Below are 144,179 nucleotides of genomic sequence, written 5' to 3'. Positions count from 1 at the left end.
TAAGCCAGTCCACCTTTTCAGCTGTAGCTGGCTGTTTCCTGCTTTTCTAGGCTTAGCAACTGATCCAGCCCTCTCCACATCGCTTCCCCTTATGGAGAGGTATCTGACACCACTCTAGTGACCCCAGAACTGACTTACGTCAGGCTTCTGATCTATGTGCTGGAAATCCTTTGTCCTGGACAATGCCTTTTTTTTTTTTTTTTGGCTTGGTAGTTATGTGTTCTGTGTGGTTTAAGGTGAGCGCAGTTTGCTAAAGTAAAAAAGAAAAACAAACAGAAGCGTCTCCTCCTTCAAAATAAAAAAACTGTTTTACAGAAGGAGATGGCTCCCTGTCAACTGCCTCTAGGGTGGGAACTGAAAAGAGGATCATTTCCCTTTGCTCTCAGAGATCTCCCCTCAGAGTCAGGGGTGTTCCAAAATCACCCTGTCTATCAGCCCTGGGGCCATTCTGAAATCTTCTCTCTGGCTGTGAAACACTCCGAGAGCCTAACTAGTGAAGCACAGGTAGCTCATTCTCCGATTCGCCAATCAATCAATTATGCGCATTGGTCCTTGCACATCATATTTGAAAGTATAATTTCTACAGCGAGACAAGACAAACCAGAAATATTAGCAGATCCTTTTCCTTCCCCTCTCCCCTCCCCTTTCTAAGTAGAAGTTTGAATCATTTAGAGCAGGTTGACAATTCTCGATTACATTTTTACCCCCTTTTAAAACTGTCTCAATGAAATTCTGAAAAATTAATTTAAGCAGCAAGTTAAAATGACACGTCTTTGTGTTTTGCTTTTGCAAGAGGATGTCCTGGGAAAAACTGTATCTCTGGCATGTTCTAGCAGTCTCAGGTCTGAGCCTGCAACTTTACTCAGTCAGAGCAGCGGAACTATTGGGATTACATCTAGGTAAAAAGAAGACTACTCAAATGAGTCAGGGTTGCAGGATCAAGCCCAAAATCAATACAAATTAAATAAGTCTGAGTGGCAAGTAACAATAAAGAACAATGATAATTTTGATGCATGTCAGTTTGATAGACCATTCAAGATAAGGATCGGATGCAAGAACGGTATGTGGTCTAGTGATGGGTGAATCTCACAGAATTTGGGGGGATCAGTTTGCAGAGGCACCCAAATGTTCTGAGAGTTCTGTTGTGACAATATTTAATTTGGGCTGTAAACTCATTGTCATGGCGGCGTTGTCTCCTTACGTTTCTGTAAGGTACTATGCACGTTAATGGCATTGTGTAATGAAATCAACTAGAATAATTGTTCATAAAAGTGCAGCTCTTTATCCAAACTACCCAGATCACTTGGGAAAACAAAACTTGACCGGAAACCTCATACAATTTCAAAATGCCTAGTCCTTTTGGGCTAGTGATGCAGGGAGAAAGCTTTCCATGTGGCATTTCTGCTTTTAGGATAGATATCACTGCTGAGCAGAAGACCACTGCTTATGTCTCATATAAGTCCAATTTTGAGAGTCTAAGTGAAATATAAGTAGTGCATTGGATTGTGCTGTCTGTCTGCAGAGTTGTGAGCTTTAGCTTCAGGGCTTAATTTTAAGAATAGCTGAACACTGGCAACTTCCAGTAAAGCCAGAGATGCTTGGAAATGCTCAGCCGCTCTAAGGATCATGCCCTTTGTCCTTTCCAGAAGCAAGTAGTTCAGGGGCACACGGTGGAGAATATTGAAGACAAGAGGTCTCTGAACATATCTGAAGCTCCTGAAAAGTTCATTTCAGGTTCATCTTCAAACAGAGGCTCTTACTGATTCTTATTTTATTTTCATCAGGTCGCACATCCATAATACAGTCTCTGGGTTTTGTGAAATGTAAAATTTCCTTCTGCTTAAAAAGAAGATGCACAACGTGATAGAGGAGCTTTACCTGGCTATAAATAGAACCGTCCAAGTATGAATAAATTATTTACAGGTGACATGCAGATAACAATGTGCAAAGTTGGGGGAGGAAGGGAACACACTTCTCCACAAGTTGGAGCAAAAATATACAGATTGAAAGAGAACAAATGAGGTGCCTATTTAAGGGAAGTGAAAAGGAGGCGGAGGAGAAGGCCAAAATCACGTATGACTTCTAAATGAACTTGAGGAATACCTGGGATGTTTTGTCCTTGTTATTACCTATTGATCAGCAATGAGAACATTTTGACTACAGGTTGAAAAAAATATCGCTGTAACATAAATCACATTACATTGCTCCAAAGACTGCAACAAAAAACCCAAGTATGGAATGAAGATCCATGACATTCTCTGGTAATTAAAAGATGACACACCTGTATATACTGAGAATTAACAGTATTGATATGCATAAAATTGGATTGAAAAATAAATGTTAGAGTCTGGATTTAACTAATGAATCACAGTGTAATCTACAAAGAGTGCAACCCTTGAACTGGAACAAAAATCACCAGACTATGTCCGTATTGGGGTCTTGGAGACCCCCATTATGTCAAAATTGAGGGGGGGAACACATAGGATGCATTTAAAACTGACTTGATTGTAACCGGTGAACCATAACACTCTGAACAAGTTAAAATTTTCCTAGATTCAAAAGCACGCTACACAGTACTTGTGTTGGGGTCTAACTGACTCCCGTGATTAAACAGTATACAGGTGATCAAAGTCTAACTGACCCCATGTTTAGACAATGAAAATAGGTAGCACCAGCAATGATATAGAAAGCACAAATACAGCAGAGTGGCAACAAACAGCCTATACTTTGAACAAACAGAGCAAATACAAGACATGTTCTGAGCAAACAAATTTTTTACAATTCCCACATTTTTGATGTGTTTTTCTGTCTTGTTTTATGGGACAAACATAACATCTTCCCCTGTTCTTAGGCTCAGGATCAGTACCCAGCACATTAGACGTTACTTCCCTAGAAGCCTGAGGCATGGCTGCAGTGTTCCTTTCCTGCACCATTTCTGTATCCAGGTCCCTGAGAAAGATTTATTATCCCAAGTGATGGTCAACAAAATCCAAACCATATATGCATTCAGACACGTAATGCGCACGTGAAATGCAACAGCAAGTCTTTGCCCCAACAGCATCATCTGTCAAGCATGGGCAAGCTAGAAAATGTATCTGACAATTGTGGCTTCCCCAGAAACTAGAGTTGCCAATTTTGGTTGGACATATTCCTGGAGATTTCATCACATGACATAATCTTTAATTCCTGGAGACTCCAGGACAATCCTGGGGGACTGGCAACCCTACCAGAAACCATTGCTCGCAAGTGTTGGCTTCCCAGAAAATCAGTTTGACAGAGTTATCTTCAAAGAAACTCAATTTGCTGGACAATTGTGATGATACTTGAGGCAAATGTTATTCAGGGTCTCAGAGACACCTCTTCCCCCCTCCAAGACCCTAGAAGTGCTTTTTAAAACAAAAACAAAAACTGGAACTATGAGGATAAAAACAATGCTAAAAGATTAATCTAATCATATAGCTGCTGACTCAGAATAAAAATAATCCAATGCTGGCATAATTATTTGGGGTCTGACACCCTCTACTTTGATTTTTTTTCGCTTCACTAAAACCACTACAGGTATGCAGACAAAAAGCAATGCTAACAGGTTGTCCTCATCATAGTTTGAGAAAACTTAAAGAAAGAACAGGCAGTGGTTTGCCTAGCGTGTTTTATTTAAATTTTTGTAAAAGGTTGGGGTCCAAGAGACCCCCAGAGACACTAGAAATGCAGTTGTTTCATTTTTCCCATTAGCTAACATTGAGAGGATCCAGCTGATCCCATTACCTTTTTATGTGACGTTATTTGCTACACAGGAACCAAAAGAAGTAGGATGATAAAACCTGTGTGGGAAGATTTACCCCATCTGAGTTTGAGAATCCTTAATGTGCGAAGAGGCACAGGTTTGGCACAAAAATTTTTCTTTGTGATGGTTGGAATCAGATAGACCCCAAAACACTGGGAGAACCAAGGAGCTCAGTTCTAAATTTCTGTGTTTACTGTTCAGCAGACAAGTAGCCTCTCTCATGGTAGATCACCAGCAGTGCTTGGTAGATTAATATTATGTAAAATATGAAGTCCATAAGGTTGTAATTTTCCCTTTAGTTAACACCTTTCACTGGAGGATATCAAAGTCCTTTACTGAACTGGGGAAATATTGTTATTAGAGTTGGTTGAGGGGGAAAAAATTCCCAATTCACAAAATGTACATGAGAACCACTTTTTTGTTGTTTTGTCAACATTTTAATTTGAATTTTGGGGGAGTTTTGTCAAAAAAAACTGCAAAAATTAATTTTAAGAAAACCAGAAAACATTCAAGAAAAAATGATGTTTTTGCTAACATCTTTTTTTTGTAAAGACATTTTCCATATAAAAATAATTTAATGGAAAATTGTCAACCAGTTCTTATTGCCACTTTACCGACAAGTCAAGATGTTAAAAAAGAAACATACCTTTGAACACTAGAAAGCTAATCTAGCTACTACAGCTATCCCATGATGAACAAATGGAAAGCAACATCGAGAAACCCATGAAGAGATGAAACCCCAGAAACAGAAGAATCCTGCTATGAACCCCTTTCAATTCAATATAGCAAACAAAGTGGAGTGATTTAAAAAGAGTGGAAGATGGAGAAAAAGAAGCATTCCTCAAAAATTGACATCACCACTATGCCAATCCTGATTAATCTTTCTAAATTAGGTGCTTGTTCAAGTCAAGCAGAACTGAGTTCTGACAACCATGAATGAAAGTTTCATATGTATGACAGAAATCTAACCAATCTTCCAAAACTTCTTACTTATACAACTTCAAAACAGCACAACACCACACCAATAGATTTTAAGACCAGAAGGGACCATTATGATAATCTAGTCTGAACTCCTACATGACACAGACTAGAGAACCTCATACAAAAATTCCAGCATGAGACCTATAACTTACATTCATCCCATACCAGGATTGGTTATCATGCAGTTCCCAGCTTCACTGTACTACTTATACCATGCTACTCGAAAGCCTACTCATTCCTAACCACCTCTTCCCAGATCCTCATCACATGCAAAGCAGTCATGAACTCTGTACTCCTTGGGCTTTGGAGTCCTTGACTTGAATTCTATTTTCAATAATACCCACTGAATTCTGAAAAGAACACATAGTTCAAGTGTCTCATTCTCCCTGCAAATTCTCCTCACCTTCAATTTCCATGAAGCACACACTTGTTTGCTGCATGATGGGTCTTTCCTTTTAAAATTAGTTCATTGGATTTTATCCGCTTGGCACTTGCACTCCAAGTAAAGCACAAGTGTAGACACACAGGAGAGCAAATGAAGATGAGAGACTGATGTTTGTACCTCAACCTTCAGATGTATAAAATACATAGCTAAAAGCTGTACAGCGAATATGGATACAGACCCCAAAGCAGAATTCATCCAATATGACAGATATTGCTATACGTTCACCTTATTACAGAAACAGTCATTGAAATTGTAAGTCTCTGTTTGCAGCAGTGCCTCGTATGTTTAGCCTTTCACCAGCAGTCCATATTTTCTAGCCGCATGGGAATTAGGAAATTAGACACCCCAGCTATTTTTCAGTGAGTCACTCCCACTAAACAGTAAGCATCATTAAACCGACTTTCAAAGTATTCTCCAACTCCTCAAAAGAATCTGGCATATCAAATAGACTTTCTTCAAAAGAACTCCCTTAGGCAGTACTCAGAATTTTCCCTCATGACAGCTATTGCTGAAAACATCGGCTGTTTTACCTCTCCCACTATTATCTTAGAGCAAGGGAAAGTAAAAGCTGTGAATCAGTCAGCTACCAGGAATCCAGGGATAATGAAACAAGGAATAATTAGGCTACCAGAAGTACTGTTTGGTACATATAAATCACAAGTAATTTTTGAACACTGGTTCCCTTAGCCCCATAAAAACATCATTCTTCCTCAGTGAAATTAGTCCAGCATTGCAGCATGGAGACAATGGAGTAGGTTCTCATAACAATTAAATTCTACCCATGTTTCTGTTTTGACTGGGGAACAGCGAGGTTTCTGATGGAAGAGTGAAGTTGCTAACACAGGTTTTCAGAGTGCTGTCTATTTGAGTGACAGACATATGTGCTAGAGCAACGTTAAGTGCTGCCAGGTTGGATTATGAAGCAGTTGCTTGGGAAAGATTTCGTTTTAATGCTTTATGAATGAGATGAAACTAGAAATGAGCAGGGCAATTAGAAAGCAAACATCATTTTCCTTCCAATTCCAGTCCTGTATTAAACCTCAGCAGGATTGTCATGCAAGTTGAAGTGTAACGAAGATGTTAACGATGAGGCTGGGAAGAAATAGGGCCCGTTTACAGGTTCGTATTTGCTTATCAGAGATGACTATTAAACCCACCAAGCCTACCTCCATATCTTGCCACTTGAAGTGTGACCACCCAACATGGCACATTATTTGACCCAGTGGTGCAAGTCCTACAGGTGATGGAGGTAATACGATCTATGAAATGAGAGCACATCTGGAATTTCAATAAAGATAATATGCTGGAAGATAGATAAATACATTTACATTAACCGGTATTATAGGGGCAGTGTGTTTGTCACCTCTTTGCTAATGGAGAGACTGTTGACAGCTGTCACCAAATCCAGAAAACAGTCTCTGCACATTTTAAAGGTTTCAGAAGGGCTATGCAGGAACAAAACCAATTATGATGCATCACTGCAGGAGCCGCCATTCCTTTCCATAAATGCTCCCAAGGCAGATCAAGTAGAGATCTCTTCAGTTCAAAAGAGATGTTTTGTTAAAAGCCATTAACCTTTGCCCTGGAGCTCTTCCTGTGAAAACCCAGGAGACAAGGTGCCATCAGTCAGAATTCAAGGAATAGTATAAACCACGTCATAACAATAATATCTTACACTGAGGACCTGATCCAAAGCCTAGTGAAGTAAATAGACTCCCATTGCCTTCAGTCAGCTTTGGAGAAGGTCCCTATATACCAGGAATTCCCAAATGATTTATGGGATGTTCACCTAGTACTGTCACAGCTACAGGGCTAGTTGTGTCTTTGGCAAGCGCCCCTCTGCAGAGTCTCCTAGTGCAGCCCTCTGGGTTAGCCTGTCATCATTCCCTGGCAAAGCAATGGAAAAGCGGAAATGGGATCAACTGACAAAAGAATTAAAGGACAGGACTATATCATTAATGCCACTCAACATGGTTTTATCAAAAATAGGTCTTGTCAAGCAAATTTTATTTCATCCTTTGATGAAATTGCAGATCAGGTTGATAAAGGTAACTGCATGGATATATTATACTTAAACTTTTATCAGGGGCCACACAACATTCTGATTAAAATTGAGCACTACAGTATATCAATAAAACACATTTAATGGATTAAGAATTGGCCAACTGATAGATCTTAGAAAGGAGGTGACAATGGGGGATCGTCACTGAATGGGGCAGGGGGAGATTTCTAGAAGGGTTCCGCAGAGATCATTACTAGGCCTGATGCTATTCAAGCTTATCATTGATGACTTGGAAGTAAATATAAAACCGCTGCTGCTAACATTTGCAGATGAAGGCAAGGCAGTAATACAAAATGGCCACATTTAAGAAGGATGTTGAAATATTACTGAGGGTGCAGTAAGGAGCCACAAAGATGATTAAAGGGCTGGAGAAAATGCCGTACAGTGGGAGACTTGGCAAGCTCTCTCCATCCAGCTAATCTAAAAGGTGTTGAGAGATGACTTGACAACAATGTACAAGTACCTTAAGGTGGAGAAAAATACCGTATACTAAAAGGCTGTTTAATCTAGCAGAGATAGGTATAATGAGAACCAATGGCTGCAAACTAAAGGCAGACAAATTCAAAACAGAAATTCTGCACAAATTTTGAGCCATGGCAGTAATTAGCCACTGGAATAACTACCAAGGGAAGAGGTGGATTCTCCATCTCTTATCAACACTGCATACCTTTCTGGTACAATGCTTTAGTTAAACCCAAGTTAGTGAGCTCAATACAGGGAAAACTGGGTGTAATGTTATGTCCCCCATATACAGGAGGTCAGATGATATCTAATGGTCCCTTCTGGCTTTAAACTCTATGAAAATCATTTGAAGAATTTATACAGCCGGTATCTGTTGTCTTTCCCCTTCATGCTGTGTGCTATAACAAGTCCAAGAGAATATCAATCTCCAGATACTTCAAAAGCATTTTTTTTCTGAAATTTCTTCATATGAAAAGGGAGTCCTTAACAAGCACGTTACTTCAGTACTACCATGCCATGCAGCTCCAGGAACAAAGTGTTCAGCCAATTAAAACAGCCATTTCAATATCAAAAAATGTAATTCTTCATCTTTTACTTATCCAGTGTACCCTCTGTACATAGGCTCTTCCGTAACCTCCTCCTCTCGGAGACACTATGTTTTTCAGTTAAAGGTTTCCTCTGTGCTTGGATGCTATAATAAACTTGTTTCTTCTCCTTTTCTGCTGTGGAAAGTTAACTGCTCTCAGATCTTTGTTTTTTGACTGAATGGCAGGGTTAAAGTGAGGGAAGAGAAGAATCCTTCCTCCTTCGTAGGCTATTCCAAACTCGGTGTTGGTCTCCTTTGTGGACTGTAATGGGGGCCTCCGAATTCTTTCTTTTAATTTGCTTCTCTTGAAAGGGAGCCAAGACAGTCACTTTTCTCCACTCACAGCAAATCTGCTTTTCTATTAGTGTTAAGGGACTGGGGAAACAGCTTTTTCCATACAGATCTGGATTGTCTCTACCTTTATCTTTCCAGGACTTTCTTTCACTTTTATTATTAAATCACCAGGCATGCCCTCTATGAAATTTCAAAAAAGGTCTATGAGGTTTTCTTGCTGCATGCTATCCCCTGTCTGCAACCGGCTGTGCTGTGATATGACATTGTGTTGCTGAATTCGCGGCACTGTTTGACCTCAGAATTTTATGGTCCTTATTAAACACGGTTCGTCTTTTAGAGGCATGATCCTTTGAAATACACAGTGTATGTCAAGCCAGCTAGATGGAATAACATCAGGTTGTGCATGAGCTAATTTTGTCTGCTGCTACCAAAAGAGGACATATTTAGCAGTTTCCTTGACTAGAAACCCACAGTGATAGAAGGAGAATCTGCTTCTGTAAAATTGAAATTCTATAGTGCTGCCATCCAAATAACGAGGTCAGGGAAAGAGATGAGTGTGATGACTGTAGGGTATAAATGCCAGTGGGACAAGATATTCTTGGAGAATGTTTTTTTATTGAACAGCATTAGAGGAGAAAAATATATTTCAGAGGTCCGGCATTTCAGCCCATCTTTGAAACGCATTTTTCCTGTTAAGGTATGTGTTGTGCAAGCCCATTCAGAAGATAGGTAATGCGATGTATTAGGATTAGATGCATTGCACTGTACCACAGAGGAGGTGAAGAACAGATGGAAGGTTGTCTGGTTTTTGATTGGGTACTGCCAAGCAGGAATGAAATAATGAGGTTGGGTATAATTCTAGGACTGTTTCAGGAACTTAGGACAATCCATTTGGATGAAAGGGTCCACAGCTAACAACTAACTGACACCAAACCTAAGCCTCAGCTACAGCTGAGGAGCACACAGCCCAGCACGGTAAGGGGGGGCCAATGTGGCTTTAAGTCATCTTTGTCCTTCCTTGAACCTGGCCTGGCTATGTGCCCACACACGTGGCCAGCACCAGTTTTAGTCTCCTTAGAGCTGTTCTAGATTATGCCAGCTTCCCTATGGACTACAGTGGCAGCTGGAGATCACTGGGTTGCAGGGAAGATCTAGCCACACTCCTTTTCCCTCAGCCACATCCTCTGTGTGAGCCATGGATGGGGAGGTGGCATATGTTCTGCTACACAAACCACTTGTGGTGCTTCCCAGGGGTACCAGGGCTGTAAGTCACCCTCCCACCACCTGCCCTTAGCTTGAGAAAGGCTTGTCTGTGACAGCCAGGGATGAGCTCCCACCTAAGGCCCCGATTAAGTAGAATAGTTAAGCATGTGTCTAACTTTACACATGCAATAGAGCGATCAAAGTCAATGGGAGGCCTCATGTGCTTACGTGTAGACTTAAGTTCTTTTCTAAACCAAGGCCTAAGAGGCTCATAATCCTTCTGTAATGGTGGGCACTCACTCCTGGAACACCCCCTGGTGGCCTAATGTCGAACTGTGATTACATCCCTCCCTCGGTTTCCCTTAGTGGGTTTTCAGTAAGCTTAATGACGCTTGTACACAAGTGAACAATGCCCCTTCAGGGCTCTAGTTTATTTAATCAACCGCCAAATGTTTGTGTAAACAAACCTTCTCCTTCTGCTGTTCCATTGCCTGGCAGCACTGCAGTGTCTCCCCTGCTGAATCAGGGGGTCATGCAGGCCTCCCTGCCTGGAGAGCTCTGTAGTCTCTCTCCTCTGCAGTTTCCTGTCTTGATGAGCACTCATAACTCTTTATAAGGCCAGCGGTTCCTTATAAAAATTAATTGCCATCCAGCTACTTATCCAATTAATCATCCCCAGGTGGATGTGGTTGGCTGTTTCCTTTAGCAGAGACTAGCACAGGGAGGCTGGGTGCCTGACCCCTGAGAGAGACCCATGACACCTTCCCTCTGCATAGGAAATCATCATGTTATCTATTCCCGAGATAACAGCTACCAACCAAAACAATCTCAATACAATCACTATCTCCTCTTCCACAAGCTAACACCAACAATAAATCTCTATGGCCATTGATGCAGCAATCAGTGTGCTCTGTTTGATTGCGCCTCCCAACTAGAAAAAAATGTGGAAGTATCTTTTTCAATATTCATCATTATTATTTTTTAATAAAAAGAAATCAGTGATGCAATCAAGCAACTGAAAAGATCCTAAGCAGTAATGCAATTCATTATATAGAGAGATATATGTATATATATGATTGGCATCGAGACATGATGGGCAATAAAGAAAAAAGGGGAATTAAAATAATATGTTTAATGTATTTGTATATAGGTAACATAGGCATAAACTTGCATTATGTTTCATTCCACAGGACTTGTAATGTAAAATCAATACAAGCTATTAAAAAGAGTGTTTTGAGCCAAATTATAGTGAAGGTATTTTATAGACTGTCAGTGGGCTAGAACTAGAATTTAGACTGCTGTAGAGGCTTCTTGCTTGAGTCATTCAGATTATAAAGGGGATATAAGCACCTGCCAGAGTGAAACATGGGACCATGGAGGGGCAGGGCTGCTAACGCTGGTGCTTCACCACTGGTAGCACAGTCTGGGCTTCCACTGGGGGACCCTGTGAAACTAGACACTGCAGGAAGTACCATCCAGTGGGGCCTGAGTGGTGACTCCCCGTAGCCCACTGATTGGCCCCCCTCAGGTATATAAACCATGAAGCCATTACAGGGAGCTGTCTGAACAATGATGAAGATGGTTTGCTTGCTTCTGCAGACCACCTCTTACTTTGATTCCAGCTCCTGACCCAGTTTGTCCCTGACTGCTACTGGCCTCTGGCCTGCAACTCAGTGCCTGACCCTGACTTCCTGGTATCCTGACCTGGCTTGAACCTGATTCCACTACACATTTCCCTGACTGTAGTTTGGTAACTAACCAGTGCATGCTGGCCACCCGCAGCCCTCCTGCAGCTTGTCACTTTTCTGAAAATCAGAATGGAATATTTTTGGATTCTAATATCCTGCTCATCTGAGTCTCACAGCTGAATGTTCTTTAACAAATGAATGAAGCAGCATTAAGAACCATATCAAAGGTAATTTGAGTATTGGCTAAAACTTGGTAATACGTCCTTGTTTTAACTTCGTGGAACCAGACAGTGAACCTACAAAGCATAATTGCCAAATCTGCAGAAACAAACAATTAAAGGGAAGGTGCATTTTCCCCCCACTACAGCTACCATTTACAGATGACCCATTCCAACGCTCATTGAAAATAGAGTTTGGCTTGAGTCCCTAAAGAGTACCAACCACTCTGAGAAGGGGCTAGGATTTTTTAATAGATAAGTTACAGATCAGATTTCATATCTGTTGTGTCTTTTGCTCTCTGCTTAAGAAAAATTATAAGAAACCCAGCAGCCCGGCTGGGTTCCAGACAACCACACTTATTAACCATACACCAACATGTAAGGCCTAGCTACCTACATCCTGCCGCTCTGACTAGTTGCAGAAGGTCCTTGATGCATGAAACATAGTGAGCACCGCTGGAGGATTCACCAATTATTTAACCTGGTAGTATCGTATTCCAGAACATTACAATATTTGTGAGTTAATTCTAAGGTAAAAAGCAGCAAGAAAAGTTGGGGGGGGGGGAAAGGGGAGGATATTTGGACTTTCTTTAAACACCATCAAGAAAGAAAGAGCCCAAACCAATTGTTTTAAACCCCTTGCAGGCACCTTTAAAAGATGTGAAAGTTGTCCTAGAACAAGGAGGAGACATGATTACATAAAGAGGACAGGGATCGAATGTTCTCATTAATCAGTCAGTACCGAACAAGAAATAATGGACTTAAGTGGCAGACTAGAGCATTAGTATATTAGGAAAATCTTTTGATCTAGAAGAACAGCTCAGCAATATTAGAAGTTGAGGAGAGTAGGAGTGGAATTGGCCATCACTGGAGCTACCCCAAGTAATACTTGACAGTGATTTATCAGGAATAATTTGGTCATTCTTGCCATGAATCAAGGGGGTGAGTTGACAGGAACATGGTCTCCTGCAACATACAGTGTTACGAAATGTCCACATGACCTTTTTCAAATTATTTTAACAGCATTTTTACATAAGTGGTGTACATTTCTTTGTTTGTGTGTGGGCCATCTGAGTATGCAAAACCCACATTTGTGCATCAAAACAGGCATGGCAAAGTAGGATGGTTTTATGATGAAAGCAAATGAGGTGGGAAATTGGGAAACCTGGATTGTATTCCTGCTTCAGTTACAGACTTCCTGTGTAGCTTTAAGGGAGTCAGTAGGGACTAGATCCTCAAAGGTAATTATGATTTCAACAGAGCTTAGGTGCCTAAATACCTTTGAGGATCTGTTCTGAGGAACATAATACTCAAAACCCAGCCTTTACTGTGCCTGAACATACACCTGGCATTAGCAGGGAAGTCAAGATATCTTTTCCCAATCTTGGTTCTTCCAGTGACCTGTTGGGCGACCTTGGGCATATCCCTTTGCTGCTCTGTGCCTCAGTTTTCCCACCTGTAAATTGTACTTACTTCCTTTGTAAAGAGTTTTGTGATCTTACAGATGAAGAGTGATATATAAAAGATATTTTATCAACAACAATAATAATGAATACCCATCACCATATCTTCTACAACTGAAAATTCCATCATCCTTGTGTGCAGATGTTAGAAGCTTTCATCGGCACATGCAGGTGAAAGTGTTACAAAAGGATGTGTGTAGGGTCCTTTTTATGACCCTAACTCCAGCCAGGTTGACCCCACTGAAAATCCTTGTGCCTCAATTATCTCATAACTCACGGGGATTTGTGAGGCTAAATGCATTACACTTATTCAAATAGTACGTTGCTTTTATATTACACCTTCTATCACAATACTATTAAATTTGTTAGTCAAAAGTGTACTAATCTAGCTGGCACTTAAATGCCTTTTTGCTTGTTGCAAATAAGGATTCTGCCCAGGGTCACAAGAAATGTTGAGTGCAAAATTAGAAATCTGCTGCCTGGAATTTTGACCCAATGTGTCCATTCTACATTGGAACTTAATTATAAAACCCTCATCTAGAATTCCCCTTTCATGTGGTAAACATTCCTGGATTCCCACATTAGACTGAGAAAATTGAAGTCAAGTTTATTCAGAATATGTAATATTAAAGACAGAGCAGAGGAGAATGCAACATGCTATGTAGGTGGAATGTCAATATTTGCACTGCACAATTCTTTCTTTGCCTATTAGAATCTGTGAACTCGATAGGTAACTTGGGTTGAATCACCACGAGAGCATCTCTCTTTCTGGGAGGAGCTGCAGTATTTTAATTAGCTACCCAATTAGTAGCCAATGTGTGATCTCTGATTACCAATCTAGTATTCAGCAAGTGTATTTCCACTACAAACTTTTAATCAGGGATGAAAGTCTCCAGGAGCTGAAGGTCTCCTGAATCCCTTGAACTAATTATGAGGTCTGAAAACTAGTGGAGTTTCCAAACCATTCCCCCTGACCCCTGAAATTTAGCTTCCTTTCCTCCCCAGAAGACGATTCCATTGTTTCTTCTCTAAAAGCTAGCTAGGTCCACTAAAACTATGCTCTGTATTAAATTTCTCTCTAGCTGGAAAAAATGTTAAGCAACAACAAGTGATACCCCAAATACGCTGCTTGGGGCGGCAAAAAAGCTGGAGCCGGCCCCGGACTGCACTCTATTCCATTTGATGCCAATGGGACTTGCTTAAGCACCAGTTTAAAGGTTTTATTGAGTAAGGGATGCATGTAAGCACCATTGAATTCCAAAGGGACTGGAGCGCATGCTTAAAAGTTAAGCATAGGCTGAAGTGATTTGCTTGATTGGGGGCTAGAGAAATTCAGTGACTTGACCAAGGTGAAAGTCTGCAGCAGTCACTCATTCAAGTCTTTCCCATATCATTCAAGAATGGGAAAGAACCCAAGCCCTCTCTCTCTGATTCATGTTCTGGCTCAGGGACCCTCTAGCCAGCAGTCAAGGTCTGTTCCCTTCTAGCCCTTACTACCTTTCCCTGAGTCCCATCCTAAGCTCCTGGCACCTCCCCTCTCTGAGTTTGCACAGACATACCTCCCTTCTCTCAGGGAGTGACTACAGACTTTCCTAGCAGCCCCTTTCTGCTGCCAATTTCCTGCCTTTATAGTCCCTCCCCAGCTCATTCCTCCTCTGCTAGGCTCCCTCATTCGATCAGGGGATTGCTTAGCCACCTGATTGTCTCCACTGTGAACTGTTGGGTTAACTAGCCCCCTTCTCAGTCTTCCTTAACCCCTTCAGGGCAAGTGTGGGCTAAACACCCCTCACAGTGTCCAACAACGTCGCTCAGAGGTTGTTTTCAGAATTTACTGTAAATCCTGCTTTAGGCTGTATTGTCCACGATCACTTGTATAATCAAGGATCTAATTCCCACTACCATGTGGAATGCTCCATTTCCAGAAGTATTAGGGGATCTGTAGCTCGGCCATAAAACCCAATGTTTAATTATTGTATTTTTTGTGTCTATTTTGTCTGGATACCCAGCAAATTAATTAACTGAACAAATAATAAGAAGTACAGTATGCACACAGGAGGGCATTTGCCATTATTAATACAAACATGCCCAATCTATTGTAGACAGATAAGAGAGCTTCTTAGCAAAATAATTGTCACACCAAGTTCTATTTCTACATTTAATGTATCTCATTAAAATATAATTAGGGATTTTTTAAAAAGCTGTGGCATTCACACAGCAGTGAAAGTGATAGTCTTCAGCAGCTATATAGACACTTAATAAAAATGATATTCACTGTTTATATTGCTCAGCTGGTATGTAAATCAACTCTGTCAACCTTGGACATTTCAAGTGAGCTAAAACTAGATAACCTTAAGAGATCTATTTTGAATTGGAGGTGGAGGGAGGCATTAGAAATATGTTCAGTGACCCTAAGCCATTAAATTAGCCAGATGGTATCAATTCAAGGAAGTTACAGACATTGAACAGTACTCTTATATTTCCCATTAAGTAATTACTGTGTTTTACCTTTCAGAAAGACCCACTGAAACTCAGAGAAGAGCCTTTTTATGACCAAACTGCATCTAAAGTGCTTCGTGTGAATAAGCACAGTAAAAAGCAGCTTCCTTTGGTTTATGCAAATACAAACTGCTGGTTCCCCAACCAGACTCATCTTCTGTAAAATTAGGTCATTCTCTCAATCAGATGAAGAAATCCACAACGACCGTCAGTTTTCTGAACAAATGACATTTCTCTGAAATAGGTTTCATTAGCCCTTCCGTTGCCGTGAGACATTAATTCAATGAAGCTTGATAGGTGGAAGCTACATTCAAGTAAAAGGTGATTTACTTTCTTAAAGGGTCTTCTTTCAGCTGTAAAATTCATAGGATTTTGGTTATAGGACAATATTTTGTTCAGGGTTCTGATTACAGAGTATGAAGTTAATAATCTATAAGCCTACAAACAACCTTTGTATTCACTTTTCAACTAACATGAATGAGAATTTAGCTTTTAGACTCTTTCCATCCATTACTTTAATTGAATTCGTGAGAATTCATTCTTCTGGAATAACTAGTTGCTACAGGAAGTGATGCTGGTGATTCAATAAGTGACACTCTTTCTTCTGAATCAGTACTGAGCCAGTTTTCCAATATGCAGCCGGGAATTTTCCTGCTGCATGTGTCTCTTGTAACCACTGTCTCACAAAGTTAGTGGTATTTACCCCAATGCCTTGGCCACATGCCAAGTTCAGCAATTACATGATGCATATGTAAATTCTCCCTCCATCTTCCAAGCCCAAAAATGTGACTAGATTCAAATCAGTATTACTGTAGTGCAGAATTCAGGCCACCTGTCCACATGGAGATTAGATTCCTGATTATATAAAGTGCTTTAGAATGTTCTGGATTTCAAGGTGCTACATTATATCAATGTAGGGCACAAGTATGAACTACATGAAATATTTGATATATACAATAAAGCCCACAAATTATGTCAATTTAGTAAATCAAACAAATAAACCAAAAAATGCCAATGGAGGCCTTACAATCCTATTTAAAAGGTCCTAATATCTTTGGAATTTTCACCTTTACTTGAACGGAGCAAGGAGTTTCATGGTGATTGGCGGAGTAGGGATGAAAGAGGCTGAGAGAAGTAAGGTGAAGTAAGGGGTTGCTGAGGCAGACAGAGCAAAGAGGAAGATGGAATACGTTGAGGAGGAAAGTCAGGGTGACTGGGGAAGCAGAGAGGGGCAGGAGGAAGAGATTTTAGTTGTGATTTGGAGGGGAGAGGAGGAGTTTTTTGCAAAACTATACTGCTGGGGTCAGATCCTGAGGCTGGTTGAATTCGGCACTGCTACATTATGGAGCAGGGCACAGATACATCAGCTATGGATTGGGCCATGATGTATGAGACTAAAAGGTCATTTGGAAGAGCCCGGGCCCTAGAGTCTGATTCTCAGAGTGATGTGGCAAGAGAGGAATGGTAGCTTCCATGTGGCTGACCCTGAAGTGGACACTAGAGTGGGACTCCACTCCAGGAAGATTGAAGTTTGAGTTTGTTGAGCTTCATGGCCAAAAGTAGAACCTGAACTTCTTCAGATTCACCCATTCCTGCCAAGTATTGGCCTGATCCAACTGGCTTTGAATTTGAAAGACTCCCAGGGGCTTCAAATAAGAGTTTGACCAGGTCCTATTTGAGCAGGATTTCTTGTTGCCAAATACACTGAGACTATGCCATTTGCATGGTTCTCAGTTGTTATATTTTTCATTTCAAGTAAGAAAGACTAGCATGTTTGAAGTAGGATATGTGGGAAAGTTTCTAAATTGATTTATTTGAATGTTTGAATTTTTAACAGGATTATTTCTTACTTTTATTAAAAAACTGTAATGAGATTCTGCTCCTGTTTTTGGAAAGGACATCTTGGTAACTGCAGTGGTGACTGCATTGTACAGAATTCCTGGAGCAATATTACTGCATAGACTCAATGTCATTTTGCATATTAAACCAGCTTCACCATCAGTCAATCATATGTAAGTGTCTACCACACATTCAAGCCTTAGGAAGAATTCATACAAGTGAACTACAATTTTTAGTTCCATGTAAGTGAAGAGCATGTAGAGTTCAGTGAATCCTAAAAGGTTTAAATGAAGAGAAAACATCTTAGAGGGCTTCAAAATGTAATAGGAGTAAAACACACACACAAAATACTCCAAACCTCAAGGTAGTGCCTGGGTTTCAAATGGCAGAATCATGGCCACCATTAGCATAGTTGAACTGTCTCTTGATACTCTTGTGATTATTCCAGGGATACAAATCAAGAATGTATACCCACTAGAAACCTTTGACCTAGTAACACATTTAGGAGTGACAGCAAAATGGGCAATCACAGAGTTATGAGACAGTGAAGAACCCTTCAGCAATACTGGATGGTGGAGAAGAATTTGAGCCCTCCTCTTAATGGGTAAACTGCCTTAACATGAGTGAGGGCGTGAATGCCTTTTATCAAGTGTGATGACTCCATTTTTTAGCATATGAGGGGGAAAGTGTTCTAGTTTAATCAGGAGACTGAAAAAAATACATTTCTTTTTATTACAAACAAATTACAAGTTCTCAGCATTAACTATAAAAATGTGCCTGGTTCCAAATGTTGGATGTGCTGTATTTGTCAGATCCAACTTTCTTTGTGCTCACGCTCTATGTAGTCAAACGGAAAGGGACGATTCTTGGTTATTATAACCGTGATCTAGCAAAGCATCTGTCATAAACAGATAAGTAAGAGTTAATAGTACAGAAGTACTTCATATCTCTTTTGCCTGTAAAGGGTTAACAAGATCAGTGAGCCTTGCTGTCACCTGACCAGAGGACCAATCAGGGCACAGGATACTTTCAAATCTTGAGGAAGGGAAGTTTTTGCGTGTGCTGTTAGTTTGGTTGTTGTTCTCTCTGAGTTCTGAGAGTGACCAGAAGTGCAACCAGGTTTCTCTCCAATCTCCCTGATACAGGTTCTTATAGATTCAAAATAGTAAGTACTAGGTGATAAGGTGAGTTAGGCTTATGTGTGTTTTCTTTATTTGCAAATGTGTATTTGGCTGGAAGGATTTTACTTTGTACTTGTATACTTAGGCTGGGAGGGTATTCCCAGTGTCTATAGCTGAAAGACCCTGTAACATATTCCATCTTTAATTTACAAAGATAGTTTTTACTGTTTTTTTCTTTCTTTAATTAAAAGCTTTTCTTGTTTAAGAACCTGATTGTTTTTTTATTCTGGTGTGAGATCCCAGGGGATGGGGTCTGGATTCACCAGGGAATTGGTGGGGAGAAAGGAGGAAAGGGGGAGAGAGAGGTTAATTTTTCTCTGTGTTAGGATTACTTTCTCTCTCAGGGAGAGTCTGGGAGGGGGAGAGAGAAGGAGGGAGGAAGGTGAATTTTCCTCTCTGTTTTAAGATTCAAGGAGTTTGAATCACAGTGATCTTCCAGGGTAACCCAGGGAGGGGAAGCCTGGAAGAGGCAATGGTGAGGGAAAGGATTTACATTCCTTGTGTTCAGATCCAGAGGGTCTGGGTCTTGGGGGTCCCCGGGCAAGGTTTTGGGGGGACCGGAGTATACCAGGCACTGGAATTCCTGGTTGGTGGCAGCGCTACAAGTACTAAGCTGGTAATTGAGCTTAGAGGAATTCATGCTGGTACCCCATCTTTTGGATGCTAAGGTTCAGAGTGGGGAATTATACCATGACAGCATCTAAACCTGGGCTTAAACTTCCTCCAATGAGGAATCCCATTGAAATAATAGGGAATACTCACCTGCTTACATATACTTATATGCTTTGCTGGATTGGAGCCAGAGCCCTCAACCCTTTGCAAGATTGAGCTCTATGTCTATTTTTGTCTACGTGTCATCTGCATTGTCATCTCCATTTGCCAACAGTTATCATACAGTGGTATCTGAGATAACATAGTTCTCCCTACACTTAGTACAGGAAATAACTACAAGATCTCATCTACCACTGTGGGTGAACTGTTCACCTTAATGATGGATAGTGTGCACTAAGGAAGGCGATCAATAACCCTGCTTAGTTAATTACTTTGTGCCAGCCTAAATTCCTCCTCTGCTTCCTTCTTCCCTTTCAAGCCAGATCCGGAGTCAGAATGAGCACCCACAACTTCCACCAAGCTACAGTCAATAGTAACTTGTGGGTGATCAGTCAGTCTCAGAATCAGGCACCTGCTGTCCTGACCTAATGCATACAACTGCCATGTGCTGTTAAGTACTGCTGCACTTCATCTCAGAAGTGGCTGCATTTCATAGGTGGGTGGCTTGATTCCCATGTATATAATGAGACATTGCAAAGCATAATTATCATTATTTCTGAAGACATCCTGGCTAACTACTCCTCTACCTCACTGCCCTTAGTGGCTGACCCAAGCAGCTTTTGTTCGCAACTTTAAGCCATCATGCCCAGGGTAATTGCAAGGCTTATTTCTGGCAGCCCTAGCAAAGCATTCTTTGTTATTCATCAGAATTTCTAAGTGATTATGGAAATCCACTGCAAGCTACAGTTTGGCAGACATGGAGCTCGGAGTATCTACAGCACTTGCCTCTGAGCACATGGGATGTCAGCAAGCTACCAAACTTCTAAGGATTGGTTTACTGCAGCACTAAAAGTGATGCCCTCTTGTGGGATCAGCAGCAATATTTAGGCACCTAAATGTAGTTACCAAGTCTAACGTTAGGTTCCCTGGCTTGAAAATTTTAGCCCTACTGTCTTTGGGGACTAGGTACTTGTGCACACAAAACCCTTCCTGTGTTGGTTCCTGTGATGTTGCTCTACATAGAAAGCAAACTTTTTGCAGCAGGGAATTTCCATAGGAAGCAAATGACAGATGCTATTGATTTTAAAAGAATATCACTGAGGTGGGATCCCAACTGAGAGAGACCAATGTGTGCAGCGCACAGCAACTCATGTTTTAAGCAACAAGAAGAAAAAGTAATGAGTCCATCAGAAGGTGCTCCAAAGATGCCACTGTACCAGCAATAATTCCTCAAAGTAATTGTCTGGGGCCTTATCTTTAAAGGCGCTTTGTGGAATAAGATAGGACTACGTTAGTGGTCACTTCTCTGTTCATGAGGCACCCCAGTGCTCAACATTATGGATAGTGGAGCCCAGGGCAAAACTCATGCAAGTGAACAAGCCCAAGTCTGAACATTTTCAGAGCACTGCTGGAACTTATAGTTGCCAGAAGTCTTTTCCTATTTATGAGTCATAAAGAAATGGTTGAGAGCAGAGTCCTTTACGGACATACTTAACCCAACTTGTAATTTTGCTAGGGTGATGTAGGTCCTAGAAATGACACTGGTAGATTAGAACTGGTTTTGCTTTATCAATTTGTCTTGGTTTAAAATGAAAATTTAAATCCCCAAATGTAGAGAGACAAAGGCCCAGATCCCCAAAGCTATTTAGATATGTAACTGCCATTGTGACAGTTATGCGGCTAAATAACCTTTGAGGATCCGGGCCAAAAGGCTTGATCCTTCCTGGTCATGTCCATCAGTTGGCTTTGATGGGAACTAAATTAGGTCCATATTGTAGAACACTTCTGGATCCTTTCTGGATAAAGCATGCTGAATAAATATGACCAAATATTATAGTAAGAGTCCTCTGAACAATAGAATACACAATGCAAAAATGAAAGCCAGCAGTCTGCTAATTCTGGGGAGCCAAGAAAGATGTAGTTGAAATAACCAAAGTTTCTCAAAAGAAACCTAGAGCCATGTTAGTTTCTTCAAGACCTGTGAGAAGCAGCCATGCTAGTTCTTTTGCAGACTGATTGGTGCAGTGGTGACATAATTTGGCTGATTCTATAATTAAGAAAATGTTTAGACTTGTCAGCAGCAACGCAGCCCGTTTGTTCTACGTTTAAGCTGCATGACTCTGAAGATGGCAATCTTCAAGCTCCTGAGCATAACACATTAATACCATTGCTAATGCTCTTGTGTTTGTGTGCGTTTGTGCGCGTGTGTGTGGTTTTTTCCCATTAAGACAAAAGTGCAGCAGAAGGGCAGAAATGGGTGTTATTTTAATGGTCTTTAAATTAGGCTGGCATGGTCTTAAATAAAGAGATATTATCTGAGGGGGGAGAAATAAGAAAATAGAGAAACTGTTTGTAAAACATAATTCTTATGCCCAAAGGGACGTATCATTTTCATATTTTAAATCTGAATGCATTTTAGTTATTTTGTGTTTTCTCAGCAATCAGTTCATATTATGAGAATAGGGTAGTATAATTATGGAAATTAAGTACAGATTTCAGTTGAATGAACTCATCAAATGGAATTACAGCCTTTCTAGATTGGTCGTCTGGCTTTATGTCAGATGATTTGCATAAAACATTTAGCTTAATGAGAAGTAAACAACAAGACTGTGGAATGTATTAACCCAAGGGGGGGTCTGAGCTGACATATAAGAAATATAAAGGTTTTTGTGTTTTGTTTTCTTAAGACACAAAGCAAACCTTGAGAGCGGATTAGAAACATAAAGGTAATTCTAGTTTAGGCCATAATTCTTCACGAGTGGTATTTTTCACCACCTACAGTCATATACTGTGAAGTAATCTTTCAGGTTTATTTATGTTCAGTTGCCTGTAAGCAAAATCTGACATAATCTAGTTACCTTGTCAGATGGCGTGCATGGCTGCAAACATGTCTTTGTGTTCAAGAGTTGAATTTTCTTCTGGTCAGTGGTCTGGAACCTGCTCAAATTACAGTCCTGGAGATCTAGCCATTTATCCATACTCTCCGGAAGGCCTGATTTTCACAGAAACCTACTTCTGCATCTTTAATCATTAAACTCAGAAATGCTACCATGCGAAGAGCATCTATTGGTAGTTAGGTATCGCTAAAGGGCTGCCCATAAATTAAGTAACAGATTAGGGGGTGGGTTGGTCCTTAATTTTGCATGTTTGTTTCAATGTTACAAAGTGTTACAAGGGGGTGGATGGGTCTAGAAAATCACCAAAGTTGTGTAATGTAATTTATGGAAAACAGAGAATATTAAGGGCTGTGACAGGGGTTCTCCACTCACTGTTTGTCCAGTGCCTTCTTCTGGTCACTCTGGGGATTGGCTCATGAGGGCGACATCCCTTCCCATGGTTGCATACCCTCCCACCATCTCTCTCTCAGGTCTGCAGTTCCTCTCTCATCTCAGGTACTGCAGAGTCTTCTTCATGACAGCCCTCCAGCTAGGTGACTCAGTATTTCTCCCTTCCTGGGATACTATCCTTCAATTCTCTGTCACTCCCACAGTGACCCAGGCAGTCTTCCCGTTCACTGCCCTGACAGTCTATGCCATGCCCTTGGTGGCTGGTAAGGTAATCTAGGCCCATCTTCTTCCAGTTCTAGTCCAGGGACCCTCAACCCAGCAGTTCTGGGTTTTCCTCTCCCAGTCCTAAATGCTCCTTCTCTGGACTGCTTCCTACAACTCCTAGTTTCCCTCCTTGCCCTGAGGGTACCAGCTCCAAACGCTCCTCCTTCTTACCAGGGACGGACTTCTCTTTCCCAGCAGCAGCCTATGTCTGTTGCCACCTTCCTGGCTTTTCCTCCAGGTGCAGCCTATGGAGTTAATAGGGCTACCCGGCCACCTTAACCCCTTCCAGTCCTGTGTGGGGTGGACATCCCATCACAAGGGCCTTTCTTTCTTTCTCTTCTCCTGACGGCCATCTAGTTATGGGCTGGCATTTTCCAGAAAGCCCCCAGCACAGAAGGTGCAGCTCAGGGAGAGGAGAGTAAATATGCTTTGAACCATCTTTGTGCCCTCAGGATTCTGGGTTGCTCTAATTTGCAGGAATCTCCTGAGATTTTCCTATGGGCTGCTCTGTAGTCCGGTGCTGCCCAGAGTCCCATGCACCATGGATTGTGGACATTCCTCATCCCAGACTGCTCCTAGCATGCTCTCCATGCCAAGGCCTGCATTTTGCCACCTACTACAACCCAGTTGTGCATGAAGAATTCTACCTTGGTTTTTTGTTGGGTGTTTATTGCTCTTCTGTGCTACCACAGTGGAGTAGAAGAATTGTAGTGTGGGGAGGCAGAATTCCTCACACACTATTTAGGGTTTCACTAAATTTCATTCCCCTTTAATCCACCACACACATAATTAAATCCCCCTCCAACCTCGGATCCCTCCGGCCCAAACCACACACTTTATCACTTGAAGGAAATTTCTCCAACTTGCCTCTAATTTCATAACCACCGTTGCCACATAAGGAAAACTACCACCCAGCGCTGCAGTGCAGCTAGGACATGAAAAAAGTCCTTGTGCTCAATCTTTTATTTGACCCATGTATGTGAATGTTTCAGAGAACTGCCTAGATTAGCTACTAAAGGGGCTTTTGTAAGTACCATGACAAGCGGTTTGCATAACACACTTCAGATTTAGAAGAATTGAGTATGCTGCTAAGGATGCCAGAGATGCAAATTTTACTGCTTTTTTGTTTTCCAAAGAAAATCCTCATGGCAAATTGACTGAAAATAAGTAGATGCACAATCCACCCTTTCATCGATAAGGCAAGGCTTCTATTATGCTTGCCAGGCACGTGGCAGTATAAGGAGATATTCACTTTCACCATCCCATGATTGTTGGCGACAACATAGAGAAGTAAATTATTAACTCACGGAGCTGAAAAGCAGCAAGCTGTGCACTGTGCTTAGATTTCAAAATCAAAAATTAGATGGAAGAGGAAAAATCCAGTTTGCTCTTGCTGCCCCCTTTATTCCTCCTGCAGTCCACCATTCCTCAAGGTGTAAAAAATTTGACCCAACCTCTGGTGAGCAAAGTAGAAATGCAGAAAATCATTGCCTCTTGTGACTTGCTGAATGCTGTAGTAGCACACAGGTAAGAGGTTCCTTGTTGGAGTAAACTAGGGTGTATGAATACACAACTGGTTGCATTTAGGGAAATAAAATGGATTAAATGCAATGTGATATGGGAAATGCAGATCCAACATGAAAAGATGAGCTGTGGCAAATTAAAGCTTCTACGGTCAATGCTACGTACCCAGAGGTGGCTCCAGAAGGCAGAAAACTCAGCAAAAGGTGAATACAAACTGAGAACCTTTGGGCCTACTCTGCTACCATTAAAGCCAATGGGAGTTTGGGTTAACCTACAGCAACAATTAATTGTCGTGCTCCTCCTCAGAGTTGGACCCAGAATGACCACTGCATCTCCCCTGTAAAGTCCCTCATCAGTCTGAGCCTGAAACACTCCTGCTGAATGTCACGGTGTAAATCAAAGGTGCCCATCAGTCACTTCCATTGAACAGTGAAGAAATCCCCTTTTCATTGGTGAGTTGTGTTTTAATTTAGGGGGAACTGTGGCATGAGTTATTTCTAGGAGAGCTTGACCTTCCTCCCCTGTAATAATAGCATGTGGTAAATCTACACTGCAATGAAACACCCCCCCGCCCCCGGCTGGCCCATGCCAGCTGACTCTGGTTCACAGGACTCAGATTAAGGTGCTGCTTAACTGCAGGGTAGACATTCAGGATCAGGCTGGAGCCTGAGCTCTCGGAACCTGCGAGGTGGGAGGGTCCCAGAATTCAGGCTGCAGCCCTAGCCCAAACATCTACACCTCAATTACACAGCCCCTTCACCTGAGCCCCCACAAGCCTGAGTCAGCTGGCAAACGCCAGCTGCAGGTGTCTAATTGCAGCGCAAACAGACCCTGAGGTTCAGGGACGCCCTGCCTGGCCCTCCACCAGTCACCCGAGAATGTTGCTGTTCGTGGCAGAGCAGTTGCCTTGTTCCATCCTAGGAGTGGTTCTGTGCTGGGGGATGGTGCCTGTATGTGTGTAGAGACTGTAAAGCGCTTTGGGAGGGCGGGTGATATTCACTGGAAGACAATGAGAACAGAGTTTTTCGGGAGTGATTGACACAGCTGCCCTTCCTCTTTCCATACCCCCCTCACCCCACCCACACCCTTCCTTTATATCGAGGAATAATGAAAAGAATCTGCATTTCACACAGTAACTCATCTGACTAATCATGTTTCTTTGCATTTGGAGTGCAGTTATGCAGTAACAGCAGTTAGCTCTTACACAGCACTTTTCAGCAGTGGATCTCAAAGCGGGTCAGTATCATTATCCCCACTTTACAGCTGGGGAAACTGAGGCACACAGGGGGTGAAACGACTTGTCCAGGGTTGCCCAGCAAGCCAGTGCTCAAGTCCCAGTCTGATGCTCTATCCATTAGACCACATTGCTCTGAAAGTTAGCTTCTTTCTCTTTGCCTTAGTTAACATGTGTGACTCTACTGTAAACTGGCATAACATAGCCGCGAGCCAGGTCAGAGAATACAAATCATAATGCCTGGTGCTTAATAGACACTTTTCATCCATTGATTACACAGTACTCTGCACAGGTAAGTGACCGTGATTTCCAATGGACACATGAAGAAAGTGAGGCACGGGAAGCCAAGGTTTCACAGCAAAGTCAGTTGCAGAACTGGGAATGGACTCCAACTCTCTTGAATTCTGACCTATCTACTGGCCTACACTGCCTGTTTTATTAATTAAAACTTTTGTTCACTATTTAGACAGGGAGGTTGCACAGTGAAGAAAAATATCCTTCTCTTCTTAGGCCACCAGAGGGTCTCAGGTCAACAATTCTGCCATTTCTAGTGCATAGTGCAATCCATTTCTAATTTAAGTGCAGGAAAAGAAACTGCTGCTCACCTGACATGAATACATGTTCGCATTTTATCAAGAGTGATAAATAGAGACTAAAACTGATATCATTGTGAAGGAAAACAGAAGGGAATTTTAGAACTTTGTCTAATGTTTCAAGTACATACAGTCAATTAAGATAATGCATTGGGTTTATTCATTGAAAAAGCAGGTAAATCCACTCAGCATTTGTTATTCACCTCAGAGTCTCCCACCTGCATAGGTTAGGCCACTTGTCTCCTGCGACATAAATTGCTACATCATTCACAAAAAGGCAAAGTCTGTTATAATCACATCAAGCAATTGGTTTCTTTATGTCTGATGCCATTCTCGGGGGCAGAAAGCAAACTGCAGTTGAGGTTGCAAGCACTCTCTGCTTCAGAAGCTGTAAAAATTTACAATATTAATATTGAAGTTTAGGTGGGATTTTTTCCCCCACACCTAGTAAGCAATACTCTTTGAGTAGCACATGACAGCAAAGAGAAGGAAGACGCAAACCAGCACGGTCACATACATACCCTTTATATTTCCTTTCCCAAATGCTTTACATACATAGCTTTCAGGACTGCTCCTGGGTTATCTCCTTCACATCAAGGAATTACCACATCCCAGGCAAGCTGCGATGTTAAGTGTCACACTAGGACATGCCAGATGGCTGAGCACTTGTGAAAATCTGACCCTAGGTGTCTTAAAAGTTGGTACCCACAACTGGTGGGTATGTAGGCAGTGTCTATTGCAGGAAATCCACCCTGCAGGAGAGGAAATCCTTGGAGTTTTACGTCTCTGTTAATGTAACCGAAAACCTTATTTGTGTTCATACAAACATCCAGGCTGGGATCTTCAAAGAACTCTATGGGAACTGGATGCCTGACACCCATAGGCCCTTTGTAAAATATTCTAATTTGCTCTCCATGATTTCTCAGGGCAGCCAACCTCGGGGGTCATTTATAGACAGCATAGCAGATATTTAGCTTTACCCGCTCTAAAGCTGTTGCCTCTCAGGTTCAGCAGAAAGCTAACAGCTCATACCATGAGATAGAGAACGGACTTTTGACTATGCTTTATTTCATAGACCCTGATTCTTCTTTCACTTCTCCTGTCCAGCCTGAGTAATCCGAGGTTTTCAATTCTCTCCTCCTCACATGTAAATCCACCCTGCCCACATGCCTCCACTCACTCTTGTTCCCATCTCTAGGCCTTTTCCAATTCTGTTAGATTTGGCTTTACTTTAAAAAAAGGAAAAGCCAGTACATCTGCATAGTGTGTTTGAGGCGTGGGTGTACCTTTGAATTAACTCTCGTTTGAGGTCTCTCAGCAGTTCACAGAGGTTTAGAAAGATGTTGAAAAGGACCTGTTGATTGCATCTGTTTGTAATTACTAATTGTAGAATGTGACTATACAGCATGTATTTACTGCATTAAGCTCCAAATGTGAATAGTATGCTGCTGGTTGTTAATTGCCTACCCCAAGAGGTGGCTGACAATGGGGCTTTCATCTCAGCCCACCTCTTCAGGGAAAATAAATACATTTTCCTTTTCATTAACCAGTTTGCTGATGTTTTATCAGCCGTGCACACATCGTGCGAGGTACTGTTTCACTGCGGCGTTATTTCATACGCAGTAAAATAATTAATAATAAGGATAAATTTACACAAAGACAGGTGCAATGAGCAATGCTGAGCACTGAATCCAAAGCCCCTGGAGGTCAATGGGAACCTTTCTATGAACTTCAGTGGGCTTTGGATCAGAACCCTTAGTCTTTTGTTCTCATATAGGGCCAAATTCTCTGCTAGTGTAAACTGCTGCAGCTCTGCCTAAGTCAACGGAGGCACATCAATTTACACCAGCAGAGCATTTGGCACATAGTATTTCTAATGCAGAAGATCACACAAAATGTGTTTCCTGATTAACCCTCCTGAAGATTGCTGTTTTACGTTAACATACCATAAGTATAGACTATAACTATCCAGATGTTTTACAGTGGTAGAAGTCCACCTTCGTTTTCTGGCATCTCCATATCACAAGATGAACTTTAAACATATCTAACTGAGGTTTATCATCTCTGCAGCCATTAGTTTAAAGGGAGCCTGAGCAAAGGCATCTTAGAATATGTTACACAATATTGACAACTCTCCTGATTTACTACATTACCATGTCCCATGTGAGAATGTACCTGTTTTACATCTTTGACAATGCTGAGCCTAACTGCATTCTATTTAGCAGGTTGGCAATGCAAGGCTGTCATAAACAGATAGCTAAGGGTTAATGTCTCTTTCACCTGGAAAGGAGTAACCTGAAACACCTGACCAGAGGACCAATCAGGAAACAAGACTTTTTCCAATCTGGGTGGAGGGAAGTTTTGGGTGTGAGTTTTTTGTCCTTTGTCTTGTGTCTGTGCCCTCTCGGCTCTGAGAGTGATTTTACTATCTCCAGCTTTCTAAACTTCTGTTTCCAAGTTGTAAGTACAAAGATAGGAAGACCATAGGTTTATATTGTTTTCTTTTGTATTTACATGTGTGTAGTTGCTGGAAAGTGTTAAATTGTATTATTTTTGGATAAGGCTGTTTATTCATTTTTTTCTTTTAAGCAAAAAGAAAAAAATTGTCACCTTAATACAGAGAGACCATTTTTATGTCCTTTTCTTTCTTTTTTATATAAAGCTTTCTTTTTAAGACCTGTTGGAGTTTTTCTTTAGTGGGGACTCCAGGGAATTGAGTCTGCAGCTCACCAGGGAATTGGTGGGAGGAAGAAGTCAGGGGGGAAAATCTCTTTGTGTTAGATTTACTAACCTGACTTTGCATACCCTCTGGGTGAGGGAGGAAGAGGAGAGATTAGCTCTCTCTCGGTACTTGTGTTTTCCAGGACTGGAAATAGAAAGGGTGGAGTCCCTCTGTTTAGATTCACGGAGCTTGCTTCTGTATATCTCTCCAGGAACCCAAGGAGGGAACACCCGGAGGGGGGAAGGGAAATGGTTTATTCCCCTTTGTTGTGAGACTCAAGGAATCTGAGTCTTGGGGTCCCCCAGGGAAGGTTTTGGGGAGACCACAGTGCGCCAGGCACTGTATAGATTCCTGGCTGGTGGCAGCTTTACCAGGTCCAAGCTGGTAACTAAGCTTGGAGGTTTTCATGCTAACACCCATATTTTGGACGCTAAGGTCCAGATCTGGGAAAAATGTTATGACAAAGGCAGACAGAGAAAAGATTCTGTATTTTGTAATGGTATTGTAGCAATATTTTAGCCAGAGCTAGAAACTCATATTCATTCTTCCATCTTCACAATGGAAATTACAGCCAAGATTCTCAAGTTTAAATTGACTCGGTATTTGGCACTCAGGAGTATTATGGACCATAGTATTACACAACAAGGTTTCTTGTAGGGTCTCAGCTCTTCTGTTTTGTTTGTAGCAGAATGATGCAGTGCAGGAAAACAAGAAAATAACAATAAGCAAAACAAACACTATATAAATGAACCAACTATTTCTTCTATAGGTCGGAGAGGAAGAAAAATAGCAATGGACATCTCTATGTATTTTTAAATGCTGCAGTTACTCTGTATTATGGTGATTGGGACAGCAGAAATAGATGGATAAATTCCTTTACTTTTATGGTCTGAGCTAAAGCTGATTGACATAGATAGAAAGACTTCAATGGGCTTTGGATTAGGCCCTTAAAGAAGAACTTCTAGAGCCGTATTCACCTTGACTATCATGAAGGCCTATCTAGTCTATCAGACTACCTAACACTAGTGTCTCCATCATCTTAGCATCCACACCACCATCCACGCAGCCACAGTAACTAATATAAATCACTGCTACTCATGTCTATGTCAATACAACCATACATTCGTAAGTCACTGGAATTCAGAGCAGGACTCTCAATGGGCCAGAAGTGGAATTTAAATGAAGACATGCATTACAGTCCTTCACTTCTAACAGAGCCTCAACTTTTCTTCTCTACATCTTCAAACTGTAGATCACTGAAATAGCACCAATATCTTTCTTCCCACAGAATCCCTGCAAATAACTAAACACAACAATGTCCAGAAATGAAGCATCCTTTTTTCACTTGCTTATGCTTTCTTGGCTATTGTTTTCCTTAAAACAACAAAAAAAAATATTTATTTTCTTTGAAGAGTGTTCTGGCATTTCATGTAAGTATTCTCTGCAAAGCACATTCATTCTACTGTTTCACTTTAACATGGTTCTCTGAACCCTATCTCTGAAGTCCAAAATGCCAAAGACAATGCTAGCAAACACCATATGTGGAGCATTTTTATCTGCACTGCACCACATCTGGATGCATAAGCACAGCAGTATTGTTAATCGTTTATGGAAATGCGGAACAGCACTTTATGGCATATTAGTGAAGTATTGATTGCTGTTTGAGACTTGTGTTGATGCATTTTGCGCTAATGAAACTTGTACCAAAGACCAAATTGGACACTGATGTCAATATATATACATATGAACAAGGGTTATTGTGCAATGGTTCAATTTCAGCAATTATATTAAGTAGTTTATGGGATTAAGAACAGCAGACCGAATGCTACTGAAAAGATCCTCTAGTAACCAATGAAAAAAAAATCCAGATTTTTTGTTCTAAAGACTTGTTTCACAACACGAGCATTAGCCAAGCAGCCTTTCCCAAATCTTCCACACTGTCAGAGCACTTTGGCTCCGAATAAATGTACAGAGAGTGGCTGCTGAGACACTCACAATGGCATCTGTTATACAGCATGTTGCGTCCAAAAGCCACCTGTGTATTCATAGATAATGTTAGGCGTTTGCATGTCAAAATGGGTCTTTGCGAGAATTTCTGAAGTTATATCTAAATAAGTCTCTCCTGCCAAATACATTGATGAGGTTTCCTACCAAATGATAATATGATTGTTCTAAGCCCTTATTAATTTGACTGTCTTGCTGGGTGTTTTCTGCCTGCCTATCTGTTTTGGTTTGTATTGCTGGTTTTTTTTTTTTCTCTCTCTTGCTTTCAGCCTGGCTTTCTTGTTCTGCCTGATCCTTTGCTGTAGCACAGTCTGTACTCTCCAATCCTCTTAGGTTCACTTGGATCAGAATTCAAGCTGGAGCAGTTCTTCTCTCGAGTGGCTTCCCCATTTGATCTTCATTTGCTCTTTAATATTTGGCTTACAAGCCAAAAACAAAAGTGATGGCTTGTTCTATTGTCCCCTTTCACCAGTCTCAATACAAGTACTAAATGAGAAGGAAATCTCTGAACCCAGTTGTCAGAGCTAAATTCAGTAACTATGCTGAAGATCCCAAGAAAATAATATGGTAAAAATGTCTAGGGGGCGGAGGAAAAAAATATGGAAAAAAAAACCAGTGCTGAAGAGAATGCAAGACATGGTGCTATAGGAGTTAGGGGTGGAGTTGAGAGTGATATAGAGATTCTGTAAAAACCAACAAAGCGTCCTGTGGCACCTTCTAGACTAACAGACGTATTGGAGCATAAGCTTTCCTGGGTGAATACCCACTTCATCAGATGCCTGTAATGGAAATTGTTGCAATTTAAATTAAGTATCTTTTTTAAAGGGAATTAGGGCCTGATCCAAAACCCTTTGCAATCAATGGAAAGAGTCCCATTGACTTCAACGGAGTTTGAATCAGAAGCTTAGTGCAGATGTTGGGTTCTGCCAGTCCCCAGAACTGCCCAGGAGCAGGAAGGCACAAAGGTGGCTGAAAGTCACTGTACCCTCCACTCCCCAGAGGCTGAAAGCCTTGAGCTGTCCTTCCCAGAGGCACAGCACACCATCTCCCCTCAGTTTTCAGAGATGCAAATGTGGAATTGCACACAGACAAAATACATGGACTGAATTTGCATGTGCTGTTGCCAGAATTGGGTGCACCATCCTGGGTTTGTGTACATGAATCATGTATGTTCACTTTTGTGGGGCACGTGCACAAGTCTAAACCAAGACCTCCAGTCTCTTGCAAATCTCCATGCCTTTAAATACAGTACATGATTCTTCTTCACTTCTTATCTGAAACTGAAACCATCATGCAGTGTTGCTATGCTGCTAGAACAGTCCCCCCAATCAATGATGAATAAAGAGAATTGAAGTGCTCTGAAATCCTTTGATATAAAGGTTGCTGTGAGTGAAAAAAAAATTATTTTGATTCCTATTAATTTGTAATGTTAATGAGTTACTTTTAAGAAATTACTCCTCTCCTGCCTTGTACAATACAGAATTTTTGCATTAATCTTGTTATATCTAAATTAACAGCATCCCCAAGCAGGTGTTACATTTGGAAGACAACATACTGTAAGCAATTAGAGAATTGTGTGTAAATATATAATTTGTTAGAGGAAAAGAAAGCTCTTTAGTGTGATTAAGTCTTATTTAAAATTTCACTTTAAAAGCTAAACAATTCCCAAAATGGGAAGAGCAGAAATGGCTGGAGGACCACCCCGTATATTCGTACAGCGCGTAACACCATGGGGTCCTGGCCACGCCCAGGGCTCCTTGTTGCCACATTAGTACTAATCAGTAAGAATAACATATCTGCTTTTATCCAGCCCCAAGGCTCTCAGGCTAGCCTCCGGAGGGACCCTGCTCTTAGCAGATGATGGGAGAGGACATGCATGCTTGTCAACTGTGGAAGAAAACACAGTCTTCACTCTTAGATTGTTTGCAACATGTCAGAGACAGTTTATTATCAAGCAGTTGCAAGGGGGAGAGTGTGCACAGACAGAGATTTCCCCTTCCTAGGCACGTCTCCGCCCGATAAACAATTAGGGCAAGAATTTATACCTTTTGCTGCATACAATAATGATCAATAGCCGCATCTTGTTTATACATATTCCTTCCTGATATCTTTCCTCAGCAGTTTCTGCTACAGTCTGCATTCCATTTTTATCTAACACAAGGTCAAAATAACCTCTCACCATTTTTTTCCACTCACTCAGGCTCTGCCTTACAGTCTAGCGTTACTTCAGAGTTCATGTTAGCCTGACTCTTGCTCTATTTCTAGGAACTAAGAAATCTCTGTTCAAATTCCCTTTTATTCCATTCTCCACTTCCACACAACTAGCTCCCCCTTAGTAAGCAGGAGTGTGTTCTTGGCACATACATGTTCCAGGAGTATTCTTCGGATAGCAAGGGATGTGCGGGTAGGGAAGGTGGACATGTTCTAGGTCTTGACTGAAAGACAACAAGGTGTTAAAGTGAACCCAAGTGCTGAGTCATTTCTTCTGCATGGATTTTACACATAGCCTCGAACTCTCACAGGATAAAAAAATATCTGCAATCTCCAGTGGGGACACTGAACCATAATCTAGCACTGCTGCGTAGAGCTTCTTGGGGCAGCTGCAAACATAGGTACATGGATTTACAGTTCCACTTACAAGCTAAGTATCACACTTTGCAGGGATTGCAAAATATGTTAGGATTACTAATGCAACTTCACAGTATACCCATGAGGTATGTGCTATTATCCCTGGTTTACAGATGGTGACATGAAGGTTCAGAGTTGTTAAATCACTTGCCCCAAATCACACACTGAGTAACAAAAGTAGCAATTAAATCTCTTCCCTCACACCTCACCTGCTAACCACTAGGCAACATTCTCCTTGCAGTGATGTCCTTGACCTTGGTATTAGAGAGTTCCATTGGGATGCTTGCCACAGCTCATCCCAAAAATCAGTTAGATTAGTGGCCAATGTAACTAGCAACAGCTATATAAACACAGCAACACAGTGTATAAGTGAAGCAAAATTATAGCCCCCGCAGTAAATGGAGAGTAGCTTGTGCCAAGTTCTCCACATTGGCACAATTTGTCTCTCCTGCCATCCCCTAACAGCATGTAAATTACACCACCATCTACTCGGTTTAACACCTTTACACTCAATCAGGCTCTCCTAATTGATTTAGGAGTGGCTAACCAGGTCTAAACAGGGTCTAAACAGGTGTAATTTAGACTGTGAGTACTGGAAGAAGGTGCGAATTACAGTAATTTAGATTCACTTCTATATTTGGCCCAGGATCTAAGGGTGCAAGTGAGCCCTAATCCTGAGTTATGTTGGTGCTGTTCCTTGAAGCCATTCATTGAGCTCTGTGACTAGGATGACCAGATATCATCTGTGAAAAAACGGGACGGGAGTGGGGAGTAATAGGCACCTATATAAGAAAAAGTCCCCAAAAATGGGACATCTGGTCACCCTATCTGTTACTGAAGTTAGTTGGAGCTGCACTCACTTTGCTAAGGGCAGAATAGAACATATGGCATTTCTTTGGCCATGTTGTTTGGGAACCAAAACTGTGTTGCAATAATTCAAGGCCATGTCAGAGCCTGGAAAGAGCATCTTTTTCTCACAGCAGTCACATTGGCCTGGGTGACTAACTACAGCAACATTTTTAGAGAGCACGTTGCAGTATGTGGAATAGTATCTGTCATTGCTAATACAACAGTTCTACTAGTCATGCAAAAGGCAACAGGCAAACGTGTCACATGCACATCTATCAGTAAGTTGAGAAGATGCATGTAGCAAGCACTAACTTAGCCACGAAAAGCCATTCTCCTCCAATATCCTCAGAGTCTGCGCCTCAGTTTAGCTTTGGCTTTACAGATGCAGTTTTCCACATGATGAATGGCATATAGCAAATTAATATTTAAGAATCCATCTCTGAGAAGTAATTACTCAGCTAACACAGAGTTCGTGTTATTGATGCTTTTCTCCTTAAAAGACTTTTTGAATGCTAGTCTACAAACTAAATTAAGACATTTAAAACATTATAGTATTACACATCATTAGTTTTCCTGATTTACACATTTTAGCAATTGTTTGTATTATGTAGCCTGTAGAGCAGCTTTCCCAAGTTATTCCTGAGGAAGGAATGTACACAACTCTATACCCCTAGATGTTGACAGAATGAAGCAATATGAAGGTAGCGTCTATCCCTGTACCTTTGCTAAATAAGATTACGCCTATCATGACCTCTACAGACAAAAACAATACAGTAAATCCCAAAGTTCATTAATAACAAAGGACTTCCCCTCCAACCACAAACTCCTGTGTTCTCGAGCCATCTCCCTTGGGAAAAGCAGCATACACCAATGGAAAAGAGTGGAGAGTGAACTTCCAGGTCACGGCTCTTCCACAAACACCACCTTGTGCCCCCAGTTGATCAAATCTAAGGTCTGTCAAACTGAGCTTTGCAACTGGTCCAGAGTCCTGAGATAGTTAGTCTTTAATACCTGGGCATGACACTTTGAACCATTAGGAAATTCCAACTAGTAGAGAACGCTGCACATCAAACATGTCTGCCACTTTCTACACTGGCTTCCCATAGAAAGTGATGCTCAGGGTCTCAGTCCATAACTTCAGTGTGCTCAATGGCCTGGGCGCATGATACCTAAAAATCCAGAATGAAGACCTTGGTCAACAGCTTCTCTCCTCTGGCACAATGAACTTTCTATCATAAGGATAAAGCACATCTGTGCAGGAGACAGAGCTTTCCCAGGGCCGGTCTGAGACTGTGAAAGGAACTTGTCATAGTTCAGGACAACTGCATCTGTATTCTCCTTCCGTGGTCCCTTGAGGGCTCCCATTCTTAAGTCCAGGCTCCTCAGCCTGTAGATATTAACATCTCTCTCCTGCCTGAGTGAGGTTTTTCTGGACTGCACAGTTCCCTGCTTACACTGAATTCTCCAGCAAACCATGCTTTGCTTTCTCTTTGAAGACTATGAACACCTGTAATTGCCAGCAATAAGAAGTTACTACAAAGCCTTTTAAAAGCAAACACATTTATTCTTAAGGTGAAAGCATTGCCGAGAAAAACAATAAGCATTCCAACAGGCAAGCTAAAATCTTACCAGAGGTCATCCATCAGTCTTATAAGGCCCCAGTAGCCCAAAGTCCTTCCAACCCTTCTCAGTAAGGACTGGGGCCCTCTTTTGGGCAGAAGGTCCTGAATGCTTGGTGGATCAGAAAGGAGGCTCTGAGTAAATTTAAACTTGATCTATTTATCCAAAAATCCTTTCTTTGTCTGTTGGTTTCCAGAGAATCTGGTATAAACTAGTATACATGTACGTCTCTGGGGTGTTACAATCTAGCTGATCTGTCTTAATCACCACTCAATGTTTTTTTGTTCCTGGAGGAGTTCCTTCCCCATGGAGTAAAACCCAATCATACATAAACCATTCATTTAAGCCAATGGACCAAAAGATGGGGTTGCAATGTTTGTCACATCCCTCCTATGACGAAATTACATACAATCCCGGCCCACAATACCACGTACACTTATTACCCTTAGGTCTCTCAAGGAAATTGAAGGAAATTCCACGTCTGTCACAAAACTCACACAGGAACTAAGGACCATCACCAATCTCACCACCTTCTGCTCCATGCGCCAGGCGCATTTTTTTGACCTGCTTTCCCTAGCAAATATATACAGAACATATGTACACACGCACACACCCCCAACGAAAACAATACACTCTCCTGCACACATTTCTCCTCCTGGGGAGAGGATGAGAGAATAACTACTTGGTGACAGAAGTTGGACACATTGCTTGATGCGCTACTGGAAAGTGCTCAGATACCACAGGGATGACCACATTGTAAGAACCTTTATGGAGTACACAGGCCTCAGACTATCAATGGTTTTATAGATCCAAAACAACAACTTGACCTGCTGAAGTATGACCATGCAGGAAGCTGTGGAAGACATAGATTTGGATCTTGGGAAAGGAATATAGCCGCTCACAAAACAAATACCATTTCATCCGTCCTGCAACAAAAGGTATCAGCATTGGACTTTGCAGAAGGCCACTGACAACTTGAACGGTGTTTGTGTTTGCATACGGGAGACTTAAGACGTTGAAGGGTAAAACTGGCCTTGAGTCCCAGAATGGAAAGATTAGAATACTGAGATCCACGTGTGGAGTGGCCTTGGGCCAGGGCCAGATGGAGTGAGAACTTACACTCGGCTCAATGGCGTAGGGCAAGAGAACTGAACAAAAATAATTTGCACTGTTAAGCAACAGAGGCATAGTTTTGAGTTGATTATGTTTATTCAGTTGTAATTGGTCCCGATTGGATCCCATTCTTCACGTAAAAGGCTTGGGAAATTGTCAGTTATGTGCTGTACCTACATATGTTCCTCGGCATACAGGGATATATTCTTAAATTAATGCATTTTATAACTTGAACAAAACTAATCTAGGTCTGTGGTGTAGAACAGAATTGCTGCACTTGGCAGGCATTTGTGAGCATTTAAAACCTCTCTTTATAGGCAAAAATGACAAGATCCATCAATACCATATTGTTCTGTTAGCAGAAATATACCATCTATGGTACATTCAACATAAGGCTTTGACTGGCCTTCTGAGATAGATATAAATTAGATATAGATATTTGCCACTGATAACTGAGCAGAACTGTGTACATCGAATCTGACAAGCATTACCTAGTTTATTATGCGGAATGCTGCTTTATCCCATATGCTGGGAGGTACTAATTCAAATGTGAAAAAGTTTCCTATATTGTCATGGCAATTTCCTAATTCTGTGTGGTGCCTGGAGAAAAAGAGAAAAAGTGAAAGACCCCCTTTGGTTGACACTACTCCCCAAAATAAAGAGGCATGAGTGCATATGTTTTATGCTGAAAGAGTCACTTGAGACAAAATGTGATTTAACTGGGGAAGGAAGTTACAGCTGAAGGAGTAGCTATATGTGTAACAGAGACATCTACTGGCCAAATGGCAGGGGGGATTTAGTTCCTTTTGCTTGTTTTGGTACAGAACTTTAGCCTGCACGTAAAGATCATCTAAATTTAACACACCCCCCCCCCCCATCTTCTTCAACATTTCGTTCTTATTCATATTAGTTGTCAACCTTCATGCATCTAGCTGCGGGCATGCCTTGTTTCTCATACTATTGTTAGCTGTTGTATATTTCCTATAATACTGGAAACAGATGATAATTCCCTGTTGCATGCTTGGTTTAAATTAATGCTAAACATTCCTTGACTTTTGTAGGCAGATGATGTAGTTAGGTCTATGTCCATCAACTGGCCCCATTCCCATATGTTAAAAATAATCCAAAATCTGTTGTGTTGCCTCACTGTTTCTGGTTTCTATAGAGAAAGGGAAAGTTTCTCTTGTTAATCTTTACAAGACACTGACATTTATGTTAAGATGTTTTGATTCGAGAAAGCTGAATATGATTTTCTTTGCTTTCTTACAAGAAATATCATGTACTCTCAGATCCTGTTGAGTTAAAAAAAAAAATTCTTACTGTTTCTGTAGCCTACCTAGGCAAACCTTCTTTGGGGGATGTAGTTTTCTGCTGATTATCCACCAACCATTACATTTCCCCTTGGTAATTGTAGATCAGATGTTAGAGTAAAATGGTTATGATCAGCCACTATTTTAAAGATATATGCAAATAAAAACCTTGCTACATATCTTAATCAAAGTATTTTGGAAGGGAAATCACACTCCTGAAATGAAGCAGTTTGCCTTTCAGGTACTGTAAAAATCACTTGGATAGACAACAAATGAACAAAATCCTCTCAGATTTGCTTTGATGTTATATTTTAATGTTAAGATGCTGCTGTGTTGGTCTCTTGGTGCAATAATCCATCATTCTATGGCGATGGGACACAGTGCTGTGTTGCTCAGGTATAAATCTGGAATAATTTAACTCTGCGGATTGACTGTGAGCAATATATTACTGAGGAAAATATTATAAGAGTGAAACTTTAACTTAAATACTATGTCACAAGCCTATGGAATTTTGCCTGAATGAGGGCTAAATACTGGAGGGTTTGGCCCAAGGTGCACAGAAAAGGGTTGGGATTTTTTTTTAACTAGTCAAATAAAGTTGTTTATTATCCCATTTGAACATTCCCCTGCAGCATCCCGCACCAAACACAACAGCTTGCGCAAAGGCACAGAAAGAGAAATTCACAGGGGACTATGTCCAGAAGTGAACCTGATCAATCAGTTTCCCAGCTCAAGTGAAGGGGAGAGCAAAGTAAAGCAAATAAACAGCATTAGTGGTAAAAAGTTAGATTTTCTGTTACAGCTCGTCAGAAGCTTTAAGCACTCGCTTATGAACTGAAGCTGCACACACACAAACAACTAACCAGGTACATTCGCATGCACAGTTGCTGAATAATTTTCTTTAATATTCTATTTTAATCATAATGTTGCCCCTTTTAGTGTCTGTAGACAAGCAGTTTATATCTGCACAGTGAACAGGTGTGGCCCTCTGCCTGAAGATCGTACACTGTATTGCCACAACATCCAAAATAATCATGAACAACATTCATCTCAAAGCCAGAGGAGAGCTTAGCAGTTAAAGGTGTTGAAGCCAACAATGAGTAGCGTGAAATGCAAATTGCAGGAGTGGAAACAGGGCCCCGTTTACATGTCCGGGCCCTGTAATGTGAATAAATGTGATGGAGCTTTTGTGCCATTATGAATGTTTTTGAAGTTCATTGAACAGAGCAAACCATAAATGTTAAAGGAACGGAGACCAAATATTTTATCAAGTAACATTTCCTATTTTTTTAATTTTAATCTCAGTTTGTTGTCAATAACTATCCAGAAATAGAGAAGAGGTTTGAGAGAAAAGTGTATTCGTTCGTTTTTACTTTGTATTACATAAAATAGACACACAAGATAATGCCCTTACAGAAAAATAAAAATAATAAATATTTATTTTATCTTCTCTATAAAGAAATTGGTTTTTTTCCTGCCAAATCATTTCATCTTCAAACCGCCATCTCCACTTTCACTTCATGGAAGATTCTTTTTCAGAACCATTTTACAGCCATTTAAAAAAAAAAAGTGTGTAATCTTTTCTCTTGAATCCCAAAATCATGACGAGCTTGACAGTAACCGTTGTTTGTAGGGAATTTCTGATGTCGTTATGCTATACTATAAGAACACACATTTTATCGAGACTTGAGCATGGTGTAGTTAATGGAGATCACATGCAGCTCATTGGTTCACTTAACATGGTAATCAAACATTTGGAAATACTGCTTGGCTAGCTCTTTATGCACCCAGGGACAAATCATGCATCCATTGAAGATGTTATATCGCTACATTAATTAGAACATCATAACCTTTGAGGATGTGATATTCATGGGTTAATTTGACCGAAGCTACATACTAACAAGGAACTCATTTTAAAGTGAATGTAGTAGCCACTAAAAAATTAAATTGGCAACAATAGAAAGTTAATGGTTGTGCTTGTCGCCACATCATATGTACAAGATAAGATCAATTTAGTCCTTGCCCTATCCCACCTAGATCTTCAATACTGATCTGGATAGTGAGAAGGTGAGAATGTATTTAAGGTGTAAGTGTTGTGCCCCAGGATATTAGAGAGAGAAGGTGAGTAAAGTAATATCTTTTATTGCACAAACTTTTGCTTGAGAGAGAAACAAGCTTTCAAGCTTACCCAGAATCCTTCTTCACATCTGGGAAAGTCTGAGTTAGTTTCCCAGACCTGAAGAAGAGCTCCGTGTAAGCTCAAAAGCTTGTCTCGCTCTCCCACAGAAGATGGTCCAATAAAAGATATTACCTTATCACACAGTCTCTTTAATGAGTGAGTCTTTTATTGCTTGGTTTGCCTGCTGATGTTTCACATAAGAACGGCCCTACTGGGTCAGACCAAAGGTCCATATAGCCCAGCATCCTGTCTTCCAACAGTGGCCAGTGCCAGGTGCCCCAGAGGGAACGAACAGAACAAGTAATCATCAAGTGATCCATCCTGTTGCTCATTCCCAGCTTCTGGCAAACAGAGGCTAGGGACACCATTCCTGCCCTTCCTGCTTAATAGCCATTGATGGACCTATCCTCCATGAATTTAGCTAGGTCTTTTTTGAGCCCTGTTATGATCTTGGCCTTCACAACATCCTCTGGCAAGGAGTTCCCCAGGTTGACTGTGCATTGTATGAAGAAATACTTCCTCTTATTTGTTTTAAACCTGCTGCCTCTTAATTTCATTTGATGACCCATAGTTCTTGTGTTATGAGAAGTAGTAAACAGCACTTCCGTATCTACCTTCTCTACACTAGTCATGATTTTAATAGACCTCAATCATATCTCCCCTTAGCCGTCTCTTTTCCAAGCTGAAAAGTCCATCTTATTAATCTCTCCTCATATGGAAGCCGTTCCATACCCCTAATCATTTTTGTTGCCCTTTTCTGAACCTTTTCCAATTCTAATATATCTTTTTTGAGATGGGATGATCACATCTACACACCGTATTCAAGATGTGGGCTACCATGGATTTACTGATGACTTCCTTGTGAACACCTGCTGTTTGAGATCAGCATCCTGGTCAAACAACAGCCACCCTGTACTCATCATCAGTCATTACCACTCTCATTAATATTACAAAAAGAGCACATTCCATGGTAACATTGAGGCCATCGGTCTGTTCTGGCCTCAGCTGAATTTCAGATGTTCACCTTGTTAGAATGTTCTGTGCTGTTTCTGGGTGATCACATTGGCAAGAAAATTATTACTTGTATAAGTATTTAAAGAATGCCTTATAGTTAAATCAGCGTCACAGAAAGACACTCCAGAAGCAGGTTCCTAGCCTGCTCTAACTCATAGTTCACATTCAGTTTCTTCCACTATCATGTGATTTGAATAAATCATAAAATATGGTTCTCTCACATGAAAGTTCAAATATAATAGTTCTGCTTTCAATCATTTGTGATGCATGCGAAACAGTCAGCCATAACATCTAGGCTGTGATCTCATTGTATAGATTTTTATTCCAGAAGGGATCTTTATGATCATCAGGTCTGATCTCTTGTATAACAAAGGCCAGAAAATAGCAGCTAGTAGTTCTTGCATCAAGCCCATAACCTGTGGTTGAGATAAGGACATTTTGGCGTAACAGCGTATGTGGTCACATCTCTCGGAGAGGCACCATTTTAGCAGGCAGAGTGGCATCCCCATCTGATACCAGACAAAACCATGTGCAGTTTTGTCCCAGTACAGATGGAGGACAAACCTCACAAAAAGAGGACTGTCTGGTTTAATAATGGAGGAGTGGCTGTTCTAGGTTGAGATAAAACATTTTTTTTTCTGGAAAGACATTCACTCTTGATTTAAAGACTCAAAGTGATAGAAAATCCATCAGATCTTTGGGAAGTTGTTCTGATGATTAATTGCCTTGAGTCTGACTGTTAAAAATTAGTACCTTATATCTAACCGGTTATTTGGCTTCAGCTTTCAGCCTTTGGATCTTGTTCTGCTTTTATCTGCTAGATTAATGAGCCCTCTATTAGAAAATCATCTCCCCATGTACGTACTTGTAGGCTGTGATCAAGTCATCTCTTAACCTTCTTCACGAGCTAAATAGATTGTGCTTCTTTAGTCTCAGTGCAAGGCAGGTTTTCCAGACATTGAACCATTTTTGCTCGTTTCTGAATCCATTCCAGTTTGTCAACATTATTTTGGAAGTGGAGATCCTAAAACTAGACAAAGTATTTTCCAATATTGATTCCATTAATTACAGAGGTAACAACACCTCCCTACTCCCACTTGATATTCCGCAGCATAAACAGCCAAATATTAGCCCTCTTAGCTGCAGCATTTCTCCGGGAGCACACGTTCATTTGGATATCCACCATGACCCCTAAGTCCTTTTCAGCTTGACTGCTTTTAGAAGATAATCCCCTCTGGGGGCTGGAAATGGATCCTGGATTGAGATACCCTAGGTGAAATTTCAAGGGATTGGTTTCTCCTGGCGGAAGTAACCTATATTCTTTTTCCCACAGATGTATGACCTTGTTTGCTACATTGTGACACGTGTTGTTCAAATGAACCTAGTTTACTGAGCGATCCAGATTGCTCTGTAGAAATGACATGAACTTTTCAATATTTTCTGCTCCTCCAATTTAGTGTCATTTGCAAATTTTAATCGGCAAATCTTTAATAAAGCTATTGACTAGCATTGGGACAAGAACAGATCCCTGTGGGATTAGAAATTCCCCTTCTGGATGATGATTCACCATTTACAGATACCTTTGAGAGCTATCACTTGGGCAGTTTTGAATGCATTTAATATGTTCTATATTTATACTGTACAGTGATAATTTTTTTAATCATAATGTTGCGCAGTTCTAAGTTGAATGCATTGCAGAAGTCTACATATGTTATGTCAACACAGTTACCTCAAATTAAGCAGTGCTGGACCTGGATTGAAGACCTCCAAGGAAAATCTAGGTGCATTAAGAAGTAGTGTTGTCAGTTCAGCAGATAGCAATCATTAAAGAATCAATATCCTAATTTGGCACTGGATATGCTGTGTTTCAACTTATATAAAAAAATCTGAGGTCCTTCCCATCTGCTTGTGATCATTAAATATCTCATGGCACTTTTTCCTAAGAGCAGTAGTGTTAGTCATTGGGGCCTAACATCTGCTCATGCCTGGAATCAACAGCTGGTCAATGTATTATTTATAAACATTGAAAAAATGCCCTATATACACATACATGTAACAGGAAAGAGAGGGAAAGACAAAATACTGCATCTTGCCACTGGAAGTAACATATATCTCTGTCAAAGCATTTTCATCCCTCATCCAGTATAAGTGGAGTTAGGGCAAAGTTTCCTTCAACTTGACTCAGGGGGAAAAGGAGAAGAAGAGAGGAAATTTGTTTGCTTCAGCTGGCAGGGGAGGATCAGGAAAAATCAGCACTTAATTTACCACTTTACATGTAAGTGAACATGAGTGACTTATCTTTACTGTTTATGTTATAAGCAGTAGAGTATCCCCATTGATCCTTGCCTCCTAAATGCAGGGCAAGGCAAGCATTTCTATTTCCTTTTCCTGAGCTTCCACGGCCTCTTCTTTCTATCACTGGTCAAATGAGTCTCCCTTTAATCTTTTTCCTGCCTGCCCTATACACCCCATCATAAGCTGTTTGTATTTGATACATCTCTTCAATTCCTCCTCTAAGTCCTTAAAAAAAAACAAAAAAACAAGCAAACAAAAAACCCTACTGAATGGCATGTTTCCTCAACAAGGCTAGCAGAACAAAAGAAATGAAGTTTCCAGGCCAAGCCATTTTGGCGATGAGCAAAATGAGATGTGCCAATAAAGTCAGGTACATTTTTCAAAAAGTTATCAATAGGGAAACTTAAAACAACAAAACCACTACAAGTAATACCTCTCTTCAGAGATTTTCTAATCTTCTGGGGTGAGGGCTGGATATGTATCCTGGATTGAGATGCCCCAGGTGAAATTTCAAGGGATTGGTTTCTCCTGGGAGAAGTAAGGCGTTATCAGAAGGGAAAATTGTAATTTAACTATAGTGCATATCAACCGCCATTCCAAAAATCAATGCATGCCATTACCACTAACCTAGCAGAGCTAAAGTGGGAAATGCTTACACATTCTTCCTCATCTACAAAACCTGATCATCTAAAAACCAAAAAGGATGCATGATTATAGCTGCCCCAGGAACATCAATAAATTATACAGCCACCTTCAGTTGACACCTTCCCTTCACACAGTGTAGGTCAATATAGACCAGTGGTTCTCAAACTCTTGTACTTGTGACCCCTTTCACATAACAAGCCTCTGGGTATGCCCCCCCTTATAAATTAAAAACCCATTTTTATATATTTAACACCGTTATAAATGCTGGAGGCAAAGTGGGGTTTGGGTGGAGGCTGACAGCTCGTGACCCTCCAGGTAATAACCTCCCAACCCTCATTTTGTGATTCCCTGATATAGACACTGTCATTGGTATGGCAATGTGGGTAGTAAAGTGTTTGCAACAATGGTGAGGATAAGGAAATGACCACTGATTATTATTACAACAGCCTTACCATATTACCTAACCACATTACGGAAATGAACTTCCTTTGAATCCCTAAAGCATGCATGCTTTCACAGGTATTAATATTTGTAGCAAATAAATACTATTATTAAGACGTGGCTACATTATAATTTTACTGAACTATAAGCTAAATTTTCAAACAAACACAATGATTCAAGAAACTGCCAAACTTTATTATATTGATACACATATTGTCTCCATAGTTACACTTCACAAAGGTAACCAGCACAATGCAAATGTACTTTTGTGACCATGCACCCAAACCTACGCGTACATTATATATATACACATTAGTGCCAACTCTCAGCCTTAGTAGCTTTGGCTGTTCATGGAGAACATCTGCAAATGCAGGAGAGGAGAGAGACTGAGGATGCAAGAGTCAATACCCCTCCAAGCCACCAAGACTCCTCTACAGTCTCCATTTCAGCCACAGGGGTACAATAGTTCCGCAATCAATATATCCCAGTTTCCCTATAACAGGGGTAGGAAGTATGTGGTTTAGCAGATGATCTTCATAATGGTGTCCCTGCCAGTGCTAAGTCATATGGACCCCTGTGGAGTATAAGAAGAAGAGTTTTGAACCATTTAATCAAAATGTAAACTTTTTGTGGGAAAGGAGCAGCTTAGATGACAGTTTCATTGAAAAGGTCCAGGAGATTATTTCTGGCCAGAGAAAGAGAGTGGTTAGTGGGATGTAGGAAAGCCAGGTTCAATCTCCCGTGTCTTCCACATCACAGAGGAGAGTTTGGGATTTTTTACACAGAAATAAATGGACAGATCTCAGTTTCTTCTTGGTGCAGAATGGAAACAAGTTTTGAAATCATGAAAATCTTTGCTGAATGGGAAAAACATGTCTCACCTGTTCTAGCTATAATCCATCTCATACTGGGCTGGAGTGTGAAGCCAGGACTCAGACATAGGACTTCTGCTTCGTCTCTGGACCTCTGTGTCTTTGATGGGCAGAGGAAACTGGATTGCCTCATTGTGCGCTAACTGGTCCTGATGAAGAGTGCACAGTTTAACTGGCACTATTCAATTCAACTCATATTTTCCTCAGCCTCCCCCATCCTCATTGCTCTGTCTGCCTCCCTCACTCACAAGCAATTGTTTAAACAAACATATGTTGCTGGAAACCATTTAAAATGCACCATGTGCGTAGAGGTTTGAGCCCTACTTCCATATGATGATACAAAACCACTCTGCACCATAGCAAAAATTCACGTTGATTACTCTTCCTTGAGCCTCAATACTGCCTTCCTTATTTCTCAGATGATTAAGGAGTTCAGCCATGACCTGTGTAGGTCATCTGCAGAGAAATGAATGACACACGCTTGTCAGCAAAAACAATCACAATATGGACCAAAAATGTAGTTTTTTTTTACAATAAAGAAAACATTCTTTGTAATACAAGCAGATTTAGCTGACATTAAGCTTGAAGCCTAAGAGGTTATTATAAAGCTATAACTCCTGTTGAAAAAGAAAGACAGGGAAGCCAAATTAAACCGGCAGGTTTGGAAATTTATATTCAGCGACCGTTCAGGTAACACACTCTGCTTAGGAAAAAAATCCTTAATTCTATTTTAAAGGCTCATTTTCCCCAAATGGCTGAGCTGTTTAAGTTAAAGTGAATAAATACCTAACGAGCCATTAAAGTCTGTAAGACTGTATGCCCTCCAGGCACCGGTATCTGGATTCAGCCATTATAGTTCCATAAGATATGATGAAGACATCAGGTTGTTATTGGAAAATATAAAGGTTGAAGACACTGCTAATAAGTCACTACAGGATGTGATAAAATTGTTTAAACTGTTGGAAAACTCTCTGTGTGTTTTTACCAGACATATTTTTACTGATAGGTTTTTTTCTCTCTTTTGAGCACGCAAGAGAGAGAGAGAGACAGCTCCTAAATTTCCTTCTCAGAGACCTGAGAGTCACACACCAAAATATTACATTAACACCGACATGTGATTTGTGTCTACATTTCCATGATTTTAGCACCTACTCCAGGGGTTATGAAATATTAATGGTAGCAATTCCTCAACTGTGCCTCAGAGAGACTGAGTGTGAGATAAAAAAAAAAAAAAAAAAAAATCAAGAAAATACCAGGAAACTTTTTTAAAATCAAAGACACTGCATAGATAGAAGGTGGGGAGAAGGGTTATAAACAGTGAAACCTACAGTTTCCTTTGAGCAGAACAAATCTTTGTGAAATTCTTCAAGCATTGCTCCTGTGTGTGCATGCTCAGCACTTGCCCCAGTTTAAAAACTCTGCCTTTTCAGGATTAGGATTTTTAATACTTTTTTCTGATCTGTAATTTTACTTAAACAGTGACGAGTACATCAGATTTGGCCCAGTACAAGTCAAAGAAATAAAAAGAAATACAAGCAAAATCTCCCTATGCAATAAGGCTCCAATCCTGCAAAAATGTATGTGCCCACTTAACTTTCATCTTTCATTGCTCACTTCGAACAAGTAACTTCATGCTTTCTCCCAGGCTGCCCCTCAGCTGGGAGGACTGGAGCTCACCATGAACATCCGCAAAGCTACGTCATGATTCCTTTTTCAAATCCCTCTTAAAACTCTCCTCTGCTGTGAAATGTACAAAATTACTGACAACAGGCTGCTGGTGTGCTGAGACCACTGCTTATCATGCTGAGCTGGGTTGTCTCATTGTTTCTTTGTACTTCCCCATCTGTCTGTATCCACCTGTTGTTTCTTGTCCTATACTGAAACTGTAAGCTGTCTGGGCAGGGCCAGTGCAAGGATGCTTCTCGCCCTAGGCGAAACTTCTACCTTGTGCCCATCCTCCACACTGAGGCGCCCCTCTTGCAGCAGCTCCCCACCCCCTACCCTGAGGCATACCCCCCTCTGCTCCAGCTCATCCCTGCTCCATGCACAAGTACGAGCACCCCGAGCACGCCATGGCCGCTTCACTTCTTCCACCTCCCAGGCTTGCGGTGCCTAAGCTGATTGGCGCCGCAAGCCTGGGAGGTAGGAGGAGTGAAGCAGCTCACCCCTGCCCAGCCTCCTCCCCGAGTACACCGTGGCTGCTTCACTTCTCCCACCACCCAGGCTTGCAGCACCAATCAGCTTAGGCGCCACAAGCCTAGGAGGTGGGAGAAGTGAAGCAGCCACAGCGTGCTTGGGGAGGAGGCAGGGCAGGGGTGAGCTGGGGTGGGGAGTTCCCTGTGTGCTGCCCCCGCACTTACTTGCTGCAGGAGGCCCTCCCCGCACCTCCCTGCCCCAGCTCCCTCTGCCTAAATGCCGGTGGCAACTGGGGCAGCAGAAGATCTGGCCGCTGCGGTCACTGCCAAAGAAAATGCCGCCCCCCAAACGTGAGAGCCCTAGGTGACCAACTAGGTTGCCTAAATGGTTGCACAGGCTCTGTGTGTGGGGCAGGGAGCATCTTTTGGTTCTGAATTTATACAGTGCCTAGCACAAGGGGTTCTTGTCCACGGCAAGGGATCCAGGTGCTATGAAAATACTAATTAACTAATAATGAGCACTGGGTCATGGGTGCAGTCAGTGGCACTAGTCGCAGTGCCTGCAGTTAAGTACACAGGTAAGTCTTTCTGTGTGGAAGTTGCAACATTATTGCCAAGAGGGCTTGCGGCATTTTGGGCTGTATAGGTAGGGGCACTGCCAGCAGATCAAGGGACGTGATCGTTCCCCTCTATTCAGCATTGGTGAGGCCTCATCTGGAGTACTGTGTCCAGTTTTGGGCCCCACACTACAAGAAGGATGTGGAAAAATTGGAAAGAGTCCAGCAGAGGCAACAAAAATGATTAGGGGGCTGGCGCACATGACTTATGAGGAGAGGCTGAGGGAACTGGGATTGTTTAGTCTGCAGAAGAGAAGAATGAGGGGGGATTTGATAGCTGCTTTCAACTACCTGAAAGGGGGTTGCAAAGAGGATGGATCTAGACTGTTCTCAGTGGTACCTGATGACAGAACAAGGAGTAATGGTCTCAAGTTGCAGTGGAGAGGGGAAGTTGGTATGATGAGATTGCCTACAATGGCATATGGACCATCTGTGACTGCTATACACAAATATCTCCAATGGCTGGAGATGGGACCTTAGATAGAGAAAGCTCTTAGTTACTACGGAAAATACTTTTGCAGGTGTCTGGCTGGTGGGAAGCAGCTCTAAGTTGCCTTGGGGCTAGTGTTGGCACATAGAGTCAGGGGCCTGATAAGGATTCCCCAATTCCTCATCACCTCTCTCTTGTGCTAAGCAGAGCTTTGGTGTAAAAAGTATCTGGCCAATACATTTCACATCCGTCTAATTCAGTTCAATGCTGCACATTTAAAATCGCTATGCATCAGGTTATTTTTCCTTGTTTTCAAGGTGTAACAAAGTGTTATTATATCTTTGCCCACTCATGATTTGCTTATCATTTCTTATTTAGTCCTGTAAGAGGTGAGCATCTCAGAATTTGCTCATGAAATACCAGCCACCAGTACAACAATGGAAATTCCACTCATCATTGCAACGTTCTTCTCTTCACAGCAATATTTTCCAGAGCTGTTGAGCGATCAAAAAAAATTAATCGTGATTAATCGTGTGGTTAAAAAAAGTAACCATGATTAATCACATGATAAATCGCACTGTTAACTAATAATAGAATATCATTTATTTAAATAGTTTTGGATATTTTCTACATTTTCAAATATATTGATTTCAGTTACAACATAGAATACAAAGTGCACAGTGCTCACTGTATATTATTATTTTTATTACAAATATTTGCACTGTAAAAAACAAAAGAAATAGTGTATTTCAAGTCACCTAATACAAGTACTGTAGTGCAATCTCTTTATTATGAAAGTGCAATTTACAAACGTGGATTTTTTTTGTTTGTCGAAAAACATCCACATATATTTAATATATTTCAATTGGTATTCTATTGTGTAACAGTGTGACTAAAAGTGTGATTAATTTTTTTAATCGAGATTAATTTTTTGAATTAATCATGTAAGTTAACTGTGATTAATCGACAGCGTTAATATTTTCACATTTACTATTTTTTTAATACTATATGTTGGAATTTCAGAGGTTCACTTCCATGCATATTGGGGGTTGCGCATATAGAAGCCAGGAGCTTGCCAGACTGAGCCTCTGAAAAAAATCATGCTCTTAACATACATGCTAGGATATTTTGTTATTGATTTGAATTTCCAGATTTTACATTTTGGGGTATTGTGACTGAATTCCTGACTTCACAATAGTTTTGTTTACAGGGCAGCAATCCTCCTTAATAGCAACTCACAGGTAATGAGTTTGGTGTAGTCACAGACAGAGAGGGAAAGTGTGGGAAAAGACGGTTACTCACCCTTGTAACTGTTGTTCTTCGAGATGTGTTGCTCACATCCATTCCAGTTAGGTGTGCGCGCCGCGCGTGCACGCTCGTCGGAAACTTTTTACCCTAGCAACTCCAGTGGGCCGGCAGGTCGCCCCCTAGAGTGGCGCCGCCATGGCACCCGATATATACCCCTGCCGGCCCACCCGCTCCTCAGTTCCTTCTTGCCGGCTACTCCGACAGTGGGGAAGGAGGGCGGGTGTGGAATGGATGTGAGCAACACATCTCGAAGAACAACAATTACAAAGGTGAGTAACCGTCTTTTCTTCTTCGAGTGATTGCTCACATCCATTCCAGTTAGGTGAATCCCAAGCCATACCTAGGCGGTGGGGTCGGAGTGAGAAGTCGCGGCATGGAGCACTGCAGATCCGAAGGCCGCGTCCTCTCTTGACTGCTGGACCAGGGCGTAGTGGGACGCGAAGGTGTGGACCGATGACCAGGTCGCTGCCCGACAGATTTCCTGGATGGGCACACGGGCGAGTAAAGCCAGCGACGACGCCTGCGCCCTGGTAGAATGCGCAGTCACACGGCCCGTAGGAACGTGGGCCAGCTCATAGCAGGTCCTGATACAGGAGGTTATCCATGAGGATAACCTCTGCGAGGAAATGGGAAGCCCGTTCATGCGGTCCGCTATTGCCACGAAAAGCTGGGGGGATTTGCGGAACGGTTTGGTCCTCTCCACATAGAACGCGAGAGCCCTACGGACATCAAGCGAGTGGAGTTGTTGCTCCCTGCCTGAAGAATGAGGTTTCGGGAAAAAAACCGGGAGGAATATCTCTTGGTTGACATGGAAGGCTGAGACCACCTTGGGGAGAAAGGCAGGGTGTGGCCTCAGCTGCACCTTATCTTTATGGAAGACTGTATACGGGGGCTCTACCGTGAGAGCCCGGAGTTCCGACACCCGTCTAGCTGAGGTAATAGCTACTAGAAAGGCAGTCTTCCAAGAAAGATAGAGTAGGGAGCAAGTAGCTAACGGCTCGAAGGGGGGCACCATGAGCTGAGACAACACCAGGTTAAGATCCCAGGTTGGGGCAGGGGGTCGGACGTTAGGGTATAGACGTTCCAGCCCCTTCAGGAATCTAGTCACCGTCGGGTGAGAGAAAATGGAGCGGCCGTCCCCACCCGGGTGAAAGGTGGAGATAGCCGCCAGGTGGACCCGCAGGGACGATATCGCCAGGCCCTGTTGTTTGAGGGACCAAATATAGTCCAAAATATTGGCCACCGAAACTTCCATCGGGAGGAGACCTTTCTCCACACACCAACAGGAGAAACGCTTCCACTTGGCCAAGTATGTCGCTCTAGTGGAAGGCTTCCTGCTGCCCAAGAGTACCTCACGTACCGGGGTGGAGCAGCGCAACTCAGAACTGGTCAGCCACGCAGGAGCCACGCTGCTAGGTGCAGCGACTGGAGGTCCGGGTGACAGAGAGTTCCGTGGTCCTGGGTGATCAGGTCCGGGTGAAGGGGCAGGGAAACTGGGTCGGCTATGGCCAGGTCCAGCAACATGGGGTACCAATGCTGTCTGGGCCACGCCGGGGTTACCATGATCACGCGGGCCCTGTCCCTGCGCACCTTCAGAAGGACCCTGTGGACCAGCGGGAACGGGGGAAACGCGTAGAACAAGTGGGTCGTCCACAGAATAAGGAAGGCGTCTGCTATAGACCCGGGTTCCCGGCCCTGAAAGGAGCAGAATGCCTGGCACTTCCTGTTCCCCCCGGAAGCGAAGAGGTCCACGCGGGGACAACCCCACCTCTGGAAGATCGAGAGGGCGACGTCCAGGAGAAGGGACCACTCGTGCGAGAGGAAGGATCTGCTCAGGCGGTCCGCCAGCGTGTTCCGTACTCCGGGGAGGAAGGAAGCCGTGAGGTGAATGGAGTGGGCTATACAAAAGTCCCAGAGTCGCATCGCCTCGTGACATAGGGGAGAGGATCTGGTGCCGCCCTGCTTGTTGATATAGTACATGGTCGTCGTGTTGTCGGTAAATACCGCGACACAACGACCCCGAAGCTGGTGACAGAACGTGTGACAAGCAAGGCGGACCGCTCTCAACTCCCGCATGTTGATGTGTAGCTTCACCTCCTGTGGGGACCACAGGCCCTGTGTTCTCAGGGTTCCCAGGTGGGCCCCCCAGCCGAGATCTGAGGCATCCGTCGTTAGGGACACCGAGGGCTGGGGCGGGTGGAATGGGAGCCCCGCACACACTACGGACTGGTCTAGCCACCAGCTGAGAGAATCCAACACCCCCTGGGGGATTGTGATCAGCATGTCTAATGGATGCCTTGCCGGCCGGTAATGTGCGATGAGCCACGACTGGAGGGGCCTCATGCGGAGCCGTGCGTACCCGGTCACAAATGTGCAGGCTGCCATATGGCCTAACAGGGTTAGACATGTCTGTATCGATGTCAAGGGGGCTGCCAGCAAGCGCTGAACGATCGCCGACAACACCTGGAACCTTGGCAACGGCAGAAGGGCCCTGGCCACGGTGGAGTCCAGGACGGCCCCAATGAACTCCACCCTCTGCGAGGGAAGCAGGGTGGACTTGTCCACGTTGATCATGAGGCCCAAGGTAGCAAACAGGCCGGTGATCCTGCGGACGTGGCTGCAGACCTGCAGCTCCGACGTGCCCCGAATTAACCAATCGTCTAGGTAAGGGAACACCTGGATGCGACTGCGCCGAAGATGTGCCACAACGACGGCCATGCATTTTGTGAATACCCTCAGAGCCGTAGAAAGGCCAAATGGGAGGACTGCAAATTGGTAGTGAAGGCGGCCCACCACGAATCGAAGGAAACGTCTGTGGTGTGGCCATATGGCAATATGAAAATAAGCATCCTGCATGTCGAGGGCGGCATACCAGTCCCCCGGATCCAGGGATGGGATAATGGTCCCCAGGGATACCATGCGGAACTTCAACTTCACTAGGTATTTGTTGAGCTCTCGCAGGTCGAGGATAGGCCTGAGGCCTCCCTTGGCCTTGGGGATCAGAAAGTAGCGGGAATAAAACCCCTTGCCTTTCTCGTTTTCCGGAACCGCCTCTATAGCTCCTTTGTTGAGGAGCGTCTGTACCTCCTGTCGAAGGAATTGCTCGTGAGAGGGGTCCCTGAAGAGGGACGAGGAAGGGGAGCGGGAGGGAGGAAATGATACAAACTGCAGGCGGTATCCCGTCTGCACCGTGCGTAAGACCCAGCGGTCGGATGTTATTTGGGTCCACGCCTGGAGGAAAAACAAAAGGCCGTTGGAAAACGGGGGGGAAGGATCCGTGGGGGAAACTGGTACTGCGCCCTCGGGCGCACCTTCAAAACGAAGGTTTGGGTCCAGGCGGAGCTTTGGAGGAGCTCTGATTCTGCCCCCCTTGGTTCCCCGACTGTCTGCGCCTTCCATTCCTGCCGCGGCGCCTATTAAGGTCCTGCTGCTGGCGGAACTGGGGGTATGGTCGACGCTGCTGCTGCTGCTGCGGCCGGAAGGGTCTGCGTTGCGTCCCAGGCATGTGCATCCCAAGGGAGCGCATAATGACCCGATTGTCCTTGAGACTTTTCAGTCTGGGGTCTGTCTTTTCCGAGAACAGGCCCTGGCCTTCGAACGGGAGGTCCTGGATGGTGTATTGGAGCTCCGGTGGAAGGCCAGAAACCTGAAGCCAGGAGATGCGGTGCATCGTTACCCCCGAGGCGAGGGTATGGGCAGCCGAGTCTGCAGCGTCCAAGGAGGCCTGCAACGAGGTTCGTGCAACCTTCTTGCCCTCGTCAAGAATCGCCGCAAATTCTTGACGAGCCTCTTGTGGCAGCAGCTCTTTGAACTTGTCCGCTGCCACCCAAGAGTTAAAAGCGTAGCGGCTAAGAAGGGCTTGTTGATTGGAAACCCTGAGCTGAAGGGCCCCAGCCGAATAGACCTTGCGGCCGAGGAGGTCCATACGCCTGGCCTCCTTGGATTTGGGGGCTGGGGCTTCCTGTCCGTGACGCTCCCTCTCGTTCACCGACTGCACCACCAGGGAACATGGTGTCGGGTGAATGTGGAGGTACTCATAGCCCTTGGAGGGGGCCATGTACTTCCTTTCGACGCCCCTCGCAGTAGGGGGGATGGAGGCCGGTGACTGCCAGATTGTATTGGTGTTGGCCTGGATCGTCCTAATGAAGGGTAGGGCGACCCTGGTGGGAGCATCGGAGGAGAGGATGCTGACGACAGGGTCCTTGATCTCAGAGACCTCCTCAGCTTGCAGGCTCAGATTCTGTGCTACGCGCCTGAGGAGGTCCTGATGTGCCCTGAGATCTAGCGGAGGAGGGCTATTGGAGGAAGTGCCAGCCAACGCTTTGTCAGGAGAAGAGGATGAGGAGACCCCTGGCAAGAAAGTGTCCAGCAGGGGGTCCGCCTCAGCCCTCGCCTCTGGCTCAGGAGGGAGACCAGGGTCTTGTTGCTTCGATCCGTCCTCCCCGTCCACGGAGGGAGGGGGGCGGGACAATGATGCCTCCGGCGCCCTGTGCTCTGCCGTTGCGGGCCTAGGAGGAAGCTGTTGGGGGCCCTGGGCTTGATGGTACGCCCAGGGTGTCCAGAACCCCCACTGCTGTGGACCCTGGTCCTGTTGCGGAGGGTCTTGGAAAAGAGCCGCTTGCCTGTCGGTGCCCAGCGCGTATACGCTGTCCGCCTGTGATGACACCGACGGCTGTCTGGAAGGCCACGGAGGGGCCGACCGTGGCTGGTAAGTCTCCGCGGTCCGGCACCGAAGATGTTCTCGGTGCCGGGAGTCATACCGGTGCCGGGATCGGGACCGGGTTCTGTCTCGGTGCCGGGATCTGGACCAGTACCGGCCGCTGCTTCGGTGCCGGGAACGGGACCGGGACCTGCCACCGACGTGGTGTCGGGAGGTCGACCGGGACCTGCCACCAGCTCGGTGCCGGGAGGTCGACCGGTGCGCTGATCGACGGCGAGACTGGCTCCTAGAGTCCCGGTGCCGGTATCGGCGGCTGGAACCAGACCGTGACCGTCTGGAGGCCGATCGGTGCCGCGAGTACGACCGGTACCGCAGAGGGGAGCGGTGCCGGGACTGCGAGTGGCGGCGGGACCTGGAGCGACCGTGGTGTCGGGACCTCGACCGCGAGCGTGAGTCCCGAGACGGTGCCGTCATCATGGGTTTGCCCCTGGATGCTACCCGCACCGGAGGTACCGGGGGTGGCGGCTGAGTTGACTCAGTCAGGGCAATGAGGTCCCGTGCAGAGGCGAAGGTCTCTGGAGTCGACGGGACCAATAGCTCAACCCCAGATCTTATGGGGGAGCTCGGCGGGACCGGACTCGACGGACCCACCGGGCCCGGAGTCGACGGTGCCGGTAGCGCCGCAGCAGATGTCGATGCCGGGCGCTCCACTCGAGTCTGCCTGGATGGAGTTGCAGACTTCGAGGGTCTTGTTTCTGCACCCGGTGCCGGGGAAGGTCGGTGCCGGGGAGTCTTTCCGGTGCCGGTGCGATCCGGTGCCGGTGTAGATATGACGGTCTGCGAAGCTGCTGGGTCAAGTGCCGCTTCCATTAGGAGATTCCTAAGTCTCTGGTCTCTCTCCTTCTTTGTTCTGGGCTTAAAAGCCTTGCAAATGCGGCACTTGTCCGACCTGTGCGATTCCCCCAGGCACTTTAGACACGCGTCGTGAGGGTCGCTGGTCGGCATAGGCTTCTTACAGGCTGCACATTGCTTAAAGCCCGGCGAACCAGGCATGAGCCCGGTGCCGGGAAGGGCTACGGCCCAAACCGGCTAACAACTATCTACAATATTATTTACACTATTAACTATATAACTAACTATACTTAACCACTAACTAACAACCGTAGAACAAGGAGAGCTAGGGACGTGGAGGACAGCTATGCCGCGCTCCACAGTTCCAGCGACCGACACGGCGGTAAGAAGGAACTGAGGAGCGGGTGGGCCGGCAGGGGTATATATCGGGTGCCATGGCGGCGCCACTCTAGGGGGTGACCTGCTGGCCCACTGGAGTTGCTAGGGTAAAAAGTTTCCGACGAGCGCGCACACCTAACTGGAATGGATGTGAGCAATCACTCGAAGAAGAACCAGTAGTTGAAGGAACACAATAAATAAATGAAGAATCTGGCAGTTGAAAAATACATTCCAAACTAGAGTCATCACAAATGAGAAAATATAAAAAAGCTAAAAGTTGAGGATTTCAAATACATTTAAATTACTTTTTCATGAGCCCTGTTGTTTTGTATATTAAAGATCTCTCAGAGCAGCAAATTAAATAGTCAGGGTACTGTAGATAATGGAGTGCTGATATCTTAATGGCACTTGCAGTCATGACTATGCAATGCAATCTCCTTTTTATTAAGGGAGATTATTTTCTTGTTTCTTGATTATATTTCCCAGTTAGCTGTTTTCCTTTTATTTACTGTTACTGTTATATATTATAAGGATGATGTTAGCTACAGGCCAGGAACATCATTTAAAACCTGCTTTAAACAGCTGTATGCTTGTTGGCTTGAGACATATGGGTTTAAAAGTTCTAAAATGATTACGTGTGCCAAACCATCAGCAAGACAAACAGCAGAAATGTAGATCATATTTAGAAATGTACATTGGTGACGACCGTGACGTGTAACTTTTTAGAAGACAATTATGAATATTTTTGCAGTTTAGAAGAAAGATTACTGGTAGCTGAAAACCAGGGAAACCAACTGCAAATAAAATACTTTTTAAAGCAACCATTCTTTGTTTACATTGCCAGTGAAACAAGTGGCTTTTAATATCAATACAGTAAAATGCATGTTTAATACTCACCAAGAAAAGAAAGAAAATTGCTCCACAGCTGGGGAAAGAAATGTAGAAATGGAGAGGATTATAAAATATAATAGTGAATTCATATAAGGTCAATGCTATATATTATATTTTCATTATAATGCACTGCTGTCAAAGTCTACACTCCCTGAACTGACTAGGGGTGGGGGATAATATGGTATTTTTCAGCTGAGCATGGGAACTACACAAGAAATACAATTGACTAGCCTTATCAAATACTGTGGTCCAGATGAAGTCCTCAAACCCTGGTGTCCAAGGAGTGGCATTATTTTGTTGGGCATTGCTGGGATGAAGCACAAAAGTGTTCTAAATGTCAAGTACAAGAAGTGAACGATCCAGTCTGGAATACCACCTCCAAAATCCTTTGATTTTTTGAGAAATCCACTTCTGAATCTAGACTCATCCTTCATCATGTCCATTTATAGTTTTAAGATAATAATTATTAAGACTGTTTTGCACTTACGTAGCATCCTTCGTTTCCGGATCTCAGTACCTTATATCCCAGCAGAAATAGAATCCAGGATACACAGCTCCTCCTTCCAACTCTGGTCACTAGATGACTGAATTTAACTGTCTTGACTCTCCCTCTCTCTGAGAGACTTCTACTTCCCACATCCATACAGTCCTGGAGATGCCACTTTGTCGGATGAGGCACACAAGCCGTTAATCTGCTTTCTAGATATACAAGTGAACCCCTGAAAGGACATCACAGGGGAAGAAAAAATGGTCTTTGATTATTTGCAGTATAATCAAGAACAACACTTGCCTTAGAATTCATTACCTCTGCTGAGCAAGCAGACGTATATTTTCAACAACCTGAAGGAGAAGAAAAAAAAAAACCCCCAAACCCTAGAGAACGACTGTGGATGTATATTGCTTAGATCTAAAACAAACGTGTGTTATTTACTCTCCATTTTTTTTTCAAGATCATTGACCAATCATTTTCTCTAGACCAATTTTGTCCTCGATAACTGCAGAGTATTGATTTTTCCTCCATGTTTGACATGGATCAGAAATCAACATAGCCCTTTCCTTAACTTCCATGCTTGTGTTCATCATCATTGGTAATGCCCATGCACCTCTGGGAACAGGTTTGATTGGATAGTGGTTATGTATGGAAAACTGGTTTTCTTGATGGCAGCCTGGTGCATTGGCTGTGAATGAAGAGATCAGCATTCTACACCCACTGACTCGCCAAGGCTACGAGCGAGGCGTGTGATTCCCTAGTTCCCATACTCATACTCTCAGTAGTTTGATGAGATCTAGCGCAAGCATAAATAGGGACGCTGTGATAGCATGGGCAGTAACAACACTGGCATGGCTTAGCCATGCTGATTACAAACACTCCTAAAAATGTACTCAGCTGAGCCATGCTGCCACTGTCTGGGCTACTGCAGCTATTTATAGTTGGGTTAGTCCTCATCCAGCTACCGCGAATATGTGTATTTGAGCAAGGTAATCACACCCCTAGCTTATAGTGTAGATGTAGCCTACAGGTTTGTCTAGACTTACCAGGGAATCGACACGTGGTGATCCATGCATCAGCAGTCGATTTGGAAGGTCTAGTGAAGACTCACTAAATCAACAACAGATCGCTCTCTCATCGACTCCTGTACTCCACCTGAACAAGAAGCACTAGGGTAGTCGACAGAAGAGCATCTCCCATCGATATAGTACAGTGTGGATCCCGCGGTAAGTAGATCTAAGTATGTCCACTTCAGCTACATTATTCACGTAGCTGAAGTTGCGTAATTTAGATCAATCTCCCCCTGTAGTGTAGACAAGGCCTAAGAAATTCATCTACATGCACTGCGAACAAACACTAGGTCTGCTCTCTCCTTCCTTCTTCCTCTCTCTCTTTAACTGTCCTCCACTGACAAGCTGAATCACTTTGTTAACTGGTAAAATGTGCAGTCCTTAACTACTTGTCTTCTCAATTTGATCCATGTGAAGACACTTGCCAAGTACACAGAGTGGAGAGTCAGCCTTAGGCTGCTCAGACTTTATCACACACCGTAACAGAACCTCCACCGTGCCCAATTTACGGAGTCCCTTTTGAGAGGAGAACCACGCTTTCACGATGAAGAACACATGGATTTTCCAGAGACCACCAGGCAAAGAAAGAGCTTTTGGCATAAAAAGGCTGTGATTAAATTGACTCTGGGCCTTTTTTCCTGCTCTAACAAATGGACAGGGCCTTCTGTCTAAGGGAGCCACAACCCTGGCAGCAGACTTGGAAAGACTTTGGTTTCCTAGGACCCCATAAGACAGATGGGTGACTGTAGGATTAGATAGATATATAACGGGTTAAATTAGGTTGGCTAAAGAATATATATGCTTTGCAGTTTGTGTAACGTGCAGGCCTTGTTAGCAGTTGCTGGAAAGAATGTGGCTTAACTGGAAAAACTGGACCTGGAAGGTAACTGTAAGATAGGAGGAAAAGGCCTTGAAGAAGAGGCCTCAATTCCCAAGGGTTGTCCCAACTGGTTTAAGCAAAAAAAGAAATTCTCAAACAGTCCTGTAGAGACCAATAGGTAGGTATAAAATAGTGAACTGCTGAAGGGTTTATTACTAGTACCAGCCTGACCAAGTTGGAGCCAGACAACATGGGTCTGAGAACCCCAGATCTAGTCCTCTTGTAAGCACCTGATCCATACTTATAACGGCATTTATTAAATGGGTGTGGTTATTTAGGCATTTACGGCATGTTGGAGCAGCTATTTAAATACCATTTGGCCTTTGAATTTAACAAAAGTAATGTATGGTTAAATTGGTGTTGTGGCGGTGTTCTGTAATAATAATATTAATACATTAGTAATAATTCCAAGTGACCTCTCGTAAGCTTTTAGTATGCAAATAGAAACTTATTGGTTTGTATGTTTTCTCTGTAGTGCTGTTACTTTATGAATAAATGTGCTTACTTACAGCTTGTCTTCCCTACGGGGAGATCAAAGCTGCTGTAATGGATGCAGCAGGGGTCAGTTTAATGGGTCTAGTGAAGACCCACTAAATCAACAGCAGAGCACTCTCCGGACAGCTCTGATGTTCCACCAGAACAAAAAGAGTAAGGTAAGTCGACCAGAGAACATCTCTCATCAATGCAGCACAATGAAGACATTGAGGTAAGTAGACCTAAACTACATCAATTCCAACTACATTATTCACGTAGTTGGACTAGTGTAACTTAGGCTGACTTACCCCGGTAGCCCTTAAAAAATGCTATGTATGTATGTATGTAACTGTTGACAACACACTCTTCATAGCCCTCGGGGAGAGAGAAAAGTACAGATTCTGGCTGTTAGGTAGACTGGTTTGCTGGGGATATCACAGTGCAGGTTGCTGTGCAGCTATAAAATCCCAAGTCAGAAAGGACTGGACAAAGGTTCCTGTCCAGTGACAGGTGATGTCTGGAGACCTGACTGGGCACTACGGGGAGGGAGGGAGAGAGATCTGACATGAGGCAAAGAAGGGTTAAGGCCAAGATTTTCAAAAGTGGCCACTGATTTGGGGATTTCAGCTTGTGAGACAATGAACTTGGTTTTTAGAGGTGCTGAGAACCTGTAGTTGAAGTTGCACTGATAGCTCCGGCAAACAGTGTTTCAAGTTGGACATCCAAAATCTCAAACCAGTAGCCACCTTTGAAACCCCAGAACTACTTGAAGGTCACATAGCAAGACAGTGGGAGAAACTCAAGACCCAAACCCCATTTCCCAGCTTGTACCATTAGAGAAATTCTGGCTCCTAATATTACAGAAATGGTTGAAAGGACCACTAAGCGTAAGCACAACTTGGTAAGACAAGGAGAAAAAGTAATACACTTCAAATAAGCTAAATAGGGCAACAATAACTAAAAACAACAAGAGACAATTTGTTACATACTATGGGCTCTGCAAAATAGTGTTACCTATTACTCCTTATTATTGCACTGGGAAAGAAATGCACACTGAAGGCAGAAAATGAAGTTAGCAATGATTTTTCACTCAATGAATCCTTCTCCAGGGATGAGCTATAAAGGGAAAAAATGCAGCCTGGGGAAAAAAAAAAAAAGGTAGAAAGCAAGGATTATCTAACTTTATATGTTTACTGAGAGAGACACAGGGTATGTCTACACAGCATTTGGGACTGAGCAAGAAAGAGCCTCCCGACTTGGGTCGCTGGACTCAGGTTAGCAGGACTCAGCTAGCGCTCCAAAAATAGCTGTATAGACAGTGCTTTGAAGCTGCAGCTCAGGTCCTGAAGCATATGGAGAGGGGTGAGCAGTGTTCAGTTTGAAGAAAAACTTTGAAGAAATGTTAGTTTTGTGATATGTTTCCTTTGCGGGAAGCTGTGGCAACACAAGAGAGTTTGCTTTCTGCTTTAAAGTCTCTATCTAGAGTCAATTATTGGAGTACAATAACTGGGAACTGGGCATTGGTGTTCAGACTGAGTATTGGGGGAGGGGATTGCTTCTGTGCTGTTTTTGACCACCTCTGTTCCAGGATCAATGTAAATAAAACAATTTACCCTACGAACATACTCAGACACAATGTCACAGATTTCTCTTCCAATATAAAACTGATCTGTAAGGCTCTCCACATCTGCTATTGTTCTGCAGAAAGATAATACCATACAAACTCACAATGCCTATTGTATATTATCCACTGATAGCTCCGGCAAACAGTGTTTCAAGTTGGACATCCAAAATATCAAACCACTAGCCACCTTTGAAACCCCAGAACTAAGGCCTCTTTGCTATGCCCTGAGACTTCTCCCATTTCCACTTGGCCAAACAAAAGCTCAAGAACAAGAGATCAAACCCCAGAGGAGAAAAAGCCAGACATAACTAAAAGTATGAACCATGATTTCCTTATTTATGAGCGTGTAGCTGTCCCCAGAGGCTGATTACATAGAGTAGCTAATTTCCCAGAAAATGACATTTTGTACCATTATACTGAAAGAACTTAATATGTAAAGTACTATATAAAACAATTATCTAAATCTGGTAGAAACAGTAGCAATTTAATACTTTACTGTGCGCAGCAGAAAATTGCAGGTATTAAGGAAAACGAAGGGCTACCATAGAGACCGTGGGGCTCTTTAACAATCTGTACCCATATGATCACATCTGCTGAGATCTTTTAATACAGAGTTACAAGGTGGCCCCTGCTTCCATATTAAAACCAAGAGCCAAACTGCCTCATCTCAAAAACAGCAATTTGTATACAGCACATGGACATCTGATGAATAAAAATAGCCTGCTTACAATTTAGGTTGGAGCTTGCACAGGCTGGATTCAGACCTTTATTGTATTGTTGAATGTGGTACCCCAGAACACAGCAACATTTTAATTGTTTGCCTGAAAGGATTTTGAAGAGGTTCTGTGTAATTATTTTTCTAAGCCACCTTGGCAAAATAAATTCTAATTAATCTCCCACCAGCACCCTAAAAAAGCTTTCTTGTAGGCTTGGCAGAATTCCATTTTTATTTTATGTTTTTATAACTTTGACAGATAATATCCATGTTTATTTTTAAGCATTATTTCCCCAGTTTTATCTTTCTGAAGTTCACAGTTGGGTTTTAAGCATTTTCTCCACAAATTTTACTGATTTAAATTTTCACAGTTGCAAGAAATTCTGAGGAAGGGGGCCAGATAAGAATTAGTTAATGACAATGGACACTGAGATTCAAAAAGTTAAAGCTTTGTAATTGTTCAGACATAAATTGTCGTAATAGAGTAAATACCTAGAGTCCTGCATGGATACAAATTTAGATCCATGGATGCGGATATCTGCAGATATAAATTGGTATCTGTGCAACCACAGGGCTCTCCTGGGAGCCATAGCAACGAAAGGAGCAGAAAGCCAGTGCCCTGTGCCAGCAGCTCCTCCAGCATGGCTGTACTGCCCCCAAACAGGAAATGCAGATAGCTGTGTGGAAGGGACAGGGGCAGGCTGGGGGCGGTACAGCTGCACTAGAGAAGCTGACATCATGGGGCACTGGCTCCTGGGAGCGGCGGCCCCTTGTTCTGCTCCTTTCACCTTTGCGGTTCCCGGGAGAGCCCTTTGGTTCCGCATATACTAATTTATATCTGCAGATATAAATTTGTATCCATGCAGGGGTCTATAAATATCCTTAAGTCCAACTCCAGTGAGTTCTAAATTTAGATAGGAAAAGTAAGAAAAATGTTGCTTGAGATTATTGGTGGGAGTATTTTCCCATCGGTTTGTGTGTGTATGATGAAATCGACATTTACCTATATTCACCAATAAAACTGTAAACTTTCCAAGCCTGCTTACATGACTATTGTCACCGTAGGGTGTGTGTCAAACACAGAACGAGTGTATGAGATCTGCTCACTATGTGGAAGCATGCCCTAGTGAAAGAAGGTAAACAAAAGCCTTTTTTGTTTTTTAAAGGACAATTCCCTGGAAGTTTGCATTAATGTGTCATGGCTTGATGTTAAGGGCATTGATACTCTCAGAGATTATAATAAAAAATGTCACTCACGTGACTGACACTTGTAACAGCATGTGAGAAAATGAGTCTCCCCATGTCAGTGCCTGGGTCATAGGCAGGCATGCCTAGTGATTAGAGCAGGAGTCAGTAGCCCAGGGTCAAAGCTTGAGTTGGGGGCCAGGTGCAGTCTGAAGCATGGAATTGGAGCTGATGATCAGGAGCAGATTTCCTGGAGTGAGGTCAGGCAGGAGCGGGGCTGGGTCCACAGCAGGAGCAGGACTGGGAACAAGCAGATGCAGAAATTATCTCAGCCATGGGCAAGTGATTTGAACAGCTACCAAACTACTGCTGGGCTTACAAGCCAGTTGGCTGATTCTTCCAACCAATCAGGCTGTGTTGCCAATCAGCCAGCCTACTACTGTTTGCGCCCATTAAGTGGCCCAGAGATTTGCTCTGTAGGGCCTGCTTCCAGATTGACACTGGTTCCTTGCACCCCTCCCTCAACGAAATGTGCTTCTATACAAGCTGGCTAAGTTGTGTTTGACAAAAAAAATCACCACTTTCGGCATATCCTGTAAATGAAACTGCCTGATGATATGTAGCAAAAAGTTTGATCTCCCTGAGTCATAATCAATTTGTGACTAATTTCATTACCCTATTTAACAGGGAGCTGTCACTGAGGGCTTCACTCAAGCTTAGCACAGCAACAAATAGGCATCACTCATTCCTTATGTCTTCACAGTTATAATAGTTACATGCTTATTCCTTTTCACATTCAAGCACTCCTCCTGGTACTCCACTGGGATGGCAACAAATCTGAAGTGTCTGCTCAGCCAAGCTATCGGTAGCACTTCTGCCTTGTGAGGAAGTGGGATCCACTCACAAGTTCCCTTGCTGGAATTACATATCCAGTTCAACAGGTGTGGCCTTTACAATGAAATGCAGCATGACCATGAACAGAGAGTGGTAACCGAACAACGGCACGTGCATATCACATCGACTCACCTTACCAGCAAAAAGATGCCCACCCTGTAAACTCAACTTGGGATCTGAAAATCAAGCTGGACTCTTTCCTGCCTGCTAAGAACATCTTTCCACTCCCCTGGGGGGCTTTAACCTAACCCAATTGCCAATGGAAGCTCGGTACTTGTAGAGCTCAGGGGAGCCAAAGCCATGCTAGCCCTGGCAGCTCTGTGCCACCGACAGATCTTCCTATGTAGGTGAAATCCTCGGTCATTTTGTACCCATGGAGAGGTGCAAAGCAGGCAGAATGTAGCTAAGAATCAGGGCCTGTATCACAATGCAGGTGCACACAGGGGAAGAGATAATGCGAGACAACCTAAGACTCTGTCCCTGTAATTGACTCCATACAAGTGGACCCCGGCTCCTGCAAGGTGCTCTGTTGAAGTCAATAAGACTCTGCATGGAGCTGGAGGCCCCTCGTGGGGTGTTTGATGTAGGATCTAGGTCTTCGGACTGGGAGCCTAAAGGAGGCAAATACCCAGTTCCCATTGTTTCAGTAAGATAAGGGTATCTAATGCCTGGAGAGCCTGTGAAAATTCCAGCCTAAAATACAGTCTCCTGACTTGTGTGTTTTACTTTGCAGCTCTAATGTTCTTCTAATACAGGGATGGGAGGTTGTATGGGCTACACAGAAAATATCATTTTCATTGCATTCATAAACGCACTGGGTCTGATTCAAATCACAGTTACCATGAGGTAAGTCAGAAGTTATTCCACTGAAGTCAGTGAGAGAAATCCAGCCCCATTAAAATCAAAGTCAAAGCTCCCATTGACTTCAGTAAAGCCAGGTTTTCACCTAATGGATTTACAATGTGTGCGATCAGTCTCTGGCTATTTACAACTGTCTGCTTTGTTATTGATGGAGCAGAGACAGGCTTCACTTCTTGAGCTACAAGGTTCTTTTCTCCCATTAACAAATGCAAATGACACAAATCTGGGTGTCCTTTTGGCTTTACTATCAGAGGTTAATTCTCTGTGAACAGGGATTTTCAGCTGTCAATAGGCATTTGTTTCACCTTTCTTTTAAAGAAGAGAGGAACAAGCAAAGGTGATGAGAGATTAAGACTGGCAGGGTAAAAGAGCACTGGAATGAACATTTTATTCTCATACAAAGTACCTGAACAGAAAAAATGGACACAGATGGATGCTTTGGGAACCTTCAGCTAACAGCAGCATTTGTAAACCACTGAAAAAAGTTTGTCAGCCTCCTAAATTATTTTCACAGAGCTGTGCAAGTTTCTGCCTAGTGTGTCCCATTTTTGAACTATATCCCACGTTCAGCGTGTTGTGATTCATGCTATTCACCAGTGCTGCATGACAACAGCTGTTGTGCCATTCAGTGGCATTGTGTGAAGCCATTACTCCCTTCCGTACTGAGGCTCAAATACAACAGATAGCTATTTGAGAACAAACTCAGGGGTACCACAGCCAGCTCTCCACAGAGCTAACAGAAGACCGCATGCCTAAATGGGCTTCACCCAGCACTGCATTAAGAACAACACACACATCAAGGGATGGCAAAACTGAGACAGACCAAGATAGCCACAGCAAACCATTATCTGCTGCAGGACGCATAGGTTGAAATCCTGACGCTGTTAAAATCAATGGGAGCTTTGACATTGACTTCAGTGGAGCCAGGATTTCACATCCATCACAATGAATTTTTATCAGTGGGCTGAAAGATGCTTTAAATTATTATTTTATTTTCACCTGACTTTTTAAGTATGCTCTGTGGGAAATGATGCTCAATGATGTGCTAGTAAATAAAGTCTGCAGGCTTGGCAGGACTTAGCAGAGAGAATTAAAGTGCAGCATGCTAAATCAAGACTTGGCTCAGTCCCTGTGCACACATCTCTTTTCTTACACAAAACTGTATTAAGCTTATAGTTCAGTAAGGGTCATTTACATACAAATCCCTTGTAAATCAGAAGTAAAATGATTTGGTTTCTATGATCAATACCACCACACATTTACTCATCACAGGTTAATATTTCAGGGTGTTCTTATTAAGGACTTTTCTGCAAACAAGATAATACAAGTACTTTCTCTCCCTTCTGCTCTCTATTATATATATCTCAAAATCTATAAAACACATGTTGATAGTCTGTATGTGTTCATATTACACACACACACCAGAGTGTATAAATTTCCTCTTGATGAATCCCATTATTTTAACAATGACATAAAAAGTGTTGAAACGTGCACTTCAGCAAAGCCCAAAGTGCTCACCTTATATCTTATTTCAACACATTTTATGTCGCAGACCTACTATTTCAGTACTCCTAACTCAGCAACTTGTTTCAGCCTGAATATCCACAAATCCCTCAGTGTCATTTCCTCCGAGGAAAGCAAAGATAAATCTGTTTAAAACGGAGCCCATCATTGTTCTATTTTAAACACCTCCACTCTCTCATCATTCATTCTGTTTTTAATACTTTTCCCATCTAACAGCTCTGTCCTCTGATCAGTCCACAGCTACAGAAGCCATTTCAACTGTTCTTCTAACAACTCTCTTACTCAATCAGATACATACAGAAACACACACAGAAATAAACTTATGCTGCTCTGACACATAAAATAATCACTTGTCATAAATTACAGCTGCGCTTACAAATCTGACATTGCTAGCCAGGTCAATATAGGCGACATACACGGTGACACTTGTAGATAAGAGTTGCCATCACTTTTCATTATAAGCAATTGAAAAAAAAAGGCTTATAATTTTAACATACATAACTGCTCAGGCTGAATTTTCTATGCCAGATGTCTGCCTCAGGTTTACATAGATATATATATATATTTAATGATAGTAAAAATGGTTCTGCTGTTTCTCAGCACAAGGTTAGGGGGAAGTTTCTTAAAATTTCTTACACTGGTTCATTGATAAGCTTTGATGTCTCCAGGTTTTGGAGCAAGGACCTCACTCTGTGCCAGAGAAGTGCTTTTTGCTATTTCCATGAAACTCTGCCCAAATTTGGCTAAATTATAAGCCTCTGGAAATCGCTGTCTCAGTAGAGACAGAGTTTGGCAGCGAAATTCTCTGAAGAGTCCGTTTGTACTGACCATGAGCCATCCGAGGAATGTATTGCTTCTCTTGGAGCTAAGGCACATGAACTATCTCCCCTGTGCTCTTAGTGCTCCTGCTACTGGTGTCCAGGCAGCATGGAGAAAAAATGAGTCAACTTGACTGGAATATAGAGGAATCAGACTGAGGTGTACAGCTAATGAGATGAGGGCAGGGCTGGAGATTGAATGCCACCCTACAGAACTGGATTCTATCCCTGCCTCTGCCACAGAGTTCCTGTGTGATGCTGGGCAACTCACTTCAACCAAACTTTTTACAAATGCTATTAAATTCTGCATGCCTAACTTGAGACAGCTGGCCTATGATTTGCCTAAGTGCCGAGTACTCACATCCTGTGCAATGAATGAGATTCTGCTGAAAATATAGTCCGTGATCATGCAGTTAAAGACTGTATCAAAATGCATGCACACAAGGGACCAAATTAAGGTTACATGGGCAACCTTAATTCTGGCATTTCCTAACTTTTGGGTGCTTTATCTTAGAATATTAACATTCTTTGAATGTTGTTTTCTGTGTTTATATGGGGGGGGGTTGTATTTGCTTGCATCTGAGAACATCAACATTTCAGTTAAATAATCCTATAACTTTATAAAGAGATATATAAAGTTACATGTGGTGATACAGAAGTCCCCAGTTTATGAGAACAGCATGCACACTCAAGAACCTAGTACCAAGCTGGATGTTCAGTATTTCGCTTATTTTTTCCAAATGGCAAATTATATTTTGAAATGTGTTAAAACTCCAACATAAGAAAAAGAAATGCCTGCATTTCACAAAACAGAGTGCTGGCTAATGAGTCTGAGAGGCCTAATGTGTAATGTATACTTTCAACATATTTAAAAGTATACTCAGAAGTATATTTACAGCCACATCCTTTCCCACCAAACTCTCATCCATAGAGCAAAAGAATGCAAGAACACAGTGTAACCTTTTTCAAACTTAAAAGGTATTTTCATTTAAAGAGGCTTCTTGGGAAAAAATAGTTGATTAAAAAAAGCAAAAAGAGATCATTGATATTTTAATTACATTTTAAAGACTTTACTAGAACAAAAATTCATTTTAAGTATATTCTTAGATACAGACTGTAGGAGCTTAATGATTTTTTTCACTATTTAAAGTTTCTGCATCATTTCCTTTTTCTCTAATTAAGCAGAAACAAGATAGGTCATTTTGATTCTCTCTCTCTCTCTCTCTCCAAATTTCAGCTCTAATTAAGATTCAGTTAGTGTTCCTAGTATAATTCCAATAATCAGGGGTTTATGAGTTCTCTGGTTTAAAGTCAAGCTAGGCTGGAAGCTGGTGTACCTGTTTCAGCAAATTAGTTACCCTAATTTTCCCTTATATTTGCAATGGTTTCAATTTCAGCACTTTTTTTTATTAGATAGAACAGCTGTAGCTGAAAACGAATCCAGCAATTCAGCCCTCAAACCTTCATCACAGGAGGGAAGAGTCTGATGAAAGTTGGAAGCGTGGAATGACAAGGCTCTAATACTGATTGGTCAATACAAAACAATTCTGTACCATGTCACACTGAAATGGCACCATCAAGGACTTTGCACTATCGGGGAGGGGATAAAATGGGGCCCAGCCACTCCTTCCCTCAGCAACCTCTTTGACCTAGAACAGGCCTCCCACACTCTGGGGGCACTACATGGTTGTGCCCAGTCATGTGGCCTTGGAAAAAAACTGCAGAGAGAAGCCAGCCAGAGACTCCAGCCAACAGGAGCAGATGCAGCGAAGGCAGAGACATTCGGACAGCTTTCTAGTTTTGTCTGGACTCTCTGTGCCCTGCACTGATTGGCTGCTTGTTCCAACCTTCTGTCTCCTTCACTTTTATTTCACTCCACATCTGCCCCGCTTACCCTCTTCTCTTTCCCTTTTTGTTCATTTAGCTTATCCCCTCCTAAGTAAGCCCATCAAATAAATAAAATTAAATTAAAATTAAAAAACCATGGAGTAGCATGCCTTTTGCTGCCATCACATTTTCACTCTGCTTGCATGTTATACCCCTTCTCCTACCCTATGCCTTTCTCATCTGTTTAGATTGCAAGCTCTCTGGGGCAGGGACTACCCATTACAGCACCCAGGACACTGTGGCCTCATTCCCTTCGACACTGTTGTAATAAACTTGGTTCATAATAATACCACCACCAATTCAAATGAAGTGAGGTACATCGAGCCATGCGGTCTCATAGTATTTTGGTGGGAAGATACCAACACATCAACAAGACATTTATCTTTGAAAAACCACGACAGAGCATATTCAGTAGCTAGTCTCCATACTGTTTTTATCATCATCAATGAGGTTTCAATGGTATCACTACAATCACTATATCAAGGAAAATGCCCGAGAATTTTCTGAACTATTTGTAAGCAGGTACCAGCACACCACCAATGGTCTGATCCCATGAGAGGACAATGCCCTGATTAGCATCTCACATGATCAGGCACCAAATGCTTCTCTTTATGCACAGAAGAGGTAGGACACTACCAGTGCACACTCCCTGCATTACTCTATCCATAGGCCTCACTCCCAAATTGCAAGGACTCTCTGCTCTGTATTTCCTTGCCTCTGTGGTCTTATTTCTTGTGCTTACACTATTTAGACCTCGTCTACACAGGGAAGTTGTACTAGTATAACCTAAGGTGTGAATTTAGACTGATACAGTCAGGGCTTAATTTGTAATTAAAGATGTGCCAGGACTCAAGCAGTTTTTTTACATTCATACCTGATGCAGCGAGCCTGGAGGTGCCGCAGCTATGAACTGCCACGCCTAGAGGTGCCGGGGCTTAGCCCTGGCAAGTCCTGGCACAAATTAAGCACTGGTTATAGTTACATCAGTGTAAACTCCTGTTTTCACACTTTTATTCTAGTCTGAGTGGCAATTTTTGACTAAGCCAATTTGGAACACGTTTATAAGGGTCCCCATGGGTTTACACTACACCAGTGCAAGTTTTGGTACTGACAAGCCCTTTGGCCCAGATCCTCAAAGCTATTTAGGCTCCTAAATTACACAGATTTCAAGGGAAGTGAGGAGCCTATATACCTTTGAGGATCTAGGCCTTAAAGACTATTGGGCCTTAGAGACTAAGGTGGTGTAGCTCCATTGAAGTCAATGGAAATACACTGATTTATACACCTGAGGATCGAGGCCTATAACTCCTTTTTTATCAGTGACTTTTTGCACAGCAGTGTATAGTGCCACTACCCAGACAGCATAATCATCAAAATAGTGCTTCGTTTCATTTATTTACTGGAGGAATATAATGAACACAGCAAACATGACATCCTAACCAAGCCGATGATGCACAAGGTTTGCTCAGTGTAATGGTCTCATGCATATCATACAGCTCTTGGCCAAAATGAATTGTAAGTTAGCCCAGAAGTTGGTGTAAGTGGGGGTAACTTGCCTCAATTTGGCATTTCTCCTGGAACCAAACCCACCTGCTAAAATGAGTGCAACATCCACTGCTGTCCATAGGAGCTGAACGTTCATGCCAGGAGTTACTTGGACCCTCAGAAAAATAATGAGAATGATGTAACCATAAATTAACGGAGGGGCAGAGGCTACTTCCTTCCACCTCATTCATTGTCTTGCTGCTCCGTCCTCCTCTTCAGACCCTTTTGCACGTGTGCAGCATCTCACTTCTGCTGGAGCAAGTAGGGAACAAAGCACCCACATCCCAAAGCACCACACCCTAAACAGTGTGGCAACATTAACTTATTCTACTGTCATGAAATACCCTGTTACCCATGTCTCATAGTGAGAAATACCCATTATTTCTTAATATGAGTTTTATCGTTGAATTTTCCAGCCAGCTTGGCTCCACCTCCCTGGACCTCTGCTCTCGCTAAATTATCCAGGTGGCCTCTCTCAGGGCCTCTACCCCTCCTGTGTACCAAGGAAAGGATTCATTGGCTGAGCTGCTGTGCTGGTATATTTTAGAAGTGCAGCACATAAAACAAAGGCATCATCATTTCACCTCTACACCCCACCACTGAGACAGAATCAAGGGAAGTTATATTACTTTGCCGCTTAGGCCCATTTTCTGCTCAACTTCCACCACTGTTTTTGTCACCACTGAAATGGAGTCCAGCTCCCTCCACGGGAGTTGCATCACTTAGGGAGGATGTGTGTTCTCGTGTGGGTCCCCAATAGGTGGCAGCCCATACATCACTCCAATGTACTATTTATAAGGTGCGAATAATGTAAGGAGGGACACTCAAGACACAAACTGAACATACTGAGCCATCACAAAGGCCTTTATAAAGATGGCCATCAGTGTTTCTTAAAACAGTATAAAATTGCTGCCTTTTCCTGTGGTGTAGGCAGTTTCTTGTATTTGTCTACAACAGCAACCCACGAAACATGCCTCCCTGCAGACCATTTTGCTCTAGGCATTCTGCAAAAATACACAGATCTGTTATCTACTCATTTTCAGATATTTTCCATTCATAAAATTATGACACAACTTTGCTCTATTGCTGTTCTTTGAGTTCTCCCATCAAGACCAGTTTGTTTATTACTACTGGAATGATAGCAACAAAAGGCAGCAGTCCACATTAGGGACTGTGTGTTTGTAAAGTGTTGTTAGGTTAAATTCAAGCCATTTTTATAGTATGTGTTTTTTTTAATTGAGCATCTGCAACTGTGTTTAAAAACATTCTTTTGCGAATCTGAGACTAATGCATGTCAAAATCAGTTTATGTCCTTCCTCCTCCTCCTCCTCCTTAAAATAAATCTGTACCTGAGCTAATAGCAGACCTGTGAAACACCCAGATTCAACAGTATGTTCTCCAAAACAACCAGCTATGGTTTACAAATTGATTTTGCAATGGAAAGCCTTAGAGAAGCATTAATCCTCTCTGGGTTAATGGTTCCAACCCAGTTCATTATGATAGAGACTAAAAGTCATTACCCAGCCCACCACTCTCGCTGAAATGGAGTTTGTAGACTCCATCCAGTATAGTGTGGGCAGCTGTTTAGAGCAAATACCCCATTAATACAATCACTATTCGTTAGCTCCCTTGCACTAGACAACCCACATTACATCTTCTGTGGCACAAAGTAGACAAAGGTACTTCAGCGAGCTTCCTGTGACTTCCCCCTCTTTTGGGGAATCCTTCAATGGTGTTGGGTTGGTATAGTGGCATAAAGGACAAGACCAGAATGCTGTTCAGCAACAAGGGGCCTTTAGTCCAGGGGATAGGCTGCAGGCTTCAACTAATGCCCAGCTGCCAAAAGTCTGCTCTGATTTCCACTTGGGAACAGCCTGGTGCCAGAATTTGAGGAAATACTGACTAATGACTGTCATGGTATAATTCCCCACTCTGAACCTTAGTGTCCAAAAGATGGGGTACCAGCATGAATTCCTCTAAGCTCAATTACCAGCTTAGAACCTGTAGCGCTGCCACCAACCAGGAATTCCAGTGCCTGGTACACTCTGGTCTCCACAAAACCTTGCCCGGGGACCCCCAAGACCCAAACCCTCTGGCTCTTAACACAAGGAAAGTAAACCCTTTCCCTCACCGTTGCCTCTCCCAGGCTTCCCCTCCCTGGGTTACCCTGGAAGATCACTGTGATTCAAACTCCCTGAATCACAAAACAGAGAGGACAATTCTCTTTCCCCCTCCCAGACTCTTCCCGAGAGAAAAAGTAATCCTGACACAGAGAGAAATTAGCCTTTCTCCCCACCAATTCCCTGGTGAATCCAGACCCAGTCCCCTGGGGTCTCACCAGAATAAATAAACAAACAATCAGGTTCTCAAACAAGAAAAGCTTTTAATTAAAGAAAGAAAAAAAGTAAAAATTATCTTTGTAAATTTAAAAAAATGGAATAGGTACTGGGTCTTTCAGCTACAGACACTGGGAACACCCTCCCAGCCTAAGTATACAAGTACAAATTAAAATCTTTTCAGCAAAATACCAATTTGAACTCCTTCCAGCCAAATACACATTTGCAAATAAAGAAAACAAACATAAGCCTAACTCCCCTTATCTATCTAGTACTCACTATTCTGGATCTATAAGAAACTGCATCAGGGAGATTGGAGAGAAACCTGGTTGCACATCTGATCCCTCTGAGCACCCAGAGTGAACCACCACCAAAACTAACAGCACAGCACAAACCTTCCCTCTCTCAAGATTTGAAAGTATCCTGTCCTCTGATTGGTCCTCTGGTCAGGTGATAGCCAGGCTCACTGTTCTTGTTAACCCTTTACAGTCAAAGAGATATAAAGTACTTCTGTGCTATTAACTTTCCTTATCTGTTTATGACAATGACACTTTGCCTCTCCCTTTCTGCCCTCCCTCTACCTGCACACACCTTTCTCTGGCCCTGACTAGACAACAGGATCTGGCCCCTTCACAGAGAAGCCACGGATTGAATGTGTAGAGATGACACTACCAATTAATTGAATTTAGCCCTTTGGTGCCTTGGTGTTATTCTCTAGCCAGATGGTGTTGTGTCAGAGGGTTCAGCATGTGTTTAAATCTTCGGCCCAATGAGAGTTTTATAATGATAAAAGGCTATCAGAAAAGGATAGCACATGAAAACTCCTCAGCTTGGGACCAAAGAAGGAGAAAGAAGCCAGAGTGTTAATTACTTTTCATATTGAGGGGGAGGGGGTCTCAGTCATTTATAGATTTTACAATAGCATTTTAATGTCAATAGAAATTTGCCTTTATGATGGCTACATAATACATTTTTCTATTTTGAATATTTTCTAGATTATCATTAAAAAAGCATCATCGTTCAGCAGCTAGCTGAAACTGACAAAAGCAAATGGGAGTCATCCCGTTGAGGCGCTGTACTGCAAATTTACCTTTTACATTCTAAACTATAACTGTGCCCTGCTCGGTGTCAGACAAACACTGGAAGAAGACCCAAGTTTTGCTGTGTTATACACTATTACCACCTCCTCTGTGTTATGTGTGTGCTCTTCAGAATAGGCTTCACCAACTCCGCAAACTGGGAGAGGGGAGGCATTATCCCTGCATTTTGAGCAATGAAGCTGCATTTCAAAAGACTGGAATAAAACCTCTCCAATGAGATGCCCATTGCCCCAGTAACTAGTACATATGGTGAGCATTTCTTTTCCACTTACAGCATTGTTCATTTTAAAGCAACTTTTATGGGTAAGCTGGACAGTCCAAGCTCTGATGGTCATTTTAAGGCCAACAACCAATGAAAGAAAACTCATGGGAATAAACAGCCAGTGGCAGTAATGACCAAAGACTTCACCCTCAACAATCCTTTCACAAACGTTCTTTTAAAATTGAACTACATTTCTGATGCACAATTAAATGACAGAATATTTAGCCTAATTTGTTAGATTACTGGTGTAACAGATGAAGTGAACCAAAAAGCGAACTGATGAAGTGAAATACTTTTGCAGGTGCTTGAGGGCTTATGGAGAACAGATGTCATATAGAAAATACATCCATATAATGCACCTCCAATGTGATGCTAAAAATCTTTGCTTATGATCTCCCAACAGACAGACCATGGAGGCATTTAAACTCTGTCTAGGTGTTAGAATCCACACTTTATAAGCCTGATTTAGATCAGCCTGTTGCATCACTCAAAATCTCTGTTATCTTTAACAGAAGTCTCTTATTTGACTTCATCAAACCAGAGGCATTTTAGAGAACAAATATAGGGTTTTTCCTTCACAAACAGCTGTATTTCTTCATACACAAAACTGAATTTCATCTTAAAACCAGGAGTATACCAATTAAATTGTACTTTCTAAACTCTGGAGAAGGGAAAAATAAATACACCTAGCTTCTGATCTCTGTTGAAAACAAAAGTGTCATGCCCAGCAGTAATGTGTTTGCTGAAAAAGGTTTTCCTAAGTGACTATCAGACTAAGCACTCTTTTGACAGCAGCCATGGAAAGTTCAGCACCCACACAACTGTTATGTACACATGTTCCCCCTCAGGGCTCCATGTAAAGATAATATTTAACGATGTTACACACAAAACAGGCTGCAGCGTTCTAGAAATAATAGGGAAAACACAGAAATGGGAACGTACTTTTTACTCATCTTTTTCTTACTCTGGTCACAATTTTATGCTACAACTTTAGGCCTGATATTTAGATCCTGGTGGGCAACCATGAACTTGCAGGTACTTTCAAGGGCACTTTCCTACCACTATTGCCATATGGGCAGGCAGTATAGATATTAATGCCTGTACCTGCAATGGTGTTTCATTATATCAGTTGCAACTGCAGGTGCATCTGCTAGGAAAGCACCATTGAAAATCAGATCCTTATTTAAAATGGGTCTTTTTTTTTCCTTCATGTTGTTACAGAAAAACAGAAAATGACAGTTTTTGTTTATTTAGTCTTTAAATTTTAAAAGGCACCGGTCTACCCATAGCATGAAAATGATAAAAGTCATACCAAGTCAGATCATTCATCCATCTAGTCTGGTATCAAAACTATTGTCAAATCAAGGGGACTTTTAATAAAACTTCTACAGTGCACCTATTCGAAAAGGGAGATTTCTTCCTCATCCCAGTAAGTCATCAGCTTATTCCCTGGCACTATCCTTTGTAAATACTCATAATTCTTATCTTAGCCAGTGTAACTTCAGATGAATAAGTGCCTCTTGGGAATATATGCTTAAAAAATTTCAAGTTCTTAAATTTAAGCTGTTTTTCCTTAGAGAAAATATTTAAACTCCTTTTTTGCTCTAAGTCTAAAAATGAGGTTATTTTTTAAATGAAAAAAAATCTGTTTCAGGTTGAGAATTTGCACACCAAGTTTCAGAAGGATGAAAGTTCAAAATGGTCCTGCTAGAATCCCTAGAAAACTGGGGTATTAACACCGAAGGTGCAATTGACTATTCACTACGGCAACACTAATGGGTGTCACTCCAGTGCAAGGTCTGGCTGAATTCATTTAGCAGATTTTTAAACTCTTAAGTCCTTGAGAGTCTTTAAACATGGATAATATCCTCCCTTTAAGCAAAACTGACATTTTATACATAGCAAATGCTGAAATTTACTCCAAGAGCCATCGACAGGCAATTTAGACAAGCTGAAGCAATGATGGACTAGAAAGGACTGAGTGCACTCTGCACTGTGAAAATACATCAAGAAGTAAATGTGTTGTCATTCATATCTGATATTAATGGGTTCCAGAGGGACTACGTTTATCCTGTGAAGTCCCAGTCCTGCACCTGTCATGGTCTTCAATAACAGCAGGATTAAGCCCCTGTTTATAATACCTTTTGGTGTAAGGTGCAGAAGCCTCAACTCCTACTGATTTCAGTGTGTGTGTGTGTGTGGTGGGGGGGGGGGGTCAGCCAAATTTTCAAAAAAGAGTTCAGTACCCAACTGCTCTTTTTTTAGCCACATAAATAAGAGACTAGATTTTTCAGACCTGCTGAGCACCCAGCAGCTCCCATTGATCTTAATGGGTGATGAGCAGGTCTGAAAAACCTAGGGAACAGCAGGTCACTCCTAACAGTAACTCTGGTTTGAGATACTTTTTCCATGTGGATCCCTCTCATGGTCTTTTAGCTGGCAGTGTCCACTGGGGCAACACATGTGCCCTGCATGCCTGTGATCCCTTAACTGAGGGCATAAAGGCAAGTGCAGTCTAACCACCACACATCAGGAGTTATTCCAGAATAGCTCTTCCTGATCAACTCCGTGTGGACTCTCTTAATCCAAAATAAGAATGCCTTATTCCAAGTTAGTTTAAAGTAGATTAAGCTAATTTGGAATAAGGCGCTGTTATTATGGAATAAAAGTTTCCACAAATGGAGTTAAACAGGAATAGGTAATTCACTTTAAATTCACACCTAACCTTATTCCACATTAACCTTCACGTGTACACAAGCCCGCCGTTTACACTCACCAGTTAAGTTGGTACACAGTGGGGACTGTCTGCTCTCAGGTATTAGAAAAAAATCACAGTACCCCAGTCCTCACCCCAATCAGTGATGCACCAGTTTTAGAAATAAAATAACTGTTTTCTTGTCTCATTGGCAGTTACCTTTATTCTAGGCCGCTGACTGATTGATTAGGCTGAGCTGCTTTCCCACCACTGCCCAAACAAAGGACAGTGTCCAGAGGACCCTGCTCACACCAGGAGATTCCAGAAGTTTGAGTACTTAATTCCATAAGTGGGAAATGCAGAGGCAAACTGAAGAATTTACTGATCTCTTCTCAAAAACTTTACAGTGTCTTTTTGGCTCATGTGCAATGTTATTCAGAGGCAGTGAAAAAGTTATCTTTTGGCATGTACTGTATTGCCCTCTGGCATTTTCACAAAAACTACAATTCAAGTTGAGCAAAGAGACTCTTAATTTTCCTTTAAAAAGTTGGCAATACAAGATTCCTCCCCCACAAGACGCTGGCAGTAATTTTTTTTTACTGGTATCTGATCAAAACCCATGGGTTTGCCTTAATTTGTTGACATAAAAGAGATACTTGCTCACTAGATGTGATGGCTTTTGGAACCATTCTTAAAACTATAATGAAAGCAGCATGGCTAGGCTAGTTGCCATTGCTAATGTGAAGACCAGCTGCTATGTAAAAATGACTTTGTTCTGAAGGGAATAGTGTGTAGTGCATCCAGCTACATCATCTCACTGAGAAATCTGCCATCAGCTGAAGACAGGGAACATTTAATCTCTTTAGCAGATATTTAAAACAGGCCACTCAGTAGGTGGGAAGATTTCTGTTTAGTGAACACACACAATTTGTTTGATTGTCCTTCCTCCTGGAATGAAATGGTACATCTGGACACTTAGGGATCCCTTCACCTTTACTTGCATAGGGAAATAGAAATGTTTGTGTAATTCTCTCAGGAATTTGGTCAGGATTTCATTATACACTGAAGAAGCCAAGAATTCTGCACTCCAAATCTGCTGATATCTGATCCATTGAAGTCAGAGATCTTATTTCACTGGAGACACTAACATCAAGTGTGACTAACCCGAATATGGTACATTTTGAGAGAGATATCATGTAACGTTTATAGGGACTTATTTTAATTTATTGCTTTAAAGACCAAACCTGGCTTTTTACTATTAAATAAATAAATAAATAAAAAGCTTATTAAAGTCCAATTTCTAAAATGTCCAATATAATTTATGGAGATATTATATATCTCCTAAAGCTTCATAATTAAGTCCTATAAGCAACAGACTCTCTTCTCTTATTTAGAGCCACTGATTTTACTTTTTGAACTGTAAATATGAGCTATAGCAATCTGCAAATACACTGTTGCACATACCTACTGCCTTGAGAAAAAGCCACAGAAATACAAGGTATCTTGTTGCTCGATCAGAGCAATGAGTTAGTGTTGGCACTTTGTACTTTACTTTGAAAAAGCAAAAGAATGGCCAAATCAAGAGGTTTTACCAAAAAATGTCAGGAATAAATAACACAAAGACCTTAGTGAAGAAATGCTGCAGATTGCTCTTGAGCTTATATATATTGAATAAAAAATTGTCTTCGCACATTGCTTTTATCTATTTAATATATTAGTGTACTGAGGAGTTCCTCTGTGCTTTTGAAGATGTAGCTTAAACAACTATATTGATCCTGAGAACGACAACAGGGGCACAGAACAGTCCACGCAAGTCACCCCTGGCTTGTAACCTTACTGAGATGAGTTTACACAGCCTTTAATACACACTTCCAGCTCATTTGAATATAAAGTATCGCAATAATTCAACCATACTGTATCAGACTTTGAGTATCTGGCAGTGCAAGAAAGAAAGTTATAGTAATTTTGGCAGATAATGTAATTTTGCATCCTGCTGTGACTAAGAACAGAGCTCATTGTTTTATTACAAACATTCACTTTTCAATAAGGACATCCCAAGATATCATAGCCCTTCATTCAAATGAGAAATGCTCACTCTTAAAATCTTCTTGTATATTTAAAGTTTGCTATTTTGCTGAAATTGAGACACCAAGGAAAGAATCTGCTCTGAGGCTTTGATGTGCTTTGTCCCAAGGTATCCTGCACTGTTACTGGCTGTGTCCTCTAAGAAATACCGATAGTTTACCATCATGCCACATGAAGCAGTGATCCCACGGGGGCTTGTGTCTGCCATCCAATTTATCCGCCACAGTACAGCACCATTCTGAAGATGAAAGTTTGCTACTGGATTAAGGGCATATCCACGGTGTTTCTCTCCATACAGGTACCAAGCACAGAGCCTCATAAATGGTGAATGCAATGCTTCGACCAATCTTTCTGATCTCACCCATTCATTGTTAGTTAAGAGCCTCTTTAGCTTTTCAGCAGCAGGGTCCCCTGTGATCTCAGAGATTTCTTGGCATTCTGCATCTGTAAATAGTTCATTTCTCCCTTGTTCCTTTGTTTGTGAGGTCAGAAGTCCAATGAGCCACTTGGTGAATCCTGGGATAGGTGACAGACTAGAAAACACTTTGATCTGAGGAAATTCCCCCTGTAGACCAAAAGAAAAAAAAAATCACAAATCAAGCATGACAATTGCTTTTTTAAATGAATGAGAACTCTGACTCAAGGAACAATTGCTAAATATTCTAAAAACTGTTTAGGACAATTTACTGTCAGTAGGCACAAATGGTTTTGAGAAAAGATTATCTTCTTTAGCCAAAAGGATTATTTACTACACAAACTAATGTGTGTGCAAATGCCATATAAAATCACCTCTGTCAATAACAGATTAGTTTCAAGTAAGAGTTTGCCATTCTGAGAATGCTTTTCCTTTACATCTGATAATTATAATCTTCACAATAAAGCTCAGCTAGGTCTATAGGTATGTGTGTTGTGCCCGTCAACATAGTACTGTGTCCATTAATGACCCTGCCCAGAGGAATAAGGTGAAAGAATTTGGCCATTTTATGACTTTCCTGCATTTTTATTATAATTTTCCCTCTTTTGACATGAAGAAATGTATGGGTAGTGGGGGAGAGGGGTGAAATGAGGCTTAGGCTAAATTTCTGTGATAAACTCAGGAGACTTCTTCCTATTAGATACCAAAGGCAGCATGTCTTATTTAGATTTTTAGTCTTGATGTCAGTGGTCCTTTCACATGAACTGGTGCCACTTATGGATTTTTCTGAATCCAGCGTTTACTGGAGTTTGAGAAGTGATTATGTACCACTGGAAGCTAATTTTCATACTATCCATGTGAACTGCAAACACTTTAAGATAAAATTTTATGTTGCGAATAACAGAGTTGATCCCATCAATCAACATTTATCGCATCAGTTGAAGCATCTCTTTGGTGCTAACGGACACGTGAACAGAAGTCATTCCCTTTGGTAATTATGACAAAATTGCATGCTAGTTTTGAGGTGTGCTGACATTAGGACTAGAAGAGGCCACCAAATTCATTGTCATTTGGATTTAACACATGAGGAATTAACTTGCATATCAAGCCTGGTGGGAGAAGGAGGGAGGAAGAAGCCAAAGTACAACAACCCAGAGTGCTTTTTAAAATTACTTTTCCCACTGAGGGGGAAGAGGTCTCAGACATTTATAGACTTCACAATAACATCTTAATGTCAATATAAAATTGCCTTCACAATACATTTTTCTATTTTGAGTATTTTCTAGATTATCATTAAAAAATCATCTTCATTCAGATAGTATCTTAAACTGTCAAATGCTAATGGGAGTCATGCTGCTAAGGCACTGCATAGCAAATTTACCCTGTACATTTTAAAATATAACAGTGCTCTATCAAGTGTCAGATACAAACATTGGAAGAAGAGCCCTTTTAAACTCCTGGATTTCCAAATTTAAGAACCAATCCCCTGAGTCCCTGTGGATGCCCAAAGAAGTGAAAGAGGCTCTGATGGGATCCAGTCATACAGAACAGCTTTCAGGACTAGAACCTAAGAAACCTGAAATATGAAACATATACACAAAACCCCCAAACATGTGTCTACACAATTTAATATTCTGAAAAACAATACAAATTCTGCAAGAATAAAGGAATCAAGTGTTTGGTTAAAATATTATGCTGGTCACCAAGAGATCAAGATCAAAATACAGTTCTATATCCATTGGTCCTGTTAAAAAATAATTAAGCATACTTGATACCCAATATAATATGAGGTCTGATTTTGAAAAATGCAGCCGTTCAATTGCCCACACCTAATCTGTTTGTCAATTACTTTTAAATACATACAGTAGTCAGTATTTGTGCAAAGAGCTTTCCAGTCAAAACGTATAAGTGGCTATTTGCGCAAGCCAATACCAAATATGCATGCAAAAGGACATGACAGCACCCCCTCAAGGTACTTGGTCTGGCAGGGCAGTCAGTCAGCTGCTCTTGCCTGAGTCCTTATCGGAGTCCCATTCTTGGACTATAAAGTGTGTTAGTCTCAGTCCTATTGTGGTGTTCAGATTTCCCATTATACCTGGCAGGATGAGCTGGTCCTGGTTGTCAGAGCATCCAGAAAACCCTTGGGGTCTTAAGTCTCTGAGAGATGGATAGCGAAACCTAGGTGAACTCATGCCACTGGGTTCCAGCTCAGGGCCCCTTAAACTAGAGAGGCAGTATCAAGACTCAACAACTCATCTTGCTGTGCCCTGAGTTCTTTCCTACCTCCCTTGGTTCCATAGACTTTTCCAGCCTGTAGATCTGGTTATCCCTTTGCTGGAGTTGTCTCTGGGTGGCTTCTCACCAGCCTGCTGGCAGGACCTTCCTTCTCCAGTTTGCTTTCTCCCGGGAAGCTGTCTTGCCCCTCTGCTTCTCAGCTCTTTTATTCTCCCAGCTGCTGTGAAGCTGCTGATCAGCACTGACAGGTGGTTGCTGCATTAACCCCTTTGTTACCGGGCCACCATGGGGTCCATACACCTCATCACATATACACATCTGTACATATTACATTCAAATTCAGTTGGTAATTCAAAAATAGATTTTCCCACATCACACATTTAGATGCTTGTCTCCTGCCAAAAAAGTATTAAAACAAAACCCACACTTTGGCCTAATGTGACAAATATCCTCTGCCAAACATCACAATCCAGCAACCGAGGTAGTATATTTATTAGTCAGTGGGAAACATAAAGCAAGCTATTCATAATGTTAAAATGTCCTGACCAATCATTATGTAACATTTTGCAGAAAAGGACCTAGAGGTTACAGTGGATGAGAATCTGGATATCAGTCAACAGTGTGCCCTTGTTGCCAAGAAGGCTAGTGGCATTTTGGGCTGTATAGGTAGGGGCACTGCCAGCAGACCAAGGGATGTGATCATTCCCCTCTATTCAACATTGGTGAGGCCTCATCTGGAGTACTGTGTCCAGTTTTGGGCCCCACACTACAAGAAGGATGTGGAAAAACTGGAAAGAGTCCAGCGGAGGGCAACAAAAATGATTAGGGGGCTGGAGCACATGACTTAGGAGGAGAGGCTGAGGGAAATGTTTAGTCTGCGGAAGAGAAGAATGAGGGGGGCATTTGATAGCTGCTTTCAACTACCTGAAAAGGGGTTCCAAAGAGGATGGATCTAGACTGTTTTCAGTGGTACCAGATGACAGAACAAGAGTAATGGTCTCAAGTTGCAGTGGGGGAGGTTTAGGTTGGATATTAGGAAAAACTTTTTCACTAGCAAGGTGGTGAAGCACTGGAACGGGTTACCTAGGGAGGTGATGGAATCTCCTTCCTTAGAGGTTTTTAAGGTCAGGCTTGACAAAGCCCTGGCTGGAATGATTTAGTTGGGGATTCGTCCTGCTTTGAGCAAGTGGTTGGACTAGATGACCTCCTGAGGTCCCTTCCAATCTTGATATTCTATGATTCTATGATCTGTTCAATAAAGATCCTATTAGCAAGAAACACAAACGTTCACTCTGTAAAAGTCTGAGAAAAATGCCAAATATTTGTTAGCCAAAAGAAGGAAGTATTTGCCTCCTACTTGTTTAATGGTGTTGCAGTAGTGCCACCAAAACAATGCTTCAATAATCATTATATTGGCAGCTCTATAATGAAAAATAAATCAGAGATACCAATACAATCCTTGTAATTCTAATTAATCTTTCCACTAAAGCACTGCAGGACAGCTTAATTCTGCAGATAAACATTTAGCATATTCTAGAAATTTAACTAAGTTACAGAAATATAGAAAACAATAGAAAACTTGTATACTACTGAACATTGAACGTTTCTTCTTGTAGCTATGGCAACCAGTTTAAAAACACTGGTGAAAAATATAAGTCTACTGTACAATATACTGGAATACATGACTTACATTGTTTACTAATTATATGGTTTATTAATTGCTACAGTAAAGACTCATACCATAAACCGATTTCCCATGACTGACAGTCCTAGAATCATCTCTCTCTTCCCATCAAATCCCAGCACACAATTCAATATAAAGCAAGAATGAGATTGCCAAAGAACTCAAATTACATAGACAATACAATACAGCTCTGGTAGAATGAAGGCTGTGAAGCACTGAGCTGCATCACTATGTACACATAATTTTAATTTAGATATGGTATAAAATTATAGTTTGAACTGTCAAAGGGGCCCAAAAAGAATGAAAATCAATGGAAAATGAGAGGCTAAATTCCTTTGAAAATCCTTGCCATATTCTCTAGTTGCCTGAGAGCTAACAAACTGTTTCACAGATTCTAAGAATTGAAAACATGAGGGTTCTGAAGAATCTCAGTGAAAGCAGAATGGACAGTGAGCAGTGATCAAGTTACAGAAACCAGTGACCCTTGAGGATTAAATCTAGGGACACATCTCTGGTTAAGGGTACACAAAGAAAGTCCAATAAAAAAAAGATTTAAAAAAAAAATCACAGAAGTTTGTAGGCAGTAAGCCACAATTTTTTTTAATATATATTACACACACACACACACACACACACACACACTGTACTGGAAGGCTGCTCCTTCCTAATGCTGTGTGGGGTCTTCTTTGTTCTTTGTCATCTTGCTGTTGATTGCATGCTCTAAAGAGATGAGATTAACAGGGTGAGAGGATATGACTGTGACAGGTTTGCCACTGAAGTTGACAGATGGGAGCAAAATTCATGCTGCTTGCTTAATTCAGAAAAATGTTCTCTTCTTTCATAGTTTGAAGACACACCTCTTTTAGGGCATTCTTCAAATTGAATATTCACTGCTGTCACCTGTTCCGTGATGGAAGACATTCATGAGGTGGTTCTGGTAGCATCTTTAGAACATGAATCTACAATCTGTAATAAGTGTCTTTGTTCTTCTGGAGGGAGCTCTCAGAACATCTTAGGTTAGAGTTTTAACTCTTGTATTTAGCCCATTTTCTGAGATATTCCTGTAGCTTTATTAGGGTTTAATTAGGAGTTGAAATTCTGTTTCAAATAAGTACAAATACTCCTATATAAAAAATGTCTTCAGTTTCTCAAATTGCCTTTTTAAAATTTACAAGATTCTTAAAGGGTCTTTTTAGCTTAAATAGTCTTCACAGAAGATACTTCTTGGAAATCTTTGGTGAGGGGATTTGTATTTCTGAGTTTGAGAGGGAAATTGCCAGATAATTAATTGCCCAATTAAAAACTTATATACACCTCTACCCCGATATAACACAAATTTGGATATAAGATGGTAAAGCAGCGCTCTGGGGGGGCAGAGCTGCGCACTCCAGTACATACATACACACACACACACACCCCTCTACCTCAATATAACGCTGTCCTTGGGAGCCAAAAAACCTTACCGCATTATAGGTGAAACTGCGTTATATCAAACTTGCTTTGATCCACCGGAGTGTGCAGCTCTGCCCCCCCAGAGAGCTGCTTTACCATCTTATATCCAAATTTGTGTTATGTCGGGGTAGAGGTGTATATAAGTTTTTAATTGGGAAATTAATTATCTGGCAATTTCCCTCTCAAACTGAGAAATACAAGTCCCCTCGCCAAAGATTTCCAAGAAGAAGTATCTTCTGTGAAGACTATTTAAGCTAAAAAGACCCTTTAAGAGTCTTGTAAATTTTAAAAAGGCAATTTTGGGAAACTGAAGACATTTTTTATATAAGAGTATTTGTACTTATTTGAAACAGAATTTCAACTCCTATTAAACCCTAATAAAGCTACAGGAATATCTCAGAAAATGGGCTAAATACAAGAGTTAAAACTCTAACCTAAGATGTTCTGAGAGCTCCCTCCAGAAGAACAAAGACACTTATTACAGATTGTAGATTCATGTTCTAAAGATGCTACCAGAACCACCTCATGAATGTCTTCCATCACGGAACAGGTGACAGCAGTGAATAATCAATTTGAAGAATGCCCTAAAAGAGGTGTGTCTTCAAACTATGAAAGAGGAGAACATTTTTTCTGAATTAAGCAAGCAGCATGAATTTTGTTCCCATCTGTCAACTTCAGTGGCAAACCTGTCACATTCATATCCTCTCACCCTGTTAATCTCATCTCTTTAGAGCACGCAAACAACAGCAAGATGACAAAGAACAAAGAAGACCCCACACAGCGTTAGGAAGGAGCAATCTTCCAGTACAGCACTGCCGCTTCTGGAACACAATGAGATGACCAAGATTTCAGCATCAAGGGTGAAAGATTGCCAATGCACAAGATCAGGGGTCTCAAACTCCTGGTCCGCAGGCCATCTGCGGCCTGCGAGCCTCCCCAATGTAGCACACAAGGCTCCAGCAGTTTTGGGGCCATGTCTGTTCATTAGCCCCACCTGCCGCCCCCGGGCGCTCCTGCCTCAGGGTCCCTGGAAGCGCAGCGGAGCTGAGCGGCGTATGCCGGCTCACTCCAGTGGCTGCCAGCCCCTCTCTGCAGCCCAGGGGAGGGGCGGGGTGGACCAAGGCTGTGCTGATCTACCTTCCCAGGGGAATCCCTAAGGGAAGGGGGCCATTAGGTTGTGACAGCACTCCCTCTCGCCCCCAAACTCCCTCCTAGAGCCTGCACTCCAGACCCCCTCTCCCACCTAAGCGCCTTCCCAGAGCCCAATCTCTCACCCCTTCTGCACCCAAACTCCCGCTCAGAGCCTGCACCCTAATCCTCTATCCCAGACCACGTCCTCCACCCAAACTCCGTTCCAGAGCTTTAGGCAGGTGGGGGCCGGATTTTTTGTGGGAGGCAGGTTCTGGGCGGCATGAGTGACATTGGCCCACTGGGAGGATTTGAGGACTGGCACTGGCCCTAAGGTAAATTGAGTTTGAGATCCCTGCACTACATTTAACTTTTTCTTGTAATGATTTTAAATAGGATATTGAAAAGCTGTTCTACTTTGTGATAGTAATGGCTTCTCCAGTTAAACACCAAAATGGTTTAGACTATATATTTCCATAAGGGAGCCATACGCTAGCCTGGATAAACAGAAAGAAGCAGTGGATTTAACTTGAATATTAGAATGCTTAATATCCTGTCTCAAGAGAGCTCCTTGAATAAACTTCTCTCAAGTAATCTAATTTAAACACCTTCTTTGCTTTCACAAGACTTAATTAAGATCTCTCTGTTATCTTTAATAAAACAAAAAAACACTCACCTACCCATAAACAAAAATTCATTTGCCCATCTATAAAACACAACACAACTCACATGTCTAGTGTTGAAAATATACTGTGGTCATAACTTATCTGGATAAGAGTGCCCCATCAGGGGCAGGCTCACTCTCAAAGGTGCAATGTTGGTTAAAAATTTGCCACAGAGAAACATATAAAGAAGATTGTAGCTGCAGTAACCATTGTATATTATTTGTTCTGTTTTTATTTTTTTCCTTTCTTTAATACAATCAAATAATAATAGTGATTATTTTTAATTGTGGTGTTCCCGAAACCATGGCAAACAACCCCAGGGGATTAAGATAATGGGAGTCAAACTCCAGAATGGATATTAAGAGAAGCAATTTGATTTGGCCTACCATTTCTTGTTTTTTGAGACTACAGATTTTAATAATTTGGGGGCTAAAATTAGTTGGTGCTCAATATCTTAACACCACTTCTTATCCTACAAGTTAATAAGCATGAAAAATTAAATTGCAAGTTGGGTAAAAGAATTAAAAAGAAGCTATAAATGTAGCCTAAAGACAAGTGTCTACCACATTAGCATTAATGAAAAAGTTGCATTAAAGAAAGTAACATTCAGATCAATTATTTAAAACATTTATACAAGTGATATCCACTACGAATACCCAGTTATTGATTTATGAAAAGATAACAATTTACAGAAAAATCTTCAGGTAATATTTACCTTGCAAATAAGCACTGAACTTTAGAGAGAGAGAAAACTCATGGAAGAATCTAGGCTGGGGTGGGCAAAACTACGGCCCAGGGGCCACATCTGGCCCTCCAGGCATTTTAATTCAGCCCTCGAACCCCCACTGGGGAGCGGGGTCTGGGGCTTGCCCTGCTTCGTGAGGCTCCTGGAAGCAGCAGCAGCATGTCCCTCCTCTGGCTCCTACGCGTAGGGGCAGCAAAGAGGCTCCACACGCTGTCCACACCCCAAGCACCACCCCTGCAGCTCCCTTCGGCATGGAACTGTAGCCAATGGGAGCTGCAGGGGCGGTGCCTGTGGACACCTCTCTCCAAGTTATCACTCCCATCCAAGGAGCTGCAAGGAAGTGGTGTGGAGCTACAAACCCAGCTGCGTGTCAACATGGAATTGTTAGATGAACATATCTGCTAGGTTTAGGACATCTTTGTGCCAGCAAACAGCACAAGGCCACAATGCGACAGTGAATTGGGTTCAATGTCTTGAAAACATTTAACAAGTTGGGGGCGGGGGGGGGGGAAAATCAACTCTTAGTCTTATACTATTATTTGCAATAAGATGACATATATAAGAAAAATCTGTTTTCATATAGTAGCACAGGGGCGGGGGAGGGAATAGAAATTTTCTCCATCTGCACGTCCACTACACTGATTGAAAATTGCAATACAAGTTTCCACCTACCCTGCAGCTCTGTGACAGATCTGTTTAATCTGATGATTAATGGCTAGGCACCTCAGCTATGCAGTGTAAATAGCAACATCTTCTATAAAAGTGATTTTAGAAAAGTGGGTAACACTAAAACCTTTATCAGCAAACCTGGACAGAAAGGGGCAAAGCACGTCTAGTGTGGAATTTTTAGATAAATTACAAACAAACATTCTCATTCTGTGGGCTCAGATCACATACTTTAATATTAAAGAAAAAAATATCAGAATGCCACATACATCACCACATAACAGGACCAAATTCTGAAGCTGCCACCCCTAAATTCCATTACATTGTTACATTATTTTACTGTAATGAAATATCTTTCATTTCCATCCTTATGCTATGTCTCACAGCTGAAAATCATTTCTGTCAAATTAGTTGATCATTTACTGGGACAGTTTATTTTACTATGCCCTCTGGACAGCCTACATCCACATGCTCCCTGGCCTCTGCTCCCACAGCTCAGATCCTTCTTCCCTCCTGTGTACCAGGGAAGAAAGAAACTTCTAGCCAGCTTCTGTGGCTCATCTCACCAGCTTCCCCTGGTCTACAGCGCCACTGAACAGTGCAGGGAATATGCAGTGTAATTCAGTTAACCTCTCCTTGTGAGGAAAGCCGGAGAGCAAGAAGTAGCGGCAATCGAGGAGAAAAACAACATTAAAAACCCCAAACAAGACCTGGGGACTTGGTTGATACAAAATGGTGACTTTCATAGCAAGAATATGTCATCTTCCATTACTGTCTGAAGTGCTGTTGTAGGCATGTTGGTCCCAGGAATTGTAATGCCAGCCTGTAGTTTATAGTGACAAGCTTTCCTTTGAGACCAGCACTTTCATTGAGAATGTTAAGTGTAATGAGCGCTGCAAGATTACAGTGTGAAGGTCCTCGTTGCTGGTTTCTCAATTATATATTGACTGACTCAAAGGTCCTCTTTGGCCAACCATGAGTGATTAAAAAAAAATATGTTCTTAAGAATTTGAGGAGGTTTGCTTGTAGCAAAGTTTGTCTGAGTAAGGTGATGGTGCTAGAGACAGTACAACTGCCACCACCAAGAGCTAAAAAATATAAGCAGAGCTCTTTGAAGAAACCATTTTCTCCTATAATGTGACTTCCCATATAAACAAAAACAGAGCTTCATCCAGACAGGGACTCAAGGAGGGCTGAAAGTGCCTCCAGTGTTTCGGATTCTTTTATACAGGCTTGTCTACTATGTTGGGCCTACAGCTTTGGAAATAAGGAGGGGTTGCTGCAAGCTGTGACACAGATCCCTCTTAGGTTGGAAGGAAAATAGGCAAACAAAATCCGCCCACTGAATCAAGGGAAAAGACTTTGTCAAAAGGTAAATTAGCAAAGTTTTGAGGTCTACTTTGCTATGCAGATTAGGAGAGCAGAAGATTTGGAGGCCACCTTTCAGCGCTGTTTGGAAGCAGAATACAGGGCTTTATGAAAGACAAAAGCCAGCCCTTGTTTTCCCCACATTGACAGATTTGGCTCCTACCTTGCAGAAGAAAGGAAACACACTGCCAAATGGCAAAACTGAACATGAACATTTATTTCCTCTTGCTATTTATGTATTGTGGGAGGAATAGCTCAGTGGTTTGAGCATTGGCCTGCTAAACCGAGGGTTGTGAGTTCAATCCTTGAGTGGGCCATTTACAGAACTGGGGTAAAAATCTGTCTGGGGATTGGTCCTGCCTTGAGCAGGGGGTTGGACTAGATGACCTCCTGAGGTCCCTTCCAACCTTGATATTCTATGATTAACTCTGATGTCTGTATCATACCTCCCTGATAACTATTAACATTTACTGAAGTATAGTATACAGGTGGCTTTCTTGGGCTGTTGGATTGTACTTTGTTTACCACTGACTTTTAGAAGTAGTTCAACCGTTGACCCTAAACCAAAACATTCTCAAAAGAAATTACTGGTGAAATCCATTATGGGAAGGAAAAAAATAATAAAAGAGAGCAAATCATGTATTTTTTTTTAAGACTGATTAAAAACTGGGGAACTGATCCAATCTTTGCAGCTATAGTACTATCATACACCTGGTGGTGGTGGTGTTTTTGTTTGTTTGTTTTTTGCAGAAGATTGCAGATCCCATCCTATTACTCCTGACTCATCTGAAACTGCTGCATTCCACACCAACTGAACAAAGAAAGCAACAGTCCAAGGTCACATTTTTCATCAATGAAAGCAAAGATTGTGTAGGAAAATAAGTTCTTACTAGGTCACCTTGAACAAATTAAGGTAGTAATTAACAACCCAACCAGAAAGTCAAAATCTGCTCCCAATTGTTATGTATTTTAGAAACTGTTAACCTGGGCATTCTGTCTGGTCTCAGTTTGCAGGTATAATAATATGCCACTGGCTATCAGCTTTACCAGTTCTCTCAAATGCAGACCTCACCATGGTTATCCATGTCTTTGTCACCTGCAGATGAAATTACTACAAGGCATATTCTGTGAAGAATATTTGAAAACTTCAGCTACAGCAAGGTTTCTCAAACAGGGGTCGCTGCTTCTGTAGGGAAAGCCCCTGGCAGGCCGGGCCAGTGTGTTTACCTGCCCTGTCCGCAGGTCCAGCCGATCGTGGCTCCTACTGGCTGCGGATCACTGCTCCGGGCCAATAGGAGCTGCTGGAAGCGGCATGGGCCGAGGGACGTACTGGAGGGACGAAACCCTGAGCTAGAGAGAAATGCATCTGTCCATATGATTACCTATCTAGAAATTTTTCACCAGTGCTCTGTAAATTACATTGGTTTTCATTTCTAGGTGCAACACAAGTTTTAACTTAAGCCCTGCATGGTTTGTATCACTTATTCCCAAAGACTGTTCACCCTTTATTATACCTGCAAGCTGAGACTAGACAAAATGCTCAAGTTAACAGCTCCTAGATTGTACATAAGAAAACTGGTGCTAGAGTATTGTCAATAGAGAAGCTGTTGGAAAACTGCGTAATGAATTGTGTTAGTCAAACATATAACCCAACCCGTTAATAACTAAACAATGTTAGATAAATGATTATCTATATTATAGGAAGACATAAAAGGACTTTTTTTTGTTCTTGTACATGTGCCTACTGATGCAGAATTTCTGAATTTAGCTTAAAAATGATTGTGTAAACCATGACAACTGGTTTGTGTGTCTTACTCTGTAAAACCTGGGTCTATATAAACAACAGGTGAAACCATCACAAGATAATTGTTAACTTCAGATTCCCCCACAAAACAAGTTAACATGCAAAAACCCAAGGCCACAAAAACAGACCAGTAAGATCAAAAACAATTTGAAGGTGCCAGTGGGATTGACAACAAAGAATAAATCACAGAAGTAAATTTTAGCAAGGTAAGCAAAAATGTATTAGTTTAGGTTAATTATTATTATTTATGTATACAAACGTTTAGTTGGCTTTAGAAGGATGAGGCAACATTATGGAACAGGGTATAAAAGATAATGATTGAAAACAAGCATGAAGAAGACACGAGAAGAACACAGCAGACACTAGAGATCTGAAAGAAGTCGCCTTGTCCCCAGGAAAGGTAACTTATCTTGCCTTATCTGTTTTTGAATGTATATGTAATTCATAGGTGCTAACAACATTGTCTTAAAATGTTCAAAATAAAGGCTACTAGGAACTGTTTAAAGCTAAAGGGGAGTGGATCTCATTTGCCTTCCAACAAGCCCTGATTCTGGAATTAGTTTGCCTCCTCAGCTCAGGGTCCAAATCTGTGGATCTTCAGGACACACCTTTGCAGGACCGCAGAGCTTGGGCTCCATCCTGGAGCCAAACACATCTACACAGCAATTTTTCAACCATAGCCCTGTAAGCCTGACTCAGCTGACATGGACCGTATCTTGAAAGCCTATTTGTCTAGAGGGAGTTGGACTGGGTAGGGAGTATTTTAGCGGACACTGCCTTAATTTATATTTAACAACTATTCTAATTTATATGTGAATCTAGTACATTGAGTTAGGTTCATTCTATGAACCAAGATAAATATTGAGACGAATGTTTAGTACAGCATACTTTCTCCCATGACTCCCTTTATGCATGGAACAAACCAATCTCTAAAGCCACTGTTCTGATCTCCTATAAATACCTCAAAAAACATTTCTATCTTGATGTCTATGGTAAAATGTCAGCTGATAATGGTTAGTAAGGACAACCAATATTTAAAGATCATTCAAACTGTTAATTGCTCAGTTACGAACATGTGTTCACACAGGCTATCACTGTTAGTCTTGCCATCAACTTCATAATCTCCTCCATTTGTTTTAAATTAGACTAATTCTCTTGGGCAGGGGATGTATCTTGCTATGTGATTACACAGTGCTTTGGGTGTCACAAACCTGACTGGGGCCTCTTGGGCTGCAATAGTACAAACAATAGTAATGAAAATTCATATTTAGAAAAAACATCCTAATGGGGGTATCCACTTCAAAAAGTGTGCATGCAGCTGTTTGCACCTGCAAACTGGATAGAGACCTGGTCCTGTATGTCCTCACACTTTAGTATACAAAGCCATGTCTATATTAGGAATGTTTTCCAGTATAGCTATATCAATATACTATACTGTCAAACTGTTCCTATTGCGGAAACAACTTTACCACCAAACTGTGCTTTTGCTGATACAGATTAATCCAGCCAATTTTACATCCCTGAATGAAATAAGCCATATCAGTAAAAGTGCAATTTGAGGATATAAATGTGTCTATAATAGGGGCTTTTGCTGACACAGCGGTCAGTCAGATATCATACCTCTTCATACCCCTTATTGCTATAGCTATGCTAACAGAAGTTGGTAATGTAGACATGGGGTATGGCTACACTTGGAGATGTGCAGCGCTGGTAGTTACAGCTGTCTTCGTACAGCTTTGTAGGGACAGCGCTGCAGTGTGGCCACACTGACAGCTACCAGCGCTGCACTATGGCCACATTTGCAGCGCTGTTCGGAGTGGTGAATTGTGGGCAGCTATCCTAGTGTTCAAGTGGCTGCAACGTACTTTTCAAAAGAGGGGGGTGAGGGGGAGAAAGAGAGAGAGAGAGTGGATTTTTGGAGCTGTCAGCTCCCTGCCTTGCAAGTTCTAAGGACTGGAACATACACATCACCAACCTGCAATCATTTTAAGTTTCGAGCCCTTCCCCCACCCCTCTCTTATTCACTAAATGCAAATTATGCACTTAGAGCTCCAACATGGACTCCCCCTCCTCCTCCGCCCTGTGGCTTCTCTACTCAAGCAAACCGCTGTTAACATTCCAAAGCAATTCCCCTGCCTCTTCTCGAGTAAACAGGAGCTGTGTTTGTTTTTTAGATAAGCAGCTCCGAGGAGCCCGGTCTTCTGGTTTGTTGTGAACACGCATTCTGGGATACCTCCTAATACCCTGGAGACCAATTACAGCGTTTTTGGTGGCCACACCGGCGGAGCAGCACTGCATCACCAGCGCTGCAATCGTTATACCCCAAGCAGACCAGGTGTACAGCCAGTGCTGCAGCCAGGGAGTTGCAGCGCTGGATGTGCCTTGCAGCTGTGGACAGTTACTAAGTTGCAGCGGTGTAAACCTACCACCAGCGCTGCAACTCTCCAGTGTAGCCATGGCCATGGTCTTTGTCAACCTCTAATCAAGGAGATTAGGAGGAAGTTTACAACATAAGCAGGTTATTACCTAACTGCCCACTTTGAGGGTTACTTTGCAACTTCCTCTAAAGTGTCTGGTACAAACCACTGTTGGAGACAGGATACTGGACTACACAGACCACTAGCAATTCCCATATTCCTATAAATTTTCCAAAGTCCTTCTAAATAAAGAACTAAATGCAAAGAGTAGTTACAAACATATTCCTAACTCAGTGGCTGTTTCTTTTCTGATTTAATGATATCACTTCATGACAATGTTTTGCAGCTTCCCTTATGAAAAATGACAGCAGAGGTTCCATTTTTGAAGTTATACTGGCATTTACAAGTAGATGTGTCACAGTGGGTTAAGTTAAGGCAAAGTCAGAAAAAAAATGAAGAGTTTTACTGAAGGTTGAAAAAAAAAAAAAGTTTTAAAAAATTGCAATGCCTTGGGAAATCATGAATTGAATAACCTTCTGCTGCTCAAGCAGATGTCCACAAAGGTTAACTCAAGACATGTGAAGGGTTATAGAAATGTATTAAACATGAAGTGTTTAAACTGTACAAGAAAAAAATAGAATGTTGCTAAAAAGTTTACTTAGTTCTTTCATAATATTCCCTCTTCCCGCAAATATTTTACTGGCAGCAAAATTAAAAAGACTTTTTCACCATTCCTAAACTGCATCTTTTAGCACATAATGGCTGAAAAGATCTTTGTGTTTATTATATAACAAGTTTTCCTTCTCCGCACATTGCTCCCAAATCCACCTAGTGTTCACATAAATAACTTAGCTTACACTGATGGCATGCAATATCTTACAGCAACAAAATTCTTAAGATGCTGCCGTCAACTCACAGCTGACTCAGCACTGCAATTATATTGCTGGCCCCTTTGAAGTCACTGTGGATAGAACTGTGCTCCAAACAAACGTCTGCAGTGAACTCAGACAGCCTTGGAAAGTCCTTCACTTTTAGCTGACCCAAGATACAGAGCAAACAAATGCAATGAAGGGAGTATTATCACAAAGCTGAGCCCTTCTGCCAAAATTAGGCTGCCAATAATATTGATGATTAGATGTTCCTCTTTTGCCCTGGCTGCCACAGCTCTGCAGAAGAGGTTCTATAAGACAAGTGCTTTGAGGCTGTAATGCACTAGATTCCCCTCATCTGGCACACGTAGCTCAGTTTGGGGGGAGGAGGGGAATAAAGCCTACTGTTACGGGTGTCATGATGAGGTCGTGGACAAGGTAAACCTTAAACACACATATCCAAGTTCAACAAAGAATCACTGAGTAGTATCACTCAAACAACATAATGATGAACAGAGTATAAGAACTTAGAGAAAAAGAGGAAGAAAGGGCTCTTTCCCTTCACATTGTCAAAATCAATTGGCTGAAATCACCTGACCCTGAGACTGAAATTACCAAGAGGGTAATCATGTAATGAAAAACAGTTAGTTTGATTTATAGGATTGTGTACAGCTTTTTAAGGATGTAAAATATGTAATGGTGGTACAGAACAGAGCCTGTCTGGTATTGCAGAATTTGACACAGGAAGTTCCCCACATGGAAAAAAAAATCAGTTCTCCCACAAATAAAATGAATACCCAGTAATCCCATTTAACAATTTAAGAATTTTTGTCCAAAATCTAACCCATTTCCAGGTGGCTGTACAAAGATTGTAAACAATGCTAAATTTGGTACTTCAGAGTTCCAAGTAATAACATTCTCTCATTAAAAAAAGTCATGTTAAACTAAGTATACTTTGCTACTTATTTTGTGTCAACACAACCACCTGTAATCACCACTGAAAAGGGTAATTTCCATACCTGCTTTACCTGTGAGCCAAGCAGTGAATTATCACAATTTACACAAAAATCACTTCCAAAGATATAACATAAGACTTATCCTGACATTAAATTATGCCAGCATTTCAAAACCTTTCAGGCAAGCCATCAATTTTCCACACCTGCAGGAGAAGTCTATTTCTCCCTTCATACATAAACCCCAACTACTTCCCAACAAAATTACAGATTCATAAAGGTTAGATATCACACTGGAGTACCTAAAAGAAATAATAAATACTAAAACATGTCCATTTCTCCCCTAAGAATGCAGGAGCAATGTTAATGTTATGCTAAATTATTACAGCAATGAGATCGGCTCACACAGTCTCAACGTACTAAATTTTGACACAGCTCTCAATTCTAGCCCATGTACATTTAATTAGGCAGGATTGTGCCATGATCATATAATCCCAAACCAACTTCACACAAATTGCATCCTCTAAGGCAGCACAGGGCCATAAATTCTTGTAGTTTATAGGCACCACAATCACTAATAATGAAGAGTGCTGATGGGGAGCATGTGTAATAAGTATGGTAAGGTGGAGTTTAACAAGGACAACAGGTAGAAAGGTAAGAGAAAAACTGTGAGCAATGGAAGGAACAAGTGGCAAGAGGTAGAAGGAAGAGGAAACAGCAAGAAAGAGGGGGAAGGAAGAGAGAAGAGAAAGAGTAAGAGACATTAGGAGACAAAGAAAGGACAGTAGGGAACCAAAGAGAGAGACTTCTTCTCAGCCCTGGTCTACGCTATGACTTTAGTTGAATTTAGCAGCGTTAGATTGATTTAACTCTGCACCCATTCACATGACGAAGCCATTTTTGTCGACTTAAAAGGCTCTTAAAATCAATTTTTGTATTCCTCCCCAACAAGGAGATTGGCACTTAAATTGACCTTGCTGGGTTGAATTTGGGGGTAGTGTGGACGCAATTCGATGGTATTGGCCTCCAGGAGCTATCCCAGAGTGCTCCATTGTGACTGCTCTGGACAGCACTCTCAACTGAGATGCACTGGACAGGCAGACAGGAAAAGCCCCATGAACTTTTGAATTTCATTTCCTGTTTGGCCAGCGTGGTGAGCTCAGAGGTGACCATGGAGTCCCAGAATCACAAAAGAGCTCCAGCATGGACTGAATGGGAGGTACTGGATCTGATCGCTGTATGGGAAGAGGAATCCATGCTATCAGAACTCCATTCCAAAAGACGAAATGCCCAAATATTTGAAAAAAATCTCCAAGGGCATGAAGGACAGAGGCTATAACAGGAACCCACAGCAGTGCCGTGTGAAATTTAAGGAGCTCACGCAAGCCTACCAAAAAACCAGAGAGGCAAATGGTCGCTTCGAGTCAGAGCCCCAGATATGCCGCTTCTATGATGAGCTGTATGCCATTCTAGGGGGTGCCCCTACAACTACCCAACCCCTGTGTGTGCACTCTGTCAATGGATTCTCACACAACAGGGATGGGTATTTTGGGAACGAGGAAGATGAGGAGGAGGTTGAAGATAGCGCATAGCAAGCAAGCAGAGAAACCGTTTCCCCCCAACAGCCAGGAACTGTTTATCACCCTGGAGCCAGTACCCTCCCAATTCACCGAAGGCGGGCTCCCGGACCTTGAAGGCGGAGAAAGGACCTTTGAAAATATAATACATGGTTAAAAAACAAGCATGTTTAATGATTAATTTGCCCTGAAGACTTGGATGCATTCGTGGCCAGTACAGCTACTGGAAAAGTCTGTTCACGTGTATGGGGATGGAGCAGAAATCCTCCAGAGACATCTCAATGAAGCTCTCCTGGATGTACTCCCAAAGCCTTTGCAAAAGGTTTCTGGGGAGGGCAGCCTTATTCTGTCCTCCATGGTAGGACACTTTACCACACCAGGCCAGTAGCATGTAGTCTGGAATCATTGCATAACAAAGCATGGCAGTGTATGGTCCCAGTGTTTGCTGGCATTCAAGCAACATCCGTTCTTTATCTCTCTGTGTTATCCTCAGGAGAGTGATATCATTTATGGTCACTTGGTTGAAACAGGGGAATTTTATTAAGGGGACATTCAGAGAAGGCTGTTCCTGCTGGGCTGTTTGCCTGTGGCTGAACAGAAATCACCCCCGCTGTTAGCCACGTGGTGGGGGGAGGGGTGAAGCGATCATCCCAGAGAACTGGGTGCGTGGGAGGGGGTTTAGTTGGGTTTGTGCTGCACGTTAACTCGAAAACCACGGCTTCTCTTTTTAAATGGCCAACCCAAAGGGTGGTTGGTATGGGAAATGAGGGCACTGTTATTTGAAACCATTCCCACATTATGAAGGTTAAAGAAGCCAAAAGACTGTGGCCTACCACGGCTGCCTGCAAGCCAAATTCTCTTACCCACTGGCCCTGTGCGTGTGATCTCTCACACCAAACCAGCAAGCCCTCAACATAATAGGCTATGTAATGTTAACAGCTTGGTTCACTGTGAAAGAGTCTACCCATTGTTCTCTAAAATGTGTATTTTTAAATACTACTCTCCCTTTTTTTCCTCCGGCACCTGCAAATGTTTCAATGCTCCCCCTATCATCTCCATCCCAGAGGCGAGCAAAGATTAGAAGGCAAAAAAAATGCCCTCGTGATGAAATGTTCTCTGAGCTCGTGCAGTCCTCCCACACAGAAAGAGCCCAGCAGAATGCATGGAGACAGACAACGTCAGAGTGCAGGAAAGCACAAAACGAACGCGAGGACAGGAGGGACGCGCAAGAGGATAGGTGGCGTCAGCGTGATGACGAGGAGGCAGGAAGCAATGCTGAGGCTACTGGAGGATCAAACTGGTATGCTCCAACGTATGACTGAGGTGCAGGAAAGACATCAGAAGCACAGACCGCCACTGCAGCCCCTGTGTAACCAACCATCCTCCTCCCCAAGTTCCATAGCCTCCTCACCAGACACTGGGGGGGGGGCCTCCGGGCACCCAACCACTCCACCCCAGAGGGTTGCCCAAGCAACAAAAAGCTGGCATTCAGTAAGTTTTGAAGTGCAGCGTGGCCTTGTCCTTCCCTCCTCCCCCACCCCTCCCTGGCTACCTTGGCAGTTATCCCCCGATTTGTGTGACAAATTAATAAAGAATGCATGAATTTGAAACAACGACTTTATTGCCTCTGCAAGTGGTGATAATGGGAGGAGGAGAGGGCGGTTGGCTTACAGGGAAGTAAAGTGAACCAAGGGGGCGGGTTTTCATCAGGGAGAAACAAACAGATTGTCACACCATAGCCTGGCCAGTCATGAAGCTGGTATTCAAAGCTTCTCTGATGAGCAGAGCGGCCTGCTGCGCTCTTCTTATTGCCCTGGTGTCTGGCTGCACATAATCAGCGGCCAGGCAATTTGCCTCAACCTTCCATCCTGTCATAAACGGCTCCCACTTACTCTCACAGATATTGTGGAGCGCACAGCAAGCAGTAATAACGGAAATATTGGTTTCACTGAGGTCTAACTAACTGAGTCAATAAACTGCACCAGCACACTTTTAAACGTACTGACCACTGTCCAGGGTGCTTGTGTATGGCTTCATAAGCCATGGAATTAAGGGGAAGGCTGGGTCCCCAAGGATAACTATAGGCATTTCAACATCCCCAATGGTTATTTTCTGGTCTGGAAAGTAAGTCCCTTGCTGCAGCAGTTCACACAGACCAGAGTTTTTAAAGATGTCAGTATAATGAACCTTTTCCAGCTATCCCACGCTGATGTTGGTGAAATGTCCCTTGTGATCCACCAGTGCTTGCAGCACTACTGAAAAGTACCCCTTGCGGTTTATGTACTGGCTGCCTTGGTGCTCCAGTCCCAAGATAGGGATATGTGTTTCATCTATTGCCCCACCACAGTTAGGGAATTCCATTGCAGCAAAGTCATCCACTACAACCTGTACATTTCCCAGAGTCACTACCCTTGATAGCAGCAGCTCAGTGATTGTGTTGGCTACTTGGATCACAGCAGCCCCCACAGTAGATTTGCCCACTCCAAATTGATTCCTGACTGACAGGTAGCTGTCTGGTGTTGCAAGCTTCCAGAGGGCTATCACCATTCACTTGAGAACTGTGAGGGCTGCTCTCATCTTGGTATTCTTGCACTTCAGGGCAAGGGAAAGCAAGTCACAAAGTTCCATGAAAGTGCCCTTACGCTTGCGAAAGTTTTGCAGCCACTGGGAATCATCCCAGACCTGCAATACTATGCGGTCCCACCAGTCTGTGGTTGTTTCCCAGGCCCAGAATCGGCATTCCACGGCGTGAACCTGCCCCATTACCACCATGATGTCCAAATTGCCAGGGACTGTGCTTTGAGAGAAGTCCAAGTCCATGCCCTCATCACTCTCTTCATTGTGCTGCCGTCACCTCCTCTCCTGTTTTTGAAGTTGCTGGTGTGCATATACTTCAGGATAATGCGTGTGGTGTTTACAGTGCTCATAACTGCTGTGGTGATCTCAGCGGGCTCCATGCTTATTGTAGCATGGCGTGTGCAGGAAAGCAGGAGAGCAGAGTGCCAGTGGAAGCAGTCGTTCGATGACGATGGTTTGCACCCTACTGCACCATCTGCTGTGAGCTGCACCCAGGACACAACAGCGGTGGCTGACCTGAGTGGGCTGCACGCTTCCCGTGGTATGGTGTCTGCATGGAAAAAAGGCGTGAAATGATTGTCTGCCGTTGCTTTCACGAAGGAAGGGAGGGGGGCCTGATGACATGTACCCAAAACCACCCATGACAATGTTTTTGCCCCATCAGGCATTGGGAACTCAACCCAGAATTCCAATGGGCGGCAGAGACTCTGAGAACTGTGGGATAGCTACCCACAGTGCAATGCTCCGAAAGTCGACGCTAAACTCAGTACTGTGGACGCACTCTGCTAACTTAATGCACTTAGTGAGTGGGACACACAATCAACTGCATAAAATCGGTTTCTAAAAAATCGACTTCTATAAAATTGACCTAATTTTGTAATGTAGACATACCCTCAGAGACAAACAACTGGCTCTAATAACCTTCTATGGCCCATCTCCTTCTTGCCAACAACCTACCCAAATTACATAATAGAAAGGGGAGGAATGATATGAGTGGAGAAGAGGGGCAACAGAAGTCATCAGACAAAAAAAAATAAAATGAGAGCACAGCCCTTCATTTTAAATGTTGTCAAGTTTCACAAATTCTAGCACTGAGCCCTTCTCCACCTATTAGTTATGCAGACATGTTAGCAAAATTTTGTCTCGGTTTATTAATGCTGCTTAAATGGCCTTTGATTAAATGTCATCCTTCCCCTCAATATCTTGCAGAGTTAAATTAGGAAATCAGGGTCTTTGGCCAGGTAGCTACACGCAAGGTGACTTCAGCAGTCCTAGTTGATAGGTTGACATAAAAAAATCCTACTGCACACAAAGGAGTTGTTCTTACCAAAAATTTCCTGAAGCTGACAAAGAACAAATGTTCTATTAAGTAACGTCTATACGCTTACAAAAAAATATTTTGAAACGTTATATTTTTTTTCTTATCCTTTCAGTAGACATACTGATCCTTTGTGCACCTGGGTGTTTATGTTGTCAGCATACCTTTTTACACTAAAGTAAACAAAGCTATGCTTTGATCTTAAACAAGAAATGTTGCTGAAAATTCAGGACAAGAAAAAGCTTTTGATTACTAAGTCCCCTCCATTATTTTCATTGAATATAGCCAATGTAACAGGATGATCTTCGGATTTTGTAAGACTGGAAACACAATACATCTGTTTAAAAACAAGTGATCTTAATCTACAAGAACTGGTTAGAATTACTCTGTTTGAAGTTGGTTAGAAATCACAGACTGATTAGTGAGGTGCCATTCATTCAGTCTGAGTTTCAGAACAAAAACTGGATTTAAGATGCTAATACCTTATTTTGATTGCTATGATTCAAAAAAAAAAAATTTTTTTAATATAAATACTCCTGGTATCCTGTTGAGTAAGCCCCTTCTCTCCTTGCCCCCTCCTCTCCCAATTATTTTTTAACCATATTTCATACTGAAAATTAAATCTTTTCAGAATATAGTTGTCTGTTACAGCTATCCCCCTATTCCATTTTGTTTCTTACAGCTGTCCCCATACTCCATTTTGTTTTTGTTCTCCTCCTGTGGCCGCCCTTCCCTGGCTGTTAAGTTGTTTACCAGGGTCACTGCCCTTCTCAACGGGATGGCCACTTGTGCTGCGTGCTAAATGGGACCACTGCCCTGTTCAAAGGGTTAGTCCTGTTATCACCTTGTTGAACCTGGGCTCGGTGTAAGGCAGGCAATGTCCAGAGCTGCAAGACCTATTGTGTTTTTAAGATTCTGGGCATGAGTCATAGGCCTCATGTGCTTTTGAGTCACCTATTGCACAGGACTCTGCCCAGACATGTTTCTGTGCTCACCTGCATCTTTTCCCTGTGCCTCCTCCCCTGTGACAGAGGGAGCCTATCAGGATTACTGGCGGGAAACTGCCTGAGTTTGCCTTTAAAAACAAACATTTTTGAAACAAAAATCAGAAAGGTTCCTGCATTGCTGCCTGGTCTGATCAGCCAGGGGTTCTGCGGGGTCCTTTCTCCGCTCTCATTTTATTTTTTGAGCGTAACCCCGTTTTTTGAACCGCCCCTCCCCCCCCCCACGAAGAACGAATTGCTGCCTGAGAGATCTCCTGATTATCGAGACCGTACCGAGCCTTCTGATGTTCTTGCTGCTTCTGCCCTTTGCTGCTGCCTTGGGGACTGCTAAGAATCCCTCTGTGAAACTTTCCCTACTTTTATTTTATTATTTTAGCTGCTGGCTCTGTTTCCCCAGCACACAGACTCAAGCTAAACCTTGGTCTGTGTCTTAAAACCTCTCTTAAACTCCGCAGCGCTTTGCTGCTAAAAATAAGTTTGTGCCGCTGCTAAACTCTGCTCCTGTGGGCTTTGCCTCAGGGCTCCCTGCTTTCAGCTGTATCCCTTGGCTTCAGCCACCATCCCTTGGCTTCCTTGGGAGCTGTATCCTGGGCACATACCATTCTGCCCTCTGTGACTTCCCCATAGCATAAGGTGCATCATAGGTTTTGTTTTTTTTTAGTTTAATAAGTCCTGGTTTGTTAAAATTGTAGAGCTTGTAAGTTCACCTGCCTTGTTATAGTTTACTGTTTTGTTGCTCCGTATAGTTGCTTATTATAGTTTTGCTTAGAATTGTGATATTTGTTGTTTTGCCTAGTCGTTGGTTAAGATAGATAAGGTTTTTGCTGCTTAAATTCGTCTTCCCGCTGTCCCGATCTCTCCCTGAACTTTCCCGTGTCTGTTTTTCCCCCGCTCCAATATCCCCCTCTGTGTGCTTCTCCGTGTCTCCGTTATAACCCTTTGCTGCTTTTTCCCCCGCATCTGCACTCTCTCCGAACTTCCTGACTCCTTGCTGCTCCTCCCCCTCGCGTCTGCATCACCCTCCGAACTTCCCAAACCCCTTGCTGCTTCTCCCCCTGTATAACTTCCCAAACCCTTTGCCGCTTTTTTTCCTTTGTTTTTGGTGTCCGCTTGTTGCTTAAACCTCTCTCTAGCCCTTCTTTGCACTTCTCCACTGCCCCTCCCCTACCGAAGATCACGATCACGCTGCTCCATTGTCCTTACCCTGCAGGGCTTCAGAGTCTCTCGCTGCTTCCAGCCACACACTCCTCTCATCAGTTGCCACTAATCATTCACTCCCCTCCCCACTCCTGTTCCTTGACAGATTATCTGCTATCCTAGCCTCACAAATTAAGTCATTACTTTTCTTTTATACCGTTACATTGCATAAGTTCACTTATATTCACATTTTACTTGTAATTATAACACCCCATTGGTTGCTTCCACTTTTCTGATATACTTTGTATTTGCATTGATACCACTGTGTTACATTGTGTATAACCACTTAATACATTCTATCTAAGATTGTTGACCATTTTATATAGAAGCTACCATTTTATTTTGCATGTCTTTTGATACGCTTATTGACTGTACTTTATCTCATTGTGCTGAACCCCACTTACTGTGCCCCACTGTTAGAACTCCCTACACTGTTCAATAAGAAGAAACCCCCCCCCCATCATTGTCTATTGTAAACACCCTATACACCCCATCCCATCGTATTTTATTGTTAAATTCCCACCACTTCCTTTTTCCTTTAATAAATAAATTAATTGGCACCCCACCTGTGTGGTAATTGCTCCCCAAGATCCCATATACCTGCAGGCAGGGACAATAGTGTGCTCTATGAGAGAAACATTCATAAAATATAACAACTAGTAAACTGTGATCATTAAGTTGCTAGTTTATTGATTTAAAGGGTGTATTCATCCCAGGAAAGACAATATGCACCTAGAAATGTCATTACTATGACATTTTAAATATTTATTATTCCTTCACCTGTAGTTTTAATTTCCTTTCAGAAGCTAGTAATTCTGTTTCTGCAGTTGAGAGAAGAAGGAAATCATGACTGCCACGGATGCACTTTTGACACCATAGAAAAGAGAAAGGACAAGTGGATTAATAATTTTTGTTTTTCCAACATTATTGGATATGGATCTATATTTTCTTGACGTTAATGAGTCCAAGGGCTTCCATTTATAAGAGTCTGGCCTAACAGTAGTTCTGTAATTACCTAGAGCTCCAATCAAGGCAGAGGCCCCAGTTGTGCTAGGTGCTGAATAAAAAAACAAACAAACAGAACAACTAAACTCTCTGTCCCAGACAGATGCAATAAACAAAAAAAGTAGAGGTGCAAGGTAACAGGAGAACAGTTATGCATAACTAAGAAGGCCAATGGGACAAACATGAACACGATGTTGCACTGAAACACTGTGGTGAAACATGATGTTCTATTTTAGTATCAGCAGTATGTTGCATTTTGTTATTTAAAAACAAACAAAAATGTTGACATTCTGAAAGTGAGGTTTGCAGGACTGCTTCATCACCCTGCAAATGTGAGATAGTCTCAGAAATACTAGGATGGGTGGAAACTACTGCGGGAGAGCACAGTAATGAATGATACTCACAGTGTTTCTAGTGGGTTCCTGCAGGAATTAGTTCTTGGCCATATGCTCTTTAACATTTTTATCAATGACCTCGAAGGGGACATAAAATCATCCCTGATAAAGTCTACAGATGACCCAAAAATTGGGGGAATGGTAAATAATTATCAGTGATGTGTCCTATTCCAGAGAGATTTGGATATCTTGGTAAGCTGGGCAGAAGCAAACAATGTCTGTGTTTCAATATGGATAAACATAAATGCATCTGTCTAGGAACAAAACGTAGGCCACACTTACAGGATGAGGGACTCTAACCTGAGAAGCAGTGACTGTGAAAAAGATTTGGGTGTTGTGGTGGATAACTGCCTGTACATGAACTCTCGGTGAGACAGTGTGGCCAAAAGAACTAATCAGGTCCTTGGATGCATGAACAGGGGACTCTTGAAGAGGAGGAAAGAGGTTATTATACCTCTGCACTTGGCACTGGTAAGACTGCTGCTGGAATAGCGTGTCCAGTTCTGGTGTCCACAATACAAGAGGATGTTGACACATTGGAGAAGGCTCAAAGAAGAGCCATGAAAATCACTGAAGGATTACAAATATGCCTTATAGTGATTGAGCTTCTTGAATCTATCTAGTTATTTTAACAAAGAGGGGTCTCTTGATTACAGTCTATAAATACCTATACATGGGGAATATGTATTTAACAATGGGCTCTTCAGTTTAGCAGAGAAAACATACCCAATACAATGGCTGGAAGTTGAAGAAAGTCAAATTCAGACTGGAAATAATGCATATATTTTTAACAGTAAAGGTAATTAACCACTGGAACAGTTTCTTAAGTGTCGTGGGGAATTCTCCATCACTGGCATTTTTAATATCGAGACTGGTTGTTTTTCTAAAAGACATGCTCCAAGAATAATTTGGGGAAGTTCTATGGTCTGTGTTTTGTTGAGGAGATCAGACTAGATGATCACAATGGTCCCTTCTGGTGCTGGAATCAATTAATCTTGCTTGCCTCCAGAATTTTATAAGATTCTTGTGACAGTTTCCAATATTGTAAGATCATCATCATCATCTGGGACTATTTAAAACTTGAAAAGAAATCGTTAAGAATGGTAGTTCTTTAAGTGTTTAAACATTTCTTCTTAAAGTTTGGCTGTAAAAGGTGTGTTATGTGAGGAGAGAGAAAAGTGCAAAGCAAAATTGCATGAGCCAATTAAAGTCTGCAAGTCAACTAGCCTCCTGGCACTACAGAAAAATAAAATAGCTGGAACCCAAATAAGGAAGGGTTGTTTTTACAAAGATAAATAAAATAAATAAGTCAGATGTGGGATTAAAAAGTGGCTTTTCATAGATTCAGAGAGTTGAATTTGTCTGACTTCAGCTTTCTGACATTGGTTCCCTTTGATACCAGTTATTTTTTACATGGTTTTCATCCAAAATCATGGAGACAAACCAAAATACTGTTCTGAGGTAGAAAAAGTGAGATAACTTCTTGCAGGCAAGGAGAATATTTCACTGCAACAGAAAAGTAGTGGATATAGCAGCAGAAACAAAACTCTCCTTCCAGAGCTTCACACAGAGTAAGAATATCCCTATGGTATGAGGAAAGAGGCTAACTGAACACATCACATATATTGTCATTGATTGCCCATGTGGCTAGAATAAGATACAATGAGGCAGCTTTACAACGAGGCACCAGCAGGAGAAAAAGGTGGTTGTCTGTGAATCTGAAATTTCAAGAAATCAATGAACCTGCTGCATCATTCATTCAATACCTTAAAAAGTTTTTACTTTATTTAATGCCAAAAAGCTGAAAGAGGACAACATACAAATTAAAATAGCATATCATCTCTTTGCTACACACTTTTCCGTTACATGGCAACTCTGCTAAAATTAGGTCACCTTTCTTACAAACAGCACAATTATGTAAGCGTTCCATGCATCTCATTTATGTACTTTAACACTTTTCCTGGTAAAGTACGTTGGAAGGCTAACTGTATATACATTCCTAATTTTTGTCACACTGTAATATAAACAATTTTTCAGTACATTAATTCCAAACTTCTTGTGTAAATCTCAATCAAAATCATGCTTTCTTGAGTAATAATGCTGCATAGCAGCATGTGGCATTTTAATGATGGGCAAAGGAGGCCATCGTTCCAACCTCTATCAGAGAAGGCAACACTTCCAACATACTCAAAATCAACTACTGTTAATCACGTTACATGCAATGATAGAAGAATCTGTCATGATATAATAGGAATATCTGGGACAGTACATTTTCAGCACACTGACCCCTGGTAATCTGGGTTGCTAAACAGTGTTTTAGCACCTACATTACTCCACATCTACACAAATGACCCATCAAGCTACCCTGGCAAAAGATGCTTTATCTACACAGATAATGCATGCATCACCACAAAGCCCAAGGAGTTTGGAATATTAGACAGTACTCTTGTGAATACACTAAACACCCTAGACAAGTACTATGCAGCCAACCAACTGTATGTAAGCCCAGCAGAGATGCAAGACAGCGCATTTCATCTCAAAAAACAAGTCGCCAAATGTGAATTCAAGGGCAGCTGGCTTGGGACAAAACTTACTCATTCCATAAATCCCATATACCTTGCTGTTACTCTCGATTGCACACTCTCCTTTAGAGATCATATTGAGAAAACTAAAGCCAAGGTTAGCAGATGAAACAACGTTCTCAGCAAGCCAGCTCCCAATAGTCAAGCACCTACCACCCAGTGCAGATTAGCTCTGGAATACTTGGTATTGCCTTAAATGACTCCGCACTGGAGTTGGCCAGTCTAGAGATGCAACGATCAAGAGATGCTGTGACTGTGGCAGAGAGACTCAAAATACGAAGCATCTCCTGCGATGCCAGCTGTTAAGCACACATGCTGTTCCAGTGATCTGGAGGATTGCAGTGAGATCACATGTGCACAGACGTGATGGAAAGAGTACTGAGGCCATGTCTACATCTAAAATTTTGCAGCGCTGGTTGTTACAGCTGTATTAGTACAGCTGTATAGGGCCAGCGCTGCAGAGTGGCCACACTTACAGCAACCAGCGCTGCAAGTGGTGTTAGATGTGGCCACACTGCAGCGCTGTTGGGCGGCTTCAAGGGGTTTTGGGGAAGGCGAGAGCAAACCGGGGAAGGAGACCAGCTTCGCCGCGGTTTGCTCTCGCGTTCCGCGAACCACCCTGCAAACCGCAGGGAAGGAGACCTGCTTGCTCGGGGGTTCGGCGAACGCGAGAGCAAACCGGGGAAGGAGACCAGCTTGATTACCAGAGGCTTCCTCAGGTATGCTGGGATACCTGCTTATTCCACGGAGGTCAAGAAAAGCGCTGGTAAGTGTCTATACTTGATTACCAGCACTGGATCACCAGCGCTGGATCCTCTACACCCGAGACAAAACGGGAGTACGGCCAGCGCTGCAAACAGGGAGTTGCAGCGCTGGTGGTGCCCTGCAGATGTGTACACCTCCTAAGTTGCAGCGCTGTAATTCCCTCACCAGCGCTGCAACTTTCTGATGTAGACAAGCCCTCAGACACGATAAAAGATCTAAATTACTCACATGAATCTGTCAAATTCTCAGTGGTTTTCCTACATTTATTTAAATAATATAGTTTCCAGCATCACCAAAAGTTTTAAGCACTGCCTGATCAGACTTTTAGGAGAACACGCACTCTACGAAGCAGGTGAAATAGTTCCACATTGAGCAACATTTGCAGAGGGGAAAGTATTTTTGTTTAAACAAATATGGTTTAAACATCTGATCTATGGGAATGACAGTCTGGCAACCATGAAGAGGTAGGTATATTGAGTAATGATTAAATATATTTTCATGCTTCTGTTTTCCACAGTGTGTGACTATTCAATAAATTCTAAGAAATTTATCTTTCAATTTCTGCAAGAAAACGGGAGTCTACCAATTCTGTAAATGTTAATTAAAAGAAATATGGATCTCTTTGTAACTTAAAAAGTTACAGAGCTGCCCTAAGTGTACTGTAAAATTCCATTCATCCCCTCTGGAATATCCATGACTAAGACATTTCTTTCATTTGAATGAATAGCATTTGCTGACTCTTCCTTCCTAATCATTAAGTGAGCTGACGACTTGTTCCCTTGGTCACAAACCTTTCTCTTCAAGCAAATCAGCATCATTTTGGCCCCTTTGCTATTCATTACATTAAATTTGAGCTGTGTAGTAGCCAGTGGAGCCACAACAGACAGATGTTTTACATTCAATACAGTGCTGCTATATCTATATTATTTCTTTCTGAAGAAAGCTCAATCATTTTCTTCTTGATTCTACTGAAGTTTGTGATTATCCAACTCATATATAACTTCCTGAATACAACAACAAAAAACAGGTTGTTGGGAAACTTTTTAAGTGCTCTTCTGAAAAACTTAGCCTTTTTTATTATTAGAAAGATGAAACTTTCTGGAAAACATAAGCTGAAATTAAGGCCAAGTTTTTCAGTCTGAAGCAATGAAGAACTTGGAATTTCACAAAGAAAATGTTTCATAAATCATTTTGAACAAGCTTTCAACTCAGTTTGTAGTCTACTTAAAGGTTATTCTTTTATGACATTAGAACAGATTGAAACAGTAAAACTGATGGCGACCCCATGTGCCATTTAAATTTAAAAAACACTGAATACGCAAATATTTCACTCTCATACAGAGCTTTTCATCGGTAGGTCTCAAAGCGCTTTACAAAGAAAAGTAATAAATTGGCAAATATTTATGTAACATCTTTCAACACGTATGAATACAAAGCATAATTATAGATGTGTTGCGAGGTCTAAAATTAATGTCAAGTTTTTTTCCATTTTACAGTTTGATTCTCAATTGCTAACAATCCCTCCCCTCCCACTCCAATCTCTTCATTTTTGGGTTGAAATCAGTCATATCTGTTCTCAGTTTGAGTCACTGTTTGGGTTTTTATTCTGTTATTTTTAAGATTAAGCAAAACCGTTTCAGTTGTCTGAAAACCAAGATGGTGAAAAAAAATACAATTCATACAATCCCCTACCATTATAAAAAAAATAGTTAGTAACCATTTTCAGACAGCACTAGTATTTCCACAGTGGGGAATATTAGAATCTTTAAAACCTTGCTTCAAGAAATCTCTCATTATACTTATTCCATAATGCAAATCCATCAGAAGTATTTCTATTTCCAACACATTGGCAAGAATTTATTTGAAATAATTTTCTCTTGCATACTTCAAACATGAAGGTTTGGGGCTTTTTTGAGAAAGTGTTCCTTCTGCTCACTTATTTTGGTTTTCATTAAATATATTTCCCTATTACCTCTGATCTAAAAACTAGTTACAGAACACACCAAGACTAACAGAAAATAGCTCATAGCCATCCATCACAATGGCTTTTACAGATCATGATTATACAATCAAAATCTTCAGCACACTGATACATAAAATCACAGTGATTGTATTCCAAAATAAACACATTGTTCGGAAGCACTGTGTACAGATGATCAATTTGTTCCTAAAATTTTCCAGATTCCAATACACAATTAAATTATAGCTCCAGTATTCTGCCAAATGCTCAGCTATCAGGTTCTCACTAATTTTTACATTTAAACATTTTCAAGATGGCAACATCCAGAACATGGTCATTTCCTTAGGAAATTAAAAGTTACAGAGGCTTGAAATTAAGTGATTTTGAATTAATCAAATACAGTGGAGTGTAAACAAATAAATAATAGTACATATTTTCCCACATTGTCATTATACTCTTTGTTTATTCTCCCTAAGGATTATTTTTTTAAATCAAGGCATGAGAATAATATTACAGTCTAATAATATTAATATCTATGGGAATGACACCCAGCAGGTAGAGCAAAACACAGCAATTTAGTTTGGCACTTAACATAGCAAGCTAAACTTTTAATAAGACAACTTCCTAAGTGCCTGTCTAAAGCCAAAATTAAAATGTTTAATGCCTATAATGCTTGGATTTTGAATTTCTCTGTAACACTATGACTCCCAATTCAGGACAGCAAAAGATTTCTAACTTTGTAGGGTCTAATTGTCTAAGTTGCTGAGAATCTTCAGCTGTCATTAAAATCAAGAGAGAACACCACTTTGTATGACAGGGTTGTAACACTGTGTGTAAATTTCACTCCCCATCTTTTCCAGATACTTTTGTGATTAAGTTCTTTAGTCTCCACATCTAGGAAGGGATAAAGTGAAACCCCGCTATAATGCGAATTCGGATATAACGCAATCATAAGGTGGCTCCGGGTGCCACCGAAGCAAAAAAAAAAAAAAAAAGAATGTGCCTTCCCCACTGCCTCTTTCTCCCCCCTCACTCCCACCCCTACTTTTTCTTTTGGCGAGAAGAGCGTTCCCCTCCCAAGCTGCTCCTCGCTCTTCTCTGCCCCTTGCACATCTCCTCTGCTCTCCTCACGTGTTTCCCTCTCTTGTTGCATGGCTGAGAGCCCCCGTTGCTGGAGCAAGCTGACAGTTGGGAAGGATGCTACAGAAACAGTGGCATGAACTTTGCTCTGAATATTAGCAACTCCTCAGTGTCAAAAGCTGCAATCGGCTCTCTGGGTGGAGAGGAGTCAGCTGAGCACCTTTGTACAGCTCCCTCGAGAGCCGCTCCAGCCCCAGTCTGCCAGGTCCCAAAACTCCAGTTATAAAAGTCCAAATCCAGCCATTCTCAGGCTGGTTCTGGCTCGTTTAATAGGTTGATTAGCTTGTGCTGTCACCAATTATTGCTAGATCCTTTCAGTTACCATTATGGGCAGTTCGCAAATGCAAGTAATTTTCTGCCCAAGAGAAACTGATCGGCTTGAAATGGTAAATTTTCATAACCCCGCTATAACGTGACCCTGCATTTATCGCGATTATCATGTTATAGTGGGATTTCACTGTAGTTACAGTGAAAAAGAGGCTTGTTTGCCTCTCAGGCACTAAACAGCCCTACATTTAAATTGGTAGATTTGCACTGAAACTTTTCAGTACCATCTTGAAAAAAGCAAACGTGACTGCATTTTAATATTTTAATTTTGTTGAATAAAACATTACTTTTAAGAAGTTGATAACATAAGTGTCTGATCTAACACCAAGTTCATACAGAAGTTAATCCTAGAATAGACAGCCAAATTTTTCCAAAACACACAACAGATTCTGAGCAACCCCAGGAACATAAGTGCCTGATCACATGCCAAGGTTGCTTAAATATTAACCTAATAAAATGAGAAGTCAGGATTTCCTAATTCCTCTCTCAGTAGAGTATTGTTTAATACTAAACATTTCTTATACTATTAATGCTTTCACTATATTTTATCTACCAGGCTTACAGTTCAAAGCAATTGTTTAGTAAAACACTAAGGATCAATGCATTATTCTTTTGTTTAAATTCTCTACAAAACTGACCGACCCATTAAAGTTCAATTACTTCACGATGTATGATTCTGATTAAAATGGGAGTCAGAATACATGTACTTCTGATAGCCCCAATCTATGTATGGACTTATACATCTGTGTGTATATGCGCCAATACTCTTATCTTACTAAGCTAACACTTCCAAAAATGTTAATTCAGCTTAATAGGAAGAATAGATCCTCCAACAGTTATTCCTAACAGCTACAAGAAAAATAAACTCTTCTCCAAGAGTTTAGAATAGTTAAAGGTGGATGTGTTTGTTACAAAAGGTAAAATAGCAGACACATGGAGACATTTTATTTACAATTACAACACAACTGAAAGCTCAAATCCATTAGTGCTTTCACATGCTATTTCTAAATTCTTATACAATCCATACTCCACATCAATTATTTGGGTTCACAATACAGTGCTACTCTATTATAATTAGAGGTGGTTGGAAAATTTTAAAAAGGGAAGATTTCTGCGTGCGCGCGCACACACACACTCCACTTTCTGATCAGCTCTAGTTAGAATAGGAGACATGTTGATCAATTAGTTGTTCACTTTGCAGTGAAATGTTTGTAACAATACAAAGAAATTGCAAATGATAAATAAATAGCTGCAATTACTTTAATAAATAAATCTAGACTTATCTGCAATATTCTATTCTACATTTCTCTGTACTATACCAAAATACTACATTCTAGACCAACGTAGAAACTAAATATCTACACCAAGAGTTTAACTTTGACTGTTTAAAACAATCAAGTAAAGAAAAGACATTTTTTAAGAGGAGGAGAAGGAGTTGTACCCTGGACTTGGACCACAATGGGTCTTATTTTACACCTTCTACATCAGCTTCTAACCTCATTATTTTCAAAATCTGAACCTCAAACATCTAATTTATTAATTGTCAAAAACAAAGAAGAGGGGTATGTATATCTATCTATCTTATCAATGACAAAACATACTATAATGCACTGAGAAAAAAATCTGCATTCAGATAAGAGAAATCCCTTGTAACTATGTCAACTAAGAGGTATTTTGCGAAAGAAAGCTACCAAATGAGTTCAAGAGACATGTATTTCTTAAAAAACAGAAAATCAAGGAGCCAATATTAAGTTTTAGTGCTGATTTACTACATACAGATGGGAAAAAACTTTTTCAGCCCTCAGAAGGTCATCCAAGACTTAATGGGAATCCATGGCAGCTCTACATCTTCAGTAATGAGGAAGTGACTACTTGAAAAAAAAAAAAAAAAAAGGGGGGGGGGGGAGGGGGAATTCCAGCAGGACAAAACCCCAAAGTGCAATTTACCACACCTACCTGTAGTTCTTTAACAACTCGTTTGATGAGGTGAGTCCCCAGTTCTACACCCTGAAGTCCCTGCTGAGTCAAACTGATTGAATAGAAAATGGCTGTAGTAATTTTGTTCATATCTTCCTTTTCCAGAGGGGGAACCTCTTTCACTATGGCCTGTGAAAGAAGAATTAAAAAATTAGTAAGAGTTACCATCACCCCAAGATGTATTTCATTTTACTACTTTCTAATTTATTAATAACAGTTTTTCCATTCTCTTACTGTATTCAATCTATTGAGACAAAGTCAAGCTCTAGCACAGTATAAAAGATATTCTAATCACCACATCCCGCACTCCGAATCCCCCCGACCATTTCTCTGCCTAGGAGCAGCAGGGACATGTTGCCACTTCCAGGGAACCACGTGGAGCAAGGTAGGGAGCCTTCACCAACCAGACTTTCACTGAAGACCAGAAATGCCAGTTTATAGAGCTTGCTGGTTGGTAAAGATAACACAGCTTTTACTACACTTTGAAAGCTAGCTCTGTCACCATTACTATAGAAGGCGGCGGAACATAAGGGGGATGGGGGAGGGCGGCAAGAGATCGACCACCCATTACTGGCAGGTATCATTAATACAACAACCGAAATAGAATTTTTCTTCAATGAACAAAGATTCCTGCCACTTATTCTAAAACTGTATTACAATTCACATTACATCATTCACTAGAGTTATTCTTGAAAAAATAAGTAGCATCATTAGCAGCACCAAGAATTTAACTTGGATTTCCAAAATGAGAGTTTAACACAGGCTTCTGATCCATTCTGAACCAATTTTTTAAAACAAGCCTATTTAGCGATTTAAACATTGGAGTAGGTATGGAATATGCTGACTGTACCTGGATGCTGCTGGAGATTTCCTTGGTTAGTGCTACATGCAAGACTATCAATGGTTCCCCGGGGATTGCACAGTGGGCAAAAAAGTAGCACCTTCTATATGATCCAACTCGGCGCTTCATATCAATCCAGTTTCTGACAGGATGCACTGCTTCAGAGCTGAATAGGAGGTTAAAAAAATTCAGATTTTCATCTAAAAAAACAGAATTCACCCAACCCACTGTATCAACCTAATGCTGTTCCCATTAATGTCAATGGCAAAACTCTTATTGACATCAGTAGGGCAGGATCAGGCTATAAATGAGAAAATGAAATTCACCCTCAAACTGTAACATAATAGATTTTGTAAAATATCTCTCACATACACACACCCTCTGTCTGTCAGTAGCCTTCTCTGGAACAAAAGTTCCAACTTGCAGTTTGTATTTTATAGAGGAGACCAGATTAGACCACTGTGCCACTGAGTCATTGAATGACCTTGGGTACATCACATCCCCTCAGGCATCAGTTTCTACAACAGTACAACAGAGATCACCCTTGTAAAGAACTTTGAAAGTTTTGGATGAAAAGCACTACATTAAGCACAAAATGGTTCCTCTTAATATTACTGTCTATCCCAGTGGTTCCCAAACTTGTTCTGCCACTTGTGCAGAGAAAGCCCCTGGTGGGCCGGGCTGGTTTGTTTACTGGCCGCATCCGCAGGTTCGGCTGATCGCGGCTCCCACTAGCCGTGGTTCGTTGCTCCAGCCCAATGGGAGCTGCTCGAAGCTGCGCGGGCAGAGGGACATACTGGCTACCGCTTCCAACAGCTCCCATTGGCCTGGAGCAGCAAACCACTGTCAGTGGGAGTCGCGAGTGGCCAAACCTGCAGACGCGGCCAGTAAACAAACTGACCCGGCCCACCAGGGGCTTTCCCTGCACAAGCAGCGGAACAAGTTTAGGAACCACTGGTGTAGCCTAATGGAATGCTATTTTCAAATACATTTAAAAATCTAACGTCCTCATCCCATCCTATTGCTAATACTTTTGTTGCATGTGCACAGAATGATATCATTTTTTTAGAAAAGGGACTCTAGATATTAGTGAAAGGATTTTATAAATTAATATTTCAAAAGGATTCATGTAATAGTGAAACAGGAACGTGAAGTCTCTCCTCAACTAGTTTTAGTACTCTATTCAAATCCTTTAATTTATCAGTATCCATAGATTAATCACATATAGTTTTAATTAAACTAAATAACTTTTATTAAGAAGTTTTTGTAGAACACAAATTCCCTTAGTCGTCTTTTTAAATACTCATTTAACAAACACTTTAGTCTTAAAATTGTTATGCTCCAGTCTCTAGTTTGAAAGACTTGGATTTCAATTAGTTATTTTTGTTTTGCAGACCACCATTGTATCATCATTTTATTTTCTTTGTGATACAAAGAACAGGTGAAGTTATCTGCCCTCAACTCTTTCTTAGAGATGTTTTCTTCTTGAAAGCTTTTTAGAGTTCAACCATGGGAAAAAAATTCAACACAATAGAACTTTGATTCACACATTTCCAGCTGAATCAATTTTGAAGATAGAAATAAATATTGTTGATTGTCAAGGCACTTGTACAAACTTGACCTCAATTTACAAAGAAGAGCTGTGTTATCCAGCACTTTGCAAACCGGAAAGCTCTATAAACCGGCATTTCAGAAGTGAGTGCAGTGTACGGGGTCTGGGAGGGAGTTTGGATGTGGGAGGGAGCTCAGGGCAGGACGTTGCAACGTGGGAGGGGTTTTGGGGTGCTGGATCCGGGTGGTACTCACTTCAGGAAGCTCCCTGCAAGCAGCGAGTCTCCAAAGAGGCTCGGCCAGTCGGCTCCATGTGCTGCCCCCCGCTTCCAAACTCTTTCCCCCTGAATTAACCAGAATTTTTGACTTACCCATTCCCCAAACATGCTGGATGATAAAGCTTTAACTGCATATTTTATACCGGATTCTGCATACTTTAAATGACCACTATACGTAACTGCTGAAGAATTACAATAATATTTGATTAGATGTAAGGTCTTGGTATACTATACTGCCTCCTTACTGTGTAGGATTCACCAGCAGCAGAATAGACTTGGGTGTCTTTTATGGCCATCACAAGAGATATTCTTTGCTCTAAGCATACTCTCCCAGAGCCTACAGCTCTAATTTATGTTGAAAAAGACCATAAGTATGAATCATCTCACACCCTAAGGATATTGTTTATGATCTACATAATTCTGTTAAAATCAATGTATATGCTAAATAATATTCATAAGGTTGCAATTCTTTAATCATACTTTGCATTATAGCATAGGAATGCAATTTCTTGAAGTAGGCTCTGCACAAGGGCCTGCAAAAGGGCCAACCCATTGTTCAAACTACATCAACAAACATTGGAAATTCTTGACACTTACTCACTAATCTTCTGAAGCACTTCACAAGGTGACTGCCAGGTGACTCGCTCCAGGCTTAGGAATCCGGTAGAAAACCATTCCGAAAGCATGCTCCTTAGCACGCCATTCATTTCCTTGAAACAGGAAGAGAAAAACTGACTCATTACTTTGTTATCTTGCACTCAGTTTATTCAATCTAGGAAAAGGCCATCTATTTCACTAACGATTTTTTGTTTACTTTTTACCATTACCACACTGGAAGTTTTAAGCAAGTTATTTGGTCCATTTGAGAAAGCTAATTGCAAATTAGCTGAAGCTCGAATAAATAGAAATTGTTTTAATCTAGAACTAAAATGAGGAAAATGTTTACAAGATACTATGCAGACATTCTCTATGGCGTGCTGCAGATAAAACCCAAAACAGTTAAGTTGAGAAGGACACACCAGAACAGTATCTGAGTGGTCTTCAACACTGACAAAAACTGAATCTCAAATCACATGTTTGCTCAGATGCATCAATTAGGAAGCCAAAAACAAATCAAGGAGAAGGGTTTCAAACTGAATGTCTCATATAATATTCTGCCTCAATCTCTGCTGAATACTAAGCAGCTCACATATTAGGAAGGTTATTAGCATTAGATCAGTATTATGGTCAACATTCATAGATAACACTTGACAACCAGGTTTAAAAAGAGTAAGATTCTCTAAGAAGCAAGCAAACCACTGAAGAATTTTTAAGTCACTTGCATATTACTCTTTGTTCACTACTGTTTTTGGAACAGTTTTAACCACCTCTTCACTGCTGGCTGCACAAAGAATAAAATGGGTAAGTATTATCTATTCCAATGCTCCCTATAGCACTGACAAAGCAGGAAGAACCTTTTCTGTACTGTTACCTCCAGGACCAAGATTATGTAGGTTAGGTGAAAAAAGCTTAGCTGAGTCTGCTTGTAAACTTTGGCAACCCAATTCTAGGGTTACCATATTTAAACTTTCAAAAGAGAGGACACTCCATGAGAGGTAGCCCCGCCCCATCCACTCCCTCCCACTTCCTGCCTCCTGACAGCCCCCCACATAATCCCCAATCTATTCAATGCCCCTGCTCCTTGTCCCCTGATCGCCCCCTCCAGGTCTTCTACCCCGACTGCCTCCTCCGGGATCCCACCCCTATCTAAGCCTCCCTTCTCCTTTACCCTGACTGCCCCCTCTCGAGACCCCCCCCAACTGCCCCCCTAGGACTCCACCCCTACCTGTCCCCTAACTACCTTGACTCCTATCCACACCCTCATCCCCCAACAGGTGCCACCAGAACACCTGGTCCATCCAACCCCCCCCACCCCCGGTCCCTGACTGCCCCAACCCCTCTCCACAACCCAGCCTCCTAACAGCCGTCCCCTCCCCCGCCGGAATCCCTGACACATCTAACGCTCCCTGCTCCCTGACTGCCCCCCAGGACCCTCTGCCCCTTCTCCAACCCTTCAGCTCCCTTACCGGGCTGCTCAGACCGGCATGGCACGCTGAGGCTGTGGGGCAGGGGGGAGCAGGGGAGGGGCTCTGGCTGCTGGAGGCCGAGATGCAAGCAGCTCAATCCAGCCCAGCTGCTCTGTCAAACGTGCTGCACTCTGCACTGGGAGGGAAATAACGGACTTTTTTAGATTTTTACAAAGTCCTCCCAGATGGCTATTTAAGATCCCAACCTGTCCGGGATAATCTGGACATATGGTAACCCTATCCAACTCACACATGGATGCTTCTGCTTTAGACAGATGCCCCTCAAAGAAATGGTAGGGAATACTGTTCACAGATAAACTAGTTGGGATATCAATCTTTGAAATGTTGTAGTATATCACCACACTGACCTCTAGGGAAACAGAGTAAAACTCTCTGAAGATGCAACACTTGAGTTTGTTCCAATTTATTGCTATACTCTGCCTGACCTTCAGAGTATTCTGTATTGCAGTCAGTAACAAAGTTACCAGAGAATCCCCCCCCAATATTTCATTCATTCACTGGTGCTGCTCTATTGTGCCTAAAGGAATACTTTAAAAAAAATGAATATAAAATAAACCACCACACACCATTTTCTAGATCACTAGCAAACAGATCATCATCAGAAATCACTTAAATGCAAGAGGTGCTCAGTTTCATATCATGATGACACGCATTAAACAGCACAAATAATTTTGCATCCCAAGTTACAAGATCTTTAGTTGTAATGTGCTATGTATTACTGTCCCTCTGTATTTCCCATTTGAAGCGGAACATGATAAAATAAGTTATCAAAAAAAAATTCTGCGGCATAAAGAAAAAATATCATTAAGAAAAGAATAGTAATGGGTAGGTTTGATTGATTCAAATAACAAATGTACTCACACCCTGGCTGTGTAAAGTCTGCAAAGACTTCCAATGAACAATTAGGATTCAAGTGACCTGTATCTCAAGAAGGATAAATTTCAGAAGCTATCTATTGGACCACATATAAGCACATTGTTGAAGAGCAGATGTAATTATGTACATTGACTATTCCATGCAAAGTTTCATTGCCACAATTATGAAGGCAAACTCATTCCTGATATAGCTCCAGTCACTTCAAGGGACTTACACTCTGGATGAATTGGCCCCACAGTCTCCTTCAAAAAGATCCCAAAACTACTTAAAAAAAAAAAACACAAAAAATAATTTTAGAAATACCAGTTAATAAAGCTGGCATGAGTAGGATATTTGCACCTCATTTTTATACATTTTGATTATGTATTTATAATCACCCAGTGTATGTTACCAACGCCTAATTATTTAGTTATTAAATATGCATATTATGGTTGTGTCAAGAGATTTTAATCAGGACTTCAATGTACGAAATATTTTATAAACATAGTAATTGGCATGTCCCTGACCCAAATTACTTGCATTTTAAAATGGGAATCAACTTATGAAGGGTGTGGGTTGACAAGACAAATCTCATTTTATATACATATTAATTTATACCATAATATTAGCTTTCCCTAACTCCCATCAGTCACCAGCAAGATGGCCTCTGAGCTTAGCAATAAATTGTTGGCAAGTTTCATGTGAGCACCAGGGCAAAACAGATCTTGAAAGGTGGTATAAAAGAGAGGCTAGCAGTTTTACAGATCAGGTCAGGAAGGGGATTACAAACTGAACATAAAGCACACCTCTTGAACTCCCATCTCTTAGCTTTAGTATCTTGCATCACAGATCTGAGAACAAATGCCAGCATGTCTGCACCTAATGGCCCCCAAGTTTTCTACTACTATCTACAAACTATGAACTAACAATTAACTTATCTAAAGGTAGGCACTTGGAAACTGTTTCCAGAGAGCTAGGTCTGACACTCAGCCAGTGTTCCTGGTCTGTGCAATACTGAACAGTCTGATGAAACCGAGGCACTTGAGTCTCTTTTTATATCCTTGCCTGCAGAACATTTGAGGCCCTGAGGGAGAGTGCATGGGTGCTCCAACAGGTGGACATTTTCCATTAATCCTGCTACATCAGCAGCACATCTCCCATTATTGGAAAAGTACAGAGGCCTACTTGAAGAATTTCAAAATCATACATGTAGTTCACCTGCAATTCAACTGTCCCAATCATTCTCTTTCACCTCAGAATGGACCATCCTGACCAAGGTCTAACCTATTGGAAAGAGCCAAGCCACTAACTGATGCATCTTTGTATTCCCTGGTATCTTTGTTTTTATTGTTTGCACTATAGATACATATGCAATTGGGCAGCAGTAGTAAGGTTACCAACAGTACGAACAGACATGGCTCAAAAGTCTTACTTCACACTATTACATTTTTTACAGGGTACAGAACTACAGCATTAGAAATGTGGATTCCATAAATATTTACTTATCTTTACTCTGGTAGACCCCAAAGGGGCTGTACTGGAAGTACCAGGAAAAATAAGCAGCCACACTCTGCATTGCTGTAAACCAGAGCACATGTAATTTAGAATATAAAGACTTTATTTTGGCATTACGTTTAATACTCCGGTTTTAGTAATATTTGACCATGACTTTTGTCCCAGTTATGACCATAGAAGACAGGTCCTTTGGATTCTGTCTGTTTGAATACACCTCATTTTCCCCTTTAGCGTTCCTACCCCCCCCCCCCCAGCAGAAATGCTAGTTTTAGGTGGATTAATTGTGACCAATCACAGGAAGCACCACTATCTAGCTCAGGGGTCGGCAACCTTTGGCACACGGCTCGCCAGAGTACGCATCCTGGCAGGACGGGCTGGTTTGTTTACCTGTTGCGTCCACAGGTTTGGCCAATCGTGGCTCCCACTGGCCGCAGTTCGCCGTCCCAGGCCAATGGGGGCAGAAGGAAGCAGCGGCCAGCACATTCTTCAGCCCATGCCACTTCCCGCTGCCCCCATTGGCCTGGAAGAGCAAACCACAGCCAGCGGGAGCTGTGATCAGCCAAACCTGCGGACGCAGCATGTAAACAAACTGGCCTGGCCCATGTCACGTGCCAAAGGTTGCCGACCTCTGATCTAGTTAGTAGAACAATAACAATTTATGAAGTTTTCTACTTTAAATTCTTATGGTTATATAGATACTCACGCAGAAGAAGAGTTTTTTCTGGAGTATCAGATTCTAATTTCCTATCTTCCATTTAATAAAGCACTTTAATAAAAGACAGCTTGACATGGCTGAACATTTTGCGTCAGAGAAACAGCTGAAATGCTCAAGAGTAAAATAAAATTGGGAATAGGTTAAGGGGAAGGAAGAAAAGGAAAACAAAAGAACTGGCGGAACAGCCAGAGAAAAGGAGATGGACAGCAACTGTCGAAGATGGGGCCAGGGGTGGGGGTGGAGAAATCTAATGATGGTCTTATTTTAAGAACCTCTACTTTCTGGGAGCCATGAATGCCCTTTTTTTTTTCCTTCACATTTTTTGCATACAAAACATTTTGGCCTGTTATCTTTCTCCACTGATTTTAATGTGAGTCTAAGCAATTACATCTGTCTATGCCAGTAAAATAACCAAAAAAAAAATTAAATCAAACTAAATGTATCCCCATATACAAATGAACAAAGCTAGTTATCTTTAGTTTTGCTAGTTATAGTGAGCTAGTGAATAATGTAAACTATTGACAAATTTATAGCATGTGTAGAGACCATTTTGTTAATTCTAACCTTGTAACTTCAATCATTCTTTATATAACGTATCAGCTTTTATTCTGACTGACAAAATGTATATGATTCTTAAAAGAGAAACTTCTCAAGATCAACAAGGAGACTAAAGACTTTTCAAATAAATGTGAGGACTTTTTTTCTGAGATCTTTTTCCTGCTAAAAGATTCACTTAGTGTAAGTTATGGACTTCATATTTCACTTCTATAACTCAGTCCTTCCAAAAAAAACAGTTCTAAGAGAACACTGAGATAAGTACAATAGATCCTTCATTGTGTTTAGTCTTAAACCTGGTTTTCAGCAATAATTTTTACCAGAAAACAAAATATAGTGAACTTAAAAACCATAACCTGAAAGTTTATCACTTTTCTGTGGACTAGATCAAAAGAAATAGACTTTTACGGCTGCTGTGGCTCAAAATCCCCATAGCAAAATTTTCTACAATGTACATCATATCCCATTACTAGAAGATCTCTGGACTTCAGGATAGAAGATGTAAATCTTTAAATAGGATGTGGCCACATGCAGAGGTTAACAGAAGTCAGCTGCCTAAACCCCATGTAAATCTGGAATTTTTTTTGAGTACAGATAAGTGAAGCAGCAGTATATGAATATAAAATTCAGCAATGGGGTTAGTAGCTTTGTAGCAACAATACACACCAAAGTACACGGTTGAATAAAATAATTTCAAAAAGTTATATTATCGTACATTATAATGAATTTTATCTTCTTCATTTGCCTTCATCTATGTTACAGAAGATTTGCAGATGCAGAATTACTTTCCAAACTGAAATGTTAATTCTTAATCCTAACCGAAATATGAATCTCCTTCAGTGATGTTCTGTGACTATTTTTTTTAATAGTAGTTTATATTACACTGTACTCATATTTAAAAAGCATCAAACTACCGGCTGCCTGAACAGAGCATTTTTTACGATTAAGTACAGTTGAGGATGAATACCAGGTCTATTTAACTTATGTACAACACTCAGATAAAAATAATTCTCCGGTGCACTCTAGCTCACATGAAGATTTTTATAAACAACTATTTCTTGAAGCACTTTCCAAAAGTGTGTGAACATTTCCTATAATATCCTAACTAAAATAAAAGTGGAAATGTTTTTAAAAGGCACACATCAAAGGAAAACACGGTTGGCCAAGGTAATTTATACAAATAATCCAAAATGAAGACAGCTTTTATTACAAAAAGCATGTTTTATCCCTTAAATTACCACGCTAGTAAAACTCTAATTTTGCAATTCCAGACTCTTCTTGCAGCCAATCTACCTAAAGTTATAATTAAATTAGCTTTTCCCAGAAAAACTCCTAGAGCAAAGTTGTTGATAATAATCACAGTAATGGAGTTTGCAAGGTAAATCCCCAAATCTTTGCTTTTTTCCCAGACCTCATTTGCAGACTCAATCAAGTTTGTCACATTTCCTTCACATAAAAAATATGCATATTCAAAAATCTCCCTTCTCACTTCCTCCCACCCACAACTTTAACCTTTACTAACCTATGTTAGACAATGCATAAACTTCTGAGGCTGGCATGATCCAGAGACAAAGCAAATGCAGTAGAGACTGTTCAAGGACCCTAAAACAAAGCAGTCTTTCACCTCCAAAGACTAAGTATTAGGACTCCTTTGCACTCATGGACTTTCAAACTACTTCCTTTTAGTGGCATCTTCCATACACGTGCTGAAACGGAAAGTTGTTTGTTTGGGATTTTTTGAGGCATATATTTTACAATACTACCTAAACCCTGCTACAGATCTATTTTTGTTGCAGAGGAATAAGGGGGAAAAAAATTAATGATGAAAAAGGAATCTGTTGTAAAGTTGTAAGTGCATCATAGTTTGCATTATTTTCATTTATACTCTTCAGCCTGCCTTTAAAAGATAAGCACTGCAGCAACAGAATTTTATGTAATATTTTCTGATGGTTGGCCTTTTTCATTAATTTAAATACAACTTAAATACAAACAAAGGACTTTACTATTCATACTAGTTTTATGAATACCAGGTTTTACTGAAGAGGCCGGAGGGCAGGAGCGTGCACTGCCCCACTTCCCATTACATCTGTCTCATCTTCAATAGAAAAGGAACCCAGTGACATGGAAAGGAAGATGGACAAAAAGGGTATTTCCAGTTCTTCAGCTAGTAAGAACACATATTGGAAGCTTTGAATATAATCAGAACCTTCCAAGGTCCCTCAGTAACAAACAAAACAAAAAAGACACACACAGATGTGAGCAAAAAGAAAACTTAATTTAAGAGTTTAAACTCTCAAAAGTTATGTCTACACTGCAAAGAAAAACCCACCGTACCAAGTCTCAGAGCACTTGTAGTCTCAGCAGGATTAAAAATAGCAGTGTAGATGCTCAGGCTGGAGCTTGGGCTCCGAGACCCTCCCTGCTCTCCGGGTTTCAGAGCCTGGGCTCCAGCCTGAGATCCTAACGTCTACTCTGTTATTTTTAGCCCAGCAGCCCCAAACCATGCAAGCCCAAATCAACTGTCCCGGCTGTGACACCAGATGCTGTAGGTTTTTCTTTGCAGCTTCTTAGACATAATCCTAGGGACCAAGAGTACTAGCTTAACTCAAGCACAATATATGATATTTTGCAAGCCTCCCCACACAGCTCTTATACTCTACATATTCCAAACAAACCCCCCAAACCTCAACTACTCCTGATGAAACCATACCATAGATAACAATAAAAAAAAATCTACACTTGTAAGTTGCACTTTCAGAATAAAGAGATTGCATTATGGTACTTGTATGAGGTGAACTGAAAAATACTATTTCGTTTGTTTATAATTTAATCTTCAGAAAGAGAAAAGTTTGGTATAGGGAAGGTGTGGAGAGGGTTCTGAACAGCAAAAAGGAGAATCCAGCTCAAGAAACAGACTCAACAAGCTTCACTCGTGTGCATTACAGGAGTCTATCAAGAAATTAATGACTTTATGGGGCACAGAAAAAGTTCAGCTTCTGTTAGGAATGTGGGAAGAAGGGGAAACTGGTAGGAAAGAAAAAACAATATATCCTGTCAGCGTTAAACAGCAGCGAAAACATCTCATATAAGCTTCTGTTGCTGGCACCGATTTCCATGATTTTCAGAATGCCTGCTTCATTCAAAACAATCCATTTATTGAGTATTGTGTCAGTACTATTTTCAAAAACAATGTTCTTCAATTGTCCACATGGCTTACTTTTATTTTGACTACACACATGTTTGATGCTTTAAAGTTATCACACCTGCAAGATTTTTAATGGAAGGAAACACGGGGGCATATCTCCTGGAAGAAAAACTCCCAGATTGTAAAACAGATTTCCCTTCTTCCCTCAGAAAACCAAAAAGCATTTTTGTGTACCCACAGGGGAAGAGCTCTATATTTACTACCAACGTAATCTACAGCTGAACATTTGCTGCTAGATATGTCTAAACAGAAGTTCTGCAGCTGGGTCAGAAGTATCTATCATCTTCTATAAGTCTACAGGGAAGACATGTACTGTTTCTTAGCAACTAGTCACTGAAGAGTCTAGTTATTTTCTCTGGGCCGTTAGTCATGATTCCGCTGACTGTTTTACCTTAGAATACTAATCCTGAATACAAATTCCTCTGTATTTGCAGGGTGTTCTTTTCTTTACACTATCCTCTATTCAGTGTATGTACAATGCCTTGTTCAATGTTTATGTTCAGATTCTTTGGTTTTCCTGCACTGAAAATTGGGACTATTCTACTCAGTTTCTTAGATTTTGTTCGTTATAAATAAAATAGTCTTTTGAACTAAAGCTGCCTTGATAAGGCTCATGACAGCTATGTCACTTAGGAAAAAAAATATCACCACTGTGAATTATGGATAAAAAAAAAAGAGGCAGTTCAGTCACATCAGGGCATGGCACCTACCATCATCCATTAACCAACAACAGTATCTAAGAGTGGGATACAGCCAGGCACACAATACCTGGGCAGCGTGTCATTATGGAACTGAATCAAATGAGGTGAACACAGAGGGAGACTTGCCTCTCTGCATCTTAATGATTGATTATCTCAACAGTGAACAAAACCGGTATAATTTATGCAAACACTTCTGTTTAATTCAGTTTTTACCATCAATACGATAAATTGGCATGATTTACAAACTGGACCAACTAAATCTATTAGTTATCCATCACACTGAAGATATAAATACTCAGGTATAACTATAGAATGATACATGTTGCATCCATTTCACCATCTACTACACTAATAATTCAATAGCAATGCACCTGTCGTAGAGAAATGATCACTAAATGGTCTGCCATCCTTCTATTTCAAACAATACCTGCAGATTTTGATGGAGAAATGGTCACATATTTAGTTCTAGTATTGCAGAATCCAGCTACCAGCTCTCTTAAGTTCTGAGAAGACTCTTCTGTGCCATTTTCAATAGTCTAGCACTCCTCCTACAGCTAGGAGGAAGACAATAGGGGGCAGTAGGATTTTTTTTTAATCATCTGCAGGAGTAGGCTCACTGGTTACTGAACCATCCCGGTGTTGTAACCAATACCGGGAATGAAGAATTGCTCTCAAGATACTCAAATGCTGTATATACTTTTAAATTGTATTTAAACTGTGTTCTGCCTGATTGTGAGATGAGTGGAAACATTCTCCTAGGCTTTCTCTTTGAGAACCGGGCATGCTTATTACCTACATTTTTCAAAAAGGATTTTTTGTTTGTTTTTGTTTTTTTGAAGTGATTGGATGGAGCAGTAGCCATCAGGAAGTGGTTACAGTTACATTTTGGACAGTTGCGTATATGGCCCAGACTTCCAGCAGATGCAGTTCTTCCAAGATGCCCTTCCTCCACAACTGCCAATTATTCCAAGACTTCCATAGCTGTGCTCTAAAACATTAGATTGAGACTCTTAACATTGTAGTTAAAGTGAATAGCTTCTGACAGATCCAGGAAAACACTTCCCTAAATTCAGGCAATGAAATCTCTAGTCTAATTACAAACCTAGAATGTTTCGATTCCCACAGAACCATAATTCCACTCATATGAAGAAGAAAAAAAGAGATGCTGAAAATAAGCACGTCACAAATGCTCTTTACATGTTAATTCTTGGAAACAAGTTCAATGTAACTGGATGAAAAAATTAAGTAAATTTACAAAAAAATTACCTTTGAATAGTGTCACTAAGCACTAAATTGAATTCTGTTCTGCACGTCCACAAGATACTCACATCCAGATGTCAAAAATGCACATTGATTTTAGGTTTTGAATTTCTCTTTTCCTTGTTAACTGCATTCTATAATAGAAACAAAAATTCTGAATCTCATTTTTTTAAAAAATAATCTAATATTTTGATAGTTTCAGTACTCAAAGGACAGACTACACAGGGGGTCAAATACAAGGGAAGTTATGTTACAAGTACATTTCATAATACCGAATTCGCTCCACGTGCTTTTACTTCAGAAGATGGCATGTCAGATTGTGCATTTCAGAATGTAGTTCTGTTGTCATACTCCATAACCGATTATAAAAGACAAGAATGCATCTTGTAAACATTTCCAAGAAAAGTTTTTTTTCAAACAAGATTTGTGATCAAAATCAAGTCAAGATAATTTCAGCTTCAAACAGAAATACCATCATAGGCTGAGTTAGGAAACCCCATTGCACAAATCCTCTCTACTGAACTAAAGGAAACAATGCATAATATGACGGCGCCAAAGTCATTTTCCTGAAGAAAGGCTGCCAATAATAACCTAGAAAAAATAGGAAGGATGTGCCCAACCCATTTAAAATGAAGAAAAAAAAAACACATCACATCAAGAGACATCCTCTGGTCTCCTGTTAACTTAATGTGTTTAGCTATATCAGATCACTAATCAGAGAAGTTATCAATCAAGTTTGTGTGTGTGGTGGTGGGGAGGCAGTGCAAAAATAAGAATTACAGTGCTGACACATGAGATAAGATTTCACTAATGAATAGGCTAGCTGTTTGGACATAATGCCCCAACCGGAAAAAAATGGAGCCATAAACTGCTGGAAAAATAGATGCTCTGATAAAGACTGCATAAAATTCACTAGTGCAGTGTTTCCCAAACTTGGGATGCCACTTGTGTAGGGAAAGCCCCTGGCTGGCAGGGCTGGTTTGTTTACCTGCCCCGTCCGCAGGTTCGGTTGATCGCAGCTCCCACTGACTGTGGTTCGCTACTCCAGGCCAATGGGGGCTGCTGGAAGTAGCAGCCAGTATATCCCTCGGCCCACGCCACTTCCAGCAGCTCCCATTGGCCTGGAGCAGCGAACCGTGGCCAGTAGGAGCCGTGATCGGCCAAACCTGCAGACATGGCAGGTAAACAAACCGTTTGGGTCAGTCAGGGGCTTTCCCTAAACAAGCAGTGTCCCAAGTTTGGGAATCACTGCACTAGAGGAAGGAGTTTGCCAATCCTGCAGGGAACAAGAGAAATATGCATCAATAGTTTCATATTGAGCAAACAGGAGTTGCAGAATTGAAAACAAACGCTAGCAGTTACCACACTGCCTTTAAAATAATTATTTCAAAAATTAAAACCTTTAAAAGAATGAACTAAGGGAGCAGTCTGATTAGTTGATGAGGATACACTGACATGTATTCACAAGCAGAGCTCTACGCAGATACAAAATTTATATCTGCAGATGCAGATATTCACGGAAATAAAGTGGATATCCAGGGAGCTGCAGGGCTCTACCAGGAACTGCAGCAGCGAAAGCAGCAACATGTTGGACTGCCACTTGCAAGATCCAGTGCCCAGCCTGGGCAGTTCCTCTGAAGTGGTTGTACCACCAGTGAGCAGGGCTGCGGGGGTGGGCACCAGGCTGACCAGCAGCTGCCCTTGGTAATGCTAGTGCGTGCAAGCAACTCATACACTCCCAGACAGGAGTCTCTTCCATGCAGTGGTCTGCATCTTCTGCAGTTTCGCCACTGTGGTTCCTGCTGGAGCCCTGCAGCTTCTCAGATATCCGCTTTATATCTGTGGATATAAATTTTGTACCTGTGCAGGGTCCTATTCACAAGTGTCAGAAACAAATTAGCCAAAACATTAAAAAGTGGTTGTTTTAAAATTGCAACATTATCCAAACATGCTACAATATGTATATATTTTAGAGTATTTCAAACAGATTCCTCGCAAACATCCCAGGTTTGTACACATGGTCCAGAACCGGATATATTGTCCCGCATTTATTGCTCAAATTCACAAACCTTGTCCAGGTCATGACTTCACTAGTTAAGAGCAGTTACAAAACTGTCAGGTCTGTTCTACGGTGAGGGAGGAAGAGAAGAAATCGATCTAAGATATGCAATTTCAGCTACAAGAATATGAACGCCTCAGGAATGGAGATTGTTTGTAACTCTGAACAAAACATTATGGCTGTTCTATCAAAAGTTTACAACTGAACATTGACTTAATACAGCTTTGAAATTTTACTATGCAGAAGAAAAATGCTGCTTTCCCTTTATTGTTTTAGTAGTTTATGTTTAACACAGTACTGCACTGCATTTTTGGATGGGGGAGAGAGACCAACCGCTACCAGGTTATATACTTCCAGTTCCAAATTAGATGTGTGGTTAATTGGTCAGTTTGTAACTCTGAGGTTCTACTGTAGTAGCTTCTTAGGTTAGGTCTACACTGAGAGCATGCCTCCCAGCCTTGGTAACAGACAAACTCTAACGCCACTTGAGAAAGCATGCTAAAAATAGCAGTATCCATGTTGCTGCCAAGCTGCACCTTGGGCTAGACACCTGAGGTCAGACCCAGGCATTTGGGCCAGCTTGCCACCTCCAAGGCACCTCAGGGTGACATCTTCTCCTAACATCTTGCTTCATTAGCATTACCACATCTCTACGCAGTGTTTTGGAGTGTGCCCTCGAGCTAAGATCAACATACTACGGGTTTGGCTACATTTGCCCTTTATAGCACAATAAAGCCTCCCAGAGCGCTCTACTTTACTCCTCATCCACACTGGCAAGGCATGGAGAACACTCTGACTCCCTGGCTAGAACAGTCTTGGTACTCCACCTCCCCGAGATATTAACAGCTGTTGTGTATTGGGTGAATCGCTGCAGCTCCAGTATAAACGAGTAGTAATGTTATTACATGCTGATTGACCTCAGGAAGCATCCATAATCCTCTTAACTAAAGTGGTCTCTCTTGTCTTTGTTGTGAACTCGGGAGGCGCAAGTGCCCTTTCAGATTTCCGGTTCCAAGACGGGATGCTTATTTGGTCCGAGAAAAAAAAAACAAACAGCTACTGTTTGCCTTTGAGTGAGTGAGATGGAGGTGGGGAGCTCTGTTTGCAGTGCAGGCTGCACTCCACACACACCCCCTTTTGAAAAGCACATTGCAGCCTCTTGAACGCTGGGATAGCTGCCCACAATGCACTGCTCCCAATGCAGCTGCAACTGCTACAAATGTGGCCACGCCACTGCGCTTGCAGCTCTCAGTGTGGACAGACTGGAGCGCTTTCCCTAGTGCGTTCTACAAAGGCTGGTTTAACTTAAAGCGCTCTACAGCTGCAAGTGTAGCCCTACCCTCAGGACAATGGTATTCATGCTAGTACTCTACAAATAGCTCTCTAGACAGCACTCTGAAGTTGTGGCTCCAGATCTGAAGCCCACACCCCTCTCTACGCTTCAGAGAGCGAGCAACAACTACAAATCTCTAGCTATTTTTAGAGCACTAGTGTGAATTCCACTAACCCCAGTGTGTTAACCTGAGCTGGCAGGCTCTCTCCAAAATGCCGTGCAGACATACGCATGTGTCGTACCAATGTAGCTAAAGCACATCCTTGGCATCAGAGTACATTCACCTCACCAGTTATGTCATACCAAGCCAGCTACTCCTGCAAGGTGTGAGAGAATTTGCAGTTTGGACGTGGATGTCCACAAGCGCGTTGCTTCATGCCAATGCCGCCCCTTCCTTCTGGCTCATCTAACTACTAGCAGAGACACAACAGCTCCCATCTGCAGCCTACGCCATGGTCTTCCCTGTGCCATGCCCATGTCACCTCAGCAGTGCAACATTTCCTCCGCAGCGTCCTGGGTTTCCCACCCCTCACACCATCCTCATTATTTGTATTGCAGTGACAGGCCCTTCGACAGTAATGGGGGGCCCGAGGTACATCCTGTTCGCTGGGGCCCACCGCCTCTCATTTCACTGCATTTACACAAACACTGGGGGAGGAGCTGAGGAACTCTGGGCCCCCGTCTCATCAGCCCTGCACCTAGGAACTTCCCCGCGAGCCACTGCCACCCCACCCGTGGGCCCCCCTCCTCTCACCCTGACGTGCGGCCCCTCTGCATGCCGCGCCGCCAGCGCCTCCACCAGGTCACCCCTGAGCTCCATCAGGAAGCGGAGCCCGCCCTCCAGCCGGCCCAAGTGCTGGAAGAGGCCCCGGTAGCGGGGGCAGAGGTAGTAACGGAGCCGGTCCTCGGCCTGGAGCAGGGCGCCCGGCTCCCTCTGCTGCTCCCGGGCCTGCAGCACCTTGGCGCTGAACTCGGCCACCCGTCCGTGGTCCACGCCGAAGTCCTGGGCCAGGCGGGTCAGCAGCTCCGCCCGCGGGGGCCCGGCCTCCAGGGCCCTGTAGGAGCGCATGAACTCCGCGCTGCGGAGCTCGGCCGGCGGCGGCGCCTTCTCCCTCGTCTCGTAGGGGGGCAGCGGGGGCACGGAGCGGCTCAGCAGCTCCTCCATGGCCAGGCTCGGAGCCGCTGGGCCCGAGCACAGGGAGGCGGCGGCGCCTGGCCCTGCTAGGCCCGCGCAGGGTCCCGTCACTATGGAAACGCTGCTAGGCCGCCTCGGCAGGGCCCACGGCCGACGGAGCAGCCGCGGCGCAACCAGAAAAGGGCCCAGCCGGCTCATAGTGGCCAACCCGCACCCGGCCAGGACCCCTCCGGCAGCGGCGCCAGGCTTCTCTCTACACCGAAGCAGTACTAGGCCGCAGCGCTTTCAGGTGGCATCCAAACAAAGAGGTTGATTGGGTGATATTGCAGATTGCTGGGGGCGACAGCCAATCAGAGAGGGAGCGGGTGGGGCATTAGAGTGTGGCCTGTCTGGGTCTGGCGGCCATCTTGAGTGTGGCCTGGAAAGCTAAAGGAGGGTCAGACACAGCTCTTCCTCGCGGGGAGGGAGAGGGGGAAGCAATGGCCGCGTCCCGCCTCTCTTCTCGCCCAGACTTTGCCCTCCGCACCCATTTTCGAGTCTCTTCCCTGCTGCAGCAGGTTGTATCAGCCCCCCCCCCGCTGTGTCCTTCTCCTCAGGTAGCAGGGGCCGCCATCTCGTCCTCCAGCTTCCCCCTCCCCCACACTATCCCTCTCACTCCCTTCTAGGGGGATCCCGTTTTCAAACTGAAAAAACGGGACATATGCAGGAGCCCCACCCCCCTCTGGGCCCCGCCCCTGGCTGCTCCTCTTCCCCGAGGCCCCGCCCCCTGGCCAAGCTAAATGCCAGAGGCAGCTCCTGATAAGAGCTGCCAGGGAGGCCCAATGGCTGTGGGGAGCTTTCCATTGGTCCTGTGCAGGGGGGTGGGGTGCGCCTGTGTTCCTACTCCCTGGGGCATGCGACCCAGGGCAGATGGAGGGTCTGGGGCTTCCCACAGCAGCCTGGGCTTCCTGGCCAGCTCTTACTACTCCCCAGTTCTGGCTTTTGGCGTAGCCAGGGCAGGGCCTTGGGTGGAAGAGGCTGGTCCCACCCCTGAGTCTTGGGCAGGCATGGAGGGGATCCAGGCAGTAGTGCAAATAGGGTGGCACCCTCCACTGTGGAGTACCAGCAAGAGATTTTTAGTGGGTATGGGGTACAGGAAAGTCTTGGGGCTAGCCCCCCTCTCTGGGGTTGGGGCTGTGCTCTGCTTCTTTATAAGGCTTTAACAGCACAACAAAGGCTTTGTTTAAGTTTGTTAGCATATGTATTGTGCTGTTAAGTTGGTCAGGAGTCTTCAAGAGGAGAGAGGTTGGGGGGGATGGAAAGTGTTTAAACAGTGTTTTTTATTGTTTCTCCCCATTGGTCTGAATTATCCATGACATCCATCATGCAACACATCGAGTCCAAATCATTAGAGGAATGCCTCTGCTTGCACTGACCAGAGGATGTTTGGATTATGTCAGCCCAGTTCTGCAGTCTTACAGGAATCAAGTGTTGTCCCCAGTGTATACAGAATTCTTCTTTGCAGCCAACCTAGTCTAACATGCATTTTGTTAACTGAAGCAGCAAAACAAAGAAAACAAATGTCTCATTTTCCAGCTTTGTGGGTGAGAGAGCTATAAGTGAAGATGATAATACTGGACATTGACGGCCTTAAACCAGCTGCCTCAGAAATCTGCAAAGAACTTTGCTGAAAATATGTTCCTCATCTTAGCAACAGAGCTAGGACTTATCACACATCTGCCCACCTTTATTTGAATGAAGTTCCTGATCTGACAGCTCAGGCATTGGCAGTTTCATCCATAACAATTTCAGTTTACAAATTTGGAGCCTAATCCTGTAAACCCTTAATCATTTGATCAATCCTATTGAAGACAATGGGACTATTTGCATGACTATGGACCACTTTTGTGGTAAGAGTTTAAGGAGTCTGTTCTGTTCCTATAAAGGAAGTTGAATGTCCCATTGAAATCAATGTTTGAGTACAATACCATAATGCAGTTTAGGATACAGTTCTGCTTAAAATTTGTCTTTTAATAAGTCATACATATGCTGAAATGGCTCCTCACCCAACTCCCATATTCTGTATAAACAGACTGAAATACTACATATCTGGAGGGAAAGTGTGTAGTTAAGCATGTTGATGTTTGTATATACAAATACTCATTTCATCACTGTACTGGAAAACATAGCTGAACTTAATTTTCTATGGAATTTGAAGAAAGTTCAACAGCCCCAATTGTTTTCTGTGTTAATCAATCAGTGTGTACCTGAAATAATTACATGCCTTATAAGAGAAAAGAATCAGTCCACACTTGCTGAAAAGAAATTTCCTTCCAACTGGTGTTCAGAAGAGTGCTACAAGACGTACATAACCTCATGAGCAGAGGGTAGAGAGGATACCCTCCCACATTATGACAAAAAAAAAATAATAATCTCAAAGAGGCAGAGGTTCACAGATTTGCAAACCTAAAAACCTATACTATGCTTTAAACCACCTCAGCACATACCAGATTTATGAACATTAAAAAGTTAACTGCAAACGAACACTGAAGCCCATTAACCTGAATGTGTGCCAGCCAATATGCCCTCACTGACTAAAGGTGCAGTCACACCTGAACACCTAAAAATTAACCTTGCCCTTTTAGAGTCATGTCACTGGCTCCATCTCTGTTGTTACATAACATAACAAAACTCCATTGGGGCATGGTGCTGGCACATAGGGTCTCAGGTACATGGTGTGATTTTTCAGAATCTCTTTTGGGAATAGACATGTAGGTGAAATAGCTGAAACTTATGATTAGACTATTTTTATGCATGTATATTTCATCTTGGTATCTGAAGTTATGAATATTAGCAATGTTTACTACACGTTTGCTTGCTCATGTGGAAATGCCCACAAAGTATTTAGCCAGCACATGAAGGGACAAGTCAAGCTGAATGGCCCATTAAGGAATGCTTAGCTCACAATGGACCCTGAAAAACGCCTGTCTACACTTAATGGACTTTTTGTGAATGTTCTAACTAGAATATGGGTGGGAGTGATGGACATTAACTTGCCCATGTGACTCCAAACACTATCTTCACAGTGAGAATAGATTCCCCTTTACTTGACATTTGGCAAAAGCTAAAAGGCCCTGGCCTTGAAACATCATTTTGCCTTTTTCCTGCTCAAGCCTCTTTCTTGCTCTAGCCTCTGGACTATGAACATATACTAATGAGAGTATTCTAACCAAGGGAGTGAGGACTTTAAGGTAAGCTGGAGCCTTCATATTTCCTTGATCCTTTGCAGATGGACTTATGAGTTGGATATGGTACAGAGACTGTTCTAGCCTCATTGATTGCTGATTTCTCCCTTGCAATGGACAAAGTTCAGATGTCTAATGACTTTCTCACATGAGTCAGCAGCCTTTGATACCTGTGGTATAAGCAACATAGCCCTTGCTTAAGTGTTTTTTTTTCTTTCCTCCAAATGTCAAAGCCTGTTCCCATTGAACTCAATAGCAAAACTCCTTTTAATTTCAATGGGAACAGGATTTGGCCCCAAGAGATCAGAGAATGTGATTTTGATCAATTGCTTCTCTCTCCAGAAACAGTTCTCATGCACATTCTGCCAGGCTGATTTTGAGTGCCCCTCCTGTATGTCATACTGAAGAAAATAGCAAAACAATTTGGGCTGTAGTTCTATCAAGGTGTGTGTGGCACACACAGTTCCATGCCTCTTTTCCATCAAACCCAGATGGAGCGGCATCTTTGCTTTCCTAGTGCCTTGCAGAGAGCAATATTTAGATAAAGGCTAGCTGGCAGAAGCTTAGTTTGGACATAAAGGAGACACTGATAATGTACTACGGGAAAGCGGGGTTATTGTCCTTCCTATCCTTTCATTTAAGAAGTTTTTAATTTGTGGTGCTGCTGGATCCTCAATGACACCTGGAACTACAGGTGGCACCAGGGACCCAAAGCATCATTTTACAACTGCATCTGTTGAAATTTTAGACAGTCAAAAGGGTGTCGGAGGGGACAGAGGGAGTGTGGGGGTCCGGGGCTGGGAGGAGTCACATGGAGGGTCACTTGGGGAGAACATGTGTCCCCCCTTGTGTCTCTCCCATGAGTGTAGTACTGGCAAGAAATGATTTCTACTTGTTCCACTGAATCCTGCTGTCCCAGAGTCATTCAGCCTGGGACTTGAGAAATGTACATTTTGAGACTGTCCCACCCAATTAGGGATGGATAGTCACCCTATTCCATTCCCTGCCACCAGACAACTCATGCCGCATGCCCCCGCCTAGCTACACTTCATACTGTCATCCATAGCCCCTATCCCATTCCCTGAGTTACCTTTTGTTCTAGTCCTTTACTGCTTAGGCAAGAACCTCAGGGTGTATCTACACTACAAACGCTGCACAGCAGTGGTGCTGCCGCACCACCCCTGTAGTGCTGTGGTGTAGGCATTTGGAAGGAGTCTTTCCTTCGCTGTAGTAAATCTACTCCCTCGAGAGACTGTAGCTAGGCTGACAGCCATCTGTGTCTGCATTGGTGTTTAAATCAGGTTAAGTATATCTCACGGATGTAAATGTTTCACACCTCTGAGTGACATAGCTACCTTGGCCAAGTCTGAGACAAGAAATGGGCCATACTGTACAAGTCAACAAACTTGGGTTCCGTCAGACCAGAGGGAGAACTGAATACTATTAGACAAGGTCTCGCCATCAAGAATAGCCTACCTCCACCACCCCTTACATTGGAATCTGAGGACTGTAGGTGTTTCAGCAGTATGTGAGCACAGAGGCCATCTCACCATTAGCTAGATCCCAAGCCATATATATTGATTTCATCAGGTATGAGAGGCCTGCTTCACAGATCCAGCTGCAGAATCACGTTCTAAGAGCACAATCTTGTAAATTCTGCATTTGTGGCACCTCCATTGAAATTGAAATACCCTATAACACAAACTGTGTCCCTGAACCTGCAAACTCTTACAACTGGTGCATAATGCTGCTCATTTGTAATGAGTTCTGTAGGGCTACTTGTGAGCAAAGTTAAGCACGTGCTTGTTGCTTGCAGTGTCTATGGGCCCAATTTTAATTCTGTATAAATTGTCCATTAATATAACTGGGAGCAGAATTGGGCCCCATAGATCTGATCCTGAGAGGCACTGAGTGTCCTTGACTCCCATGTACTTCACTGGAAGTCGAGGATGCTTGTCCTCATGCAAGATCAAGCCATCTATACTAGTGAAAAGCACTACACAAGAGCAAACTATTGTCACTTATATTATGAAATGTAATTAAATGTTTCTAAAATGACACTCTAGGGTCACACAGGAAGAACAGAAAACAAGATTGTCAAAGCAGTCTCACACGTGTGCAGGATGGGTCATAGACTCAGATAATTGAAGGGGGAAAAGGCAGCAAGACTCAGGAGCATTAAAATATAGGAAAATACATTTCTATTAGAGTGTGTGGAGACAGAATCTAAAGTTAACTGAATTGAATTACAGAAATTCCCACAGCAACCTCGTAACAGTATAACACTGGCTAAAGCTAAAGCCCCCAGAGTTGCAACGAGCCTTTATCTGGGCTAAACGAATCTTTTCAGGCAGGTGAGTCCCTCTGTCAGATCTTAAGACTACACTTAGCCTTATCTGCTCTTGAAATGCTACAGCAGCATAGTTGCACTGCTGTTCCGCTTCAGTGTAGACGCTACCTTTGCCGATGGGAAGGGTTCTTCCATCAGCATAGGTAATCAACCTCCCCTTCAGTCAACCTAACACTGTCTACATTGGAGGTTAAATCAGCTTAACTACACTGCTCAGTGGAGTGGGTTTTTCGCCTCCCTGAGTGACGTAGTTAAGCCAACTTAATTTTCTAGTGTAGACCAGGCATCAATCTTTCAAGACAAGAGCAAGCCTCTGTGAGTCAGGTTCACATGTTAAATTTAGTCACAGGTTAGCTGTATTTCCCAACCTGGAGCAGATTTCTGTCTAGCCTCAACCTTCCCAGGCCAGACTGACTCTTTCAAAGCTGGGGCAAGCTTTATAGCCCATGAATCATGTTCTTACCAAATTCAAGCCAATTAGCTAATATTATCACCTTAATAAAAACTTAAGCAAGGCGATCAGCAAAAATGGGATTACCCATTTATACTCAGCCAAGGCTTGGTTTAGATCTCATGGTGTTACACTGGTGTGTGACTCCCACGAAGGTACTCCTGATTTACCCTGTCATGAGATGAAAATCAGAACCTGGAATCTGGCTCTATGATTATATAGAACATTTATTCCTCCACGACACAGTTTCCATTAAACCACATGAGTTTATTTAAAAAGCACATATAATGACATCGTTAAAGTACTTGGCTGAGATTTGAGTTTGAGAATAAACTTCAGTGAGCACATGACTGGGCCTTAAATGATTAACTCCTGATCCTGCAATGAGTTCAATTATGTGGGATCATTTGCTATGGGACCAGATGTCCATTTACCCACCCGCCAGCTTTTTACAGGTCACTATGCTCCATTATGGCTTCCACTTCCTGCACCCCAACTTTGATCTTAACCCTTTGCTATGCCAGCAGGCATTCATTATTCATCTATTTTTGCCATCCCCAGAAGTTTTCTGAAATGATGCCTTGCTCTGTGCCCACAAGGTGCCTCATTAACTTCCTTGTGGCTCCACATGGGGATAGAGGGGCCAACTAGATGGAGCTCATTGCCAGGCCTTAGACTTAATATTGGAACAAATATCAAGTTTCTGAAAGACTGTACTGTTACATTGTTATTCCTTTCTCCCCTTCTCTGTAATAAGATTGTGGATTTTCAATTTCAAGACTAAGGTAATATTGATCCATTCAGATAAATTATTTCTTTAAATTTGCAGTAAAACGTGCACAGGAGGAATGTTTTATTCAATTTATTTTAGTGTCACTGTCACAGCTCTTAAATACTTGACAAGTTTTTCTGATACAGTCACATCTAATTTTAATCAGTTTTCCCCCCAAATGCACAGTGTTAATCAAAGTCAATGTCTGTCTTCAAACTTAATTTAATTGTAAATATGGGGGCAAAATGCCAAATTGCTAAGTACTTATCTTGTGAGGATTCAATACCAAAAAAACATGGCAAGAGCTGTTAAGAAACTATTAAGTTATTAAATATTTCTTTTAAAAAAAAAGTGTTCTACTACAGAATTGAGTCTGAGGGTCCCTGATGCAGTCATTTTCCATTGTCAGTGGGTCAGATTCGGAGTTTGTTAATCTTTAACATTCTCCACCATTGGTATTTCTGTTGAAGATATCCACGGGCAGACTAAGGAAAGAATGATCATGGAGAATGAGCTACCCTCTCACCCTTATATTTGTTTTTTCCACTTCATCACTGGCACGTACAACATGCCCATTTTTGTACCTGCTCAGTTGATAGAGGTACTGCAGCTTTAAATGGTATCAAATAAACTGGCACCTTTCACAAGCACTTTTAAAAAAAAAGATCACTTTTTAAGTCTGAACGAAAAACAAAGAGTATCAAATAGCAACATTTGTTTAAAAAACAGAGTGGACAACAGTTTTACTGACAAAAATGAAACCAAGAAGATGGAGCTTTTTTTTTTTTTAAAAAAAAACATTCCCTTCCCCCCTCCCCCGAATCATCTAGCTCAATTAGTTTAAAAACAGTTGTCATGAGAGATGTGACCATGCTAGGTAACAAGTGTCACCTGCAAGCCACACAGGGCCCGATCCTGCAAACATTTAAGCATATGTTTTATTTAACTAGCATGAGTAATCCCACTGAAATCAATGGATTTAGTCATGGTAGTAAAGTTAAGCAGATGTGCAAGTGTCTTCAGGATTGAGGCCTTAGGTTCTGGTCCTGCATCCATACTATTCAATGGGAAAATTCCCTCTGACTTCAAAAGTGTAGGATCAAGCCCTTAGTAAGCACCAGTTCCACTTCTTAGCGTTTGCCTTGGGTGGCACATGACCAGGATTCATCACCATATTTGGTCCCTTAGTTGGATTATTGGTTTCCCCAGCTTGGGCCAGGTACTGACGGATAGTGTCACGTGAACACTAATACATGCCCCCCACTGAAGGCAGCAGAGGGAGTTGACAGCATGTAGGCTCAGATCCTCAAAGGTATATAGGGACTTACCTCCATCTAATTTCAATGGGAGATAGGCACTGAATACCTCTGAGGATCTGGGTCTCAATGCCTCATAGAATCAGGCCCAATGTTTAAACTTAATTACATAGGTATATAGTGCTTTTCCTCCACTCACTCTAACTATCTAGATTGGTCCTTTTCCTTATTCTCACAACAACAATTTGTTTCTACATAAACTATAAGCCATTTAAAAATGTGCCAACATGTATTGCTCACCCACAAATACCATCATGAAGTAAGTGAGAGAACTGTGTGTAAAAAGCTAGACTTATTATTAAGTAGATTCATTTTTTTTTCAGGAAAAACAATTACTTGCATCTGTGTTTTTGTTGGTTTTTAAAATAGAAATATTTTTTTTCAGAGGGAAACTTGAGCTTAGATCCAAAAGGTAAGTAAGCAAGTACTTCAAGTCCAAAAATGTATTTTCCTTGAAATCAGAAAGATTTTATAAAAATCACTATGAACAAAAATATTTTCATGACATTTAAACATGCGAAAAATTCCCCTGCTTCACTGAAAAACCTGAATATAGTAATAGTGTGCTATTTTCTAAAAACCAGAAAGTAAAATAGAATGTAATTACACTTTAGTAACTGTAATTTGAAGCAGTAAAGTTTCACAATCCCAGCAAAAAGCAAGCTAGCAGCGTAACTGGTGAAAATTCAGGCAGATCATTCAATTGCTCAGGTGATTTTTACCAACCTTCAGATTTTTATTTTTTAAATGAAGATGCACAGTTTTCAAAATAGACAAAGGAAAAATATTGTTTTGTACAAAATAACTGCACCTACCTGGCACTGAGCCCCTTGCTAAGCGCTCATATGCTAAATTTTAATATAATGTCTACTGAATGATAATATTATCCTCTAAGAGCAAATTCAACCATCAAACCATTAAACTGTTTATTTGCCGTAACCATCCATTTATATATGAAAATCATTTCTGACATTATGGAGTATCTAAATTTTAAATAAAAACATGCATCACAGTTCAAGTTAACTCCAGACTGAAATGTTTAAAAGAAATTAATTGGAGGTTTTTGTTTTTATCTTGTCTAATCCTCTTCCATCTGCAAGTTGTAGTCAGTATACAGTTCTAATACTTATGAAATCCATTTCCCTATCTCACTCACTTAATTTCCATCTTCAATAGATACCTCTAAACTTAAATATAAAGAGGTTATCATTAAGATCCCTGGTCCTGCAAACACTTAAGCACATGCTTAACTTTGCCACTGTGAGTAGTCCCGTTGACTAGTGAACCTATTCATGGTAATAAGGTAAAGCACATACATAAGCATTTTCAGGATTAGGTCCTAAATAGGGATAAAGACCCCAATCCTGCCTAAATTACTTTCATTTTTAATTTTACTACCTCATTTTAGATGTAAAATACAGAAAAAATTGTGGTCCAGATTCTCAACAACTAGAAATATGCATAGCTCTGTTTAAGTCAATGAAATTAAGCTGATTTACACCATCTGAGATTCTGGTTCTAAGGTTTATTTTATAAGAGACTCCTTTTTAAATTTTCAGTCATAACTATAGCACTGGATATCACAAGATGAAAAAGAAACGAGTTTCACTTGAACTTTGCAGATGAGAGTTGCAGCCCATATCCAAAGACGTGATCCATTTGAAAGAAATGGTATTGGCACTTATGTGTAAAGTTAAATATTTACATAAGTTTTGGTAGGAAAGGGGCTTCAATGAGGTCTGGATCATGGTACCATTGAAGATAATGGCAAAACTTCCATTAACTTCAGTGGGAGCAAGACCAAACCCAAAGTACCCAACAAAATGTCTTATTAGGAGAAAAGCCATTCATCATGGGTATATAGTGCTGTCTCGGAAGTGCTCGGTAAGGAGATATTATTCCACACCTCCAAAAAAGGGCACAATGATTTTAAAATATCATTATACATCAAGAATTAGAAGCATACAGGAGTTTTCCATTTCTTTCAGACTAAAAATGTTGAAATAAATGTTGAACCAATAGAACGCATTAAAAAGGCCTAATGGTGTATTTAATTGAGAGCAGCCTTTTTCATTTAGATCGAGTAGCAAGGCTAAGAGGTAATAAAAGGTTCCCCTTTTAGTGCTTGGTAAATTACAAGTGGAAGCAGTAGTTTGGGGTTCACAGCACAGCAGTAAGTTGTGTTTTAAACATATTTGTGGGTGGATTTTTGGGAGAGCCTTTAGGATAATTTTAAACAAGAAAGGATTTTGTTCTGAAGATTTCATAAATCTCATAATGCATTACTGAAAACAAACTGACACTGTAGTTATTTTGTAGAAAGCAGAACTTTTTCAGTTGTAGTAATGGGCCTTCAATTATTTAAACCCTTCAGTTAGGGTTGTTAAAGCTGGTAGGATTAAGGGCTGTTCAGTTAGAAATCCAAAAGCTTTTTGTTGTTTCCTAAAATTAAATGATAAAGTTGTACTCATAACTGCAACTAATGCTTAATTTTAGGTATGTCCAGGAACATCAGTAGAGTTATTTAGCTCTAAATACAACTCTACTTCTCAATAACATTAGGCTAAACTGTAATTCTAAAGCTTTCATTACTTTCAAATAGAATTCTGTTTAAGAATTGCAGAGTTCAGCCGTATGGCCCCAATCTTGCAAATGCTTATACATGTGCTTAACTTTACTACCTTGAGTCGTCCCATAGCAAGGCGCTCAATACCATGCATGTGCAGTTATTTGTATAAAACATTTTTTCCTTTGTCTATTTTGAAATCTTTGCAGCTTCACTTAAAAAATTCAAATCTGGAGGTCAGTAAAAATCACCGTTTTATTAGTGAAAAATTAAAGATAAAGCTATTAAATGTTTTGAGTGTGTTGGCAAATGCTGCAAAATAGTTTAGTATTGTGGGTGAGATTCACAAAGGAGGCTTAGATGCTGCAACATCGCTTAGCTTTAAAGTGCCCTGCTATCTAGTGGAATTCACAAACCTGAATTAGGTGGTCAGGCTCCTTATACAATGCATGTGAGAGTTAAGTGCCTAAGAATGGGATTCACAAAAGTCAGCATACTAAGCAGGGAGCTACCTAAACTAGCCAAAAGGAAATGCTGGTAAGAAGGGTGGGGGAAAAGTCCAGCCTCTCCAAGGAGTTAGCTGCCTAAGGGCTGGTCCACACTACAGGGGGGAAATCGATCTTAGATACGCAACTTCAGCTACGTGAATAACGTAGCTGAAGTCGAATATCTAAGATCGGATTACTCACCCGTCTACACCGCGTGGGATCGATGTTTGCGGCTCTCCCTGTCGATTCCGGAACTCCGTTGGGGTTGATGGAGTTCCGGAATCGATATAAGCGCGCTCGGGGATCGATATATCGCGTCTAGATTAGACGCGATATATCGATCCCCGAGCAATCGATTTTAACCCGCCGATACGGCGGGTAGTCTGGACGTAGCCTAAGTCTGGGTCAGAGGGAGGTGCCTGTTTCCACTTGGGATTCACAACTATGAACCCGCTTCTGGAGTTAGGTGCGTAAGCCAAATCAGCTTTCTTTCAAGAAAAGTGGTTGTGGTGTTACTGCTGCTGCACCCTTATAACCTTAAGTCTACCAGTTAGAACAGGATGTGGGATCAAATCCTCCCTCTGCCTGATGTAGAGGAAGTATTTGAATTTAGGTCTCCTACCTCTTAGGAAACTTGTCTTAACTACTGAAATATTCTAGGATAGGCCTTCCACAAGTCAGATTTGAAGGTCAGAAGGAGAGTCTGTCTTGTTAAAGCTATTCCTCTGTGTAAATCACTTAAAATCAGTGTACATATGTTACAGGACAATAGCAATTTTCACCTTGCCCTTGCTTATTTTGTCTCCACTTGTCACATTCTTTATCTTTGATTACTGAGCTAGTTCTTTTACAATTGCATTAATTTTTGTTTCCAAGCAGCAATTCTTAATTGGATTGAATGCCAGCCTGCAATA

General features: G+C 41.9%; 1 protein-coding gene and 1 long non-coding RNA gene across 2 annotated transcripts; one reads left to right on the top strand and one right to left on the bottom strand.

Annotated features, from left to right (window-relative positions):
- Positions 1 to 73,668: 73,668 nt before the first annotated feature.
- MLYCD (malonyl-CoA decarboxylase) lies at positions 73,669 to 132,304 on the bottom strand. The gene is made up of 5 exons (XM_050923013.1): positions 131,718 to 132,304; positions 117,276 to 117,388; positions 114,859 to 115,015; positions 113,988 to 114,137; positions 73,669 to 80,348 (listed from the first exon to the last, which is right to left on the bottom strand). The coding sequence occupies exons 1-5, from the start codon at positions 132,294 to 132,296 to the stop codon at positions 79,815 to 79,817; spliced, it is 1,533 nt and encodes a 510-aa protein (XP_050778970.1). The 5' UTR covers positions 132,297 to 132,304; the 3' UTR covers positions 73,669 to 79,814.
- A 266-nt stretch (positions 132,305 to 132,570) lies between these two features.
- On the top strand, positions 132,571 to 134,313 carry LOC127034314 (uncharacterized). Its single transcript, XR_007769349.1, has 2 exons — positions 132,571 to 132,655; positions 133,477 to 134,313. It is a non-coding gene; the product is annotated as an uncharacterized LOC127034314 (long non-coding RNA).
- The last annotated feature ends 9,866 nt before the right edge of the window (positions 134,314 to 144,179 follow it).

This window comes from Gopherus flavomarginatus, chromosome 14, assembly GCF_025201925.1.
Source record: "Gopherus flavomarginatus isolate rGopFla2 chromosome 14, rGopFla2.mat.asm, whole genome shotgun sequence".
Classification (NCBI taxonomy): Eukaryota; Metazoa; Chordata; order Testudines; family Testudinidae; genus Gopherus; species Gopherus flavomarginatus.
The sequence above is the reverse complement of the archived record's forward strand: the minus strand, read 5'-3'. Positions and strand labels throughout refer to the sequence as shown.

Bases quoted from the DNA above. Each gene is read 5' to 3' on its own strand.
- MLYCD (XM_050923013.1), bottom strand. From the start codon at position 132,296: ATGAGCCGGCTGGGCCCTTTTCTGGTTGCGCCGCGGCTGCTCCGTCGG. The intron at 114,138-114,858 runs GTACAGTCAGCA...CTTCTTTCACAG, and splicing joins AAATCTCCAGCAGCATCCAG to GCCATAGTGAAAGAGGTTCC. The intron at 80,349-113,987 runs GTAGGTGTGGTA...TTTGGTCTACAG, and splicing joins GAGTTGTTAAAGAACTACAG to GGGGAATTTCCTCAGATCAA.